At 39.8% G+C, this 137,812-nt stretch overlaps 10 protein-coding genes, 1 long non-coding RNA gene and 1 pseudogene across 15 annotated transcripts; 7 read left to right on the top strand and 5 right to left on the bottom strand.

Annotated features, from left to right (window-relative positions):
* Nucleotides 1-957: 957 nt before the first annotated feature.
* GMII (golgi alpha-mannosidase II) lies at nt 958-11,065 on the bottom strand. The gene is made up of 4 exons (XM_008795561.6): nt 10,334-11,065; nt 9,830-9,979; nt 8,601-8,633; nt 958-4,180 (listed from the first exon to the last, which is right to left on the bottom strand). Exons 1-4 carry the CDS (start codon nt 10,907-10,909, stop codon nt 1,433-1,435), a joined length of 3,507 nt encoding a protein of 1,168 aa, XP_008793783.4. The 5' UTR covers nt 10,910-11,065; the 3' UTR covers nt 958-1,432.
* Nucleotides 11,066-28,623: 17,558 nt separating this feature from the next.
* Nucleotides 28,624-29,694, bottom strand: LOC120111398 (uncharacterized). Its single transcript, XM_039128446.1, has one exon. It carries the CDS (start codon nt 29,692-29,694, stop codon nt 28,624-28,626), a length of 1,071 nt encoding a protein of 356 aa, XP_038984374.1.
* A 2,917-nt stretch (nt 29,695-32,611) lies between these two features.
* Nucleotides 32,612-35,470, top strand: LOC103710002 (large ribosomal subunit protein eL38z/eL38y). The gene is made up of 3 exons (XM_008795560.6): nt 32,612-32,751; nt 32,923-33,106; nt 35,077-35,470. The coding sequence occupies exons 1-3, from the start codon at nt 32,680-32,682 to the stop codon at nt 35,097-35,099; spliced, it is 279 nt and encodes a 92-aa protein (XP_008793782.2). The 5' UTR covers nt 32,612-32,679; the 3' UTR covers nt 35,100-35,470.
* On the top strand, nt 33,115-34,073 carry LOC120111330 (uncharacterized). Its single transcript, XR_005512511.3, has 2 exons — nt 33,115-33,816; nt 33,930-34,073. It is a non-coding gene; the product is annotated as an uncharacterized LOC120111330 (long non-coding RNA).
* Nucleotides 35,471-35,615: 145 nt separating the features above from the next.
* On the top strand, nt 35,616-43,421 carry LOC103710001 (E2F transcription factor-like E2FE). Its single transcript, XM_008795559.6, has 10 exons — nt 35,616-36,600; nt 36,698-36,818; nt 36,929-37,006; nt 37,129-37,176; nt 37,292-37,418; nt 37,572-37,645; nt 37,756-37,828; nt 37,920-37,993; nt 38,085-38,487; nt 43,043-43,421. The coding sequence occupies exons 1-10, from the start codon at nt 36,509-36,511 to the stop codon at nt 43,159-43,161; spliced, it is 1,209 nt and encodes a 402-aa protein (XP_008793781.2). The 5' UTR covers nt 35,616-36,508; the 3' UTR covers nt 43,162-43,421.
* Nucleotides 43,422-43,753: 332 nt separating this feature from the next.
* Nucleotides 43,754-57,173, top strand: LOC103710000 (pyruvate dehydrogenase E1 component subunit alpha, mitochondrial-like). Of its 2 annotated transcripts, none has more exons than XM_089926159.1 (8): nt 43,754-45,064; nt 45,181-45,260; nt 48,622-48,699; nt 51,312-51,407; nt 51,501-51,572; nt 51,724-51,777; nt 51,884-51,949; nt 56,913-57,173. In XM_089926159.1, exons 1-8 carry the CDS (start codon nt 44,356-44,358, stop codon nt 56,925-56,927), a joined length of 1,170 nt encoding a protein of 389 aa, XP_089782285.1. In that variant the 5' UTR covers nt 43,754-44,355; the 3' UTR covers nt 56,928-57,173. The 2 variants fall into 2 exon arrangements, with proteins under 2 accessions (XP_089782285.1, XP_089782284.1); XM_089926158.1 differs by lacking the exon at nt 56,913-57,173 and adding an exon at nt 53,445-53,753.
* A 1,359-nt stretch (nt 57,174-58,532) lies between these two features.
* On the top strand, nt 58,533-60,255 carry LOC148700717 (putative galacturonosyltransferase-like 6 pseudogene; annotated as a pseudogene). Its single transcript, XR_015971363.2, has one exon. The product of XR_015971363.2 is annotated as a putative galacturonosyltransferase-like 6 pseudogene (transcript).
* Nucleotides 60,256-66,555: 6,300 nt separating this feature from the next.
* Nucleotides 66,556-76,596, bottom strand: LOC103713854 (uncharacterized). 2 transcript variants are annotated; one of them, XM_008800897.6, is made up of 4 exons: nt 76,270-76,596; nt 75,327-75,527; nt 70,447-70,604; nt 66,556-66,831 (listed from the first exon to the last, which is right to left on the bottom strand). In XM_008800897.6, the coding sequence occupies exons 2-4, from the start codon at nt 75,508-75,510 to the stop codon at nt 66,724-66,726; spliced, it is 450 nt and encodes a 149-aa protein (XP_008799119.3). In that variant the 5' UTR covers nt 75,511-75,527; nt 76,270-76,596; the 3' UTR covers nt 66,556-66,723. The 2 variants fall into 2 exon arrangements, with proteins under 2 accessions (XP_008799119.3, XP_008799120.3); XM_008800898.6 differs by lacking the exon at nt 76,270-76,596 and adding an exon at nt 75,871-76,221.
* A 1,127-nt stretch (nt 76,597-77,723) lies between these two features.
* Nucleotides 77,724-84,638, top strand: LOC103713856 (protein EDS1B-like). Its single transcript, XM_008800900.6, has 3 exons — nt 77,724-78,355; nt 81,294-82,088; nt 83,702-84,638. Exons 1-3 carry the CDS (start codon nt 77,999-78,001, stop codon nt 84,437-84,439), a joined length of 1,890 nt encoding a protein of 629 aa, XP_008799122.3. The 5' UTR covers nt 77,724-77,998; the 3' UTR covers nt 84,440-84,638.
* A 2,883-nt stretch (nt 84,639-87,521) lies between these two features.
* On the top strand, nt 87,522-89,313 carry LOC148700716 (uncharacterized). Its single transcript, XM_088707316.2, has 3 exons — nt 87,522-87,876; nt 87,980-88,046; nt 88,199-89,313. Exons 1-3 carry the CDS (start codon nt 87,778-87,780, stop codon nt 89,047-89,049), a joined length of 1,017 nt encoding a protein of 338 aa, XP_088563442.2. The 5' UTR covers nt 87,522-87,777; the 3' UTR covers nt 89,050-89,313.
* An 11,315-nt stretch (nt 89,314-100,628) lies between these two features.
* Nucleotides 100,629-119,648, bottom strand: LOC103718504 (pyrophosphate--fructose 6-phosphate 1-phosphotransferase subunit beta). The gene is made up of 16 exons (XM_039128154.3): nt 119,178-119,648; nt 118,895-119,056; nt 118,599-118,720; nt 115,778-115,831; nt 115,523-115,629; nt 115,275-115,380; nt 109,088-109,151; nt 108,385-108,473; nt 106,291-106,422; nt 105,988-106,158; nt 105,767-105,882; nt 105,439-105,550; nt 103,264-103,348; nt 101,527-101,571; nt 101,362-101,430; nt 100,629-101,286 (listed from the first exon to the last, which is right to left on the bottom strand). The coding sequence occupies exons 1-16, from the start codon at nt 119,353-119,355 to the stop codon at nt 101,210-101,212; spliced, it is 1,689 nt and encodes a 562-aa protein (XP_038984082.1). The 5' UTR covers nt 119,356-119,648; the 3' UTR covers nt 100,629-101,209.
* A 473-nt stretch (nt 119,649-120,121) lies between these two features.
* Nucleotides 120,122-135,080, bottom strand: LOC103706446 (uncharacterized). Of its 2 annotated transcripts, XM_008790542.6 has the most exons (5): nt 134,878-135,080; nt 134,588-134,764; nt 121,209-122,226; nt 120,779-121,134; nt 120,122-120,585 (listed from the first exon to the last, which is right to left on the bottom strand). In XM_008790542.6, the coding sequence occupies exons 1-5, from the start codon at nt 134,890-134,892 to the stop codon at nt 120,556-120,558; spliced, it is 1,596 nt and encodes a 531-aa protein (XP_008788764.3). In that variant the 5' UTR covers nt 134,893-135,080; the 3' UTR covers nt 120,122-120,555. The 2 variants fall into 2 exon arrangements, with proteins under 2 accessions (XP_008788764.3, XP_038984084.2); XM_039128156.3 differs by lacking the exons at nt 134,588-134,764; nt 134,878-135,080 and adding an exon at nt 132,990-133,053.
* Between the last annotated feature and the right edge of the window lie 2,732 nt (nt 135,081-137,812).

Below are 137,812 nucleotides of genomic sequence, written 5' to 3'. Positions count from 1 at the left end.
TCTCTCCAGCCCCATACCTGGCGAAACATGCAGTTGCTTTTTTACGCGTGTAACGCGAATCAGGCACTGTTTCTGTTTTTTTGGTTATGTTCTCTTGGATTCTTTTGTATTTCGCCGGTAGGTGACAGATACAAAGAGGCAGAGCAGGGAGATCCAAGGGGTGGTGAAGAGAAAGAAATGTAGCAGGAGAACAGAGGAGGCAGACAAGGAGCATAGGAGGAGATGATGGACTCGCGCGTTCACCATTCTCTCTATATCGCTCACCCAAGAGAAGGACGACAGCCCAAATTTTCTGGTGTCCGAAAATCTGCCACAGGGTGGGGCTGAGGCGGAGACGAGGGCAGCATGAAAGAGCATCTCTCGAAGAAGATTTGGTGATTGCCATCCATTGGATCCAAAGCCATGCTAAGATTGGTGTCAAGCACTCTCTTTTGTAGGGTTACTCATGGTCTTGTGTAGGTTTGTACGCCCGAGTCACATATATATATCAAGAGACAAATTGCGTGCACCGCTCGGCACTTTGGCGTTTCGCTTTAGAATAGTATTGAATCCTCACCTTCTCCTCTTTATCCTTTTCTTTTTTTTTTTATTTTGTTGGATGTGCTTGTACCAGAATGATATGAAAATTTTTATATTACAAAAAAAAAAATGCCATAAGAATCAGAAAACCTTTTTTTTCTTTCTTTCTTTCTTTCTTTTTGTTTTATGGCTAGGTGGAGTAAGGAGGAGGTTGAGGGAGGCTTTACCTCTGATGAAATGAGGTTGGAGAAAAAGAAAGGACTGCGACCCGCTTCAGAGCCCAACCCTTGGTCATGGTGTATCCATGATGCCCGACCCCTTGCCTGCAAACAGAAAAACTTGTGGTTTCCGTAAATCTGCTCGAGATTGGTGGCCACTGGGTAAACGGCATGTGCAAAACTTTATAATGTGTTAAGAACAGCAAATTGAATGCAGAACTTGCCAGAATCTCATCATCAGCACCTCTTCATCATGTAACTATGTAAGAGCAGATTTTGTAAAGCAATTCCAAACAGTTCACTTAGCATATAAGTTGCAAGAGCACCTAATTTTTCTAAAGAAATTCTAAAAAAAACTCCAAAGAAGCTGCTCCGAAGATGATTTAAAGTTAACCAGCAATCGGCATCCCAACAGAGCTCCACATGCTGCATCGCCAATCTAAGATTCAGAAACCTGTAAAAGTTGCTTCTCTATTGATTTTATTCTTTTAGTCTTTCGCAAAAGCACAATATCGTTACAAGGACATACGCAGGTGACCCAACTTCACAAATTTCAAACAAATTGTGCAGCACCTTCCAAAATCTCGTCCCAGTTAGTGATACCAGGTATGATTGGCGAGTAGCAGACCTCAGTCAAGCTTAGTCAATCACCTTCCAGGGGATAGCCTGGAAAGAATGTAAAGCTTGCGTCCTGCTTATACTTCCAACTGTGACTGCAGCTCAAATTTGTACGCTTGTATTCCCATGGGAGATATTAGCACATTACCTTCTTGAGCTACATCTCCCAACTGCTCGATGTACCCTGGCATCTCCGTATCATCATGTAGGAGATTCAAGGAAGTCGCCTTCACATTAGAGACAACTAGATCTTTGAACATGTAGAACAGATTGACAGGCTCATCCCCTATATTCGAACACTGAAGTCCACCCCTTCTGCAATATGAAGCATCCCACCCCCTCCTGCGCAACAGAATAACAAATCTAGAATCTGAAGGCTGTACCTGGGGAAACTTTAGGGGCTGTGGGACTTTGAAATTTACAATATGTAAGTCACATGGTAAGGGTGCAGCCAATGGTGTGAATGATTTGTAGTATGTCTTCAAGGAGTTTTCCAGCGGTTTCCTGCTTACAAATGCATGCATTGGGTAGTTGAAGTGGGCACCTACTCGATGGGAGAGAAGAGATGGCTGGAGATTCAACAATGCATGTGCAGAAGGCAATGCAGAGACGTTGTGCTCTGTGAGGATATGAAAGAGCACATTCACAGGACGGTTATCCATTACCCCTTGACCCAGACCACGGCCATCATCATAGACCAAACGGCGATCCAACATAATTTCAAGCCACCCATTTTTAAGGCTTGCAGCCCCCAATGGCTGCTTAGAATGGACTGAGAAGCGGCGGCCTAACGAATCCTGCAAGAATGCAAGTGAAGGTATAGGGTAGTAATTTCCCTGCAAAGGGATTTTATCATAAGTCTGTCTCCTGATCATCTGAAAGCCATTTAGATCAGAGTAAAAAACCCTCTCATTGTCGATATTTGTCTTGAATCTAGCTATCAGTTCTCTGTCACTGAAATCAGAACCAAGGAGTTCAACATGGTATTCCTTCTCAATAAGCAATTCTTGTACGGTATTCTCTCCACTATAAATCCGTGTGCTATGAGAGATTGGAGTTTTCTCCCACATGGTCTTTGGAATAGAGTAAGATTCTTGCACCAAAGGACCTTCAGATATAATCAGGGACCCACCCTTTTCAGTAATGGGTTGAGCTTCTCCATTTGGTTTAAACAAATAAGCCCCACTTCCCGAGCTCCTGTAAATGCCTATTTCTTCCCCAACAACAGTTTGTTTGCCATCCCTATGGCTTATCTTCTGCAGGAGACCATGTTTTAAATCAAATGTGAGAGTGTGATGAAGACCATGGATCTCTGCCTTTTCCCCTTCTAGTTTTGAACAGACATAAGGAGGAGGGCAAGATGATGAATCTGATTCTGGAAACATTTTCAGCTCAGCATGTATAGCTTTTTCACATTCTTTATGTCCACGGGAAATAAAGTAGGTCTCCAACCCCATGGCGGGAACAGAAGCTCTCCAATAAAGACGATGCCGCCCAGTAGAAATTTTTCCCTTGCTATCATGCTGCCACTCAGGAGAAATTTGGCTCTTCACACATGACCCATTGGAATCCTGTACAAATATGTCAGGCTTAGTTACAACCACCATTACAACCTCATCCCTTGTTTGCTCCAACGGATTAAAGAATACCACAGAATGTGCATGATTTTCATGCACATCAAGGACCTTATGTGTTGGATGAACATCATACTTTGACCTTGTCTGCTCTGGCTCAAACTGTGATAATAAGGTAGGATCTGATTTATCACGGAAATCACCTAGAAGAACTTCCACAGCTCTAGACATAAATATCTGCAAGTCCTGCAAAGAAGTATGCATTCGTGTACCATAATCTTTTACTACATGATCCTTAGCAGTACCAGTTACCCCATCATGATGCTGGAAAAGAGCTAGGTTCCTCCTCGCAGCCGTCAATTTGTGGGAGAAGCTGACTGGTAATTTAGCACATTGAGACTTCTGACAATATCCCAAAACTAATGCAGCCAACATCTCGGATGCACGAAGTGTCTGTTCTAGTACCCGATCAACTGCTTTAAAAAATGGTCTTGAAACGTAGTAACCACTCCAATAGTCCTGATTCCTGTCAGCATATGTAAAGAAATCACCTGAAAGAGATGGGAAACCTTCTAGTTCTCCAGATCCAATCTCACCAGGATGGGAAAAATTTATTCTTTCTGCTTCCTCCCGAAGGGTACAGAAGTAATCTTCAAGAGTGCCAAACTTCACTTCAGCATTCAAATTGGGACTAGAATTTATATAATTAAAAAGCATTTGATAGTTCCTAAATTGGGCTTCTGCTTCATCCATGCTAACATAACGGAAATCATCCCCTAAAGGAACTAGAAGTGTATTTGTTCTGTATAAAGTTGATTTCTTCCTGTATTGGTCTAAAAGTGTTATTGCTCTCTCCTGCACATTACTTGGATTAGTTTCAATTGGATCCAATCTCCATGGGCAGAACTCATAGCTAAATCCACGTGTCCGAGCAAAGTCAAACTGACAACAAATAGCAGGCTCTGGTCCACAGGTATGTGGAATATCATAAGAATAGAATGGCATCATGTGGACAAATATATCAGTCCTTTCTTCCATGTCCCAGCTCTGCCTCCATATGTATTCAAGGTTCCTTTGCAAAGCCAACTCCTTTTTCAGTTCATAGTGCGTCCTCTGAATAACCATGTTACGGAAACCCATACGGCGGAGCAAATATGCCATAGTAGCTGAATAACCAAATGGATCTATTGCCCAAGAATTTTTTGGAACAACACCAATGGTATCGTTTAGCCATGTGTTACCCTCCGTCATCTGAATCAGTTTTAAAGAGGTCAGTGAAGACTTGGTAGTATGTTGAAGAAAATGTATGTTCAATTCAACATCTAACTAGAAGAATCAAAATTACGACTGAAAGTATATGCCTGGTGCATGAATCAATAGAATGCAAAATGCATAAGGTCGTAAACACTTTAACATGAATAATCTCAAATAAGCAACCTATAAAGCATGGATATGATTAAACAGGATTATAAGGTCCACCAAAAATATCATAGGAAAACATTAGACCATGGTCTGAAGTCCTCCCATAACTCCAAACCAAACCCAAAATTATCAAGTCTTTCCAGAATCGATCTACAGCTAGGGCTGGCAAATGAGCCATCTGTTCATGAGCTAGCACGTTCAGCAATTGGCTATAGTTTGGCTTGCTCAGTTAGGAGGAAATGAGCTAGGCTACAGCTAGATTTAGTTTACTCGAGCTAGGCTTGAATTAGCTCCAGTATGAATATATAAATAATTGATAAATTTTATAATATTTTAATAATCATCTATACAAATAATTAATTTATAATTTTTTATTATAAAAATTAATATAGGTTATGCAAAATAGAATGTACACCAAGCATAAAATGAAAGCCACAAATAATCTTAAGCTCTTACTAGATCTCTTGAAGTGGCTGCCCTTGAGAAGCTCAAGCTCAGTTCAATTATAGAATGAGCACTAGCTTGGCTCGTGGCTCATGTTTCGCTCATTTCCACCCCTGATTGCAGCTGATTTTAGAGCTTTGACCAAAACTAACTTCCAGGACAAATTTATTTTATACATGAGCAACCTAGGTTTTTTGTTATCTTTTTCATCTCTTTCAACATGAGGAGTAGTTATTTCCTCTCAAATAAACTTATAATTTGCAGGTTTTGAGAAGATTTGGAAAGATCTGAGAGTAAAGCTTTTGATGTACATCAAATCAAATAGAAATTCATACTTTTACATGTTAAATATCCATCAAATAGGTAAAGTATTACATTACCTTATATAGGTTTTTTATAAAAAAAATATGTAAAAAATAAATTTTGATTCTCTCAGCATGAAATCACTGAATTGATGCATCCAAAGGTCCTAAACAATATTACATATTATAAACTGATCCTAATTTATTATCTTGATTTAGTCTTGTTTTTAGCGGATTTTTCCTAATTTTATTCGACTCTTATCTTTTATCTTTTGAAATTTTTGATTGAAGCTGCCAGATCAGAAGTGGAATTACCGAAATTGTTGAACTACTCAATCAGAAACTCCTTTGTTTCCACTGAAACTAAAAACCAAAATTGAGTTTTGAACCTTGCACTAGATAGTGAAATAAAATGAAAGTCTGTTGTGAAAATCATCCAAATATAAAGATGCTATTCTTACTAATTATGATTGACCATTATACTAAAAATGATCATTGATCAAAGCTACAGTAGTAATGTCTTGCACAATAGGCATAAGGCATGCCAATTTTCAATGAAGAGAATATGATAACAGTACTCATAAAGCAAACAGGATTACAGGAAACAATCTCATCTATATTGCTGTTAGGATATAAATCCTTGTAACTGTTTTGAAAAAGAAAATTAACAATCTCCTTTGGGATGAGCAAACCAGGATGCACTGTTCCAAACAAAATACAAGAATATGAACAAGAAAGGAAGAAAAAAGGTGATATAGATCATCTGAGAAAGGAAGATAGTAGGAGCAAAAGAAGGTAGGAACATTGAATGGTTACAAGTATGAGCCTTTATCTCTGATTCTCTTCACTTATACATTGCTAGTTTCGGGCATGCGAGATGCTTGTAGCTTATTCAAGATGAAGGAGCATTCAATTTTGATTCCAACAATCATGATAGTTTGAAGATAGATACGTGATCCACTTTAGCTTATGTGCATCTCTCTTACATAGTTGTTAATTAGAGAGTAAATATGGAGAGGTATGTTTATGCACAAAAGAAAATAGTCTATTTATACAAGAGAAGTAAGATGCAAACTGAGACAAATGGGCCCCATGCTAAACTAAATTATTAAACATTGTTTCCCATGCCAATATTAACTGCCTATTATGTAACATAATCAAGCAAACAAAAAGAAGGAATGGGATCTGGCTACATAGTATATAGTTCTTTCCTTTTTTGCAGCAGTCCTCTCTCTCTCTCTCTCTCTTATATTTTTGTTATAGAGCAATCTTGAAATGGCATGTTTATTAAAAGAAGAATGTATATAAGTAAGGAAAGTGAGCTGTGTGGCAAAAGAGACGGATTTTCTGGTGCAATATGAGAAGTGAAATACAGAGAGAGACAGATGGCCCATACAGGGAAAAAAAATCTCAAATACAGTTCCCAACACTATATTACACTACTACTATATGCCACAACCAAGAAGCAAAAAGAGGAGGGAAGTCTGGTTACAAAGCCTTTCGATTAAGTATGGTATTACAACAGCCACTTATTGTTGGAAAATGATTAACTGGCCCTCAATAAGTGGTTCGCTGATTACACCATTGACGACAGCTGATCCTAACACCGTATCAAAGCGGCTAAATTTCCCAACTTTTCAGTTTCCATAATAACTCCTTATTAAAATTCTTCTTTAGAGGTTTAAACCATTCTAAATTTCAACAAAAAATCCTAACATTACTGACTCTGAGGAGTCTGAGAGAAAACTCTCCTCGAGTTGGGATTTCTATGATTGTTTGCATAATTTGAGTCCCATGTTCTCAAAAAGAAAAATCAAATTCATAATGACCGTTGGTCATAGACTCAAACTTATCTAGATTAAAAACATACTACTTTAAATTCCCATAATAGCCCCTTCTTACATTTCTCCTTTAGAGGTTTAAACTTTAAACCATATTAAATTTCCATTAAAAAAAGGATCTTAAAACTGCTAGACTCCAGGGAATCCAAGGAAACTCACCTTGAGTTGGGATTTCTGTGATTATAAGCATAGTAACTTAACAAGATTCCCATCCCATGTTCTCCAACATTCAAATTCAAAGTGATTTATTGCTCATGGCAAAACTTAAGCTTATCTAGATGAAAAAACGTGATATATTATTTCTTTCTAAAATTTATCTCACATCTAAAATCTTTAGTAGCAAGAACATGCATTTGCGTGGGTTTTTTTTTAACTAGTGATGCTTTAAGATGTGTTAATTCTCTAAATTTTGGATGCATGAATTTCAATTATCCTAAGAAGTTGGCGACAGTTTCCTAAAGATCATGTTATTTGAGGATTTTATGGATCATGTAATATAAAATCAAGCAAACACATTTGACAACACGCTTACAAGCTACAAGTTTAAAGGGTACTATATTAGACTTCAACATTTTAATTTCCAGATTAAAGTTCAAAACGCTCTACCCTCTCATTAGTCTTTTATGGAAGTCAGAAAACCTTGGCATTCTAGCAAAATTGGAATATTGAGGTTCTTCTAAATGTCAAATCCTTGGTTTTGTCCCCCAATGGTCATGCTTCTTTATAGTCAAGGGAAAATTAGTCATCATGTAATTAAGAGGTTGACAACCTATAAGCATTCCACCATAAACTGTTGAAAATCCCAAGAAAATCATGAGCACATTTGTTTAGACCCAAGAACTCAAAGTGCCTTTGTATTTATCTCAATCATAAAGCATCAAAATTGTGAAGACCTGAAAGGTAGAGTTATAGGCATCAATAAAAGTTTTTTATCCCAGAGGAAAGTCATTGATAAAAGCTTCCTTATAAACATTAGCATGTAAATTAGAATTTTATTGGAGATAAATTTATTTTTTTTCTTTTCTACACTTAAGTCTTTTCTCAAAATCAATTGTAATATTTCCAATCTCAGAACTTGTTTATCTTGGCTCTTGGCAGTTAGTCATCTCAGAAACTATGATCTTAACAAGTGTTTTTCACAGCTTAAAATCCGCCAAAACAATATGGCCTTGTGATAGGCAATGGCTGCTTCTTTCAACTTTTTAAGCCGCTTTTTCAGCCACTAAACATATTCACATGAACAACCAAACTTTAGAGGTTAATTCCAACATAGCAGACTGCATGAGTATATTGATGGGTTTGCTTGCATCATATTAGTATGCATGTGTGCGTGCCTAAGCATAATGCTCATGCATCACACAGACATAGATGTGATCAATAAATACCTATAAAAACTCTACTATGTCCTCAAATACATCAATATGTTCTCAGCAAATAAACGTTTTAATTACACCCAGCATTTTCCAAGAATCTTCATATTATACATTGCAACCATATTTGAAGCAAAAGAAAGAGGCTTCTCAAGTTCAAATCACACCAAGTAAACATATCAGTGACAAAAACCACATCATCACATGTGAAAGCAAATATTTTTTTTTATTTTTGAAAATCTACAGCGGTTAGTCCTTAATGAGACTAATTGAATAAAGACAAAGAATATACCTGTTCTATGATAGCAAAATAGTGAGAGTTGGCCTGCAAAGAAGAAAGGAATCAGCTTTAGAGGAAAAATACTTTTACAAGGACAATTGTAAAAGAAAAAGAGTAACATCATGTTTATTATGGAACAGCCTTATAAAACTTTTTTCATCATATCAAGATTCTACATGAAGAACTAGGGTGTAATATACAAGAGCTCGATTCAAGCACCGGTTGGAAGGCGGTGAATCATCGACAATAGATGATTGATCAGGAGCATGACTGTTGTAGAGAACCACCCAGTGATACAAGTTGAAGTGTTGAACCCCAACTGCCAGATGCTGAATGACAATTAAACTTCAATCAGTGCACTAACATTATCCTAATGGCCCACCACCAATCTCCTGAATGGCCTTCTACATATACATCCCCTATATGTGGTTCCACAAAACCTTTCAAAAAGTTATCAACCTAATAATGGCTAAATGAATAAAAATGGAAAAGGCTTGGCGATCAACAAAGTACCTTTTGCACCCAACCTTCACAATTCACATTGAACCCATCACCATCCAATAATGTGGGGAAAAACCCGCCAATATGGCATCATATCATATGACTATGCAGATAAATTTTCATAAGAGATGCCAAACTACAGATTTAGTTCCAGTAAAGCTCACTGGCTCCTGAACACTATCTCATGAAATGTGGCAGAAACCTAGTGATTGCTGGCAACAAATCAAGGTGGTCTAACCAAAGTTTAAGTTCCTACGTGACCACAACATCAACGAGAAAAAGTTGAATTATCCACTGAAGTTAGACTAAATTTTTTGGTTTCAGTTGTATTTTCCCCTAAAATACTACAATTCAGGTGCAATCAAACTTCTACTGCTCAAGCATCAATTAACATAAGCCATAAAGAAACCATGTAAAGAAAAAAATATTGATCATCTGTCAACCAAATATCCTAAAAACATTTGAGTTTAAGCAAGGCATTCTAGACACGGAAAGCATATATATATATATAAGGTCGTGCTCACTGGGAATTTGGCCAAATTTATCTAAATTAAACAAAACAAGAATGAATTTATAAGATTATACCTTATCATGAGAAATAAAAAGGAAATCCTTTTTCTGATAAATTTCAGGCTTCTTGTGTGTGACCATTATATGCAAGTACATAAAACTCATTTTCCTCCAAAAGTATTACATGATATTCATTCATCGAGAATTACTTGGATTGTCCTTTGGCTTACCTCATCGTTCATCACCCAACCTCCTCCTACAATCTCTAACTGCCCGTTCTTGACCAACTTGGTGAATCTCTCCCTTTTAAGCTCTGAGGCATCCCTCCACCATCTTTCCAAATATGACATCTCCTCCCAGATGAATTTGCGCCTCGTGTCCTGAAAAAAATAAGCCCCAACACAGTCCTTAGATCCCTTAAGGAGCCTCAAAACAAGAAAACCTAAGTCACCCAAACCCACGAGTGACCAACATCAACAAAGACATATAGCCCATCCAGCAACATTAATCAAACTCCTTTCCTCGCGACACTAAAATGAGCAAATCATACTAGTAAAGGAGTGATTTAATCAGTCGATCGGCAAAAGGAAACATCTGTGCAAAAAAAGGGTTAGAGCTCCTCGAAGAATCGAAGAATCGCTTTACGCAAAAATAGTTAAGTATAAGAAAGTCATAACATCCATCATTTAAAAATTAAAATCTGGAGGAAAAACAAGATTCTTGCAAATTTTCACCTTGGAAAGCGACTCCACGATGGTGTCCAGTATATGCCGAGATTGGCGATTGTAATATTCCTCGACCGTCAGCTTCCATCCGGGATCATTATGTGAATGGGGCACCACAAACACCTTCAATTTCTCCTTGTCCCACTCGTTCCCAACGTAGGTCACCTTCCACCCCTGCTTCCACGCGCCACCATCCACGTCCGAGAACTCGATCCGGTCGTACAGATCCTTGGTGGTGATGTCCACGGCGGCGGCCGCGATCTCGCCCCCCTTCACGCCGCCAGCGCCGCCGGCGTCGGCGGACCTCCGGAAGGTGGGGCGGCGGAAGAGGCGCTGCTTGGAGGGGGAGGAGGAGAGGGAGTTGGGGACACCGTAGCCGATGACGACGGCGAGGAAGAAGAGGACGGAGATGGAAAGGCCGAGGGCGAAGAAGGTGGAGGTGGGGGACAGGAGGTCGCGGAGATGGCTCCGGCGGCGAGCGGCGGCTAAGGAGGGCTTGCGGAGGGGCTTGGGCTTGGAGGTGGAAGGGAGGAGGACGCCGCCGCCGCCGCCGCCGCCTCGCCGGCCGCCGGAGAAGAAGGCCATCTGGGATCGATTCGGGAAGCGATCAGCTGCCGGCTGCTGCCGCTTTTGAACTATGGCCTGCTGCTTCTCGGACAAGCTTTGGGCACTCTTAAAGGATTGTTTTCTTCCATGTCGTGTCAAGGGATTGTTTTCTTCCAGGCTCGTGTTTCCAAGGACGAGACTTCGAGTCTGGAGGTGGGGTCCCGTGGGTAAGCGTGGCCCGGAAGTCCAGATTTTTTTCTTTTTCCCCCCTTTGGAACTTCCATCACGGTTGCATCCTTCCCACGAAAAAAAAAATCACCCTCCTTCGCGCCTTCCGACCGTTGGATCATCCACTGCATAGATCTCAAAGCAATACGAACCATCAGTACGCGCAGCCCTCACAGTCAAATGGGGATGATCTAACGGTCAAGCGGTGCGAAGGAAGGTGTATCCTTCTTTCGCACGAAGGATACAACCGACTCCTTGGAAAGTTGACGTTTTAATTACGGTCCTGGTATGCATCCTTCCGAGTAATCTTAACCAAGGGGTAGATTACAAATTACTATATTTTTAGAATGATATTAATTTTTTTATAAACCGATTTTGCGGGAAGGGCAACAAAAGAAGAACAATTCCCGCTGAAAAATTGCATCTGATCGAGAACTCGAGTAGTCTAACATTAAAAGGATAGAAATAATAATTTCAGGTTTGGATCCAAGGCGTGTAATCCTTGTCATGAAAGAGAATTTGTACCCATGCCCCTTTCCAAGTTTTATATAATTATATATATATCCCTGGATCGTATGCTCTTGTCATTTTTTAAACTAAGCCCTCTCCTCAGAAAAAAAAAAAAAAAAATCTTTCTGTTGTAAAATAAAAGGTAAAGAGATTGGAGACAAGAAAATAAATAAGACACAGAAATTATAGAAAATTAGTTCTTCATGAACTAATAGTATTTTCCATTTTTTTCTAATGCCTTTCTTTCTTTTTTACTTGTGTACATTTCATCCTCCTCAAGGTACCCTTTTATAGGCCTAGGGTTATAAAGAGGAGATATAATAGTCATAATCACAAGACAATTAAAGGACAAGAGAAGGTAAAAAGGTGGATGAATGTAGACATCCCCAAGGGATAAGGGGCACATCTAGGAGTTACAAAAGATGGAAAACCCAAGAGGTGGGGAAACTCAAGAGGTGAAGGTTAAGTGGTCATCCACCCAAATACGGTGGATTCATAACACTCCCCCTTGGATGACCACACACAAAGAATATGCCTCGTTAAAACCTTGCCAAGGAAAAACCCAGTGGGAAAAAAACCAATGGCGAAGGAAAAAGAGTACAGTATTCTTGTGTACCACCAAGTGCTTTAGGATTGCCTCATTAAAACCTTGCAAAGGTAAACCCAGTGCGACAAAACCTTAGCGAAGGAAAAAGAGTATAATCGGCATAAAATCTTCAAGGTCCTTGACTCCCCCTGAAAAATGCATGATCAAAGGTCTTTAAGTTGTCGCATTCCAATGTTATACACAATCTTCTTAAATGTTGCGGTTGGTAATGCCTTGGTGAATAAATCTGCCAGATTTTCACTTGACCGTATCTGTTTGACGTCAATATCACCTTTCTCCTGGAGTTCATGAGTATAAAAGAACTTAGGTGAAATATGCTTCGTTCTGTCACCTTTAATATAGCCTCCTCTAATCTGGGTGATGCAAGCAGTATTATCTTCATATAAGATTGTTGGACTATCATTGATTGTGGATAGACCACACCTTTTTCGAATATGGTGAATTAGTGATCTCAACCAAACACATTCCCGACTTGCCTCATGGATAGCAATAATCTCTGAGTGATTCGAAGAAGTAGCAGATAATGTTTGCTTCACAGATTTCCATGATATAGCAGTACCTCCACAAGTAAACAAATATCCTGTTTGAGATCGACCCCTGTGTGGATCAGATAGATAGCCAGCATCTGCATATCCAATCAACTATGAGTTTGATCCATTAGGATAAAACAATCCCATATCAGTTGTTCCACGGAGGTAACGAAGAATATGCTTGACCCCATTCCAATGTCTTCGGGTTGGAGTAGAACTGAATCTTGCTAATAAGTTAACTGCAAAGGCTATATCAGGTCGAGTGCAATTTGCAAGATACATTAGTGCACCAATAGCACTCAAATATGGTACTTCGGGATCCAGAATTTCTTCATCCTCCTCAGGAGGACGAAATGGGTCTTTCTTCACGTCAAGTGATCGAACAACCATTGGGGTACTCAAAGGATGAGCTTTATCCATATAAAAGTGCTTCAGAACTTTTTCTGTATATGTTGACTGATGAACAAAGATTCCATTTGGAAAATGCTCGAGTTGCAGACCGAGACAAAATTTTGTTTTTCCAAGATCTTTCATTTCAAACTCATTTTTCAAATAAGTAGCGGTTCTTGTGAGCTCTTCAGGAGTTCCAACAAGATTAAGATCATCAACATAAACTGCAACAATAGCAAATCCGGATTCTGACTTCTTAATGAATCATGGGCATATAGGGTTATTCTCAAATCCCTCCTTCAATAAATATTCGTTGAGGCGATTATACCACATGCGCCCGGATTGCTTCAACCCATATAAAGATCTTTGAAGCTTGATAGAATACATGCTTCGGGATGTACTTGAATTACATGCTTCAGGCATTTTATATCCTTCAGGGATTTTCATATATATATATCATGATCCAATGATCCATATAAATATGCAGTGACCACATCCATCAGTCGCATATCTAATTTTTCTGTAACTACCAAGCTAATCAAAAATCTGAATGTAATTGCATCCATAACGGGGGAATAAGTTTCTTCATAATCAACCCCAGGTTTCTGCAGGAAACCTTGTGTAACAAGTCGTGCTTTATATCGCACAATTTCATTATTTTCATTACGCTTTCGTACAAATACCCACTTATATCCAACGGGTATTATACCTTCAGGTGTTTGGACTACAAGTCCAAAAACTTTTCTTTTTGCTAATGAGCTTAATTCAGCCTCAATAGCTTCTTTCCATTTTGGCCAATTATTTCTACGTCGGCATTCTTCGATGGTCTTTGGCTCACTTTCCTCATTACCTTTGGTAATGCCAACATTACTTCTGGTAATGTCAAGAGCCACTTTAAATGAAAATATGTTGTCGACAACAGTTTTATTTCTATCCCATATTTCTCCTGTACTTATATAATGTATTGAGATCTCATTATTTTCAAGTATATGTTCCTCTTCAGGGGATAACTCTTCAGGAGGTTCCTTTTCAGGAAGTTGTATTCCTGGAGATTGTAGAATGGGAGTTATGGTCTCTTCAGAAGCACCAAATTTTATGGTCTGTTTTGTGGGTATGGCCTCTTCAGGAGCTCCAGTTTCTTTTCTTTGTACTTTTCTCTTCCGAGAATTCTTATCTTTCGATCCAATAGGTCTTCCACGCTTCAGGCGTGCGTCAGACTCATTCGCTGCTTTATTAGTAAGTTGTCCTTCAGGGACCTCAATCCTTGCTGGAGCATTAACAGCAGGAATATGAGATTTTACTACACTTCTGGTGTCAGTAAATACATCCGGTAATTGATTTGCAACATTTTGCAAGTGTATAATCCTCTGAACTTCCAGTTCACATTGATTTGTACGAGGATCAAATTGAGATAAGGGCAAATTATTCCAAGTGATTTCACGTCGTGCTTCAGGCATCGACTTTTCTCCCCCTAATGATGGAAAGACTGTTTCATCAAAATGACAATCCTCAAAACGTGCCTTGAACAAATCCCCTGTAAGGGGCTCAACGTATCTAATAATAGATGGAGAATCAAAACCAACATATATACCAAGTCTACGTTGAGGACCCATCTTAGTGCGTTGTGGGGGTGCAATTGGAACATATATAGCACAACCAAAAGTGCGAAGATGAGCAATATTTGGTGGTTGACCAAATGCAAGTTGCGAGGGAGAATATTTATGATAAGCAGACGGTCTAACTCGAACTAATGATGCTGCATGCAATATAGCATGTCCCCAAGCAGAAACAGGTAATTTTGATTTCATAAGCAAAGGTTTAGCAATCAACTGAAGTCTTTTGATGAATGATTCAGCTAAACCATTTTGAGTATGTGTATGAGCAACAGGATGTTCAATATCAATTCCAATTGACATGCAATAGCTATTGAAAGCTTGAGATGTAAATTCACCTGCATTATCCAATCGGATTGTCTTAATTGGATAATCAGGGAATTGTGCTCTCAATCTGATTATTTGAGCAAGAAGTCTAGCAAATGCAACATTTCTAGTAGAAAGAAGACAAACATGTGACCATCTAGTTGATGCATCAATCAAAATCATGAAATATCTAAATGGTCCACATGATGGATGTATAGGCCCACAAATATCTCCATGAATTCTTTGTAAAAATGAAGGAGATTCAACAACAAGTTTTGAGGGGGATGGCCTAACAATCAATTTACCTTGAGAACAAGCAGAGCATAGATAATCACTTGGTAAAAGAATCTTCTGGTTCTTTAATGGATGCCCGAGTGAATTCTCAATAATCCTCCTCATCATTATAGAACCTGGATGTCCAAGGCGATTATGCCAAATCATAAAGATCTTTGGATCAGTGCACTTTTGGTGCATTACAACATTTGATTCAATCATTTTCATCGGTGTATAATACAACCCAGATGAGAAAGCAGGCAACTTTTCCAAAACAAGCTTCTGGCCCGAATTCATTTGAGTAATAAGAAGAAGTTCTTTGTTGCCTTCGTCGGTGGTTTCAATATGATAACCATTACGACGTATATCTTTAAAACTCAATAAATTTCTTCTAGACTTTGAAGAAAATAGAGCATCGTTAATACAAAATGTTGTGCCTTTTGGCAACATAATATATGCTCTTCCAGAACCTTCAATTAAATTTGATGAACCCGATATGGTATTGACATTGGCATTGCTTAATTTCAAGCATTGAAAATACTTTTTGTTGCTGGTGGTCCAAACCGAGAACAATTGGCACAGCGGTGTGAACGGAGTTCCGTTTGGGTTGCCTTGGTTGGTGTTGATTGCGCTCCACTTTCCACCGAGAAATCTGCAAGCAAGCCTCGCACCACCACTGGGGTAGTGGGGGCCCTCCGACGATCAAGTCAGAGGAGATTGGAGGAGAAGGAGAGATAATAGTAGCAAGTAAGAGAATGCACTGGAAGTTCTTGCTTACCCCCCCCTTCTCCCCCCAGCCGCATATATACCAGGCTGGGGGGTCCTTCTGGGGGGTTGGTCATCGTGTGGCACGATGGAGTTGCCACTGACATGGCCGTTACAGGGCGTCGTGGGGTAGCGCTGGGTACGGCCATGACAGGGCGTAGTGGAGCTCCGCTTTGTACGGCTGTTACAGGAGATCGTGGAGCAGCGCCGAATACGACCGTTGCAGGGAGTAGTGGAGCAGAGGGTCGCGGCGTGCTTCAGGGGAACAGCCTGTCGTTGTCGAGAGATTGCCGACTCGGGGTCGGACTGCTGGATCAAGGGGCAGCCGACTCGGGGTCGGGCTGCGAAGCCGAAGATATCCGACTCGGGGTCGGGTTACTGGATCAAGGGGCAGCCGACTCGGGGTCGGGCTGCGGAGCCGAAGATATCCGACTCGGGGTCGGGTTACTGGATCAAGGGGCAGCTGTAGTCTTCTTGGACGCGCGTGCCGGTCACGTGGGGCAGGGTGGCTGAGTTCCCCCGTAACAGTAGCCCCCCACTTCCGAGCCTGGAACCAGAAGGGGAACGGGTGAAGGAAGTGATGCTTCGAGATTGCCGCCATCCCTCGGAAAGGCGCGCGCGCTTCGAGCTCCCCGCCTTCTTTATGGCGTATGGCGATTGTTGCTGACCTGGCAGTCTGAGGATTTCGGCGGACATCCTTCCTTAATGGCGTCGATTCGCCTTTGGGGCGCGAGCGACCCTTCGGCAGCCAGGCGTCCTCTGGCGTCACCCACCTTTCCGCCTATTTAACCGGGGGTCCTCCTCCGTCCGCCTTTCTCTTTACAGACATCTTCGAGTTTCTCCTTTGCGCTGCCGTCATCGCCGTCGGACTGTTCGCTTGCTCCTCCTTTGACGCTCTCGGAGCCGTTCTTCCTTCTCTTCCGGTGAGTTGCCTCATTCTTCAATTTAGGGCTCTCCATACTCTCCTTTTGTATTAGTGTACTCCAGTCGTTCCGGTCCTTTCCCCCTTCTTGATCCTGTCCTGACCGTAGATTCACTGGCCATTAGGGATGGGCGAAGTGAGAGCAGACCATATTAAGTCGGAGTTGGTCGCCGAAGACCTAGATAGGTTCGTGGCTCGATACCACCTTCCCGAGGCCTGCAATGTTACACTCCCGGGGCCTGAGGAGAGGATGTCCCATCCTCCTCTAGGGAAGGTTGCCATCAATGAGGGCATTCTTCAGGCCGGGTTCCGCTTTCCCCCCTCGGACTTAGTCGTTCAGGTGCTTCGGGGTTTAAGAGTGGCGCCGACGCAACTGGTGCCGAACTCATGGCGCGCCCTGACGGCCTTTCAGGTTCTCTGCCGCATGCACGAGGTTCCCGCCACCCTGAATGTCTTTTGGAAATGCTACGGCCTGAGCGGCCACCCCCAGGATAAAGGGTGGTGGTGCTTTGCGGCGCGGCGAGGGTGCGGCCTCGTCAAGGAGGCTCCTACCTCCATTCACGGCTGGAAGGGGCGCTTCTTTTTCGTTGACGCAGATCCCTCTTGGGGAATCAGGGCAACCTGGGAGACGCCGATGAAGTCCCCGATTGGCCTATCGAGGTTGTCGAGGGAGGAATCCGATGGCGTCGCCGTCTTGAGGGAGTTGGTTGCCGAGGGCCGGCTCCCCCCGGTGGCTCGCCTTATTTCCGAGGATACCTTGGTGAACGTCGGTCTGAGCTCGGTCCCCGCTGACCGTGAGCCCGCCACCATTTCTTTTTTAGCTCTTTTCTCCTCTTTCGTCTCGTTCTTTCCTTCAGTTTCTCAACCTCCGACCACCTCGTCCTTTTTGCAGAGATCGACGACGTCATGCGGTCGGACAAGGCAACGGCTGTTGGTAGGACGTCCCTACTGGAAGCAGTCCGGAGGAAGAAACGAGCTCCTCCGAGCGGGGCCCCACCGACGAAGAAGTCCCGCCGGCAGGCGACTCCGACGCCGACAGACGGGTCCGGACCCACTGATCAGGGGGACGCCGCGGGCGCGGACCGGAAGTTGACGCTGTATCAGCCCTCCGATGCCGAGACTACCGTTTCTCCGGAGGCATCACCCGGGTGCGCCCGAGATGGACGGGTCGGACGTGATCGGTCCCCAGCCCAGCCTTCGACTCGGTCGGCTCCGGACGATACGAGGAGGGGCGCGCTGAGGCCCCGGCCGAGCGGGACCCTGTCAATTCCAGGGGCGGTCCCCGCCCCGAGCATGGTCAGCATGACTCTTCCCCAAGCGATGGGTAAGGGTAAGGCTGCAGAACCACCGTCCGACTCCGGGGAGAAGTCGGGGTCGGCCTTCACTTTCGCCGGCGCCCGAAACCTCATCGAGACGGTGCTGCTGGAGAAGGACCGCAGGCGGGTCCGGGAGATGAGGGTCCCTGACGTCGGGGCTGCCAGCTGCGTCTGTCTCATGTCGGTGAGTGCTCTTTTGGTCACTTTCATCATTTATAGGCTCTGTTGATCCCCGCCTGACGCCCTCATTTTTCCTATCTCTTAGCTCGCCCAGTACATGATCCGCCTGGAGGAGTGCTACGAGGAACAGGCGAGGCTTCTGGCGAGGGCCGAGAGCCAACTGAAGGCAGTAGAGGAGGGAGGTCAGGCTGCGGCGGGGAGGACGACCAGGGACCTCGAGACGAGGCTCCAGGTGGCCGAAGAGCGGGCACTCGGCTTCGCCACCCTCGAGAAGCAACTGTTGGAGGCTCAGGAGCAACTCAAGGTTGCCTCGGGTCTCGAGGGCGAGATCAAGAAGGCGGAGGAGCGGGCCGAGAAGCAGTCCCGGAAGGCTGCCGACTACCGGGAGAGGTGGGAGAAGGCCCAGCGGTCAGCCGACAACGCCCGCAACCGAACCCGGTCTCTTGAAGCCAAGCTGGGCGAATTGGAGTCGGCCTTGGAGAAGTCCCGCGCGAGCGACCAGGAGCTTCATTCGCGCCTGGAGGAGGCTGAGGCTGCTCGCATTGCTGCCGAGGCGAAGCACAAGGAGGCTCAGGCTGATCTGCTGAGGGTCTCCTCCGAGGCGGATGACCGGATTGTGGCGAAGGTCTTGGAGGCGAAGGCTCAGATTATGGAGCGGGCAGAGGCGGCGCTGGCCGAGAAGAGTGCGGAGATCGGGCGTCAGGCGGTACAGGCTTATCGTCAGTCCGCCGAGTTCACCCGTGATATGTCGGAGGCGGTACAGGCCTATCGTCAGTCCGACGAGTTCGTCCGTGACATGTCGGACGCGGGGTCCGACTCCTTTGTCTTAGGCTTCGAGGAAGGCCTGGCAAGGGTGTCGGCTAAGTACCCCGAAATTGATCTGAGTGGGATCTCCCTTCTCGACTCCCCTCCGGCGCCATTGCCTGCTGCTTCTCCAACCGTCTCCCTACCCCCTGCGGACGTGCCCGACGTTCCCGACCCGGGGGTTCCTCCAAGCTGACCTTCTGTATCTTTGTTCTTTTCTTTGTGTGTTGGCGTTTTGCCAAGTTGTATGGGTCTCGGCCCTGAAACAATGAAAGTTAATGCAAATAGAGTTTCTTCATTTCACTTTCGTCCTTCTTCTTTTTAACTCTTGGTAGCGTCTCGCTGACTCCCGACTCTTGAAATTCTTCTGGCGCTAGGCCAGGTATCTGAGGGTTAGGCCTCAGGAAATTCTTCCGGCACTACACCAGGCGTCCGAGGGTTAGGCCTCAGGAAATTCTTTCGGCGCTAAACCAGGCATCCGAGGGTCAGGCCTCAGGAAATTCTTCCGGCGCTAAGCCAGGCATCCGAGGGTTAGGCCTCAAGAAATTCTTCCGGCGCTAAGCCAGGCATCCGAGGGTTAGGCCTCAGAAAATTCTTTCCGGCGCTAAGCCAGGCATCCGAGGGTTAGGCCTCAGGAAATTCTTCCGGCGCTAAGCCAGGCATCCGAGGGTTAGGCCTCAGGAAATTCTTCCGGCGCTAAGCCAGGCATCCGAGGGTTAGGCCTCAGGAAATTCTTCCGGCCCTAAGCCAGGCATCCGAGGGTTAGGCCTCAGGAAATTCTTCCGGCGCTAAGCCAGGCATCCGAGGGTTAGGCCTCAGGAAATTCTTCCGGCGCTAAGCCAGGCATCCGAGGGTTAGGCCTCAGGAAATTCCGCTCGTTGGTCGGCCAAGGCTGGCGCAAGCCGAGGCGACCGGTCGGGGCTTCAGGCTAGTCTGCTCCCGGGATGATCATCGGGTTAGCCTGGCATCCGAGGGCCGAGCCTCGGGAAATTCCGCTCGTTGGTCGGCCAAGGCTGGCGCAAGCCGAGGCGACCGGTCGGGGCTTCAGGCTAGTCTGCTCCCGGGATGACCATCGGGTTAGCCTGGCATCCGAGGGCCGAGCCTCGGAAAATTCCGCTCGTTGGTCGGCCAAGGCTGGCGCAAGCCGAGGCGACCGGTCGGGGCTTCAGGCTAGTCTGCTCCCGGGATGATCATCGGGTTAGCCTGGCATCCGAGGGCCGAGCCTCGGAAAATTCCGCTCGTTGGTCGGCCAAGGCTGGCGCAAGCCGAGGCGACCGGTCGGGGCTTCAGGCTAGTCTGCTCCCGGGATGATCATCGGGTTAGCCTGGCATCCGAGGGCCGAGCCTCGGGAAATTCCGCTCGTTGGTCGGCCAAGGCTGGCGCAAGCCGAGGCGACCGGTCGGGGCTTCAGGCTAGTCTGCTCCCGGGATGATCATCGGGTTAGCCTGGCATCCGAGGGCCGAGCCTCGGAAAATTCCGCTCGTTGGTCGGCCAAGGCTGGCGCAAGCCGAGGCGACCGGTCGGGGCTTCAGGCTAGTCTGCTCCCGGGATGATCATCGGGTTAGCCTGGCATCCGAGGGCCGAGCCTCGGGAAATTCCGCTCGTTGGTCGGCCAAGGCTGGCGCAAGCCGAGGCGACCGGTCGGGGCTTCAGGCTAGTCTGCTCCCGGGATGATCATCGGGTTAGCCTGCCATCCGAGGGCCGAGCCTCGGAAAATTCTGCTCGTTGGTCGTGCGCCTGTCGCTTGCCGCCCGACGGGATTTCTCCGTGGCCAGCTGCGATCGTGTTTCTCCTCCTCTCCAAGCGTCGCCTGGGGAACACCAGATGGGCATTAAATGCTAATTGAGGGGTTACCTGGGAAATCGGATCGCCAGTTGCTGCTTGCGAGGAGTGTCAGTTAAGCGGCCGCGATACGCGCGTTCTTCGAGGCGGATGCGGCCTGGGGCGCGAGCGGAGATACGTGGACCTAGGGGTACAGGCCACCCGGGGTGTCCTGCACAAAGAATGCGATTAAGGAAAATGACGCTTAGGAAATCGCGGGAAGATACGCCTCGAGAGCCGGATCGGCTCTGGATTCAATGCGCCCGCATTTATTGGAGCCACCCGCATCGGAACGACCGGGGGGCCGCAGTTTGGCTATAAATATAGGTGCAGGTGCGATGGAGCCTGCCAAGCCGGAGCTGTTCAGGTTGCCATGGATCGTGGGCCTCCTCTCCGGCGCATGGTTGAGAGACTCCTACCGAAGGAACGGGAGGCGCGCCCTTCGCGACTTCCGCCAACTAGCCGTTTCATCTGGGATCAACAAGGAGGTTCTTCCCGGCGGAACTCCGCTCTAGGCGTTTCATCCGGGATCACGTCTCCCCTCCTTGAAGTTCGGCCTCCCGATTGAGCTCCGCACCAGGTGCTTGATCCGGGACCGCGCCTCCATATGCTCTTCCCCCTTGTATTCCTTCTCTCCCCTAACACTGGGGAGGACCGGAATATCCCTTGGAGGTGGCGTTCCCCTGGAGGCAGCGGGAGCTTCGTCTGCGGCGGCTCCTCGTCTTTTTCGTGAGGCGTGGATGGCGCCTCTGGGTAGGAGCAGTGTGAACTTCTCCTTCGTCTACTTCTTCTTCATCCGCGCCGGCTCTTCGTCTTCTTCGTGAGACGCCGATGGCGCCTCCGGTTGGAAGCACCCACTTCCGGCGGGATTGCAGCCGCTTCGGATGGAGGTTTCGGGATCCCAGATCTTCAGCTCCTCGGAGTCTCCGCCTCTTCTTTACTTTCTTTACACCCTAATTCCCCTCTGGGAATTCCTTGTAATCACACGAGCACGCCATTGTAACCAGAAATTATTGAAATGAAAAGTGTTATACATTTTTGAACTGTCTTTCTGGCATTGTCGTTCTACTGGTAATACATCCGCAGGTTAGCGAAATTCCAGCTCCTTGGAATTTCTCGACCATCTAGGGCCTCCAACTGGTAGGAGCCAGGTCGGTTTACCCAGCGAACCTTATACGGGCCTTCCCAATTTGGCGCTAGCTTCCCACCTTCCGCAGGTTGAGATGCTTTAGCTCGCCTTAGCACCAGATCTCCAACTCTGAAAAGCTTCGGTCGGACCTTGGAGTTGTAATATCGGGCCACCCTCCGCTGATACATCGCCATCCGAACCTGCGCCATTTCCCTCGCTTCTTCCAAGAGATCCAGGTTCCCTCGGAGTTGCTCCGAATTGACCTCGGGTCGGTGCGCGGCCACCCGAGGTGAGGGGAGTCCGAGCTCCACGGAGACAACGGCTTCCGTGCCATAGGTTAGGCTGAAAGGCGTCTCCCCGGTAGGGGTCCGATGCGTGGTCCGATACGCCCAAAGGACATTCTCGAGTTCTTCGACCCAAGCTTGCCCCGTCCGACCGATTCGCGCTTTGATTCCTTGGAGGATTGTCCGATTTGTGACCTTGGCCTCGCCGTTGGTTTGGGGATGCGACACAGATGTGAACCGATGCTCGATCCCGAACTCCTCGCAGAAGTCACGGAAATGCTTGTTGTCGAACTGTCGGCCATTATCCGAGATGAGGACCCGAGGTACCCCAAATCGGACAATGATGTTCTTCTTCACGAACTTCCGGACTTGCACCTCCGTGATAGTGGCCAGCGGCTCTGCCTCCACCCTCTTGGTGAAGTAGTCGATTGCAACAATCAAAAATTTCCGCTGAGCTGAAGCGACGGGGAATGGTCCGAGGATATCCATTCCCCACTGGGCGAAGGGCCAGGGTGCAGTGATTGGTGCCAAGGGGACAGAAGGGACTCTCTGGACGTTGGCGTGGCGCTGGCAGGCGTCGCATTTCCGTACATGATCCTTTGAGTCTTCCAACAAGGTAGGCCAATAATAGCCTTGCCTCATGATCTTGTGCGCCAAGGACCTAGGCCCCAAGTGTGATCCGCAAACGCCTTCGTGGACTTCGCCGAGGACGTAGGCCGCTTCCGAGGGGCGGAGGCACTTTAAGAGGGGGGCGGTGATCGAGGTCCGATACAGCCTCCCTTCATAGAGTACGTAGTGGGCGGACTTCATGACAAGTCGCCGAGCTTGATCTTCGTCTTCAGGGAGGATCCCTTCGGCGAGGTAGGCGACAAGCGGGTCCATCCAAGACGGCTCCGGATCAATCGCCATCACCGCTCCAGCCTCGCCGATGCTCGGGGCATCCAGGGTCTCCAGGTAGATCGCCCTCGACAAGTTGTGCGCGTCTGCGCTCACTAAGCGGGACAACCTGTCGGCCCTGGCATTTTCACTTCTTGGGACCTGCTGGATGTTGACACTGCCGAGGTCGGGAATGAGTGCTTGCACCTTCCGGACGTAATTCTGCATGGTCGGGTTCCGGGCTTCGAACTCCCCACGGACCTGCCCGACCACCAGCTGGGAGTCGGTGAAGACCTTCAGGCGCCGGATGCCGAGCTCCTTGGTGAGTTTGAGTCCCGTGACTAGGGCCTCGTACTCCGCCTCGTTGTTGGTCACTGGAAATCCGAACCTCAAGGCATACTCGGCTATCACTCCATCAGGGCTGGTGAGGACCAGCCCGGCCCCTCCACCTTCGGGGTTCGACGACCCATCGATGTGAAGCGTCCAAATCGGGAGGTCGAGGCTGGGTATTTCCGGCGACCTAGGTTCCGCCTCCTGCACCGTGCACTCAGCGAGGAAATCCGCGAGCGCCTGGGCCTTGATGGCGGGTCGGGGCTGGTAGCGGATGTCGAACTCACCAAGTTCCACTGCCCACTTCGCCAGCCGTCCCGCATTCTCAGGATTGCTGAGGATCTGCCGCAGCGGTTGATCGGTCAAGAGGGTGACAGAATGGGCCTGGAAACAGGGGCGAAGCCTCCTGGTCGCGGTCAGCAGCGCGAAGGCGATCTTTTCAGCCTTCGTATACCGCGTCTCGGCATCCCGTAGGACCCGGCTGATGTAGTACACAGGCTTCTGGAGCTTTGCCTCTTTCCGAACCAGTACCGTACTGACTGCGGTTGGGGAGACCGCCAGATAGAGGTAGAGCATCTCCCCTTCTTGCGGCTTGGACAGCAGGGGAGGAGACGCCAAGTATTCCTTGAGCTGGTCGAATGCTGCTTGACATTCGGCCGTCCAGAGAAAGTCTTTCGGGCGTTTCAACACCTTGAAGAAAGGTTGGCAGCGTTCGGCCGATTTTGCCACAAATCGTCCGAGCGCGGCGACCCTCCCAGCGAGCTCCTGAACCTCCTTCACTTTGGTCGGAGGGGACATACCTTGGATGGCCTTGATTTTGTCCGGGTTGGCTTCGATCCCCCGCTGGTTGACAATGAAACCGAGGAACCTCCCGGCCGAAGCGCCAAAGGCGCACTTCGCTGGGTTCAGCTTCATGCAAAACTTCCGCAAGGTGGCGAAAGTCTCCTCCAGATCCGCGATGTGCTGGTCTGCATGGCGGCTCTTCACCAGCATATCGTCCACGTACACCTCCATGTTCCGGCCGATTTGCTCTTTGAAGATTTTGTTGACGAGGCGCTGGTAAGTGGCGCCAGCATTCTTCAGACCGAAGGGCATTACCTTGTAACAGTACAGCCCCCAGTCTGTTATAAATGCAGTTTTCTCCTCGTCCTGTGGAGCCATCATTATCTGGTTGTAGCCGGAGAAGGCGTCCATGAAAGACAGCAGCTGATATCCGGAAGTCGCGTCGACCAGTTGGTCTATCCGCGGAAGCGGAAAGCTATCCTTGGGGCATGCCTTGTTCAGGTCGGTGTAGTCGACGCACATCCTCCACTTTCCGCTCGCCTTCCGGACAAGTACGACATTTGCCAGCCATTCGGGGTAGCTGACCTCCCTTATGAATCCTGCCTCCAAGAGCTTGTCTACCTCCTGGTCGACCACTCGGATCCGATCCGGGGCACAGTGTCTCTTCTTCTGCTTTACTGGTCGGTGGGTTGGGTCGACGTTGAGGGCGTGAGAAATGACCTCCGGGTCGATCCCAGGTACATCGGCCGCCGACCAGGCAAATACATCGGCGTTGGCTCGGAGGAATTCCACCAACCGAGCCCGAGCTCCCGGGTCGAGATTGGTGCCGACCCGGACCGTCCGGTCCGGGCGACCTTCCTCGAGGGGAACTTCGATCACACCTTCGGCCGGCTCCCCATGCCGCAAGGCCACCTCGTCTCTGGCGTCGAGGGACTCGACGCTTAAGGCTTCTACGGGCTTCTTCCCTTTGAGAGTTGCTAGAAAACATTGCCTTGCGGTCGGTTGGTCACCTCGGACCTCTCCAATCCCGGCCGCCGTGGGGAACCGCATGAGCAAGTGGTACGTAGAGACCACCGCGCGAAGGGTGTTCAGTCCGGGTCGTCCGAGGATAGCGTTGTAGGCCGAGGGAACACGGACGACCAAGAACCCGAGCCGCACCGTGGCTTCTGCGGGTGCAACGCCCGCAGTCACAGGCAGCTCAACGACACCTTCGGCCGAGACAGTGTCACCAGTGAATCCTATGAGGGGGGTGGATGTTTTGTGCAACAATTGTCTGGACAAGCTCATCTTTTGGAAGGCCTCGTAAAACAAAATATCAGCTGAGCTTCCACTATCCACAAGAACACGCCTTACATCATAGTCTGCCATAGTGAGGGAGATCACCATGGCGTCATCGTGGGGGGTCTGAACCCCCTTTACATCTTCATCACAAAAAGTGATTACATTACCGACCCTCTGCCTCTTTGCGACGGCTGCCCCTGATGCTTCAGTCGAGCCCCCTGCGTTCCTCTCGGGCCGAGGGCAGCCCCCAGTGATAATATGGATCACGCCCGCGACGGGTCGATTCTGCTCCCGAGGCTCCGGAGGGGCCGGGTCGGCCGGACGCGAGTCTGCGGGGGGACGTCGGTCGTTCACATATCGACCGAGACGCCCTCGGCGGATGAGAGCCTCGATCTCGTCCCGAAGCTGGAAGCAGTCTTCGGTGTCGTGGCCGTGGTCCCGGTGGTACTCACAGTACGCCCGAGAGGGCCTCCTCCCAGGGATCTTCTTCATCTGTCTCGGAACCGGGAGGTCCTCCCGCCCCTTGATTTCCATGAGGATCTGGGCCCGGGGAGTCAGGAGAGGAGTGTACCGGTTGAAACGTCGGGGCGGAGAACGAGGGCGTAGGGCGTCGTGGTTCCTCGCCGGCGACAGGCTTCTGCGCCGACGTTGAGGCGTCGGGCTCCTCCTCTGGCGTGCCTCTTTTCGCCTTTTCTTTCCGAGCTTTGGAGGGATCTCGGCGGCCTCCTTGCTCCGGTGGGCGGCCGCCTCCTCGGCGTCCGCATACTGGTTCGCCCGGGACAACAGCTCCGGGAAGCTCCGCGGCAGGCGTTTGTCCAGGGAGAAGGTGAGTCTGCCCTTTCGGAAGCCACGCTTCAGGGCTGAAAGAGCCACTTCCTGGCTCAGGTTCCGGACTTCCAGCGTAGCCTTGTTGAAGCGGGTAAGATAATCCCGCAAGCTTTCTCCCTCGTTTTGCCGGACATCAAAGAGGGAGTCGGAGACCAGTCGCCGCCGGCTACTGACGGCGAAATGGGTGATGAAGAGGCGAGTAAACTGGTCGAAGGACTGGATCGAGTTAGCCTCCAAGCCGGCGAACCACGCCCTTACCGGGCCACGGAGGGTCGCCGGGAAGGCCTTGCAGAGGAGAGGATCTGATGCTCCGTGGAGGAGCATAAGGGTCCTGAAACTCTCGACGTGATCCCGCGGGTCCGCCGCCCCGTCATAGGGCTCGATCGCCGGCATTTTAAACCCCGGCGGATTCGGGGTCCGCAGGATCCTCGAGGCAAGCGCCGGCTGGGAGGAGATCTCCAAGTCGGCGAAGGGATCTTTGGAGTGGCCCTTCAGGACCTGGAGTTGTCGGTGGAGATCGTCCACCCGCCGGTCCAGGGAGCGCGACCGATGGGTGGGAGACAAGGAGCACCGAGAGGGGGACCGACTGGAGCGCGGGTTCCTTGAGGACTGGGGGGTCTGGGAACGCGCCCGGGCCCGCCTCTCGTACCCCGCGCAGCTCCGATGGGAAGGTCCCGGCAGAATGGACCGTGCTCGAGAATCTTCCTCGCGCCGGCGCTCCTCCCCATGGGAGAGAAAGGAGCGCGGGTTGAGGAGGACAGGTGAGCGCTCAGGGAGCAGCGGCTCCTGGGCCCGCTGCGGCGCCCGAGACATCACACTCTGCAGGTTCTGCACTGCCTCCGCGAGGGTGCGAACCTGTTGGGCTAACTGGTCGAACTGAGCGGCTTCGACCATCTGAATGGGGGGTGGAACGGTGGAGTGTTGCTGAGAATGTGTTGGAGACGCAGCGGCCTCCCGGCCGGAGGCGCGAGAGGCCCCGCGATCGGAGGCATTGGAAGCTCCACGACCACCTCGCCGTGCCATTACGATCGCTCTGAGATTCGGCCCTTCCTCTAGCGCCAACTGTTGCTGGTGGTCCAAACCGAGAACGATTGGCACAGCGGTGTGAACGGAGTTCTGTTTGGGTTGCCTTGGTTGGTGTTGATTGCGCTCCACTTTCCACCGGAAAACCTGCAAGCAAGCCTCGCACCACCACTGGGGTAGTGGGGGCCCTCCGACGATCAAGTCAGAGGAGATTGGAGGAGAAGGAGAGATAATAGTAGCAAGTAAGAGAATGCACTGGAAGTTCTTGCTTACCCCCCTTCTTCCCCCAGCCGCATATATACCAGGCTGGGGGGTCCTTCTGGGGGGTTGGTCATCGTGTGGCACGATGGAGTTGCCACTGACATGGCCGTTACTGGGCGTCGTGGGGTAGCGCTGGGTACGGCCATGACATGGCGTAGTGGAGCTCCGCTTTGTACGGCTGTTACAGGAGATCGTGGAGCAGCGCCGAATACGACCGTTGCAGGGAGTAGTGGAGCAGAGGGTCGCGGCGTGCTTCAGGGAAACAGCCTGTCGTTGTCGAGAGATTGCCGACTCGGGGTCGGACTGCTGGATCAAGGGGCAGCCGACTCGGGGTCGGGCTGCGAAGCCGAAGATATCCGACTCGGGGTCGGGTTACTGGATTAAGGGGTAGCCGACTCGGGGTCGGGCTGCGGAGCCGAAGATATCCGACTCGGGGTCGGGTTACTGGATCAAGGGGCAGCTGTAGTCTTCTTGGACGCGCGTGCCGGTCACGTGGGGCAGGGTGGCTGAGTTCCCCCGTAACACTTTTCATTTGTAAGAATTGTGTGAGTTGTAGCACTGTCTACCAGACAAACATCATCACCATTCAATTCATCAGTAAGATCCATGTCTCTACAAATATGCAAAACATATGTAAAATTTTATTACTTAAAATATAACATAAAGTCTTACAACATGATAAAGAAAAATGCACTAATTAAAGGAAACACTTCCATCACCAATCAAATGATCAATTCTACCACTAGGATCTTCAAAGAAATCAGAAACATCAAGATGAGTAATATCAACCCCATCAGAGGTTTTGAAATGTGTTGATGGTTCAGCAAAATTTGTTTCAATTCCCTTTTCTTTTTCTTTCAAAGAGGCTTGGTAGAGGTCTGCCAAATGCTTAGGCGTACGACAGGTACGCGACCAATGTCCATTCATACCACATCTATAACACACATCTTCAAATTTCTTTTTACTCTGAGAGCCTTCTCTTTTATCTGAGTTATTCCACTTTTGGTGGTTCCACTTCTGGTGGTACGGTGCATCCCGCTTGTTATTTCCCCTTTTGGTGGTTTCACTTCTGGTGCCACCATGATAATTTTTTCTACCACGTCCTCTCCCATATCTACGATTCTTTTGGAATGATTTATCATTCGCTTCAGGGAATGATGTGCCATTCGCTTCACGGAATGGTATGGAACTAGTGGGACGAGATTGGTGATTTTTCAACAAAAGCTCATTATTTTGCTCAGCCACTAGAAGACAAGATATAAGTTCAGAATACTTTGTAAACTTCCTCTCTCGATATTGCTGCTGCAGGAGCACATTCGAGGCATGAAAAGTAGTAAATGTCTTCTCTAACATATCCTCATCGGTGACTTTCTCACCACATAATTTCAAAAGTGAGCTGATTTTAAAGAGTGCAGAATTATATTCACTAACACTCTTAAAATCTTGCAACCTCAGGTGCATCCAATCATATCGAGCTTTTGGGAGGATTACGCACTTCTGGTGCTCATATCTCTCCTTTAAATTATTCCACAGAATGAGGGGATCTTTTACCGTTAGATACTCAGTTTTCAATTCCTCATGAAGATGGTGCCGAAGAAAAATCATTGCTTTAGCACGGTCCTGCAGGGACGCTTGATTTTCTTCCTTTATAGTATTTCCAAGGTTCATTGCATCAAGATGGATCTCAGCATCAAGGATCCAAGACAAGTAATTCTTGCCAGAAATATCAAGAGCAACGAATTCAAGTTTGGTAAGATTCGACATTCTCTACAAACAAGAATCATAGGATTATGAATTTGTATCATACAAATTGCAAGTGAACAATTTGACCATTCTATGTCAATTATAAAAAAAAATAAATTAGATATTGAGAATCTAATTTGAAAAAGAAACTTACAGATTGGAGAATGGCATATAAAATATTTTTCTTGTAGAAAGAACACCATGTACTTCCACAATTGGTAGAGCCTTCGTGCTGATAACGTGTTGTAAAATAAAAGGTAAAGAGATTGGAGACAAGAAAATAAATAAGACACAGAAATTATAGAAAATTAGTTCTTCATGAACTAATAGTATTTTCCATTTTTTTCTAATGCCTTTCTTTCTTTTTTACTTGTGTACATTTCATCCTCCTCAAGGTACCCTTTTATAGGCCTAGGGTTATAAAGAGGAGATATAATAGTCATAATCACAAGACAATTAAAGGACAAGAGAAGGTAAAAAGGTGGATGAATGTAGACATCCCCAAGGGATAAGGGGCACATCTAGGAGTTACAAAAGATGGAAAACCCAAGAGGTGGGGAAACTCAAGAGGTGAAGGTTAAGTGGTCATCCACCCAAATACGGTGGATTCATAACACTTTCGCATGCAAAGACCAAGTCAACGCAAGAAGGATTTATTAGATGGCTGTGTCCAATAGACCAGTTCCATAGTTACTCACAAGTTACCTCCTCTTTATTTAAATTATTCAAAATCAAAATTAGATTTCATTAATAGTATTATTGGACCTAGTCCATCTAATAATTTCTTACCACCGCCTCCTAATCTTTTGAACGAGGAGCTTGTGTCGCAGGTGTGGGTGGATTGTGCCGGGGAAAGGTGGGAAAAGGATGAACTGGTTTGGGAAGAAAGAGGGACAAACAAACCAAGCTTGGGCGCTTAGAAACAATGTGAGAACCAAGAAGCTGCACAATTTCTATTTTTGATTCCTCTTGGCTGAAGAAAGAAAACAGTTATATCGGCATTTTCCATATTAGATGAATAACTTATCGTGCCGGCTAGAATGACATATCGGTAAGTGATTTTGATGAGTGATTTGTTTTAGTTACGCTAGCACTGCTCAAAGTTTAAAGGTCATCAAATACTTCCATTTAGGTGATTTTGTAATACAAAGCTATGTCGGGACTTGTAGAGAAGATTGTTAGTAGGAAAGACAAGCAGCTATTTGGGAAGTTTAGTTTTCGATACTTCTTACAAATCAATCCGACAAATAGCGAAGTATATCTAATAGTACATGCCCATACTATGCAAGTTTGCACCATTAAGAATGGTATTTTTGATCGACCCAACCTATTGGGTTTGTAGGTCATTTATGGGTCAACTAATATCGACCCATTAGCAGGTCAGGTCGTGGCTCCTCAATCCATCAAGTTAAGAAAGAATATATTATATTGATTTTAATTATAATATATATCTTTTTAAATGGTGGATTTGCAAGGTGAATATGAGACATTGGATCGATGATCCAATGATGCAAAACAAAATGGAGTGGGAGGTTTTAGCTCAGCCCTAGTTTCCTTGAAACTTGAATTAGTATGTAATACTTGCTAGAAATTTATGATTTATATTATTTATATTTCTATTTTGTTTACTTTGACACATTATATGATTAGTTTTAAAACCATGAGGACAGACAAACGCATACAATGAGACGCCCAAAATTAGATTGGGCTTTGCCCAAGTAAAATGGGTTAATTGGTTCGTTGTGGCAGCCTCAAGTCAGGTTGGGTTGGGTACGGCTTAGGCCCCGTGGGCCATGGTATATGTCCTCAACCTGACTCAACCCAACTAGAATCACAAAATACCGTGTTCAATGATCTTTCATGATTCTGCGCATGTGGATACGATGTGCCAAGAAGATCAGATCCACTAAATACTTCTTATTTTATGCTATAAATCATAAGATTTGTTGGTGTTTCTTCTCATAATTGTTGGACACGTTTCTATGTGCCCCACATTATTAAGTTGTTGACTATCTACTAAATATAGTTATATTTAAGGTATTTTTTATTTTTAGAAGAAAACTAACCAGATTTTGGTTATCAGGTAATAGGTAACGATTCCTAGTCTAGCCTATTTATAAGCCTGTGATATCCATCAGTTTTATAACTTTTATAGAGACAGATTAGAAGACTCCTTCTTCTTCTTATGTCTCACAAATATCATGGCTGCATATTATTATTGGCTAAGATAGTTTCCAACAATAATTCCTCACTCAAACTTGTGGAGTTTCCACCTAAAAGATCGGGGGATATATGGAGTTTTGCAAGAGAATGCATCGTTTTTAGAGTAAAACATATTTACTTGAAGATGAACAGAGTAGCGGATTGGATGGTCTCTTTTGCGACTATTGGATGATCTCCCTTTCTTAAGATAAATTTTGATGGCAGTGTTGCTGAGAGAGGTGAGTGGAGAGTTGTGGGCTTTGTTATTAGAGACCACCACTTCAAGCTTGTGGTGGCTGGCGGGCGACAGATCTATGATACCTCTATCATTGGAGCATAGCTGAGGGCAGTATGGGAGGGCGTCTTCTACGCGAGGTATACTTTGGGTGCAGATTGCATCCACCTCAAGGGGGATTTGACTATTATGATCAAAGAAATTCGAGGACGGCACACTGCAAAGGACGGACAATTTCTGCTTCATGATATTCGAAGAATGGCAGTGGACTATGGCTCTTTCAGGGCACTCATATTTATTGGAAGATGAACACGGCAGCTGACTAGGTGGTCTTTTTCGCGACACATCACTCTTAGAGATTTTCTCTAGGTGAATCAGGCAGATATTTTCTGTTCTCTCCCTGAGCTGTTTTTTCTAATTTTGCTTACTGTACTCATATGCCTATGGTGCGAGGGTGGTGTAAAAAAAATAAAAAAATTTTTGCTACGGATGAGAAGCACGTGCGTGGGGTATTTTCGTCATTAGCCGCATCAATGGAGAGTTAGGGTTGTCGCCGTATAAATTTCGGGATGGCGAGGGAGAGGTTCCGCCGCCGACACCAAACTCGAATCCGTACGAATCGACGACATCTACCGAAAATGGTGATTTTCTTTCCCCGATCATTCTCCCGTCAATCTAAATTTCTATCTTCTTCTTCTTCTCCTATCTGTAAATTTTCCTCAATATGTTTCATTAGATCCATGAATTCTTCCATACCCGCCGGTAGACTTCAAACAAGTTGCATGTTTATTATTTTCCTGTAATTTTTTCAGCCTAAACAAATACATGAGATCAAAGACTTCCTTCTCACAGCGAGAAGAAAGGATGCTCGTTCCATCAAGATCAAGAGGAGCAAAGATGTTGTTAAGTTCAAAGTCCGATGTTCGAAATACCTCTACACGCTCTGCGTCTTCGACTCTGAAAAGGCTGATAAGTTGAAGCAATCACTTCCTCCAGGTCATTTGCTAAAACCCTATGATGACTATATGATTTTTTTTTTTATTTTTTCATTGGATATACCGTGTACTCGTTTTTTTTTTTGATTTGAGAAATCAAAGTTCATTGTTTTCCAATTTTGTGCCTTTGCTGTATTGTGGAAATTCATGAATTCTCTTAAATCATGGAATAATTTTTAATTTTGGATCTTCCTTATTTCAACAACTAGACACCTAAAAAAAAGATACTTAACTTTTAAAAAACCATAAAATAATGCTTTTGAGCTTCAAGACATTATTTAGCATTAGATGATTAGAAGCAGTATGAGATCGAAATATCCATCAAACGCATTTTTATATTTATATAGATATTTATATTGTTGATTTATGTGCAGACAAGCTTGCTTCTAAGAAGCAAATTCAAGATCATGACTAGCTTTGTGATTTAGATACTTCAATCACCACCTGACAGCAGGCCAGTTATCTGGAACCATGTGAGCAAAGTACATAGTAGAACACAGAGAGTATAAAGATTGTTTTTGTAAAACTAAATGATCATTTTGATCAACAGTGAATGAAATAGTGCAGATTTATCAGCGTTGATATTGTTGCATCAGTAGGACACTGAATCAATTGATCACTAAATATCCAATATCTCTCAAAATCTTTACAGACATAGATTTCTAACATCAAGGAAATCAATGCAGATTCCATGCAACCTGAGTTGGAGAAGTATGTTATCTACTGTGCCTAAAATGTCTTAATTTCGTGATACTTTATCTACAACTACAGCCAAAAGTCCGTCATTGAACTGATAAAGAATGATTTACTTTTTTCACAAGCAGATACAACAATTTACACCCTGTTTGGATACAAAGTGGAGGAGAGGAATGAAAGAAAAGAAACGAGAGAAGAGAATAGAGTAAGAAAACTTTCGATTGGGTAGAAGAGAAGGGAAGAGTAAAGATCCCTGGACATAAGAGAAAAAAGAGAATAGAAAGGGGAGTTTTGTTTCTCTCCGAATCTTTCTAATATTGGAGAGATTAAAAGAAGGGGAGGGGGAGGTTGGAGAGAAGCCACTTCTCTCCATTTCTTTTTTCTTTTCTCTCCTGGCTTGGCTATCGGAATGAGGAAAAATGAGTTTCTCTTCTCTTCTCTCATTAGATTTCCAACCAAATGAGGGAAAATTAATTTCTCTTTTCCTCTCTTATAACCAAACAAGAGATTTGTACTTTCTCTTCTCTTTTTCTCCTCTTTTTCTCCTCTCTTCTCTCCAATTCTCTCAATTGAAGCAGGGCAGTAATGGATGGAAGCTCTGAGAAATTTGAAACATAAATGTAAGCAATTTTTTCATGCCATCTGATGCAGTATAAATAACTAAAGCTAGTGGAAACATGTTCGCCTAATTATCAAGAAATCTGGCTTCTGTTTGCATATAGTTCCTACTCTTGGATAAGACACCAAGCAATTAAGTAGAATGAGTAGTTCTTAGAATTCACATTTTCCAGCTTTCAGTTCTCACACCATATACTTAGCACGAATGCTATGACAACTACCATGAGGTATGACAGCATCATGGGCTTCAACTCTAGCTTCTTTTGTTCTGTTGGCATGATCCTTACTCAAGCAATTCGTCAATAACAGATAGCAGACCTGGTGCCTGCATAATTTTCTATGTGTGCATTTTGAAGATTGTTTTTCCATGGCCTCTATATCATGTCTTCTTTCCAGATACAAGTGACCAAGGGTAGCTAATGTTTACTTTTAGAATTAGAATATGCCAGAATGTGGTCTGAGGAAAACCACGAAGAAATGTTGCTGTTAATTTATTTTATCTCAAGCTGAAGATGCATACCGTATTTCCATGTTGTTACATAGGTGAATATATCTGAATAAAGATTTTCTTGCCATTAGTCTGAATGCTCTCTTAATTCTTGAATGGAACATGATCTATAGGGGATTGAATGTGTTTTATTATTTTCTGTTTTCCAGGTCTCAGTGTCCAAGATCTGTGAGGATTGGAGGAGATAGCTCTTTAGACTGGGTTCTTTGTAGTGAAATCTTTAAAATGCTCTGGTTGTTGGAGGTGATTACCTATTTTAAAACAATGTGAGGAACTTGTGTTATGCAGAGAAGTTTTGTTAATTGTTGCTTTGGTGTTGCTAGGCCTTTGTTTCCCCAACTTATCCATGTCAATTTACCTGTCTCCAGTCTCATGTTCTATGATCTTGCCGGGCAAGTTTGGTGATAGTTTGCTTATTCCAATTTCTCTCTCACTCCAGTTAAAAGCTTTGTATTTTTTTTTGCTACCATCACATCTGTGATTGTACAAGTGTATCTCCCAAGTTCAACGCCAAAATATGTAGTATCTTAACTCTGTATCTTATGATTGTGTCTCTGTGTGATGGTTAACTACATTTTCTTTGACTGCCACATATTGGTTAGTCATCTGCGGCAATCTGAATATGTCTATATTAATTATATCAGCAATATGATCTTTTTGTTGGATTATAATTAAAATTTATATATCTATTTTATTTGATTATATATTTTATTATTTATTATATAATTAAAATAGAGGTTCAATATGAGTTTTTTCATTTGTTATCTTAAAAAATCATTAAACTCTTATATTTATTATATGAATATTTAACAAATTGTTGTGAGAAAGAAAAAATTACACCCTACGTGTCGTGCCGATGGCAGATGATATGATAGTTAGCTACAATGCTACATTAAACCTGTATCTCGCAACATATCTATGCACCTAAACCTTAGAATTAAGTGTAGGTTTATGTTCATGAACTTTTTTCAGAAATCGAAAAGCGGCTAGATACATTTCATCCACCATCTTGGGCGGACCAGATTAAATGTCGTTGAAGAGGAGCTCTTTGTGGCAAAAATAAATTGGCGCGGGTAAACCAACGGCTTGGAGCCAATCATGTGCCCGAGCAATCCACTGGAGTATGTCGACCACGTGCTTTCCCCCACAGATTCTCTTGGAAGCCTCGCCGCTTGCTAATTCTTGAATTGACCATCACACTCCTACCGCTATTCCCTCGTTCTTAACACAATAGCGATCAGCCCCGTAATTTCCCCGAAGGTAGCAGGGGCACTCTCGTCAGGAAAATATTCCAGGCGCGCGTGGATCTGAAATTTGAATCCTGCGGCGTCGGGGTTGCGGGCCAGCGAGCCGAGCGCCCGAGCCCGGAGCGGAGACGAATTCATTTGGAAAATAAAAATCCAAATCGCCCAACCCCGCCAAAGCCCTAGCTTTTAACGGTCGCCATTTCCCCGTCCTCCTTGATTTATAGATCAAAACCTTTTAATCGAGTCCTACTTCTCTCTCACTCTATCCTTGCGGATCTCGAATCTTTGGATCATTCCCTCTTTTCTTCCTCCTTAGAGGAAAAAGAGCAGGAGGATGACTTCCCTTCCTCCACCCTACTTGGAATCAGGATGCAGGCATCACACCTACAGCAGGAAGCAGAAATCTTTGGGCCTCTTGTGCTCCAAGTATTTTTTTTCCCCAAAAAATTTCCGTGATTTTTCTTTTATTTTTTTTGAATTTTCTTTTTTTTTTCCTGAATATTTTGAGGGTGGATTCTTGTAGATTCGTGAGCTTGTATGATCGGGTTGATGCGGAGTCGGTGAGTCTGGATGATGCCGCGAAGCGGCTGGGTGTCGAGAGGCGGCGGATCTATGATATAGTCAATGTCTTGGAGAGTGTGGGGGTGAGATCTGGATTTCTTTCTTATTTTTCTTGGAAAAAAGAAGACATCCTGATGCTATCTTCTGGTTTTCTTTTTGGTATTTAATCAAAAATTGCTTTTGATGTGGCTAGGTTCTTGCGAGGAAGGCCAAGAATCGTTATTCTTGGATAGGGTTTTCCGGGATCCCGAAGGCCCTGTTTGGACTCAAGGTTTATTTCATCTATGCCCCTATAATTTACCCCCTTCTTCCATTTTAGATTATTAGAAGCTGGTGCGCAATTCTTCATCTGGTTACCGTAAAATTTGAGTTTTTCTTCTTGATCTGCATTAGGAGGAGGCCGTAAAGGAAATGTCTCGCACTGATAGCCCGTGCGCGAAAGTAGGTCAAATTTTCTTTTCCTTTTTCGGTAATCCATAGCATCAAAAATTTAGATCGGCTATTGGTAATCCTCATGATTCTCATCGATCTATTTTCTTCTATTTGGGGAAAGAAGGTTTTGGAGGATGAGGAGGATGATAAATTATCAGATCAAACTGGAGATTTTGGTGACTACAAACTAAACCCAGCTGCCGTGGATGCTGCTTCATCTTTGTGTAGTGCTGCTTGCAGGGCCAGATCTGGTATGCTTCTATATATTCGTTTGATCTTCTCTTTTTAATATATAAATTCTATAAAAAATGTACTCTTGATCACAATTTTATCTAAGAAATGTTTTTGGATTACCTTTGAGATCTGATGACCTTACTCTGCATCTGATCTCATATGAATGGCAGTTACTGACAATAGAAGGGAGAAATCTCTGGGTCTTCTCACTCAGAATTTTGTTAAACTCTTCCTTACCACCGATGTAAGCCTACTACTGCCCTTACCCCAGATGTTCATAGAACTATAAGAATGTCTTCGTGCCTTGCTGTTCTCTTATTTCTCTAATTGACTAATAATTCGTTCTCTCAACAGGCAGACACGGTCTCGCTTGATGAGGCTGCAAGGCTGCTGCTTGGCGACGGCCGCAACTCATCTCAAATGAGAAGTAGTAAACCTTTCTCTTCTTGCTTTAACGTTTTTTTTCCACTTTAATTCCCCACTCTTCTAACTCCATTGACTGATTGTCTCATCTTAAGGTAACAATGCAGCTAAAGTCCGGCGTCTGTATGACATTGCAAATGTGCTTTGTTCCATGAATCTCCTTGAGAAGGTACTTCTTTGGGCTTCAACAAGTGTATTAGGAAAAATCAGGTAAAAAAGTGTAATCCTTATGTATTTCTCTTTGTTAAATGGGTTCGCAGACGCAGCAATTGGATACGAGGAAGCCAGCATTCCGATGGTTAGGAACCAAGGGGAAACCAAAGGCAGATAATGATGTTACAGTAACTATGCCCCCAAGTACAAAGCAATGGAACAAGAGAGCTTTTGGGACTGACATTACCAATGCGGATTATAAGAGGAGCAAGTTGAATCCCCCTGTTGATAAGAAACTCAGTAAAGCATGCTTGAGAATTGATGATTTGAAGGAATGCAATCTGACAGCACAGAAGCAATTACAGAACTCTCAGGGTGGCTATGTTTTTGGGCCTTTCCAGCCAGATGGAGCGTCGAAAGGAAGTGGTGATGTTGAGGAGAAAGGTGGAAACAAAGTTCAGGACTGGGAGAGCTTGGCCTCTTCCTTCAGACCACAGTATCACAACCAAGGTTTGCTCAACAATTCCTCAAAGATTTAAACTAAATTTGCTCCTTGCTTTTGCTCGCTCTGAATTCTGAAGCTTGGTTCATTTGTTACTGCTTGTTGCCGTTTTCTGATTAGATTCGTTTTTTCTCTATAAATAATAATAAGTTTTCTCAATAGAAGCTTATTATTTTGCTTGTTCTCTCGAGGGAAAAAATCTAGGGTGTTCTTTTATCTACGGTGTATTGTGCTGATCAAATTGGTTACATAACTAACTGCTGTTGGTTTTCTGTTCTTGATCTCAATTCAATTGTTATATTCTTCGACTTTTGTGTTCAACTGCATTCGCAATGGCTCTATTCTGCTAATAACTTTGCAATTGAACTATAGCACCTAGCCCGGCTAATAAGGAACTGGGCGTAGTTCACTTGACTGACCCAGATGTAAGAGTTGGAGTAGGAGACGAAAAAAAAGGATAGATCTATATTCAACTTGGAATAGGAGTCAAAAAAAAGGGATAGAACAATGTTTGATATGGAGCAGGAGATGGAAAAAAAGAGAGAGCCTTGTTCGACTTGTAGTAGGAGACAGACTCCTCTATCCTGATTTTCTATGGGAGCTAGAAAACCTAGCCTCTAATGTCTATTTAAAGATCCCTACAACCCCATTCATCTCACCACTGATAGGTTTTGCCGATCACCATGGCTAGACCATCGTTGATTCCTTCTTCTACTCCTTTTGACTTCCAATGATCTTAGCTCACAATGCTCATCGAAGATTTTAGTTAAGCGCTCGTCGAAGTCTTAGATTTTGAGAGGAATTTTTGTAATTATTTGGATCTATAGTTTGGTTTCGTTCGCAAGATAAGTAATGTAACCCTTTTTCTAGATTTATCCGCCAATTATATAATATTTATATCATTGAGATTTTAGTCATATTATTTGTGATTTATGAACTCAAAGCATAGTAAATATTTGTTGAAAATCTCTTATTGTGGAATATTAATTGATGCATGATTGAAGGTATTGATTGTACTATGGATTATGTTTAATTAAATTCGATATCGGATGGTTTTGCGTATTTTTTGATTTTGAGCATAAAATCGATTTATTGAAAGAGAGTTTGATTTAAGATGATTTCGCAGCCTGGCTATGTATCGACACCTCCGCTAGTGGGTGTTATGCACTGGTATATCGATATCATGCTAGTAGGGGTTATGCATTGGTATATCGATACTCCGCCAATGGGGGTCATATGTTCGACGCTACGAGTGAGAGTTAGGCCCCGTTTGGGAGAGCTTTTGGAGGGCCAAAAAGCACTTTCTGGCCTTCCAAAAGCACTTTTAGATGAAATAGGAATGTTTGGTAAAAATTTCGGAAAACTGTTTTAGCTTTTTTAGAAAGCTAAAAATAACTTTTTGGAAGAAGCTTCATTTTAGAGCTTTCCAAAAAAGCACTTTTAGGCTCCGTCGGGAAGCTGCTTTTTTACCAAAATATTCGTGATAAAATATAACAATTACACAAAATGTTCCTTTATAATTTTAAAAATTTACAAGGTAGAAAATTAATTTACACTAATAATTATAATATTTTATACCTTTATTATTGTATTATACTATAAATATAATTTTATATTACATAATATCATAATACATTAATATGTTATGTTAAATAATTTAATATTATGTTATATTATGAAAAACTAATTTATACTAATAATTATAATATTTTATACCTTTGTTATTGTATTATACTATAAATATAATATTATATTACATTATATCATAATGCATTGATATGTTATGTTAAATAATTTAATATTATATTAAATTATTATGCTATAGTGTACAATATTATATTATTATATTATAATAATATTAAATTACATTATAGTAATATTATACTATATCATATATTTATGTATTAATACATATTATATTTTTTATGCTCTATTGTATAATACTATGCAATGTCCTTTATGGTTATTTTGTCATATCAAAAGTACTTCCTCAGTTTCCAAGTACATGTTCAAGTGCTACAACACTTTAGAAATATAGTTACCAAATAGCAAACAACTTTTTATAAAAACTCTACTTCCAAAAGTTCTACTTCCAAAAGCTCTTCCAAACGGAGCTTTATACATTGGCATATTGATACCCTGCTGGTGGGGATTGTATGTTGGCATATTGCTATCCTACCAATGGAGATTATATGTTGGCACTTTAATTATTACTGAGCTCACATTCTGGCCTAGCCATATGGTATAAATATGGTCGTAGTTCATGGCTGTTGAGATGAATTTGAAGTTTTGCGAAAAAAATGATTTATGAACAAAATTTGAAATTTGAAATAACTGGATAATGTATAGATTTGGTTTTGAACTTATGTACTTTGCATGCCTAATTTCAGCATATTATTATTATTTTATTACTTAATTTATCTAGCTAGAATGTTCATTGCTTACCGAGTTGTCTAGCTCCTTATACCATTTCTTATTGTTTTTACATATATGAAGAATTAGTTTGACTTAGGAATTTATCATGGGGAGTGACTAGAGACAAGATTTTGACATATTTATTTATAATAGATTCTTGTTATAGTTGATGCAAGGTTTTAGAAAATTATTTGGTTTTGTGGGACACTTATTTTTGAATTAGTACTCTAGAATAATGTTTGAACATTATTATCTCAATTTATTCCGCCACTTATTTATGATGTTATGTTAAGATGCCTTGCATGCTCGTGGAGAGAGTTTTCTGTGAGTATGTGATGGTTGCCGTGAATCCTAGCTCGCGATCTCGGTTCGGGGGTGTGACATGAATATAACTCAGCACTCTTTTATTTCTGGAGCTTATAAATTTTCATACTCCAAAAATTGTGGTCCAAGTTCTAGGAACTTTAAAATAATATGCTAAATTGCCTCATCTTTTTTGTTAACACCCCTACTTTAAATATGAATTGAGTACAAATACATGTTTTTTCCTTTGGCTTTCATCTTGTCAATTGTTGTAACATCCTTTTTTTGTTAACTCGATCATCTCCGTGTCTTAAGTGGGTCTTGATGCTGTAGTCATGCAGCTCATTCTCCAATTCTTCTTGGGTCACAGGGCTTTCCTCCAAAGAAAAACCTAATCTTAAGATTTTTTGGGGCAAAAAAAAAAGAAAGTAGAGATTGATCGCTGTCATGATAGGTGCATGGACTAACATTGAGGAGCTGTCTTCGATGAAACATCTTTCGGTGTTATGCTACTCTTGACAGTAATCTGATTCTGATGTCATTAACTCTTCTCCTACTTACACATAGAGTACATGCACTAGGCTTTAACCCCTTTTATCTCATCAAAAGAGTAACTATAATTATGATGTTATTTTATTTAATATATTGCATCCATGTTTTAATCCTTTTATATATATTGAACCTCTATGGTATGTTTATAGTCTCAGTCTCACCCACTAAATCAATAACATTTCATTCCCACGCTGTCTTCTTAAAATTTCTTGTGCAAATGTAGCTTTTGGTAGTATTTAGTGAATGAATGAATTAAGGGAGTGTTTGATATGGGGTGAACATCCCAAGATAAGGGTGATATAGGTGAAGGCGGTGAGATCACCACGTTTGGTTGCACCACGGTGATCCTATGTAGTAGTGATTCCAAATCACCTCCATTCCTCAAATCACCACCAAACCCAATGATGAGATACTCGTTCTTGAGGTCGGAAATCCAAGATCACCTCAGAGCAGTGATTTTGGGCTGAAAGTTGAGGACAAAAGTATCCTTTAGTCCAGCAGAAAAAATTGATATATCAATATACCGTTAATATATTATATTAATATTATATATGTATTACATTATATTGATATTATATATATTATATTTATGATATATATTGTATTATAATATATTATTAATCATATTATTGTCAAATTATTATTCAATGATAATTTTAAATTATAGTGGAAATATATTATTGTATTTTATATTTATATAATGAAAGTATTCAATATATTACTTCTATTTGCCTTCTTGTCCTAATCAAAATTTTGGGTTACAAAATGCCACCTAAATTACATCTGATTCATTTGATGCTTGCTTCTTTCTTGGATGGTTAAGAGCTCCTATTTGGTCTCAACTGAATAGAAGGATACTGAAGGTTTGAATTTTTCCCCCGAGATTTCTCATTAATGAAACAAAATCACCTTTTTAACCGTCTCTTTGGAGCATAAGAGTTTTAACTCTTTCTTCAAGGAGAATCTTCCTTTACTAGCTTTTCAAATTGTCTGCTTATTTAGATTAGTTATGAGAAGCTTTCTTCTTTATTATGAGCTAACGTGGAAAAAACTAAATATGAAAAAAAAAGCATGGTCCTGTGGGCGCAATTACAAAGAACAGAATGGTCAAATAAAGGTCTTGACATTCGTTTAGTTTGTGTACTCAACATAGGGTGAAGCCTATAATCTGCTATTCAGACTTTTCACCATTTCTTATTGCAAATGCAATGTTCTAAAAATTCAGATGATAGAAACATTTCATATAGGGATTGCATTAGTCTGATCATTTGTCGTATGCTTCTTCTCCTGCAGCACTGAGTGAACTTTTTGGACATTACATGGAGGCATGGAAGTTGTGGTACGTAGAAGTTGCTCAAGGTAGCAGGAACCTACAGCAGCCATGCAAGTCAGTCATTAACCAACTTCTGTAAAACAATCACGACCCATGCTGCTATGTCCATGCTTACATAACCCATTCATCTGTAGAAGGATTTTAGTTTCATGAGTACAACTTGCGGGAGATGGCGTTGGGTTTTATTGTATTCTCTCAGTACAGGCCCCAGAAAGCTGTCACTTCAACCTATGTACAGTGCTTTATTGATTGGTCTGCTTCTTGATTATGTCAGCGTGCTATTGTAACTTAATCAAACTTAATTCTTACATTTGACTAGCTGCCAGATTCTTTTCTTTCTTTCTATTTTTTTCCTCATTTTTTTGCCGTTGGTGCTATATTTGAAGGATCAGATACATACAGTTTGGAGATACTATTGTTAAACAAGAGTTACATCAGGAGACTGAAATTTCGTAGCTCAGTTAATCGAACATCTGGTGGGCATTAATTAGAATTTAGTGTTCCATCTACTTTGATTTGGATATTATCTCTCTTGCAGTATTTCTTTGAAAGGCCTCTAAAACTCGAGATTCGTGAACTGACTGACGTAGCATGCTTTGGAGGGCTCTCTTTATGATCTGTAATGGAGATGTGCCTCTAAAGTTTATTCGTCAGCTGGTACAAAGCAATGCAATCATGAGATGTAAGTAACAGATTATCCTATATCTTATTCTCCGTTACCTGAGATTAATTACATCCATAAAGAATAATAACAGCTTAGTTCTGAATTACTGACATTGCGCTTCTGAACAAAACCTATATCACTGTCATTGTAAATATAAGATTGCTTTGCAGCAAAAAACTCAGATAAATTTTTATTTGTTAGCTTCTACAATGCAATGCAATCATGAGATGGAAGTAACAAATTATTCTATTTTATTCTCCGTTACATGAAATCAGCTACATACATAAAAGAATAACCAGGGATTGCTTTTCAGCAAAAACTTAAATACAGGATGAACATACGGCCAAGCTTGTATACCTGCAAAATGCCACTCCTCCTGACCAGTTGATAGGATGACGACCATTCCAGTTACCTTCCTTACACGTGCTCCGCGGTAAGACTAGTAGTACCAAATCCCCCCTCTTTTTTTGCTGAAACATACCAAACCCCCCTCTTTTTTTGCTGAAATATACCAAACCCCCCTCTTGGCCCGCATCATCGACCTCCTCTTCTCGGTTCTCCCTCCTCCCCTTTTCCCATCTCAGACACTCTCGCACCGTGGTAATCAACATGGCCGTCAGTCGCCTCGCCTCCTCCACCTCCACCGTCTCCAAGCTCCTCCTCCGCCCCCTCTCCGCCCCGCCCTTCTCCCGATCCTTCTCCGAGGCCGCCGCCGGAGACGACCAAACCGTCCTCACCATCGAGACGAGCGTGCCCTTCACCGGCCACAAGATTGATCCCCCCTCCCGCTCCGTCGAGGCCACCCCGAAGGAGCTCTTTTCCTTCTTCCGGGACATGGCCGTGATGCGCCGCATGGAGATCGCCGCCGACTCCCTCTACAAGGCCAAGCTCATCCGTGGCTTCTGCCACCTCTACGACGGTCAGGAGGCCGTCGCCGTTGGCATGGAAGCCGCCATCACCAAGCGCGACTGCATCATCACCGCCTACCGCGACCACTGCATCTTCCTCGGCCGCGGCGGCAAGCTCGTCGAAGCCTTCTCGGAGCTCATGGGACGCCGCACCGGCTGCTCCAAGGGCAAGGGTGGCTCCATGCACTTCTACAAGAAGGAGGCCGGATTCTACGGCGGCCACGGCATCGTCGGAGCCCAGGTCCCCCTTGGCTGCGGCCTGGCCTTTGCCCAGAAATACTCCAAGGACGAGACCGTGACCTTTGCTCTGTATGGTGATGGGGCCGCCAACCAGGGGCAGCTCTTTGAGGCCCTCAACATCTCGGCGCTCTGGGATTTGCCGGTTATCCTGGTCTGCGAGAACAACCACTGTGAGTGGTAAAAGGAAATACAATATGTATTCAAGTTAGCTTTTTTATTTTTGTCAGTTCTGGTGCTCATTGTTTTCTTTCTTGCTTGCTTGCTTTTTTTTTTTTCAACCTTCCAGATGGTATGGGGACTGCCGAATGGAGGGCTTCGAAGAGTCCCGCATACTACAAGCGTGGTGACTATGTTCCTGGTCTGAAGGTTAAGAACGAAAATTTAAGATTTTTCTGTCATATTTTCATCTGAAAGTTAATGCATTTAATGTTTATCTAAAGGTTATTGGTATCTGTTCTGGTTTTCTATTCTCATCATGCTAATCTTATGCTCTTACTAGCACCTCGGATTTTATTCGCGTATCCATCTTTCCTGTCTATCTATATACGTATGTGTTGGTCACTGAAAAATCTTGTTCAACTTGCTATGTCGGGTGACAAGTCATTTTGGTGCTTCTGCTGAGGCTCTGTTGTTTTCACTATCTTCTATTACAGATAAGTAAAGAGGGTGGTTCGAGAATTCCTATTGCACATGGGGGGGTGACCATGGAGAGTAACAATAGGGATGACATAAGAGGAGAATAATATTGTTCACATTGGTCATCGATTCAAATTTGACAGTTGTTAGGACTTTGGGGTTGAAAGGGAAGGGAATGATGGAGAAAAGAATGACTGATGGAGATAAAGATAGGCACTGGTTATATGAGGTGATCGGGTTTACCCTCGTTGTTAATACTTGAACTTTGCTAGGAGTATGAAGCATGTGTCTCATGCTTAAAAGTTTATATAATAGAGACCTGCCTTGCCTTGCGGTAAAGAGAAATTTGGTCTGAGATTGAGGCATAGTAGAAATTCTCGCTTGTTGTAACATCAAGGATGGCTGTAATGCTCTGCTCCATGGTTCCCCGTATCAATCCGAACTGGATAGTATAGGAAGTACTATACTGTATTGGATTATTGATATTGAATTGGATGGTACGGAACGTACCATTCTCCACCGGTTGAATACGGATAACCCGGTACGGAAGGCGTACCAACGCTCAGGTATGTCGAAAGACTCCGTACCTTACCGTACCGATACAGTATTAGTGTGGCATCAGTACCGGTCCGGTATCAAGACAGCGAATCTTTCTCTGGTACATACTAATTTATATGTTTTCTAGATATGATTTTTCTCATACTGCAGTATCAAGGATGTAGATTAATTTATGGTCCATTACTGGTTTAGGTGTTCTCTACCTATGATTTTTCTCCTGCTTGGATGTTGCGATCACTTATACTATAAAATCTTAACTGATTATTGAAGTGCTATAAACATGTCTTTACCAGTAAGTCTTTCAGAGGAGGACAGAGATCATCAAAAATGACAACCACTCCATTTGACAATTCACCAATATGCACTACTGTTTCTTTGTATATTATCTACTAGGCATCTCACAGACTTATTAATAAAGACTTGTTTGGGCACGCTCTTTCACTATGTGCTGGGCCAACTCTTGGCTTATGAGTTATCATGAGTTTGAAGGAGCTGTTAGATTCATTGTAAGTCATACTGTGTATGTGTATTTACTCTAATAGTCATTTATATTGTGTATTACATCAAATATAAAAGGGGGGACTCTGAAAGTGCTGTCAGGCTAGCAAGGTACTCAGATAGGGAGAGGAAGATGAAGGGGAAGCTTGACTGAGCTAGTGTAAGAAAGCAAGTGCTAGTAGAAGGCTAATTTTTCACTTTTTCTTACTTCCCATAGGTCTTGTATTAGTGTATATTGATTATCAGCCTTCAGCCACTGACAGTAGATCTGTTTGAGAGACTTTTGCTGCAAGGCACAAAGTATGCTCATATACTTGTATATTGTCCACCCTACTATTGAACATAGTGCTTATTGTATTTCTCTGCTCAAAGGACGGGAGGACTGATGTCAAGGCTATTTGTCAAATATGATTAATGTTTCCCTGCAAGTTGCATTTGCACAAATGATAGAGATTTGACATCAAGGACTCTCTTTTAGGTGCAAAAGTTGTCTACCTTAAAGGCTTTACAGCAGCATGTATTCTTGAATAGATGCTTTAGCTATTCCAGCTAACCAGGTTGCCTAATCTTTGGATAGTTACTTTAATGCAACAACATCATTTCTGAAAAGTTCTACTTCACTTCCTTTTAGTTTGTCAATAGTAGTTTTCCTTCAAGGCTTTACAGTGGTGTCTATCTTGAAAAGAAGTATCAACTATTTTTTGCAGTTACCTAATTGTAATGACATGACTTTCTCATACGTCATTCTCTGTTAGGTTCCAGGAACCGTAAAATAGAGGTCATGCAATTAGATTAAATTAATTTTCATCTCTTGACCATTACATCCTTGAAGTTCCTAAAGATAGCCTCTTGTTCATTGCCTGTCAATTTATTTTCCTACTTTTGGATATTAGGAGGAAGTTATGTTCAACTTCATATTGTTTGACATAATCATCAACATGATGTGCAATGAAACAACAGCTGTTACTAGTTCATAGGAAATAAACTTGCATACGGGCAAATAGTGAAGTACATTGTGCAAATTATGCTTTTCTTTCCTGAAAAGACTCAATGCAATAAATGCTTGTTAGGTTGTATCAATCCGATAGTGCTTTGGACTTCATATTTTGTGTGACAAATTGAAGTGTCTATTGTTGACAAGTGATTTTTGTCATTGAAAAGTGCTTTTTCCTAGAGGACTGTCTAAGAAAGTTCAATTGTTTCAGATGGCTTGTATACTCTTCATGCTAACTTCTAACTCCCAGTGATGTAGTGTTGCTGAATGAACAGCTTCAAATTTCCATGCCATTACATAAGATGTGTGGCTTATGTGTAAATACATATACAGAGAACATCTATATGATTTCGTGTGTCTATATTTTTGGTTTGAGAAAATGTGGATATGCTTTGTTACTATTTTCTACTGTGCATTAAGGAACAACCCTTTTTGCTGAAATCTTCTTGTGCAAGAGAAGGTGCTTAGATCTACTATTCGTGCCCTTTTGTTTTACTTTTGCTTTCTTAATTCACTTTTAACAAACACCAACAATCCCATAGTTTGGTGGCTTGATATTTGAAGTCCCTTCATTTTTGCCCTTTAAGAAACCCTGTTTTAAGTAACTTACAAGAAAAACCATGTAAACAACAAAGATATGTACAAAGACCTGAAATTCATATTGTTTGGTTATCTGTTATCACTAAAAAATATTAAGCTAGCCAATTTTGTGCGCTTTTATAAAAAACATTACACTAAATTAATAAGTTGATGTGCACTTTAAATTTTATGCTTATATTTCACTTCTACAAGAATATAAAGCAAATCGTTCGAGCAATTACTTTGTTGCTTTTCTTGTGCATGTGATAAAGACCAGTTTGATCAGAGTGAGCAAAATTTGCTTGCAATTTTAGTTTTATATGCTAATATGATTTTGTCTTTAATAGTGTGGTTCATCATATAGATATACCTGTAAATTACACAATGTAGATATTGATTCTTAGTCATCAAGTACGTATGCTTGTCAGTGATGTTCATCATTTTTGTTCTTTTGCTAAACAGGTTGATGGAATGGATGTTCTTGCTGTGAAGCAAGCATGCAAATTTGCCAAGGAACATGCTCTGAAGAATGGACCCATTGTGAGTGCCTAAGCAGTCGCTAGTTTTATTCATGCTTCATTTTTCCTTGCCATCTGCCTTGATACTCATTCATATGTGGAATAAGGTCCTGTTTGGGGGAGCTGTTGGCAGTAGAGCTGTTGGAAGTAGAGCTGTTGGAAGTAGAGCTGTCTGAAGTAGAGCTGTTATAAAAAGCTGTTTGCTGTTTGGTAACTACATTCGAAAAGTGCTGTGGTACTTTGTTTTGTGTTTGGTAAACAAACTGAGAAAGTACTTTTGTATGACAAAATTACCATAAAGGACATTGCATAATATTATACAACAAAACGTAATAAAACATAATATATATTAATACATAAATATACAATATAATATAATATTTTTGTAATATAAAATAATATTATTATAATATAGCATAATAGTAATATAATTATTAGAGTAAATTAATATTTGGTAATATAACATAATATTAAATTATTTAACATAACATATTAATGTATTATGATATAATGTAATATATATTATATTTATAATATAATACAATAATAAAGGTATAAAATATTATAATTATTAGTATAAATTAATTTCTCATAATATAGCATAATATTAAATTATTTAAAATAACATAATAATGTATTATAATGTAATGTAATATAATATAATATTTATAGTATAATACAATAATAAAGGTATAAAATATTATAATTATTAGTGTAAATAATTAATAATATTGAAATATATTTATTTATTATCTTATTTATTCATTCATTCATTCATTTATATAAATATTTATTTATTTATTTATTCATTTTTTATTTTTAAAATTATCTTTTCTTCTCTTTTTTCCTTTCCCTTTCTTCTTTTTTTTTCTTTTTTTCTTCTCTTCTTCTCCTTCCTTCCTCTCCCCCGTTCTCCCTTCTTCTCCTCCCGCGCAGCCGGCGGCGCTGGAAGAGGGCCAGGCTGCTACGGCCGCGGGATGGGGCCGGGCCGGGGCCGCCAGCGGCCGTGGGACGGGGTCGGGCCGTGGCCGGCAGTGCCCACGGCAGTCTCGGCGGCAGCGGCTGGCCACCTGGGAAATGCTCTCCTCCGGCGAGGCCGACAGCGCCGGGCCGTGGCGGACGCGGGAGGGGGGCGGGTTGTGACCGCCGGCGGCCGCAGGAAGGGGGAGGGCGCCCCCTTCTTCTTCCTGTTCTTCGGCCCCTCCCCATCGTGGGAAGGAGGAGGGCGCCGGGCCTTTCCGTGACAGGGGCATCATCGCCGGCGGCGGCCGCGGGAAGGGGAAGACCACTCGTCTTCCTCTTCTTCGGCACCTCCCCCCCATGGGGGCGGGGGAGAGGGAGGGGGTGTGACGGCGGAGCAGTGGAAGAGGGTACGGCGGCGGGGGAGAGGGAGTGGGTTGGGTGGGAGAGGAAGAGACGGTGAGAGAGAGATTTTTGGGAGGAAATTTTTTTTTAAATGGGGGTATTTTGGTCAAAAATACAGCTTTGCGAAAAAGCTGAAAACAGCGTTTTCGGAAAGCTCCAAATTGGAGCTTCCCTCCAAAAGCTGTTTTTAGCTTTCCGCAAAAGCTGAAACAGCTTTTTGGAAAATTTACCAAACACCATTTTTTAGCTAAAAGTACTTTTGGAGGGCCAGAAAGTGCTTTTTGGCCCTCCAAAAGCTCCCCCAAACAGGGCCTAAGAAGTTGGCTGTTGCATGTGTTCCTATTGTTCCAAAAAGTACTAGAATACTTGATTTTAGGCTGCACTATTGTTTGTCAAAAATGATGAGTTGACTACCACAAATTAAAGTCATGAAAAAAGACTACGATAAAATAAATTCATGAAAAAAGACTACCACAAATTAATAGTTAGCAGCCATGAAGTTCTGTGATGCATGACTAGTGCACCTTCAACTTGTATCTGGATTAGATTTGTTCCACCTTGTCATGATACATGAGCCAATCTGCTAATTTAGGTTTTGCTTTTAAATGATAAAACATAATATTAATTATCTTGAAGAGATGGAATTTATTATGAGCAATATAATATTCTTGTATGAGATTACCCTTCTAATGCAAGCTTAATTTTACTTTTTCTTTTTTTTTTTGAGGAAACTTAAGTTTAGTTGTTACACTTGAAGTAATGAAAAGGAAAGAGTGGAAACATAAAAATGATGATTTATATACTGGCAAAAGCACGTGTAAGATAATCTATCTGTCCTCTTAAATTTGTTAATTGAATGTTGATAATTGTTTACACAGATTCTTCCTGTGGATCTCTTTACACTGGTGACATAATTGTTTAACCTGTTACACTCTGTTAATTCTCAAACATGTTGTCTCCATGATATACAATGGTCATTTTACAGTACTCTTTTTTATCATTATCAACACTTTACTTTCAATACAGAATTCTATGAATGCTAGCACACTCACATTTCCCCCATGCTTGGTTATGTTTGGTTTATTTGAAACTTCTCCTTTGCATTTTGATTAGAAACTTAAAGGATTGCCATTGGTGGGTATTCAAAAGAGTTGCATATTTGACGTCTTGTTTTCTATACTTACTGCATCATTTGCTCTTAAGTTTTTCATCGGATGAGAAAATCAATTGGTGCACTGATATATAGTTCTTCTTATGATTGTTTTTCAGATTCTTGAAATGGACACCTACAGGTACCATGGGCATTCGATGTCTGATCCTGGGAGCACATACCGTACTCGTGATGAGATCTCTGGCATAAGACAGGTTGGTTGATTGCAAGCAGTAACTAGTAATTGCTATATTCATACAAATTCACTTTTAAGAAGGCTAATTGTGGTATGCCATACAAATTCCCAGGAGCGTGATCCGATTGAAAGAGTCAGAAAGTTGATTTTAACCCACGAGATAGCATCTGCCTCTGAACTCAAGGTATTATTAATTTAATATAATGAGTTACATGTTGTTCCGGAATCAATTAAAACTTCATCTTTAGATGTATCATAACTCAGCACAAAGATTATTTGCATCACTGTGACAAGCGAGTTCGACGTATTTCCTCTGACCATTTTATTATGTGTAGGATATCGAGAAAGAAATCAGAAAAAAAGTAGATGAAGCCATTGCACAAGCCAAGGTTACAAGTGCACTGATATTTATTATTTTCAACTTGTCATTACGTCTTGCTCGTTAAGCTCATCAAGCTTATGGTCTTAACAATTTGTCTTATTCACCATTTGCAGGAAAGCCCTATGCCCGATCCATCTGAGATCTTTTCAGATGTATATGTAAAGGGTTATGGCACGGAGGTAAAAGAATTTCCACAAATTCTCTATTCATCTTTTTCCACTTTTTTCCTTAAAAAATCTTTTATTTTTCTATCCATTCTCATCATCTTTTTCTACTTTTTTTCCTTAAAAGAAAATCTTTTTCAAGAAGAATTTGATAGTTTCTTTTCTTACTCTTGAAAAAAAAATGAGGCTTTGGGACATGACTTGCATATTATTTTTGGTCAATCAGGGAAAGCTCTCTCTCTCTCTCTCTTCCTCTCTCTTCCTTAATGCTGTCATGATGATTTTCAAGCCTTCATGTTTTTCATGGATCTGAATTTGTACTGAAGTTTATTAGAAGAACAGAAGTGCAGTACGATTATACTAATCGTTTAGATCTCACATTATTGTATTTGTATGTCCAGTATTGCTAAGAACGAATCTGTGCATCCAAGCACCCACCTACCGCCTAGTCTGTCAAGTGGTTCTCTGTCTTGGGCTACCTAGGCAGTTTGACAGCCTTGTTGAAAAACTTAGTATAAGTTATCTAATTCTTCCTCATGTGAGACTCTAGACCTTCCTTTTAGGGTCCTCTCGGATTGTCTCAGCACATAGATGAATTAGTACAGGCCTTTTCCTTTAAGGTAACTTCAGGCACCAGGCTTGTTCTGCGGTCATTGTGATTGAAAATTAAGTTTTGTATATCTTGTGCTGTTTTATATTGGTGCTGAGGATATATATATATTTTCCTTTCTTATTACTAGAAAAAAGAAAAGCAGCTTTGGAACATGACATGCATATTGTTTTTGGTCAATCAGGGAAGGATCTTCCCTCCCTCTGTTGTTACTATTGTAGTTTAGAGCATGGCGTTTGAAATGTATTAATTCCTAATGCTTCCATGATGATTTTCAAGCCTTCATGATTGTCATAAAGCCCCAATTTTTTACTGAAGTATATTAGAAGAATAGAAGTGTGGTCCAATTATACTAACAGTTTAGATATTATGTCGTTGTATATTGCCCAGTATAGCTAAGAAAGTGAATCTGTTCATCCAAGGACCCATCTTGCTGCCTAGGCTGTTCAAAGGATCTGTTTTGGGTTGCCTAGGCAGTTGGACAGCCTTGTGGAAAACTTATAGTATAAACATTCTAGCTCTTCCTCGTGTGAGATTCTAGACCTTCCATTTGTGGTCCTCTCGTATTGTATTAGCACATACATGGATCAGTTGAAGCCTTCTCCTGTAAGGTAGCTTCCAGCAACAAGCTTGTTATGTGGTCATTGTGCTTGGGAATTAAGTTTTGCATACCTTGTTCTGCTGTAGTACTTTTGTAAATTTTGGCTGCCTGGAGGTTTTCCTTTTAGGCTGAACTAGTATGAGGTAATGGGTTGGGACGTTGGGAGGGAAAGCAGTAAATTTTGTTGCTGCATTATGCATACTACTATTAGTATGCTATGACTGAGCTGAATTTGTAATATTTCAGTATGCATACAACTATTGGTATGCCATGACCGAGCTGAATTTGCAATATTTCAGGTATTTGGTGCAGATAGGAAGGAGGTGAAAGCTGTTCTTCCATGAAGTGAACAGCAATAAATCTCGGAGATGTTTAGAAAAAATAAAGGTGGAATGTTAAGATTCTAACAATCATAGCGTTCTCCACTATTCAAATTTGTATAGAAAAACTCCTCTTTAAATATGGCATCTCTGTTTTGTATTTCATAAGAGCACCAGATTTTTTGTTTTTCTAGATGCCATCACTGGCAAAGATATGGTGTGCTAAAAATTATGGTGATAAAATTGGCAGCATTGCATAATAATTATATTTTTATGGCATGCCTGAAAGATTTATGTCTGCAGAATGACTTATGTTCTTGGAGATGTTTTCAAAGAATTCCACTTATCGATTCCTATCTCCTGCAGATTAAGCACATCCCTGTGGGTGCTATGTTTCTAATATAGTTACTCTTGCTTATTAATATCTGGTTTGATATCTAGAACCTTTGCTTATTAGTCTCGGGATCATGGTGCCGCCTCATCACATTTTCATCATTGCCATGCAAGGTGATGGTTATAATCTATTATTGCATGTGTATTTCAATATAAAACCTTGCAGGTATTTCATTGTTAACAGATGCAAGCATACCTAGGACTTGGCTCTCAGAATGGATTAATGATGAAATAGCTTAGGCTTGCATATTGGAATGCTTGTGTAGATTATTCCACATGACACCTGGTGCTTTTCCTAGCAACTGGTGTCCTTGCTTTAGCACAGACAATTGAACAGAGGTTAGTGAACAGTCCCTCTGTGGAAAAATATCTTACAGGTAGAAAACGTCCTTTCGGATAAACAGTTGGTGCATGCTCAGTTGCTCATGCGCCGAGGACAAGCTTAGATAAATCCAAGATTAGGACCAGCATTGGCTGGCCGATTTATGTAAATTGGACATGCATGGGAAGTATCCATGGTTTACAGACATAATGGACGAAGTAGACATGGCAGAAAAGTAGGTATCTGCCAATTGGAAACCCATGATTCAAGTGTTCAACTTTGTCTGCTCTCCATTTTGGCGAATCTAATGATTTGGTTTCTAGTACTTGAGAAATACACTCTTGCAGTCTGAAGGTTTTAACTTTCAAAGAGGATGGTTTGCTAACATGACAATTATTTGCAAATAACAGTTACTGATCCATGATTGTTGTCAATTGTTGCAAGAATTACGATACTATAATAAATTAATAAAAAAATAGACGAATATTTTTTGAATTCAATGTTTCTCAAAAAAATAAAAATAAAGTATTGCTTTACATAAATACTCATTACGTTACTATGTCTGTAACTCAGCGTATTTAGATAATAATATGATAGGCATAATCTGAAGCATCCATATAGATTATTGATATCAAGATATTAGATAGTCACAGTGCCCATCATATTTGTCTGACATGGTGGGCATGCTGCACATAACCTTTATTAATTTATATTCTGCTAAATATAATATATTTATTCCATTAGGATGCTCTTACTTAGGCATATTCACAACTCACCTCTAATATTTATATTCCATTTTATATGTCCATAGTTCAAAAAACAAAAAAAAAAAATGCCAAGTGCATCATAATTGCAGCTAATATTATTAAGCCACAATGGCACATTACCTTAGGCAGCATCCATAAACAAAACATAAAGATTCTTCACAGAGCTGGATGGTTGCAGGATTTTGGTCAATGAAAGCAAGCTATTTTTACTAGTTTCGGCGGTCTGAGCATTTGCCCGTCACGAAAAGCATTGTCGGCAGAACATGCCAACTTGCTCACGAGTCCTCCCCCCAAAGCTTCGAGGAACATCTGATTTTTTTTTTTTTTTTTTAGTCAACGAGATCGAAGGACTTTTCGAGGATGCGTGTTCTCTGTTGTTGCCGCGTTCAATTTCAACTGAAAAACTGCATGTGGTTGCTACCAAGTCCTATAAATCAACCATTAGTTGCATAAGCCACTACTGTTTTCGGTTTTATTAACCCCATTTTGGCTGAATAAGACGTCATGGTTCAAAGCTATTATGGACCATTTTCTCGTAACAATCATGATTTCGACCATGCTTATGTGACCTCTAAGATCCAAAACCAATGCCGCATGGCTGTTTTAACTTAGAACTGCAAATTAGCTATTTCTTACAACATTGCAGTAGACTATTATGTAGCAAAAAGAGATTGAAAGAACTAGTTTGTGGAGTTACAATCACTGCAAGGAAGGGAAAGAGAGAGCATGGGCCAATGAAAGCGTGGCCTTACTTCTAACCAAGTGGTTTCGAGTTCGAAACGCACGAGTGTTGATTAAATTATGGAGACCGGATGCTCCCTGCTCAGACACGGATTTGGAAGGGCGTATCGCTCTATGGGTAACCTCGGTGGTGCCAGGTGTGACGTACTCACACGTGGTATTCATGCCGGAGTCCAGAGGATAACCGAGCCGGACCCATGGATGGGAAAGGTATGAGTAAAACTGGCCGGGGTGCCCAACACATGATCATTTCTGCCCGCATCGAATATTCTTCTGGCGGGATGGGGGCCCAGTAGGGACTGCTACGCAGGGGTGGGCTTGTCCCCCCCCCCCCCCCCCCCAAAAAAAAGGATGGGGAAGAGAGAGGTTTGAGGAACCATCTCGCCTCTTTTATGTAAAACCAGTCAAATTTAATGCATCGAAACAAGACTCTTCTAGGCTGCACATTCTAAGCAGCTGCATGTTTTATGTTTCCCCATTCAGCTTTGGCCTGAAAACAACATGTAGTTAATAAATCCAATACATCAGCCATTAGCTGCATGCCTTGCGGTTTTAATAACCCCGTTATGGTTGCACCAGAGGCGAGGGCTCAAAACTATTATGGGACCAGTTTCTCGAGACAATCAAGATTCCAGTAATGCCTTGTGACTGTAGAGGTAAAAGAACAATGCTGTCGTGACTGTATAACTTAAGAGAGCAGGTATTAGCTATTACATTACATTATAATAGAATATTATCTGGCAAGCAAACATCCAAAGAACTAGTCTATGGAGTTGCTGTGTTAATTTTTACCACTGCAACGGCAAATACGGGACCATAGCAGCAGATATAGTAGTTAGTGCAAGGGAAATCTTATAAGATATTGCTGTTATTTTATCTTGTATGCAAACTGGTACATTGTAATAATTTAAGAAGTTCAACATGAATAATAGTGAAGCATTTAAGCAGTTAAATTGTAATATAATTGTTGTCGTCGTTATTATATTATGTATAGCAAAAACATTGGCCAGTAAGAAAGTGTTAAAACATTTACACTAAGCTCATAGATAACTTTAGACCCTTATTTTTTGGATTCTTAGGACAACTATGCAAAAAATCCCGGGGCTTTTTTAGGTATAATCTTTCTTACAAATTATTAGCATATGTTTGACAATTGCTAACGCAGGTTAGATTCAATTTTTCCTCAAATTTCATCTACTTTTTATTTCTTCTTTGATGTGACAGGTGTCCCCGAGATGAAAAGTATGAAACAATGAAGTGGGGGAGACCACCACTATTTGAAGATGTCAAAAAGGAATCCATGCTATGCTCCTGTCCTTGCCGAACGATGTCATGTTGATTTAGTCTTCTTAAGCTGAGATTGCTTTTCTACCCCTCCTTTCATCTCCTTCTAGATCCTGAACTGGAAGATATCGAGTGAACATTTGGAACATGATTATGTTTAACCGTTAATATCCAATGAAAAATGCTTTATTAATGCAAAAATATCAGATAGAATGATTATGTTTAACTGTTAATATTGAAGATTTATTTTTATATCTCATGTTTCTTTTTTTTTTTGGGTGAAATATATCTCATGTTTCCATAATTATATCGAAAGTAGGAGCTCTTTTAAAACTTTGGAACCGATTACAACGAGCACATATTTGTAATTAAACAAAATATTATGTATTGAAAGCTGAAGGGGATATATTCAAATCTTCTATTTTTGTTTCCTCAATAAAACAGAGTCTGTCTTAATCACAAACAGTAATTTCAGCCGTTTTCCAAAACCCTGCCATGCTTAAGGGCTAAGTTTACTCATTTCCGTAGCACAGCTGCTTTCCTACCATCCAGCTTGGCCCCTCAGCACTGGTCCACTATTTATTACTAAAATTAATTATACAATGAGTGCTCCTATCTGCTGTTCAATTTACCGTTGGATTTTTTTTCGTTGAGAAAGGAAGTGACATTTCATACAACACGGGTACGAATACACCCTAAAAAAGTGACATCATATAAATATAATATAAAGTAGAAAACAATTAAAATATCATCATCACCATAACTACTGCCTTGACAATTTATAATCTGATTCAGTAACTCTTTAACATAAATAGATTTGGGCATAAATCCGATTAGATCTGCTTAGGTCAACTTCAGATTTATACTTTTAATCTATTTAACTCGTTTGATTTATTTAATAAAAAGATCAGATCATGATTCGATCTATTTAATATGTTTAAAACTTACTTAACTCCTAACCAACTTGCTTAGCTTATTTCATCAGTTTGAATCTATTTAATCCGTTAAAAATCCACTTAACTTATTTAACCATTTAACCCGATTTGATTTATTTAATAAACAAGTTACGTGGATCGAATTGGATTACCTCACTATCTATTTAATAAATAGATCGGTTTTGAATTGGTAAATTTTTAATCCAATCTACATGCAATCCATATCTAAATAGTAAATACCATCCCCATATTCAGTGTCTTTTTATAAAAAAAAAAAAATTGAGGAAAAAAAACGTACCCAGGGCTGATGGGAGGCTAGGTCTATCAACCATCCAATGTGATGAAACCGCATCAATCTTTACATGCCGGTAGACCAAACCATCTGGCTCTCGCCTTCCTCGACGCAGCACCAGCCACCGAGTCAAATCACCAACCCCATGTGCAACGGTTAACCGCTCCGATCGCGCCCAGGCTCCAAGCCGCATAGGTCAAGAAACAAAACTTTAAACGCGTTTTCTCCTCCGAATCATCAAGACCGATACGCGGACTCCTTCAAGCCTCAAGAACACGAAGCATTTCGTAACGACTTTAAAAACGACTCCGCGTCCGACCCCACCGTCACACTCAAGAGAAGGACTCCCTTCCCTTCCCTTCCCTTCCCCTTCCCATATTTATTCCTTCTCTTCCCAATATTAAGTCCTCCGTCGCCAAAGAAGAGGAAGGAAAAGAAAGGAAAAACACCCAGCGATTGATACCTTCCTCTTCGCCGTGGCAATGCCTTGTTCTCTCCAAGAAATCGTGGCCTCGGCTCTTCTCCTCGCCTTCCTCCTCCTCTTCCCCTCTCCCTCCGACGCGATCCGCTCCTTCCCCGCTGCAGCCGCGCTGTTCGCGGAGGCGCCCCAGTTCCGGAACGGCGATGGCTGCCCTGCTTCCCCTCTCCGCGGTTGCGTCACCACCTGCGACCCCTCCCACGTCCACATCGCCATGACCCTCGACTCCCACTACCTCCGCGGCTCTATCGCCGCCGTCTTCTCCATCCTCAAGCACGCCTCCTGCCCCGAATCCATCTTCTTCCACTTCGTCGTCTCCGCCGGCCCCTCCTCCTCCGACCTCTACCGCACCGTGCGCTCCGTCTTCCCTTCCCTCCGGTTCAAGATCTACCCCTTCCAGGAGAATTTGGTCCGCGGCCTCATCTCCGCCTCCATCCGGGAGGCGCTCGAGAACCCCCTCAACTACGCCCGCAACTACCTCGCGGATCTCCTCGAGCCCTGCGTCAAGCGGGTCATCTACCTCGACTCCGACCTCGTCGTCGTCGACGACATCCGCCGCCTCTGGGACATGCGCCTCCCTGAGTCGGCGGTGATCGCCGCGCCGGAGTACTGCCGCGCCAACTTGAGCCGCTACTTCACGGCGGAGTTCTGGGACGGCGGGGACGGGCAGAGGGTTTTCCACGGGCGGCGGCGGACACCGTGCTACTTCAATACCGGGGTGATGGTGATGGACATGGAGCGGTGGCGAGCCGGGGAGTACCGACAGAAGATCGAACACTGGATGAAGATGCAGCAGAGGAGGCGGTTCTACGAGCTGGGTTCGCTGCCCCCTTTCCTGCTCGTGTTCGCCGGCGAGGTGGAGGGGGTGGACCACCGCTGGAACCAGCACGGCCTCGGCGGCGACAACTTGTCCGGGAACTGCCGGCCGCTCCACCCGGGGCCGGTGAGCCTGATGCACTGGAGCGGCAAGGGCAAACCATGGGTCCGCCTCGACGCCGGCAAGCCCTGCCCTCTCGATCGCCTCTGGGCCCCCTACGATCTCTACCTCCCACCGCCCTCGTCCTCCGCCTCCGTCTCCGACTCCTCCGCCGCCTCTCTCTTTTCTTTATAGATTATATCGGTCGATTCCGTTCCTTTATTTTTGGGTGGCGATCCCGTCCCCTCCGCCGGCGCTGTACAGCAAAGAAAGAGAGATCCGCAGTGGAGAATACCGCTCAGAGAGATGCAGAGACGAGCATTGATCTCGTTTGTTCGTTTTGTTCGATTACGGATTCTTTTTGATCTGGATCTCTGCAGACCATGGCTCGATTGCTTCATTCATTCCCCCCTTCTTTTTTCCTTTCTCATTGATGTGTAGAGAGAAGGATGTTCGATTGATTTCTTGTCGATAAAAATTTTGGGAGTTTGTTATTCTTCTTGAATTCTTTTGGAAAACTCTTCTCATCTTCTGATGATAGGAGTGATGATGGCTTGAGGGACGGTGGAGTTTGATGTTCGCCAACCACCGTTGGTGAATTCTGCCGTTCGATTTGTTTGTAAGCATAATTACAATAATAATAAAATCGATTTATTTCTTTCCTTCCTGCTTCTGGTTTTTTTTTTTTTTTTGAAGTCTTTGGTTTTATAATCTGGAAAGTTCTCCTTGGATTCCTGACGTGCCGGACGTGTTAAGTAGGTCTGTTCGTACAGGCTGGACACAGCCAACGCACTCCGAATTGGAGCAAAAAGCGAAGCAGAATCGTCGCCATACGCGATGCAACCAACGAGGAGGGTGGGGTTTTCGGTGTGTTTGGTGTTGGGTTGCAGTGTGTTCCAGCTGTCGCTGCATCCACGCCGATCATCGCCACGTCCTACTTTTTACAGTCGATTGCGTACGTCGCAATCGGAATAGCCGAAGTAGCAGCGCGTGGCGATTGCTGTTCGATTGTGGGTGAGTTTTGACCCATGCGCTGTCCGCATTTCTTCTTCTTCTCCGCACTGTTTTGGTAGAGGGAATAAATATTAAAAAATAATTCTTGTACCGTAGAAGGAATGAGCTATTTTATAGAGTAATTTTTTTCTAGTGCTTGATTGGAGGGATTAGTGAAGTAAAATGAGTATCAATTTTCAAAATAATTTAGATTTTATTATAATAACAAAATCGTTTTCTTGTTTTATGACGTGTTTAAAGAGTGGACGAGGATAAAATAATAATTGAAAAAGAAAGATGAACAGGACTTCTTTTCTGGATGGAAGCAGATTGCTGCCTCTTATATTTCTCAAAATTTGCATCACATGAGCATCAAATCATGCTGCGAGTGTTTTAAATACTGCATTTTTTTTTTGTCAAGAAAAGCTTATAAGAAATTATGTTAAATCAACTACTCTCCGAATAAATCACAAAAGTTCTCCCTAAAAGAAACTAAAGAGGGGGAGAGAGAGTAAATATAACTTTCGAGATACTTTCAAAACTGCCATTTTGATCCTGGTGCCTTAGTTTGTGTTTAGAAATTTTTAATTTAAAATTATCCTTTTAATTCAATTTTGTTTGAGTTTGGAGAGCCCAGATATCGCGTGTTCAATGGTGAAAAGAAAAGCGTTAAAAAGAAAAGAAAAAACTACAAATTCTACTTGAAATTGAAATTATTTGATAACCATAGGACTGTCGTGAGATATATTTTAAAATACGAACTAAACAACATAAATTCTGTAGTATACTTCCATCCATCAAAACCCACTCTAATCTTGATGAAGTTTGATCCCTTCATAACGTTTGCAACAACTATCCATGAGTGAAAAAGTCACAGCTATGCACTCTTTTCATTTAAGATATCTTTAATACATCAAACGCTCCATGAGTGACTGTGATTTCAAATTTCAAATATGCGGTATGCCTATGAAAAGGTTCTGTTTTTTTGTCACGGGGAAGGAGATGGCCATTCAATAGGTAAACTCAGACACAGGGTGACAGGATAGTTCTACGATTCCAGAATACGCACTCTAAAATTCAAATGTTTTAGGTAAAGGCAAGGCCAGCATGTGTCTCTGTTTTAGCCACCGTTTACATCTGATTAAGATAATGTTTTAGTTTCTTTGATTTATATTATATGGAATAACTGCATGATGATAGGAACAACGAGTACATCAATGCTGTAGCCCATGAGAACGAAAGGCTAACGCGGGGGCAACCCTGGCAATAGATAAGCTCACAAGCAAAGAGAGAGAGAGAAGGAACAGCCAAGAAGGTTAATCATGACTTTCATATTATGCAGCATGAACATGGATGCGGATCTTCATGTCTCCTATCTGAGATACTATGAGATGGAAGAAAGCTACTTACTTTGGAAGATTAGTGGTAATTCGGGTGAATCATTCGACAGATCACAGCATGTTACTAGTGATTGGGATCAGATATGAGCTGCAGATTTTTCGCTTGCAAAGAAATGGAAAATAAAACATAATCTGCAGACAAAATACTGCTCAAAATCAAAATTTCTACTAGCTGCAGTAGATGAAAAATGAGAAAGGTGAACCTTGATTTGCTACTACATTTGCAAGAAGAGGTAGCTCAACAGAAAGTGGCTGAAAAGGTATGCCATTTTGATTTCTACGAGTCATAACTATGTTTCAGTTACCTAGAATTATATAGGTTTAATTATTACAGTTGCATCAATTATGCAATCATGCGGTCTCTTGTGACCAATATAAAACAAAATAATATTAAAATCAAAATATACTTAAAATCATAATTTAAAGATCCATAAATTCTAGAATAATCTTCAAATCAAAAAATTGAAAAATAAAAAAGGTTAAAAAGTACTGAAACGATACCAAACTGATATGCATCAGCATACCGAGCATCAGTACGGTCCGGTTCGATACCGCAGTCTATCTGCACTTGATTGGTATAGTATTCGGTATCGAGATTGCAGACCTTGGATGGAAGTGTATAACCTAACAAATTTTGATTAAAGAGTAACTAGAGTCCAGGACATTATGCAGCACTGTGATTTCATTAGGATGGGGGACTTGCTGGAGAAGCCAAGCATATCTTTTTTTATTTAGAGTTACAGGGGGGCCTAGGGCAAGCAAGGTACATGCTTATTTTCCCCCTTTTTTTTGATGAGCTGTGCTCATGTGAAATAGAGGGAAATGTACAACCGAGATCACAAAAGTACTTGTTTTTTTTTTTTTTTTTAATAGCGGGAAATTGAAACCTTGAAGCTTCAGGCCTTGGAGGCTGGCCGTATGAAGCTGGTCTCAAAGCTTTCCCATTATATATACTGATAAGGGTGGCCAGACTTTTCTAGATTTTATGAGAATATTTTATGCAGTTGTTACTTTAGCAGAGTGAATACATTAAAATATGCATGTATAGGGGCAAGGTTTGCAATCTCAAACCGTACCAACTAGTACAGGTATTTTCGAGATTGGAGACCTTGCATAGTGGTGAAGAAAAAGAAAAAACTTTTCTAGAATTTATTAGAATATTTTATGTAGTTTGTAATCGGGTCATTCTGCCAAGATTGCAGACCTTGCATAGGGGTGAAGAAGAAGAATAAGAAGAAACTTTTCTAGGTTTTGTTAGAATGTTTATGTAGTTTGTAACTTCGGCTTAGTGAATACATGAAAATCTGCATGCCGAGATTCCAGACCTTGCATAGGGTTGAAGAAGAAGAAACTTTTCTAGGTTTTATTAGAATGTTTTATGTAGTTTGTAACTTTAGCATAGTGAATACATGAAAAATTGCATACATAGGGGTGAAGAAGAAGAAGAATCTTACAATCTAAAAGTTCAAAAGCATTGTATCTTTATCAGGGGGTGGAATATGTTGCATTAGTTTCTTGGACTTGCCTTCCAATAGGGCTCCTATAGCATATCTGGTTGCTGGGATGGGAATCTGCTCTGACGGTAGAGTTCTTCGTATTTTTAAAAGCCAGGAGACGATTTGCATACTGAGACTTGGTATGATTGCTCAACTTGAGATTTTTGACAAGCCTCTTTGAAGTTGCATGATTTGTGAAGATTCTGATGATATCAGAGTTTGACTTTGGAAAGTCAGTGTGTTCAGTCACTCTGAAATTTCTAGTGATCTCAGAGAAAAATTTTATGAATTTTGTTGTGATGTTATGTGGTGATTCAGTGTCATAATTAGCTAAATGTAATTAAACCTCGTATGGAACTCCATTGGCAACTAGGTTCGTCAAACAACAGAAAATGAGGCATCAACATAATTGACTTCCTATCAGGAGAAGAAAAGAATATGAATGGGCCTGGCATCATAATTTTGCATCTATGCTCAAAAGTTTGTATGAAAATTGACCAGTTGATCAAAAAAAATTGTTTATTGAAAAACCAATCAATTAACAATTTCAACTACCCTGTCCCCAAATTTATAAATAATTGACTAGAAATTTGAGAAGGAAAACTCAAACAAAGAAAGCATCAACAAAAGAGACAAACCTGAGCTAATAAATCAATAGTATGTCTTAAAAGTCGAGCCAGATCTCCCTCATCCATAGCACAGTCCATCATTAATTCCCTCCAAGTTAAACCAGAGGTCCAAGCTTCAACCATTCCAGAAAACTGGCTGTCTAATTCACAAGGTATCTGTAAAATACATTCGGAAAGGAAAAGAAATTAATAAAATTTTAAGAGCTAATCTCAAATGTAATAGGAAGACAACAAAACCTATAAATTCTTTACCGGCCTTTACCCCATATTTATCTTGTATCTATGTAAGAGAGTTTCACTGCTCCTCCAAATGGTTGATAACATTAATTACAGCAGAAGATGCTTCATATATATAGCTGCAAACGTGGATGGAGCAGTCAGGCTTCAATATTTTATCCTGAATAACATGACAATGTATGAATACTCCTCAAACTATCAGCCATCATTAAACTTAAATTCATGCAGCCAGGAAGCATTTGCATCAGATGTACAATATAAAATATGAATAACTCTTTTGCCTTAAGAACGCATATAAACAATCATTATCAACAAATAGAGGAGTACATGACAGTTTTTGTTTTTCTCCTTGCACTGGAGATGTTAATGGAATATATTTTGACAGCAAACTTTTCTAGAAGGTGGCTTATTGCTGATTATTGCTCGGTTTTGTTTCAAAATTCTTGTACATGAGAAATGGATCTAAAACTATTTAACTAGCTTTTATTTTTCAGTCCACAAAAGAGTTGCTCTCTTAAATCATGATGAGATTTAGCCCTGTGATATATCTGACTGCTGAAAGCTTGTATGCAAGTTTTCTGGACTCAAGATTGTGAAGGTTTTATGTTCTTCCTCCGTTCAGACATTATAATTTATAAGATTAAGACCTTTCTGATTTAGTTCGATGGAAGGAGTTTATGTTTTAGCTGTTAGAATTTTCACTTTCGCCAAATAATTTTGTTGCCTATATTATCATTCAACCTTTATTAACTCTCATCAAGGATCAAAAAACAAGTTATCATGATTCCATCAGAGTATAAATCTTGCTGTGCCAGGCCACCTTTTTTGCATATGTTGGGTGTTTTCTCATGGAACAAAGCTCCATGCATTAGAATCCCTCTTCTTAATGTCTTCCAATGTCAAACCTACTCTTTCCATCTTGTCATTCATTTACCTTCCTTTGAGCCTTTGTATTCTTTATGGCACAAGTGGCTGCAAAAATTTAAGTTATTGTTCCACCTCAGTAGTGAAACCTAAAGGGTTTTCAAGTTCAAAACACCAATACATAATGCTAAATGTAAAGAAAATCAATATTCATTCAGCTTTGTTTTGTGCAGAAAAATACCTGTCGCTCTTCCAAGGTCGAATTTTGATTTCTTCTGATACTAAACTTCCACATATGGCTGCAAGTTGTGCTGGTTTTAAATCTAACAAGACTTTATTTCTAAAGACCATGACAAGCCAAGTTCACTTGGCCGCCATCGTCCTCATCCCCGGGGTCGGAGAACTGCTTCTTGGTCTGGAAGGTGGAGCGCAGGGGATTCTCGGAGAAGGAGACGTGACGCAACCACGAAGTGGAAGCTCCGGCGGCCCTGCGCCGGCAAAACCCTAGTGCTCCGAGGCCGCGGAGAGAGATTGGGGGAGGTTGGAAGTGAGGAAAAGAGGAGGAAGAGGGTAGAGCGAGGGAGTGCATGGCAAGGAGTGGGGGGTGAGGCCGAAAGTGTGGAGGCTAAGGAACACCTTGGCCTCTTGGACTGGCTATCGCCATTCTTTTTGCGAAGCAAGCATCCAACACACAGGAGACTCAAAAGCAGCAGCATTTGATTGTTAAACATAATTTATTGAGGATGTTGCATAGATACAAAAGAGCTTCCTCGACTTTTTTTTCTGCAACAAATAATTCATATAATTTTATTATAAATATATTGAAAAAATAGTAAATTTAAGAGCTCTCCAGAGTAATGCCGCTAACCATAATCTGGATATCTCGAAAAAAATGAGCTTCGGCAGTAAAAAAAAATTAGAGAGATGGTAGTCAAACGCTTGATGGCTTTCTGATTAAGCTTCCCCCAAATAAAACTCCCATCCCCGACTTGTTGATATTGTGCTGGAATTAATTATTTACCCCTCACGCTTGTATACCTGGTAAAATAAACCTTACCACTAGCATTAAGGAAATAAACGCTTGTATGGATCATAAACTTGAGAAGGCTGCATAGAAGGATCAAGAAAATTGTACAACCCGGCTATCACTAGCATTTCTTTATCAGGAATTATCAGAAGAACTACACAAGCAGTAGTGTATGTTCGGAGCAACCACACTCTCTTAATGCCATCTACTTCAGAAAAGAAAAGGCAGGATCAGCACTTAATACAAGGACTGTAGTACTTGTTTCTGGGCATATTTCAAGTGCACTTAATCATCATTTCTCAAATGCAAGATACCCTTTAAATCCGGCGCACATGTCCGGCAATAATTTTCATTTTAGCAAGTAAAAGTATCCCAACTGAAAGAAAGAATAGTAAAACAAAGGGTTTTTACCACCAGTTGTATCTCATTTACAAACAACACTTTGAGATGATTTAAAACTTGGAGGAAGGAAAACAATAAGGCATCACAGGGCATTAATCATCCTCTTCATCTCAGCACACCTCCTCGGATCAGGCTCAGCAATTGCTCTCTCAGTCAAAACATGTTTGATTCGGCACATTGACTTCCTTACCTGCAATTTAAATTCAGGCTACTAGATCAGAGAGGTTTATAATGCATTCAGTCATAGAATCTTATCCATTAAATGGGGGGAAAAGAAAAGAACATCAACTGAAGAACATCTCAAAGGAGCATCGTGAGTTAAATTCTGAGTGTAAATATGCTGGATGCCTTTTTTCATGACCAATCCACTCAATTCACTAGCATGTTTAACTTTTTATAGGAGAGCTTCTTAAGATATCAATAGCCCTTATGCAACACCTACAATGGGAACATGAAAGACCGATGAAGATTAAAAGCCTCCTTGACATGTAATGGGAGAGCAAGCATCTTGAAATGCAGTATGTTCATTAAAATGTCTTATCATATTCATCTTATGTACCATATACAAAAGTGACAATAAATTTTTGTCAAGAAGAAATCACAGCCATTAATTCTTATTAAATAAGTCTTGGCCTTTTAAGCCGTCATAAAAAATCAAACTTAAAGTGAAGTTTGAATCATACTTAAATTTCTGCCAAGAACCTTAAATTCCGATAAAGCCAATACAAAAGAATCCTATTTAAATTTCTGTCAAGAAGCTTTCATAAATTTCCGTAGATAAGCAAACTTAAATTTTTCCGAAGAAGCCATTGTGACCTTGAAATTTTTAACTTGAAAAACCTTGCACATTCAAACCAGAAAAAATTTTCCTAGAAGTTTGGTTGCCCAACATCTTTCTAAACCAAGACCTCTGCACATTACTTCTGATTGGCTGTGCTGGGGTGAGGGCTATAAGACTCAGATTGTGGATGACCATACGACTAAATATTAAGTATTGTCATACAGGAAATAGTTGGAATGGCAACTGGTTTAGTCTCTAAAGGTGCACCCTCGAGTCCAATTGTTCTGTTGGTAACTGTCATGGAACAAATTACCATGTGCTGATGTACTCTCTGCAAGAGGAATTGATCAGGGATATTGCTCAAGGTGTAACTTGGGTAGAGAAACTGTCGCTCATGCTCTCTTCTCTTGCCCAACTGTTAAAAATACTTGGGAAGAGTATCACATACAGGATGCACGGTCTGAAAGTTTCTGTTTGATTGGTAAGATTTTGAGATACCTTCTCCTACTTTATAATTCTAACAAACTGGCATGCAAAGGTGTCATCTAGCTCATTTGCCATGGATGATCTGAAATGACATAACTCCGAACCTTTTCCAAGGCATTAGATAACAGTCTGCAAAGATTATCCAGATGGCAACCATGCTTAGGAATATACCTTAACCACGAAGCCTATTAGAAAGCTAGAGAATCAACTACCTTAACTCCTCTTAGATGCATCTTATGTGTTGGGTGCCCCCACATCCCAATACTTTGAAGATTAATTTTGATGCTGCTGTAAGAAGTCCAGCTAGAGCGGGATTTATTATCCAGTACAAATCTGTACATATGCTGAGCTTGCTACAGCTTGTACGGGTTTGATGTAAGGGTATTTGGAAGGGGATTCATCTACAGTCATATCTTGGCTTACTCAGAGGAAATCAAGTTCCTGGCTTCCTTATTTGCTAGATGCTTGGAAGCTTACGGACATAATCAAATGGAAAACAGTTTATGAGATACTGCCTCTGTGAAAGGGACCAGATTCACCCTTCACAACTTTGTTCTAGTGGCCTAAGTTATCTGAACATTTCCAAAACAACATTACTTAAATCCAGGAGAAAGTATTTTCAAATTGAGTTTTGATGAAATTCAAATTAAATAATTTCTTTTAAAATGTGAAACCAATATTTCTGTGTGTTAAATACTTTCTTCGCATGTACCTTGCTTCATATATCTAAAAGTTTTGTAGATTCTCTAAATTCCTTATAACATTTATATTATTTTTCATTTTGCTTCATTTTGCATTCTAGAAAATCTCCCATGGTTTATATTTTCTCTAAGTTGTTTTTCTATTTTATTTTTCTGGGAATATCACCCAAAATTTTTTTGGGTGGTGCAATGCAACTGCTCCATGTATTATAAGATGCACAGCCAATTTTTATTGGATATTTTCATTCTAGTTCCATGAGTTTGGTTAGATTTATCTAGAGGACAGTTTTCTTGAAAAACATACTTTTTTAAGAAAAAGGTATCCTTACAATCTAGGTAAATACATTGAAGGGTAAAATTGATTATTAGGTTGCTTAATCTTTGTTTCAAAGGAAACCAAAGTATTAATTTTGTGATGAGACCAAGCATCCCTTCTTTCTCTTTCTCACCCTTCTTTTTCTGCTATCAAGACCAAGCCTCAATAGTTTTACTCCTAATCAAAGAAAAAAAAATTCAGCTACAATCAATCAATCAATAAATACCAAATACTTGAGGTATTGGTGACAATTTGAGCAGAATATGGCATTTAGGGAGTGCAAGGCTTCTTCTGGAGAGCCAATTAGTATTCTGATTTAGGTAGAATTATTGATATGTTGTTAAATAATTGTAGAATTACATCTTCAAACTATATTGCTGCTGCTCAAATTTTTCCCTTTTTAGATTGAATATGAATAGTTTGGTTAAGCTTGGGTCATACGTATTTCTTGATAAAGTTAATTTTAGAAAATAATTTTTGGTTACTTTTATCTTCTCTTTTAAAAGTGCAGTTGCACATACATTTTCATGAGTTTGTTAAAACAATTATACACAAAAACTACGTAATATTAATATATCTTAAGCATCACATCTTGTTTAACTTACATATCAACCTTATGTAACTTTCAACCATGAAATTTAGAGCCTGTTTGGATGCTTGCATCACTAATCCATCAGACAAGTCATTGGGTGGGAAAAATGAGAACAAAGCCTAGAGATGCAAGGCAGGGTAGTGAGATAATTGTGGCTGTGGTGATTCTCTTATCTTGAAAATTTGGGAATTTAGTGTTCCTTCTAAGAGGTAAGTTACATTATCACTAAGATTCAGGGATTAGATAATTTCAATCTTCCAAAATAATATAGACTCTCTATCACTTTGCTGACCTGTATACCCCTTCACGCTTTCCAGCTGATGGGAAGTTATCCTACAGATGGCTTATACAAGCATCCAAAAAGGCCATAGGTTTGTTAATGCTATATATGTTGTTAATATGTAAAAATCAATTATAAATTTATTTTCTTTGAAACATTAATCAAAACTATTCTTGCACAAATTAAATGGCAACCAAAAACATATAGGATCATTTTAAATGCTATGTCTCTTTGACCAGTTAAAACACTAAGATATTCTTTTACAAACATGCTTATCAAGAAGTTGAAATTGGTCTAAGCATTAAAAAAAATTAATTAAAGTAGTGCAACAAAGCATGCAACTTGCATATCAACATATTGGAATGTATAAGGAGCTCCCACAACCAAAGCTACCAGGTTACAACAACTCTATGAAGGAAAACAACACCCTACTTAATAATATAGAATTTCAGATTAAATTCTCTTACAAGATTTAAGATAAAATGTTGCTATTTTCCAAGCAAGATTAGACCATAAACAATCAAGCCACACATCGGATGTTTTAATCACATTATAAGGAAAGGACCATATACAATGAATCCAACATTTTGGAAAAAAATATCCAACGAAAAATATAAGAGGTAATTTAACAGAAAAAGGTAAAGCATACCTTGGGAATGCGTTCAGGGTTAGGAAAACGTAGGTTCTGAGCATTAAGCATCTGGCGCTGAGTCATTAGCATGTTCTTTTCCTTCAAAAGAACATACCATAACTTGTGAAGGTCATCCCAGGATTTGAGACGCAATTCAGAAGCTTTCCAGCTACGACCTGGAAAGGATAAAACTATAAGAATGGGATTTTTTTGGCTAAACTCTCTAAAGCACTTCATAGTTAAATAATACATACATGAGCCAGATAATAAGTGTGGCTGCACAGGTCAAACATCAAGCTCAGATAAGACACATGGCAGGATCATATTATTTCTATCGGTGCTATCAAAATTCTAATATGCAACTAGATCCCAGCACATAAAAAGCTGGAATCTGGAAACAGAAATTTGACTAGGAGCCCTACAAATGTACAAGAATATGTAGGTTATTGCTATTTGCTGATGACCAGTGTTTGAATTTCTTTAGGAAGCTAATCTCTCTTTTTTTTTTTGCAAGAATAGAGATGCAGTAGAGAACATAAAAAAAGTTGAATTAAGTCCTGCTAGTTATTTTTCAACCAAGTTAAATTGAAAATGGCATTCATACTTATTTCTGAGAGTAAGACGGAAAACTTCATGCCTTACCAAGCCAAAAACTTTCAGATTATTTCAAAAAAAGAAAAGAAAAGTTGTTACTGATTCTCCCTAGAGCATCACCATGTGACCAATAAGCTGCGCTTTTGAACCTTTCATGCAATACCTGTTGAGCTCAGTGGTTTTATATCCAAGACGGCCTCCAATCAACAATGAGCCAGCTAAGTGATATAGGTCTGGCAAATCACAGCAAATAAGCTCAACATGCCTTCCAAATCAATCTTTCCAACTAAAACATTTGGAAGTGTGACTAAGGCCCCATTTGGGGGAGCTTTTGGAGGGCCAAAAAGTACTTTCTGGGCCTCCAAAAGCACTTTTGGATGAAAAAAGGTATTTGGTAAAAATTTTGAAAAACTGTTTTAGCTTTTTCAGAAAGTTAAAAATAGTTTTTTGGAAGAAGCTCCATTTTAGAGCTTTCCAAAAAAACTGTTTTGAGCTTTTTCGGAAAGCTTTTTTTTTGACCAAAATATCTATAGCAAAATATAATAATTACATACTTTGTCCCTTTATAAACCTAAAAATCTGCTGGAGCCCTAACAAAGAATCCTAGCCGTAGATCAAACTCCCTTCCATGCAAAAAAAGATATTCTTGTTTTCTATTATTGTATTATACTATAAATATAATATTATATTACATTATATCATAATGCATTAATATGTTATGTTAAATAATTTAATATTATGTTATATTATGAAAAATTAATGTACGCTAATAATTATAATATTTTGCACCTTTAATATTGTGTTATACTATAAATATAATATCATATTACATTATATCATAATACATTTGATATGTTATGTTAATAATTCAATATTATATTAAATTATTATGCTATAGTATACAATGTTATATTACTATATTATAATAATATTATATTACATTACAGTAATATTATACTATATCGTATATTTATGTATTAATATATGTTATATTTTATTCTGCTTTGTTGTATAATACTATGCAATGTCCTTTATGGTAATTTTGTCATACAAAGATAATTTCTCAGTTTGTTTACCAAATACATGTTAAAGTGCCACAGCACTTTAGAAATATAGTTACCAAACAGCAAAACTTTTTATAAAAGTTCTACTTCAGAAAGTTCTACTTCCAAAAGCTCTACTGCCAACAACTCCCCCAAACAGGGCCTAAGAAGATCATGCCAGGAAGTTGCAATAGCACAATGATTTTGCTAAATTGCAGACATATAGTTGGTCAACCGGTAACCCCAAGCATAGATCAACAAGTAAGACCTTTTTGGTTTGTTGTAAGTGGGCTGAGCGGTAGCCTACTTCACTTAAGTGACCTTGGTTCCCCCTACAACGAAGTCACTCCAGAGAATTTCTCTCATTCATGGGCCATTTTGGGAACTAACTTCGGCTCCACTTCGTGCCAACCAAACACCCGAAGTGGGCTCCTGCTAGGTCGAACTGACTTTGGATGCCCAGTTAGGGGCAACTAAAGAGGCCCTTACAAAAACATATTTACAGCTATAGATCAATGATTTAGTGTATGGGTGTGAGACAACCACTAACACTATGGGTAATCATAGCAACCTGTTTAGAGTATCTGGGGGAGAGACTGCCGCAAGAAAAAAAAAGACTACCCATGGGAATCGGTTCTATTTTTCCTTTTGACCTGCTGAGGCTACCCATAGCAGGTGGTCAGGTTCATATCCCATTCCACTACATCGTGCTTGAATCTAATTAATAAGAACCTTTGTGGCACATCCCACATTACTGCAAGTAAAAAAGACATAGAATCAAGAAGAACGAAGCAAACACCATCGAACATGCAGAGCAAGGTTTAAAATCTCAGTTTCCATTTTGATGAACCAATAAGTTTCAAATTAAGTTGGTTTAGCAAATTTGATGGTTTCAGATCTAGCTTCAGCTGAAACTATAAAACGTTAAAAAAAGTATCAATAAGATTAGGAGAAACAAAAAGAAAATAAAATAGTTCAAGAAAATAAGTTATATATCATCTCTAATATATTACATTATTTGGGGACCTCTGATTGTATGCTTTCAATAGTTTCACATGAAAACAACAAAATTTTCAAAGAAGAATTAAAAAAAATTGTTCAGTATGTAATACATCACTTTGCCATCTAAAGGCTATGTCACTAAGTCAGCATATATTCATATGAACTTACTTTAAAAAATTACTTTGCTCTTGGAACCTAACATTTCATTGGTCTTGCATCTTCCAACGAATCACATAATGTAAAATTAATTTAGAGAAAATGCTTCCCAACATTTAAAGAAATATAAGCAATAGCTTACTAACAACGTAAATAGCTCGCATATACACTTAATCTGTCCCCATAAGTTATTCTCAATCAACACTCAGAGACCGACCCCAGAATTGACATGGGTGATTTAGGCTGAAACCAAAGGATTTTCAGTTTTGGTTTTCGTATCAAGTTTAAGGAGAAACTTCAATCCATGACATAGAGAATCAGGCCTCTTTACCTCTTTTCTTTTAACCTTGGAAGGGTTTGAATTCAAAACATATCCAAGCATTCTAACAGATAAATACAATGTTACTTCGTCGGACCAGGGAGGGAGTCTCAATCGATCTTTTCTAGGCGAGTTAGAAAGTGGGTTAAAGTTGATCCGATTATATCCGACTTTTAAGTCCAACTTTTATCGGTCACTGCCCGATTGTGCGGACCGGTCGGGAGCCGAGTCACTTTTTGAACCATTTTTCTTCTTTTTTGCCTCGGTTTCTTTTGAATAGCATACATGACAGTTTCCGAAGAAATGGTAAGATATGGGTAAGAGTTCTCGCAGATCTTCCTATTACGGGGAAACCTACAGAAGTGAGAATGGGAAGAGGAAATTACTGATTGATGCATGGGGTCTAAAAACGATATATAGGTCTGGCAAATCTGGCAAATCGAAACCTCATAAAGGCACTTCGCTTCCTGGACTATTTGAGGTTTTAGGAAGACGCTTCTAGGCTGAGGCTTTCGAAACTAGGCTTTCCAGGCTACTAACGGAAAGCGCCATAGTGCTTCTTAACGTAGCCAAGCTACGCCTGCTGAGCAAGATGCATTGCTCTTTCCTCTTCTGTGGACGGAGATCAGAAAGATACGCGGACGATTTGACCAAGCAAGCCCTGCCGCCAGCTTCCACCCATTCAAGAAGGTCCTGATCCGAGTGTTTTAACTTCCATCTACTTTTTTCTTTTTGAGGAACGGAATCTTAAGAAACTGAAAATCTTTCTGGAAAGAAGTAAGAAGCTGATTGTAATGGCCAAAAGGTCAATTTCGATAAGAGCCAGTGCTTCTTCTCGAGGTTAACTTCTAATTCCCCGAGGTGTTATGTACTGCTGTTCTCACCAAGTTGTATCCTTCATCCCTTAGGTTTTCGTTAATCCCACCACCAGCAAACCATCAACTAAACTTATCAATTAATATATGAAAATAGAAAATCAGGCCTCTTCACCCTTTTTCCTAGTTAACCTTGGAAGGGTTCGGTAGGTCTTCTACTTAAATTCACAATATGTCCATGTGTTCTAACAATAAATACAATGTTATAAGGATGCATTATTAAAACTATGTTAGCTTCTAATTTTCTATGATGCTATCCACTGCTGTGCTCACCAAGTTGTATCCTTCTTCCCTTGGGTTTTTGCTAATCCAACCACCAGCAAATAGTCAACTAAACTTATCAACCAATGGATGACATAGAGAATTGGCCTCTTCACCACTTTTCTTTAAACTTCAAAAGGTTGGTATGTCTTTTACATTAAATTCAGAATATCTCCAAGTGATCTAACAATGAAATATAATATTATAAAGATGCATTACTAAACTGTGTCAACTTCTAATTTTCGCTGATGCTATGTACTGCTGTCCTCACCAATTGTATCCTTCATGCAATCATCCCCTAGGTTTTTGCTAATCCCACCACCAGAACTAAACTTATCAATTAATAGACAACTTCTAGTCTCTTATCTCAGATTCGTGCCGTGCACAATTTAACCATTTTGATATATGTGAAACTTGATGAAAAATACTTTTCAGATCCATACCCCATAAAAAGTAGATACCTCTTGTACTTTCAATTCATAATTTTACAAGAAGAGCAGTACAATAAAGGATTACAAGGATAAAGTGTGCCATATAGAATGAGAATGTCACATCCTGTGTGAGATAAAATACCTGGCCCACCTAAGAACAAAGAGAAATATTTCTGAGACATCTCAAATTTAAAAACAAAAAGGATAAGAGATATACCGTAGACAACAGGCTTCTCATCATCTGTTCTTCTATCCACCTCAAAAAATTCCTGAAGAGGATTGTGCAATTTCTTAGCAGAAGCCGAAGCAGCAGCAGCAGCGGAAGCTGTAGAAGCAGCAGCAGAAGACTCTGACTTGGCTGCAGCATACAGCACTCTTCCAAAAACCCGTGACACGAACATGATGATATACCAGGTGTCTGCATCAGAAGTTTCAACATAATGAATCAAGCTTTAAGCAGTATATTGTATGACAGAATGCGATAAAATTTCTGCATAATTAAATCAGTGTCATCAATCCAGGTATGTCATTTAGCTGATCAAAATGAAACTTCAAGATTACAGCCCAAGAGCCCAACAGCTAACGGTGGCGATTCCTGGTGATTACAAAAACGCATCTTTTTGCAACTGACAAATAACGCTGAAGGAGGGTTCTATGACTAAGGTGATCTTGAAAACTTCTAGAATGCATATATAAATGAGAAAGGAAAAGAACAAGAACACTAGCATTATAGAAAATGGGACGGGTTTTCGTGTTTTTACCACTCGGAAGGGAGAAAATAAAGGAGGGACTTGGACGGAACCGAGGTGGCGACGAATCACAGGCTCCCAATCCACGCCGGAAGGAGGCGACGGGATGGGAATAGGATTCTCGGGAGGTAGGGTTTAAGGTGGACAGAGGTGAATTAGAATGGTTTTCCAAACCTGATCGGGCTGTGAACCAGAAGAACCACCGGTCCGACTCTATTCTTTCCTCCTTTTCAGGCCGGTCCAATCATTGACACAGACAATTGGACCGGTTTCCAGTTATAGGGTTGATACGCTGCCCTGCGGCCCCACTTCTTCCCTCCCCTCGTCGTTTAGGATTAGGGTTTCAGGGGAGGGAGTCCAGAGAGGTAAAAAGAATAACAGAGAGAGGGGGGAAAGGGTTGAAGAACCAACCGCCGAAGACTGAAGCGATCGAAGATCGTCGGAGTAGCCGATCGGAGAGCCGGAGGATTTAATCGGCTGGCCGGAACCCAAGCGAGGAGAACAAGGGAGAGATAAGGCGGAGGAGAGACGGGAGGGGAGTGAGATCTCGAGTTGTGAGATCGGAACTCGGGTAGACTCGGGGATAGACCTGCTCAAATCCGGGACGGGCCTGGGTCCGTTTTCAAGCTCGAACGGCCGGGCCAGATCTAAAATTTAAGCCTATTCCAAAATATCCTATCTTTTTTTCAGCCTATTCCAACTTCAAAATCTATGCAAATTGATGAATAATTTAGATTATCCATGACTTTGATATCTATCCAAATGAATAAATATTTAGATCATTCATGTGGTTGCTTTGAGATCTGTATAGGCGGATGAATGTTGGATCATCCATTGCACAAATCTCAAAGTACTTCAAACTTATTTGTTCATCCACTTGCACATCTCTCAAAACAACCAATCCATGAACAGAATTATCCATCCACCTGTACAAATCTCAAAACGAATAGTGGATGATCTATATTACAAACCGCTTGCACAAATCTCAAAGCGAATGTATAGATGATCCACAATATTCATCCTTGCATAAAATCTCAAAGCGATCAGTGCAATATCAAGATTATTCATCTACTTGCATATATTTTAAAGCAACTACAAATAATTTAAATATTCATTTGCTTGCAGAGGTGACGGGGGTGGTGGGATCCCGAGGATGAAGGTGACGATGGATTAGTGGGATGGTGGGATGAGACGAAGACAAAGGTGAAAGGGATGGTGGAATGGTGGGATAGGAGGAGAAGATGGAGGGCATTATGATGGAGAGGGAGGGAACTCGAGGCCCGACCCAAAAGCCCAAATCTCGAAAAATACCATGCTCGAGCTTGCTAAGTGCGCCTGAAAGCTGGGCCCAGCCAAGTGGGGCTTAAAAGCTCGACTAAACAAGTGGTACCCTGGGCTCGCCCATTAAGCAGGTCTACTCCGGATTCGGGAAGTGAATACATGGTGGTCAAGAATATAGATGGAATTAAACCACCCGAACTAACCTGAGCCGCAGCAATGCATCAACCATAAAATTCAAGTTTTCTAGATTTTATTATTATTATTTTGAGAAATTACAACAAACATGCTAAAATTTAATTTTTGGTTGTAGTTCATCGAGGTTTACTTGATCCTAGATTTCTAATTTATGTAACGCTTTTGGAGTTTTTTTTGTTTTGTTTTGATTGAATAATTTGATGAAGTTCTTAGATGCTTCACAGGCGCTTGACATGTAAACATGTGGCAAAAAGTGTATGCTAAATCAATGGATTCATCAATTTTAAGTTGTCCTAAAATTCAGAGTTATGACGAGATCCAAAAGATTGATGGAGAAAACTTTGGCATACTTATCTATGGAGCACGCCAGAGTTAACATGGCTCGCTTCGATTGGGATGGAGATTTGGATGGCAATGAGGCTTGATTTTTTTTTAAAAAAAAGGCTTTTGGATGACAAGGCATGGCAATCTCTTTTCGGCTTTGACGGGTAAAGTTGGCAAGCCGCCGTTTAGTGGATGCCGGGAACGGACGCTCGAGTCCTCCATGGGCCCCACGTCGGAAAGAATTTCTTCCCTGCCTCCCTTCGCCTCATCTTCCTAACGACGAAGTGAGAAGAAGCAAAAGGAGACGGAGGAGGAGCAGATCGAGAGAGAGAGAGAGGCGATGAAGCCGCCGGAGAATTCAGAGGAGGAGAGGATGGGGATGGGAAAGGAGGAGAGGGTCCTAATAGAGCTTTGCTGCTCTCTTTCCATGAGAGCCCACTCCTCCTCCTCCTCTGCCTCCCCCTTCCTTCTCCATTCCCTCTCCCACCCCTCCCCGTCCTCCATTTTCGCGTTCCCTGGGTCTTGGTCCGCCGAGGACTGGATTTCCGGAGACCGAGCTTCCTTCGGGGAGACGGAGGTCGACTCCTCCCTCTTCCCCTCTCTCAAGAGCATCGGCAACGATGTAGCCGCCCGCGTCAACATGGCTTTCTTCCGTTCCTTCCAGAGACTCCTCGCCACTTCTAGGCTTCAATCAGAGGTAGGCCATCGCCTCCCTTTCTTCGCTATTTATAGAAGTTGTATGCAATCAGTCTCGAAGTTCATTCAGAATGAAAAACTGGTTCTAGTTTTTGTTGATTAGAAGATGGATTCTAGTTCTGGAATTATCTTATCATTATTCATCAGTGTTGGAAACTAACAAAATAAAAGTATATAGAGAGGGGGGGGGGGGGGGGGGGGAAGACGGGTCTAATTGGTGCTGCTAGGTTTTAATTAACTAGCAATTTTGAGCTTCCATGTTGCTATCTGTTTATACTTGCATGGATTTAGATGCATGTCGGTTAGCAATTTAAACTGGCCGATCATCTATCAAGATGCTAATGCCGCAGTCCACGGTCAAGCCACATGCATTTTCCGTATACTGTACAGTCTGTACTTGAATTTGGAAGATATAAGATTTGTCAACAAATATAGGTGTTTGCAAGGTTTCCTCTCCTCAGTGCATCTAGATTAAGCTATCTAACTATGATGCAGTTTGCAAGAACAAATCATCCAATTGGCTGCTCACGAGATCGTAAACTCGTACCAACTTATGTGGCCATGTGAAGAACCAATCTTAAATACCAAAACTAATGTTGGAATAGGTTGATTTGGCTATTTAAATGACTGAAGCTTACCCAAAATTGATTCTAACAGGCCTTAAATTTGAGTTGATTAACCCAAAAACTGAGGCATTCAGTTGAGTGGACAGCAGCAATAAGAGGGAAAAACTCTATATGACTAAAGAAAAGCATAAGATTTAGGATTGAAGGAAAATTGTTAGTAAAAATGAGTGAAATTTAAGTGATATCTAAACTTAAAAAATTATAGCTCAAAATTTACGTCACTTAAGTGATGAATTAGAAATCTTAAAGGTGATGATGTTAATCCTAGCAAATGTAGCTAAAATTCAGATATAGTTCCAGGCTTTACGTTTTATATGGACAAAACCTGATAGAAGGTTTTTTTTGCACTACTGGAGTCTCCACTAGCGAAAAGCAGAGGAATCCTCATTTTGAGTCATAAGGAAGGGATCATCACCTTCTTGGATCTGAAATCCAGCGCATAAGGGGAAACGGGCAGGCTTTTTTAATTTTGAGTTACTCAAAGTAAATTTGTCACCCTGATTACACATTTATATAATGACTTAAAATCAAACTTCACTATAAAAAAACTAAATTCTTCCCGGTCAACCAAATTCTTTGACTAGGACTTTTGCAGACCCTCATTGATTATAGTAGTATTGTTTCATCAATTAGGACTATCACCAGGGCTGTCAAACAAGCGAGATGGTTATGAGCAGCTCTTTTTCAGCTTAAAACTCGGCTCTGCATGGCCTTGCTCGAACTGTAAATAAGCTGAGCTTAAGCTAGGATTTTAATCTCAAACAATAGATGTAGTTTTAACTCTCAGGCATTAGATCTTGACCTATTGGCTGAGATCCCCTGGAACATATACTGCACTGTGCCTAACCTTCCTAATGCAACCACTAAGCTGTCTCCTTCCTTGCTCCTCTCTGTTTTGTTCTTCCATCACTCCCCTCCCCCCACCCCCCACTCCAAAAAAAAAACCCACCCTGATTTTCCTGCCTTCTAACAATATTCCAGTGCTTCTACTTGTCTCCAGCCACCTCCATCACCACCTCATTGTCCACATCGAACCTCTTCTCCAGATCTACCTCAGTGCTGCCTCCCCACTCATCAACTGTCCTCCAACCAGGCCCCTTCCATACAGCTTTTTGTTGCCCCTTCCATACAGCTTTTTGTCTATCACCCTATTTTCCCTGCTGCTCCTTCATCTTCACCTTCCCTGCCACTACCACTATAAAACCATTGAATTCTTTCTTAACCTCATATTGTCAAGTAAACAAGCCTAACTGAGCTAACCCAAATTAGCTTCAACAATCTCAAGTCCATTCTAGATCGCTCTAGAACAGCTCATGTTCACACTAGCTGTCAAATGACTGATTAAATAATCATATGTGAACTTTAAAATTCACACAATGTATGACTTGTTGCATTAAACTTTTGTTTCTGAAATTGATCTAATAATGGCAACAAGCATAGGATTTTCTGTCCTTTTTGCTCTAGCCTGCTTAGCCTAATTAATTTTCCTGGGATTCTTGAACTGGTTGACCAAAACGCATGTTTTCCTCAATTGATTGGCTGAGTTTGATGTTTTCAAGATTGAATGGCTGATATCTTGACGTGACATTTTTCCTATATTTTCTGACCTCTGAAAGATCCAAATTGTTCTCTTGTTTTGTCAATTTGCCCCATTATTCATTTGATTGAATTCTTTAATTCCAAGATTCCTTCCAATCTAAACTTTTGATGCACTGTTACATGAATGCTCAAAATATGCTGCTGTGTCAAGTGCCTATGAGGTTGTGTTGCACATTGCATGTTATTATGTTAAGTAATGATACTTTGGACAATAAACATCTTCAGTCTAACCCAACGTGAAAATGCATTATATTATGTTAAGTAATGACACTGCATCTCCAAAAAGAAGGAAAGGCCAGAGAAGTTTACTCAAAATCATAATGTGTCCTTTCTGCTCTCCAATCATTTATGTTCTGCTGTAGAAAGGGTAACTGGTCCAACCCAGAGAACATCTTAACTAGGAATATTTTTTATGGATTGGATGCTATATTCATTCAGTTTCTGTGGGAAAAAAACGAGCAACAGGCTCCCGGTTATGCTATAAGAAGCAATGAGTATATTAATGCTAAATAATGAAGCCAGAGGGATTTTAAGACACAAATTCGATTAAATTCTGGATTTTGTTGAAGTTTTATTCATATTGTAATATTTTATAATCTCAAAATGTCAAGCCTTTCTTTTCATCAATTTTGTTGTTGGACCTGTATGATATGTATAGATGTATTTCCTCCTGTAAGATAATTAATTTGTGAACATGTGTATACTAATTTCCAGGTTCATAGAGCGATAGTTGAAAAGAAGAGGATAGTTTTCACTGGCCATTCTTCAGGAGGTGCAATTGCTGCCCTTGCTACTATCTGGTTACTAGAGCAGTGCTTCAAATTCGACAATAGCAGTCAAGTTAACCCTTTTTGTGTAACTTTTGGGTCTCCTCTTGTTGGAGACCATGTTTTCCACCATGCTCTTAAGCGAGAAAATTGGTCACACTGCTTCTTGCATTTTGTCATGACACTAGATATTGTTCCACGGATTCTGTTAACTCCTTTGTCATCCTTCAAAGAAGAACTTCAAGCCATTCTGCATTTCTTATGCCCTAGATCATTATACTTCAGCCTTGAATCCATTGGGAATTCTCAGCTGGTAACATTTTTCTATAGCACAGTATTAAAGAGTGCACTATCAATTTCTAGCTATAGGGCCTGTTTGTGCATGGGATGTACAAACCCATCTCTGGGAGCTTTAACTGCCTTCATCAAACTTTCTCCTTACAGGCCCTTTGGAACTTACGTTTTTTGTACCAGTAATGGGAGATTGGTCCATGTGAAGAATTCAGATGCTATTTTGCAATTGTTCTTTTACTGTCTTCAGCGGGATCCTGCACAAACATTATCAGATTTTGCAAATAAAAGCTTAAATGAGCATTTGCAGTACGAGTTAAAGCTAAAGGAATACCTAAATATGGAAAATGTAGTTCATTTGGATTGTTTGAAAGCACTTCAATTGTCCTTAAATAATGGGGATGGTGATAAGATGCAAGTGGTTGGAACAGCATCAGAAGATCTTGAATTGGTAAGTATCTTATTTGCCTATCTGTTACTAAGATCTTGCTGTTTTTTTTTTTTTTTTGGGTATGCAATTGACATAATTCCGAGATGTGTATTATTTTGCATGTGAAAGGTTTTCGAGTAATATCATTGGAAATCACACACACACGGCACACACATTACCAGGATGACTCTCCAAGTTTATGGGGAGAAGACAGTGGAGATCAGAAAATATGATAAAGATATTGTTTCACAAATATAAGGTGCAGTAGCATCAAAATTCTGGTATTCTTAACTAGAGCATCTAAATTACTCAACATTAACAAGAAGACAACTGAATTTTGCCTCACTACATCAGCTGTATATCTAACTCCCAACTTCTCCAACTCACTTTCTTATCGGGGAAAAAACCAACAAAACAGCAAATATGACCATGAACCCATTGGATTAGGCTCAAATTTATGCCATTCATTATTGTCATGGCTACATCTTCTGTCATTGAAAATGTTATAAATCCCTTCTCGTTTCTTCCGTCTAGGTTTGTAGGTCTCACTTTCTCTTTCCTGACCCTTCAAAAGAAAATCCCAGCCCCTCTTCCTACCTATTCATCTTTGCAAGCCTATACCATCTTGATTCTCTCCATCACTTAATCCACATCCAGTGTGATGTCTAATTGTCTTCAGTGGTTCTCAATCCTATCTTTTATCTTTTATCATTCTACCCCATTCCAGCTAATCATTTCTCATCTCTGCAACAATAGTTTTATGTGTTAGAGCAATCTTTTGCCAGAAAAGTTTAGAATGATATGCATCTCATGATCATTTTTTGTTTCCATATATAGAAGATTGCTTAAGTTTCCAGCATGAGAATTTAGCATAATTTTGTGCTTAAAACCATCCATCAAATGTTTATGCATCCTCCATCAATCATTATTATTAGTTTTGATCGACCACCACCTACTCTGATGCGGACAGCTGTGATGTTGGAAGTATGGGCTGATCATCACTTTTGCACATTTCAAAGATTATTTTGACCCTTCTCTAAAACTCCTCCACTGATTATGCTAGCATTTTTATATTCTCAAGGGTGAAGGAAAATGCATTTTATATGTTTTAGTTGTGACATACAAGTTCAACCCAAGTACGTTATAATCTTCAGAAGCTTGAACTCATTATCCCCAGATCCAACAGAACTCTCCTAGCCTGTTGAGTTAGTGCACCATGGTACATGTGCAATAATGGTATAAACATGAAAACAAACTGCTGCTATAGAGCACACCTATATCACCATTTCCCTCATTCTGAGGCTGGGTGGGCTTCATCAACCAAAACACAACAAAAACATGCAAACAAACGAGTGTGTAGGTCATGGAAAGATTCCTTTGTTACTACAGTTCCAACTGCAGTCATAATGTATATTAATTGTATGCAGCAAAAGTATTACTGTGTTCTAGACCTGATCTTCTCCTACCGCAAGGTTCTTGGCATAATTGACATGCCAACAGCAACTTTTTAAGGAGAAGATGAAATGTTGAGAACCAATCATTGCATATTTTTCCCCCTCATCTTGATATTCTATTCGCAATTGTTCTGACTTGTTTCATAAACTTAGCTGACTGTGTTATTTCTGGCATTTCAGAGCAATGAAGCTATGTTGTGTCTTCATGCTGCAGAAGAGTGGGAGAAACAAAGACAGAGGAACCAGGTCAAGATTGACGCCAACTATCACAAGATACAAGAAGCCATGAAATTCCTGGACAACTATCGTGCAACATGTGAAATACGAGAGTTGAGTTACTATGACACCTTCAAATGTCAAACAGATGTTGAAGATTTCAATGCTAATGTTAAGAGACTTGAACTAGCAGGGCTTTGGGATGAGATTGTTGAGATGTTGAGAAGGTATGAACTTCCTGATGGTTTTGAGTGTCAGAAAGAGTGGGTGGATTTGGGTACACGATATCGTCATTTGGTTGAGCCTCTGGACATTGCCAACTACTACAGGCACTCTAAAAACGAAGATACAGGATCCTACTTGGAGAAGGGTAGGCCCAGACGCTATACATACACGCAGAGGTGGCTCGAGCACGCCCAACGAATGACTGCAGGGTCCAGCTTGGAATCATGTTTCTGGGCAATGGTTGAAGAGCTTTGTGTTAATAGCTGTAATAACAAGCCCTTTGAGGAGGCAAGGGAGAGGATATTAGAACTGGAGAACAAGACACTAGGGTGGTTCACTTCTGGGAAGCTGAGCAAAGATGTATTACTCGGTAATTCGACCTTTGTCAAGTGGTGGAAGACTCTTCCCAAACAGCATATGTTGGAGTCTTGTATTGCAAGATTCATAGATGCGGAGGAAAATTTGCCAATGATATAATAATTTTGTGTTTGGTAAAATCTCTGCTAGTTGCCGGGAGGTAAATTTCATGCAGCAGATCGGCTTTTAGTTTGCTGCTAATGAAATATGCTAAACAAACTGTATTTGCCTACCGTAAATGGGGTGAGGTTTGTTAGTAATGAGTTACTCATGCTATACTATCATTTCACTCTAATGACCAAGCTTTTTACATTGTTGATGTGGGACTTTGATGTTGGATAGATCTTCCACTGCAATCCATTGTAGGTATTCCACCATAAGTTTAAAGGTAAGATACGTATCACTCATATGGAAAGAATGTGTTTGGTTCAGGGCTTTAACTGACAAATAAGAGATGAAAAATCAACAGGTTTGGCTGCATCCTTTCATCCAGAAAACAAATTCCATTATCAAGACTGTGCTGTAATGATGGAGGTCAAGCTGACAAGTTCCCACCTCTACTGCTGTCAGTTGCTGTTCTTCGATCCCCATGCCTCTGTGAGTAAACATTGTTTCATGCAGTCCATGTAATGGTATTGATTGCTATCTTGATTGTTATCAGAGGCGGATGGCCGGGATGGGGGGCAACCCCCCCACTCCCACTGCTGCTGCTGCTGGTGCAAGATCTGAAGATTTCCTCATCGATGCTCTATTATCATATAGATCAATGACACATCCTCCCTTATACTGTTATACATCACACCCAAAATTACTGAAAAAAAAAAAAGTTTATTGGCGTTTCTTATCCTTTTTGAAGAAAAGCATGAATCATTCTTAACCTTTCTTTTTGATAAAAACATAAATCATTCAGACCTTCATATCCAAATTAATCATATTTTGTTTCCTTATAAAGGGAGTCTGCATTTGTCAAGGAAGTTCCAAATAAAATTCATCATAAGCTGCAGTCACTATGCTAACCATCTGTGTTGCTCGATTGCCCATGACAGCGGCATTTTTCCCTCTCTGCTTACCCATCTATTTCTCAATCTCTCTCTGGCATCTATCTCAGCCTCTAGTTTCTAGCAAGGGGGAGAAATAAAAGAGGATGGGGTTTTTGAAGAAGAGAGGACCTAAGCAGTCATGATTCAATGGTAAGTGTTGCCGCTAAAATTCCAACTTGATGGAGCTCGGTGGGCTGGCGCCAAAATCCGACCCAACGAAACTAGATGAAAAATGAAGAGCGGATGGGAGAGAGGGCATAGAGCTATTAATCGGAAAGAACGGGCATGATGTAACCACCGGATGTGCAATAACTATTGGGATGTATGGGAGGAAATGTAATCATCTTGCAACATGCCTCATAAATGTATGGAACCTTTCTATAGTTAAGTCAGCCGAGCTTTGGTGGAATAGTGGATATTTGAGATTGTGAGTTAAGTAGTGTAGGAGAGAAAAAGCGTATTTGGAGGTCCTTCGGATCCTGTATATCTAGAAGGAATGGCATAAAGCTATTATCCAAAAAGAACGAGCTTGCCATAACTGTTAAATGTGCAATAACTGCCTAAATGTGTGGGATAAACTGTAACCATCCCACAACGTATCTCATAAGTGCATAGGGCTATAATCGCCCTCCTTAATAGGTTTTTTACCGCCTCAATGTGCCTTAATTCAAGAACACATAGCACTTCATTATTGATCGATCAGTGGGACATATGACACTTTGTTATTAGTCGGCTGATTTGGTTGGTAACAGTCAGAAGCCAACAAATTTGGGCTATATTAGTAAGCTCAACTGAGTTGATATATAAAGACATGAAGGAAGGTAGCAAAGGAAGGAAGGAGATGAGATTGTTTGTTGACCACCAAGATGGAGGACTCCATAATTTTTTTAAAGAGAACAAAAGAGCCTATAATATTTTTCTTGATCTATTCAACGTCCTTTCTTTGTTTCAAACAAGATGATTTTTGGTGAAGCTCTTGTACTAGGCTCATTATCTTTTTCATGAAATAATAAGAACTTTGGATATCTTTAATATTAATAATGTCATACGAGCCAGTTTCCATTATAACTATAAGTTAGATGCTTGAAATGGGATCTTCGACTACATGTGTTTTGTTTCATATATTGTAAACAATTTTCTAACTAGTTAGAAAGAACTTCTGTATTTTTGTAACAAGCATTTGCATCTTTCAATAATATTCTGCCAATTTTTTTTGAAGTGTAGAGCAAAAAAGCTTGTAGATAACTTCAAAGCACTCACACTTAGCATGACAGTGAGCATGCATGCGTAACAAATCATGCAAAAAAATATCGAGTGCAAAATTTATACAGCCGATCACTATTATATAGGAAAAAAAAAAAAAGAAGCTATATGTGCTTATTTTTGGTTGATAAGAATTTAACTTTTATAAATAAGATTTATCATTTGTGGTAAAATATGTATAATATTATTGAAATAAATAGCAGCTCCAGCGGCTCTCAGTCTCTCACCATCACTCGGTGCGCTCCCGTTTTATTCCGATCACTATTATCAGCTCGTTGACGGTGACGCGGAGGAAATATCTTTCTCGGTGATAGTTCCGTTGTGTTACTAAAAGGTGCCGCGTGTCATGTCCGCCCGTTCCCTTTTTCTCCGAGTTTTCTATTTCGCCCCCCATCCCAAACCCACGTGCCGCGTAACCTCTTTCCTCGCCCACGCCGTTGACATGTTGATCAGACAACAGGACTGGGATCAGCCAAGTCCGTCGATCCAACGGTGGATCTAATTACGTGACTCGTCGGAGGCTCACGATAGCTTACACTGGGACCACGGCATCTCATACCGTGGACAATAGATAACTAAAACTAGCCACCCGATACGTTCGTGGACAACGTTTTGACAACGGCGTTACGTTTATAACGTCCTGCTACTGAAACAGCAATATTATTTTTGTAAGTGTTGCAAGTTGCAACAGCCATTATTTGGCACTTTGAAAACAGTAATTATCGTATTAGCTATTATAAGAATACGATGAAAAATAATATAATTAAAAATAAGCTTCTGGTGTTACAGATGTTTTATGAAAAGAAAATTCAGGAAGTTTGAATTTTGGAAAGAAATATTACAATACAAATATCAAATATTGGTTATTATTCTTTTCTTTTACCGTTATTACAGGGCAAGGTAATGCAAGGGGCCAAAACCGTCATAATGGCCGTTATGTGACGCCATGTGTGATTCGGTAAATAAATGGTAGACGTAAGGGTATTTATGTCAACTTGTGTGTATATATAGCGGTTCGGGCGTTCCCATCCGTTCGCTGGAAATTTCAAGGGAGGGGGAAACTGAGAGAGGGCAAATCTTTCTTGTTATCCGTATTGGTTCGCTGCTGTTTTCTTTATATCTATTCTTTCTCTAGGGTTTTTGGTGAAAGAGGAGATGAATATGACTGAGGGAGAAGCGATGGGTTTCGACTCCATGGCCAAAGACGCTTCGGTTCCTACCATCGCCTCGAGGGACGCCGGCAAGAAGAAGAGGGTAAGATTAGATTCCAACCAGAAAGAATTGAACGGAATCGATTGGAATATGTTTGGGAGATTGATTGAGAAAAGATAAATTGATGCTTTGATTTGTTCTGCAGACCAACAGGTCGGCGAAATTGAAGCAATGCAAGCTTGACGCGAGGCGCGAGCAATGGCTCAATCAAGGTTTGCGAGCCTTCTAATTTTGACGATTCTTGTGTTTTCTTGATTTAATCTCTGAATTTTATAGTCGTATGGGGTGTTTGTTGATTTGATCGTTCCTATTTGAATTGTATTTTTGTTAAATTTGGATCTTTTTACCTGTTTTTTTGTTGTAGTCAAGAACAAGGATGGCAAGAATCCAAGCATGGGCACTAGCCCTAATACCTCCTCTCTTCCGCATCCACCGCTCCCTCGGTCGGCCAAGAGTAATTCGGAGACGAGGCCGAGGGAGGAGGAGGAGCGGGAAGAGCACAACATCAGCGATTCGGACTCCCCGACCCAAAGCCCCACCTCGAGCATATATGGAAACTCATCGAGAAAGGGCTGCCCCTCCAACAGCATCAGCAGTGGAAGCAGCACCGAGTCCACCTCGAGAAACGTCAGCGATAACGAGGAGGAGGAGCCAGATGGACGTGGAGAAGAAAATGGGGTCTTGGATGATTGGGAAGCGGTGGCTGATGCCCTGTCCACTGACAATGATAATAACCGACCAAATTCCGACCCTGTAGTCTCCATCGCCGAGCCCGCTGCTTCCCCTGGCACCCAAAATGAGGCACTTCGGGGGGCCACTACAAAGCCGCAGTCCATTCAGCCAACTCCCAGAGCTTGGAGGCCTGATGATGTTTTCCGGCCGCGGAGCCTGCCCGGTATCTCAAAGCAGAGTAGCTTCCCGGGGAGCATGGAGCGGCACTACAGTGCCATTCAACAAGGCATCCTTGCCCTGCCATCTCCGTGTCCCATCTGCTGTGAGGATCTGGACCCTACGGACTCGAGCTTCCTCCCCTGTTCATGTGGCTTCCGCCTCTGCCTTTTCTGCCACAAGAAGATTCTAGAGGCAGATGCGCGTTGTCCAGCGTGCAGGAAGAAGTATGATGCAATGAGTGTGGTGATGGATGTGGACGGTGGAGGAGTGCCAAAGTCATCCATCCGGTTATCCCGTTCTTGTAGCATGAGTTCGAGATTTTAGAGCAGGGAAGAGTTGTTGTCTAGTTTTAATTACTCTTGCTCTTATAATGTTCGTGTGGGAAATGTTATAAGATGTCCAGTTACCGCAGAAATTTTGATATCCTAGAAGAAAATACTGTGAATAATTAGGGGCTCTATAGAACAGTTTCCAGGATATTGGGTCTGTCTTTGAGTTCAATTCTTACAAGACATGTGGTGTTTGTGTTGTTGTAGAGGACTATTGGTTGTTAATAATTTGGAGGTTATAAATACTAGTTACAGTGAATTCTAGAGTGCTATATGTAAGTCCATTGCTTTGCATTTATGCATTTTCTCATTAAGGTGTTTGTTTGACTCCTATTTCAACTACAGTGGATAAATTGTTACTCTCATATTGTTGTCATAGATTATCCAACCATTATATGATGCATGATGATCTTCCCACTGTGCTTCCTGGTAGCAGAGCCTGTTGGTGTTGAGTCTTCATGCTCTTATCTATTTCCCTCACTTTATATGAATATGTCTTAATTTCTTTATTTATTGACACTACATGTATTTGACTCACTTCTTAAGGTGGTGCTGTCTTGGATTTTTTTTCAAACAAATTTCTGTTCCTGTTAAGGAATAAACCTTTGTTTATTTTGTTTTGTTTTTAATGCTTGATGTTCTTTTCAAATATTATATCCAACTGACCCCATCAAATCCAGTCTGCAGGGGGCTTTCCTTTCTTCTGATGCCTAAAGGACTTGAATGTTATGCTTGCATTACCTGTGATTTTCTTTGCTTGGTGGATAAAAAGGTACATGTTGCTCCTTAACGCAAATCACTTTTACTGTTTATGTAATTATCTTTCTGAGAAGTAGTTGCATTATATTAGATTGCTTTTTGTTTGTCCTCATGATGCCAATTAGACAATTCCTGATCATGCATTTGGGATAAGTACGATTGCTATACACACATAAACTTTCTGAATTTCCTGACCTAATAATTAGTGCAAGATTTCAGTACTCCATAATCCACATGGCTGCTCATTTTTTAGTATAACAATTATATTGCACACCTTTCTTTGTATAAATTGTCCATGTTCATTTATGCATGTATACAATAAAAAATTGATAAATTCGATTGATGACTGGTTGCAGTAAAAGGATTTCAAGCAGTGCACATGATAGGTACCCCAAATAGAGAAAAGAATAAGAAAATGTGGAAGAAAATGAGCAACCACGAAATCTATGTTTATGAATCGTGCAAGTTCTGATTATTAGGGGGCCAAATTTTTAGAATTTTATTGTTTTATAAATACCTTACTGCAGTTTCTATCTTGAAAATGAGTAAGATAGGATTCTTTATTATCTTAAGAACCCACCATAATTAAAAATCACATCACTAAATCTAATTGTAAAAAGTTCCATAATCTGTTTTGTGCAGTAGACGCCTATATAGAGGGGAAAAAGCAGATAAATTTAAAATGAAGCAACAATCTATTTAAAATCAAACAAGCAATTAGCCACAAACAAGCAAACTGTATAGATTTTTGAAGCATATGTTCGTTTTCGTCTAACAACTGGAATTAGGATTAGAGACTTACAAGTCTAGAACTGTTTTAAGAATACCTCGTAGTTATTCACAATTATTTTAATGGCCAAGTTGTCACACTATTATGTATAGATATGTGTGTGTGTGTGCGGCGGTGTATTGAATTACATGTACTTGTTATAAGCCCATATGATTATAAGGAATGATAATCTATACTATTTGGAAGTATGAATAACATTTCTGTCCATTAGAAATCACAGCCTTTAAATTTTAACAAAAATTCCTAACCAACTAACGACTCTATCTCTACATTTTATCACATATGTGTATCCTAATCTGATTGATTTTTAAAACCCCTTTGTCCATGATATTAACTTCCCCTTGTCATGTCCCTTTGTCTGTACAGATTCCAGAACAATCATGTTTCTCAAAGTTGTAACATTACTATTTTCCTAATCATGACCATCAAATTGCCTCTTTAAGCATAATAAAAAAAAAGTCTCTTGAATAACCAAATTCATCTAATCCAAATTTCACTTCTCAAAGCCCACTGCACTTTCAGCCATACAAAACTTCTTTCAACATCCCTTTCTTGAAAGGAGAAGGACATGATTTCCTGGTTGCTTCCAACTTCAATAAAGAGAGTCGACTTTTTGCAACTATAGTGGTGGACCTAATCTAATTTTCTGTCTAGGGGATGCATAGTACTAGTATTAGGATTTTGATGGAGTCATAGCATAGGATTAGGAAGATATCATCCATAGAATTAAAGCAGGATGGATAAAATGGAGAAGTGCAGCCAAGGTATTATACGATCTAGTATATCTGTCAAGTTGAAAGGAAATTTAATAGGACAACGATACAAGCAACTTGTTTTGTGGTACTGAATGTTGGACTGTTAGAAAACAACATATGTACAGGATGATTGTGGCCGAAATGAGAATATTGAGATACATGTGTGGTAATACAAGAAAAGATAAAATAAGAAATAAAGTCATTTATTAAAAGATGGAGATAGTACCAATTGAGGACAAATTAAGAGAGACGATTTAGGCAATTTGGATATGTACAACATAGGTCAAGAGATGCACCACTATAAAGAAGTGATTTGATACATGTAGAAGAAAAGAGGGATAGATATAAATAGAAAATCACATGGGATGAAATAGTAAGCAAAGATTTGATATCGCTACATCTTTTAGAAAGTGTGCCCCTAAATAGAAGGAATGGAGGAAAAAGGATTGATATAACCGACGTCAACTAGTTTTGGGATTAAGGTACAGTTGATTGAGTTGAGTTGAGCTGATAACCTTGTCAAATAATACATCCAAAGCTGTATGGAAAATATGAGACATATTTGGCTACCTACATATGATTTTGAAATATAATTTTGTTTTCGCCATTTGATGTTGAACAAATATTTGACTTGTGGTTTTGTGTAAAATATTTGGACTTCTTTTTAAATTTGCATTTGACCCTTTTTGCGACGTCTTATTTCTTAATGAAAACTTGGCTTTTAGAATTTTATAACAAAATGATTTCAATGAATTTCCACTTGAGCCTTTCATTGATAGTGATAGTTTGATCATGTGTTTCATTTTAAAGTCACCGTTTTCTTATGGACCTTTAAGTTCTTTTATCATGGCAGGAGTTTACTTACTAAGCTTTGTAGATTATTCCATAATTTTTAGAGCAATTAGTGGGAGCTCTAGTGCACTTATTTGAAGAGGTGGACTTGATATTTTAAGTTGACATTTGTCATTGGAATGGTGCAGGTCATAGCTCAGTTTATCTTTAGTTATTTGTATCTTTAAAGGTGCGGCATTGTGTGTGATAAGCTATGTTAAGTTTGTAAGTGAATTTTTATTTAAGAAAATTTGGACAATAATATATTTTTAGTTATTGTAATGTTTGATCTTATGGTTTCTTTGGAGGATGTTAAATATTTATGACTTTTTGATCAACTTTTTTATTGAGGTGATTAAATTTAAATTTTTAGTTTTATTTGATTTTGGCGGTTCCACCTCGGGGTTCTAATAGGTTGGGATCTCAGGCATGACATTATGCCTCCTCAATTTCTTCAATTTCTTGTTAATTTAGATTTATAATTTCACAAAAAATAAATTTAATATGGAGAGGGGACCACCTAGCTAGAAACATGTTTCTAGCACCCGAAATATGATTATTCAACTCCTTAAACTCCAAATCTGGAATGAAGCTTGAAGAAACCTCCTACTACCTCTCTACCTCTCTCGTATCATGAAATGGTCGGAAACAAGTGGTTTTTAGTGAGTCTTGTTTGAAACCAAGTGGTTGGGCTTGGTCTGTCCAGTCCGCATGATTTGGATGGTCCAAGCTAGGTTGTATGGAGACTTTGGTATATCTCCTCTCAATCAGTGCGGTACATACTAGCAGCTGATCTCTATATCTTTCCTTGCAACTAGGAGTTTCTTTTCTTTGTCACAACTAATCAATAAATCCTCAGGATCTAGATTTTGTGTAAAAACATGTTTTCTAGTTTGAGCTATTTTGCATGCATTATACTTTTCCTAGGAACAAAGTTTTAAACTATGGAAGCAATCCCACATGTGACACCATTTAAAACTTGTTGTTGATGGTTGTCAATATAGTTGGTGTTTTCATCTCTACTTCTGATTTGGCTTAGAGATCCTGCAATTTTACCATTCTCACGGCCCCTAAGATGCCTGTGTTTGATGTTGTGCTTTCGAGGGAGATATTGCCATATGAGTTCTGCTGGATGGGCATGGGACTCCATCTATTGCTCGTGTGAGGTAACCGAAAAGTGATAATAGTTGGCATTGCCGGACAAACAAGTCAGCTTCACTCTAAGTAAGAAGCTTTCTGGATGATCTTAAAAGGAGCTTCACAAAAAATTAGAATATTACTAAGGGTCGTGTGATATCAGCTGATGATCTCAATAAAAAATTATCAAAGAGTTTTAAGGTTACTGAACTCCAATAATCAAGTGAACATTATGCTTTCTGGAAGCTTGCTGCATACTTGCAAGTTGCAGCAGATTCGGCTGTTCGTTCCGATAAATTCCTGATCCAATGCTACAGCAAACTCTCCTTTTAGAAAAGATTTCATCCTTAAGTCCAGAAATGACTTCTTTTATTTCTCTACAATTCTGATATGCCCTGAGAATTCCTTTAGTTAAGAGGTATCCTGCAGAGTTTGAGCTAGTCCTTAGGTGTTTAAAGTATTAAGGTCAGCTGGTCTTCTCATTGATCGAAGTACCAGGATGATCTTTGTAATTTGCATCCTTGTCAGATAGCCACTATCTCCCTAAATATGAAATGTATTATGGTCATTGGCCCGGTGTCACACATAACTTAATCTTTATAGTTGCAGAGGAAGACAGACAGAACATTATTCTGTTTTATTAATCTTTTCATTGGTCATTTGCCCATGCAAGTTGATTTGTATGTCAATTAAGATTTTGATATTTGAGATTGTATTTTAGCATATTCTCTATGATGCATGTTGAATGGCAGTTGACTTCGTTTGGAGGGGTATAGGGAAGGATTTTGTGATTGGCGGCACTACCTTGCTGATCCATATTTTTAGCTTTCTATTCTTTTCTCTATTTAAGCTTATAAGATATGATGGTTTTTAGATTAAACCTAAATTTTCTGATACAATTGCTAAAATGGATTGCATGATTTATGTTCCCATAGTTTTGTTTCTGTAACAGCCATTTGTCGTATTGTTCACTGTGTCTGTGCTGGTTAGGGGTTGGCACGTTATGCATATCAAGCCATATCATGTTGCTACTTGGAACACACTGGCACAAAAAGGTATATGTCTCTATTAAGAAGATTTGCAATTAGTGCACGAAAATGCATTACTCATTTTGTAATATACCAGTATTAGTTACTTTCTAGTAGTGTATAGGAACATCTTTTATTAATTTATTTTTTAAAAACAATCTATAGAATATTTGATCAAATTATTATAGATATCTGTGTTGACTGCAGTTTAATATGTGCATCATTTGGCTTCTGATAACTTGCATTACAGATTAACATGACATATTTTATACATCAGCAACACAAGTAAGCACAAAATTCAAGGTAAAAACCATAAGGGAGTAGGAAAGTATACATACACATTAATAACATATTTTATGTGTTATGCGTACTGCCAAACTTATGGGAAACTCATATGCTGATGATATTTTAAAGAGCATATGCTTTGTAAGTTACCGTAATTTCTAACATTTGATTTGATGGGGTTTGATGACTTGTGACCATTATCATTTCCAGTGGATCAAAAACTCAGAGAAAAGGGGAAGAATCTGGAAGAGCTCCTACCACTTTGAGTAGAAATATAGTCTGTTGAAGATGATCAAATAAAGTGGTTACACACCCACACCATTATGTATCCATTTGTATTGATCTGTATCAAATCTTTATGAGCCGACATGCATTGATACAGGAGTTGGATACCCGTTGCATGTAGGCCCATGTTTTGTGTACCATACAGACAACCTGCTGGCAAGGTATCTATTGTTCGTATGATATAGTAGAGATCAAGGTCCACCGTACCGGATCCGGTAGGCGTACCGGTTGCCTACCGGACCGGTACGGGCCGGTTCGTACCGTGCTCCGGGCGGTACGAACCGGGAAGCTTTTCCCTGCCGGAACCGGGGAAGAAGAAGAGAACCAGAGAGAGCGCGGGGAAGAGAGGGAGAGAGCCCACCTTCGGCCGCCATCGGAGAGCCGCGGAGGGGCGTCGGAGGCCGGTGGGGGGCGGCGGAGGCCGGCGGGGGGTGGCGGAGCCCGCGGGGGCGCTGCGGAGGCCGCGGCCGCGGCTGTGCCGACTTCACTTAAAATTCCCAAATTAAAAAACGCGGCCGCGGCCTCCGCAGCGCCCCCGCGGGCTCCCCCGTCCCCCGCCAGGCTCCGCCGCCCCCCACCGGCCTCCGACGCCCCTCCGCGGCTCTCCGATGGCGGCCGAAGGTGGGCTCCCTCCCTCTCTTCCCCGCGCTCCCTCTTTTTCTCCTCGTCTTCTTCGTCTCCGGCAAGGAACCGGCCTGTACCGGTTTCCACGGCTCTGCCGTACCGGTAGCTGGCCGGACCGGTTTGTACCGGCCCGTACCGGCCTGTATGGGCTGGTTCGGCATACGCTGGTAGAGATGGTAACTTAAATCTTTGCTTGACAAAGATGGAGTTGTTTAAGACCTTTTACTACTGTACATATCTGCAATTATTTTACATTTGCTAGATGCATGTTTCATATTGAATGGAAGATATGTTAAATGGATTCCTCATCTAGTTCTCAACATTTCCCTCTTCCCATTCCATTGCTTTCATCTGGTCCTTCTATGATCAACTAAACCTGTTGAATAATTGTATCTCTTTTGCAGAGTAGATTAAGTTGGAACTCAAGGACGATTGTCCTTTGGATAACTATAAACTTCAAGCTATGGTCCAAATACATTAAGTTGGCATCGCCCTTCGTGATAATGATTTTGGTATTGCTTGAACGAAATCAGGTCACTAGATTGCAAATATAAATTATTTTACACCAGAATTTTACAAAAGATTGTTTCAATGATTTATTTATAAGGTTTACAAGGGCTCTATTTTAGATCGATAAATTTGAACATGTGAATGGTTATTGTTCCTGTTATCAGATTCATATTTTATGCTAAGATAGTTACTTCATCTATATTGCATCAGACTTGAGGGATGTATAAAATCAAATGTTCAGGCTGCTATGTATTTGAACCCACATTCATATGATATTTTTGTTAATTTTGAAACTGATTATAGGCCATATCTGTCAGCTTACCCTACTAAACTTGGTTGCTTCCCAAAGTTAAAATAAGTCTCGTGGTTTCTGATAGTTTAACAATTGCTCATTCTCATAAATAATTGTAATTTTGACACAGATTTCTGGGTATAGGTCTTGTTAGGCAAGAATTGTGTACTGACCTATATTTAGATCAAAGTAATATGCGATTCATTTGTCAAGCTATATCGTTGTTATGGTTTGGTTATTTTAAGGATGAAAAAATAGATTGGTGTGGTAGAATGACTAGGTGCAAATGCATGTCGAATTTAGCAAGGACAATGGAACCGTCCCAAACCGTTTGGCTCGGGGCGTACCGAGCCATACCGGCAGTGGACTGGAGTGGTTCCGGCAAGTAAAATAAGAAACCGGCGATGGAGAGGGAGAGGGAGAAGGAAAGAGAATAAGAGAGAGGGGGGGTAAGGGAGGGAGAGGGGGAGGAAGGAAGAGAGGAGGGTGGAGGACGATCGGTGGAGAGCCGGGGAGCCGCGCGCGGAGGGGCAAAGGAGGGGCTCCGCCTCTAGTCCCGGAGGGGCGCCCCTCTTTATTTTCAAAGAATTTAAGTGAAGTCGGCAAAGCCCTTGCCAACTTATTTTTTTCAAAATAAGCCCTCCACCGGATGTCCGCCACCCTCCTCCTCTCTCCCTCCCCTGCTCTCCCTCTCTCTCCCCCCTCTCTCTCTCTTCCTCTCTCCCATTCTCCCTCTCCCCCGTCCTCTCTGCTGTGTCGGGATGCGCTCTGCTACCGGTCTTATCCTTCTCTCTCCCTCCCCCCCCCACCTCATGGGCCCGGCATGGGGGTGTACCGAACTGTGCCATTGGCAACTAGTCCGGGCCTCACTGCCGGCACAGTGATCCTTATATCAGATGCCGTTGACAACACTGAAAATTTTGTACAGCAATTATGATATCAGTTTCGCTGCTGAATTTAGAGATATGACATCAATGTTGTGATGAGCCTACTGAAAACTTTGTACAGCAATTATGACATCAGTTTCGATGCTGAATCTAGAGATAAATGACATCAGTGCTGTGGTGAGCCTACTTGCAAGTAGTCAACATATATATGTTGTAAAGGTAGTGTTAGAAATGAACTCGTAAGTGGTTACCAGCAGAAGGTCCTTGACTACTAGATTGATAAGAATCATATCAAAGGCATAGAAAGGAGGAAAAAAAGAGAAAGGAAAATGGATGGAGTAATGGGTAGTGTTTTCTTTTTTAAAGAGTAGAGGTTAAACCCCCACACAGCCACCTTCATTTGGATGGGATTAGAACTCAAGTCATTGGTTAGCACAGCCTAATGACTTTACCAACTACACTAGTTAGCAGCCACTATGTTCATGTGTTGTTTATCTTGTTTATTAGTTTGCATTGCCTGTGAAAATATTAATTCATTGCAATAGTTCTTATGCATCATGCATTCATTTGATAAGCAACTAAATAAGAATAAATTGTGGACTAATTAAAATACTTGCAATTTGCATGTTCACTATGATTTTTTAACATTGTGACTTGTGAGGAATGGCATCATTGTTGTGACGACCCATGCAAGTGTATATTTTGTCTCACATTGGTTGTGCACTGGATGGATCTTAGAAGCTTATACAAGCCAAAAAAAACCAAATAATTTCTTCTAGGTAGCCTTTTGGGTGAAGTACTTGATTGTTACAACTATAGAATCAAATCCTGCTGAGGTGGGCTTAATTAATGATGCCTTCTGTAGGAACCATCCACAGTCAAACAGGATGTTGAAGCCTAGCAGGCTCTTGCCTTCTGAGTAAAGTACTTGATCGTTACAATTATGGAATAGAATCCTCTTGAGGTGGGCTTAATTAATGATGCTTTCTGTAGGAGCCATCCAGAGTCAAACAGGATGTTGGAGCCTAGCAGACTATCTTTACTTGTGTGTTTGCTAACTTGTGTTCTTGAACCTGCTTCTAAAGTATACGAGTTTTTATTCCTTTAGGTGCACATTATTGTGGACCATATAAAATTTCTTCTTATATCAAAACTTTTGCTCATGTTTTTAAGTTTCTGTAAGTATAAATTATGCAAATACGATAAAGGTGCTCCGTCTAATGGGTATGATCATGGAAGCTTGCAAAAGTATAGTTTCATGATGGAATATTATCTGTTTTGTAATAGGAGTTTGTAAAATATCTGTTTAGCTATACTGGTAGTTTTTGCAGCATCATTTTCATTTTGCTTGCTGGAGACAATGATTTCTCTTCCTAAGTTCTTATAAATGAGAAACCTATTCTTGGCTTGTGTTAAATTTTATTGAGCTCTTGTTTTGGAAACATCATGTATCACATTATCTCGATGAGCCTATATGCAGCTCATTGCCTATGGACATCCTTTTACCAAAAACAAAGCTAGAGAACTGTCTGGCACATGCTATGCGGTTTATTAGAAGCTGTGTTTGGATGTTCATTATGATCCAATCGAATGAGGAATTTTTCAATATCACTGACTTTTCCAATCACCTCTTTTATGTTCATGTGAAATTCACTTCCATGTTTTCTAGATGCATTCATCGTTGTAAGATATTTATAGAGAAAATCAAGGATATGCCATTTTACGACAAGAATATGTTTTATGGAATACCTTTCTCACTTCTAATCTATTTTGAGTACTTTGTGGAGTCAATGTGAATATTCTGATACATCTAAAGATACTTCTGTAAGTTTCTTGGCTTTATTGCATTCAATTTGAGTTAACAAATTCTGTCATGGCTTACCTAAAATAAATTCTCATTATGAATTGATTTACATAATGGATATAACAAGAAGGCTTGTGTATCTTTCTTTGAGTGAGTGCATTCTGCTAACTCTTTGTGCTGGAGCGTCTCATCTCATTGTTCTGATGACCCAATGAAATGTTGAAATGCAACTACAAGAGGGATGAGCTTTTGGATGCTAGAAGATCTTATAAGATCTGGTCAATGGCATTTCTGATTTTGAGATGGTTGGTTTCCCGGCTGCTCGAGCTGTTACCAGAGAACCGGACACATTGCTAATCTTTATTTGATATAAGATAAGATAAATTACTTTGAAAACGGATTTAGTTACCCTAATAGTAAGGATTGGTTGTGTTTCTGGCTGCAACAATCTCCTTGACCCTGCTTATTTTCAGATCAAAGATCTTGTTGGGAGATCGTATAGGTATGAAAATATCCTTCAGCATCCAAACAAAGTAAATTGCATTTTCAAACTCTAGCCTCGCAGTAACTCCCAGTTGGGTCAGAAACTGTACGGTGGATAAGAAACCAGTAGATGACTATTTTATTTACTCTTTTTTAATGAAAGTTCATCTAGTGAGTTGAGCTCTTTCTGCAGGATGCTAACTGGTTTAGTTGTTTAAGTTACTGGGGTTTAGGTGGGGTTGAAAATAGATCGGATATTAGTGTATCAATGTCTCTATCCTTTTTCTATTTGATGAATATCAAATATAGATACATATCTTTTAATCAGATAAATTTGTATTCACTTTTGTTCTAAACAGATTCAGTATTAGATCGAATATTTGCAAATAAGAATATAACACAAAATTAACGGGATAGTTTAATTTTATGGATAGAAAATTATTCCATTATATATTTTTTAATTCATTTTAAATGTCTTTTGAGTTTTTTAAATAAATAAATAATCATACAGAAGCAAATCATCTGAGCTTTGTTTCGGATCCTAATAATTTTGTTAAAACATCTGATTATTAAGAATGCAAATCATCATATAAAAAATATCATCGCATGGAAAGAAAATTAAACCAAAAATGTGTCCTTGTGACTTATTTTCTTTTGGAGTTTATGATAGCTACATGAAACTAAATAGAATTGTAAGCAAAATCAAATATTTAAATACAGTTCGGGCATTGATGCATGCATATTTTTATATGCTTTTCTTTGAAGGACATGGTTATAACTTGCATCCATATTCAGTAGATTTAGATGCGGAATGATCAAGACGATATTTGATCTATTTTCACCCTAGGGATGGATAGGTACCAGCGACCTGATGCCCAGTCTCATGTCTCCTGGCCTTCCTGATTGTCAAAAATGTGCCGCATTCTTTCCGCCCTCTTTATCAACCATCAATATTACATATTCCCATAATCACAAGATAAAATTATAGTACACAAAAATTATCAAACAAATATACTCGTATATTATGATTTGAGAATATTTTTTACTTATAATACTAAATAGGCTAGTGAAAATGAACTCGGTTGTACGTGAGGGACAACAATGTCTTGAGAAACTCTTTAATTCTTGCAAGGTTTCTTAAACAAGCTAGTTGAGCAGGTATTTCACTTGAAATTAATTACACCAAGCTACCACCAGTCCACCAATTGGAAGTTCCACTCTTACAACCACCAGTGGTTGGTAGAAAGTCTAGCTTGATGGTTCTTTCGACGACTAAAACTCAAGCAAGCTGGAGCAGTCTTTAATTCCCGCTAAAGAGCGTGCAGGATGCTCATTACAGGCGGCAGTGAAATATGTACATAACGAAATCACGCATATAGCTTATTTTCCAACATGGCCCCATCTTATGGAATATGATACAATCAACGGTTGGTGGCAAAGACAATCTTTTGATGGTAATATTGTGCAGTGCGGCTCTGGCTTACGGCACAATGGACCTTCCACAAGAGGGGGGGGGGTGGGGGGGGGTGGGGGGGGTCCAATATCAACTTTTTTTTTAAACATCAGCTAGATTGCTTCAAGAACAACTTATGTCTTATTCACCCTTCAAAATAAGGAGAAACACACCCTCATGGAGGTTTCCTTTTTTTTCCTCATTAAAAGCACGTTACCAATATTGGAGATCATTATGCCTGCGCTCCAAGTTCCAGCCGCAGAGTGTTATTGACGTCATTGGATCCAGGGCCAATAAACTGAATTGGGCCTGCGGAGGTTAAACGGTATTTAATTCAATTTGAAGCAATCCATATCCTACCTCTGCAGAAGCAAGAAAACATACCTGGGCTAATATATCTGTTGCGCAGGGCCCACTCATCTCGCACGGACGCAAACTTTTTAAATGGTGCGCCTGAAAAATTAGAGTTGGTGAGCTCGACGATAGACCAGGTAGAGAGGCAATAGGGAAAAGAGACGGCTTGTGTGTTGGTAAGAGCAGAAGATCTACCTTGAAGCTCCACCATTGCCTTCTTTAGTACAGGCTTGAACTTACCTGCACGTAGGCTCAGAAGTCGTTAAGTCCATAGAAAAAAAAAAAAAAAAAGAATAATACCACAGACATTATTCTAAAACTGCTTCTATAATTACATGTAACCAACCAAGCAACGAATACTTAACCAGACAATAAATTCCTGTGGCGGATTCTCAAACCACCATGAGAAAGGGGAAACTAAGTTTAGCTTAGCGTGAATACCACCATGAGAAAGGGGAAAAGCAAGAGAAAACTACAACCAAGCAAAATTCATTTGGCTTCTATTAATAAAAGATATCAAACACAAATGAAATTATGGCATACTGCCTATATACCCACAATTTTATCATAGTCTTCATATTTTGATAACATATGGTTGAAGATCATGCCTCGCGTCAGGTTATCATGAAAGATCAGTTCTGATGCTTCAGTTCCATAACTTTAAGAGGCCTTTATACCAAGTAAGGTAACTTAATGGAAAGTTTATGCACAAACAATGTACAAAGAGGTTGGACCAATTACCACCGCTCACCATGCAACACAGGAAAAAATTAATATGATCATTTAAGATATTGGTCATTCTATAGAACACTTGATTATAATTGGTTCCATGACATTTTAATCTTTCTAGACATTACTTCTGATGTTGTTGTATCCAAAAAAAAAAAACCCTCAAAAAGCAGCTTTGTATATACAGCCTTGCCAGATTAATTGCCGGTCCCCCTGAATCCACCAGCTTACTCCACATAGGAACAACGTGATTATGCATTGCTAGTTTCCCAATATAATAATTAAGTGGAATGAATCTAACTATACCCTAATTCAGTGCAAGAAAAGCAGAAAGATTTATACGTTCCTCTTTCATTCAGCTTTCATTAGTTTTCACCCTGCAGTTATTTCTGCAGCTACTTTATCACAACTGCAATGATTATTAAACATAAAATCTCAGAAAAGTTATTGCTGACCTAATTAGAAAGTTGTAAATTTATCAATCTACAAAAAACCAAATATCTTCTTATACATAAAGAAACATACTTGTGTTCCAGACTCCTTTAACTAGAGCAGAACTTATAAAAAAGGGGCAAGCATGTCTCATCATGTTGCAAGAAAAATGAGTTTAACACCGATCTTCCTGTAAACTTTCATCTTTTTACTCACCCGGCCAGCCATGCTTTTCCATTATCCCAAGAAAAGCTCAAGGTCAAGTTGCAGGTGAGATATAGCTGTTAACTTAGAACATAGGAGGGAAACTATACACATTATATTGGCAAAACAAATCTAAAAAGGAAAAAAAAAAGTTGAGAGACTCGAGTATGTCAACTAAAAAGAAAGGCATGAACCTTCAGCCACAAGGTACTATCACATACATTGTTACTTTCCTAAAACTCCAAACTCGGGAGCGCATTGCATATGGTCCATTCTATAGGACAAAAATAGAACCCTACACATGCTATGCATGCGAGCCAAATTGGTGGGACGGGATAAAAGAGAGACTGGAGAAGGATAACCAAGAATTTATGGAAAAGCGGAGTCGTTAAAGGCTGGAGTCATACACTTGGGTGTTGGCAATGTAGTGATAGTGCCTAATCTCTCAGAAAACCAGGAATGTAGATTAAAAAAAGGAAAATAAAGAAAAAAAATCTAACGGAATAAAAACAGAAAAGTTGCACATTCACAATACAATAAAAGGAACAGTGATATTTTATCACATACCATGTCTCCTCTCAACATCCATTAATGATGTCAGTGCAGTGCCTCCAACAGTCCATTCCTCAACAGGCGCACACAAGTTACCCACCTAAGCAATGACACCAGAAAAGGGGAGCATTACTGAAATTATATTAGTCCACTGAATGTATAGGGGCGTATTATTCCTACCCATAGATACATAAGATCCTTATCCAATTAACATATAAAAATTGCAAATATGAATAAAGACATACCATCATCATAATTCAAACACAAGTCTACTCCAATTATATTAGAGCAATCCAATGTAAGGTTGTTGAGAGCTTCTAAAAGTCATGTTAGCGAAAAGCAGAAAATAAGGTGTACATCTGGGATGACCTAAATCTTGCTACATAATGTGACAATATGAAGAATATAACATAATAAATTACTGACACAACCTAAGTGTATCTAGATTTTGTAAATGAATAGGCAATCTTGCATCATTGTCCACATAACAGATTTGGCCTAAATGCAAGTCATCAGATGAAGTCTTGATCTAACAAAAGCAAGCTATTACTGAAATTGGCTGCAAGTCATAAATCAGATTGAAACCAACCCCTTCATTTATAAGATGGATGTGTTTGGATCGCGCAAAGTTTTGTATGGTATACCCATATCTCATAAATTGCATAATAATACAAAATCAAGAATATAGCAATAATAAATTGGCGGCAGAATAGAAAACAAAGTACTCTTACTTGTATATAAGCTATCAAAATTAACAGCCATGGTTACAAAGAATGCATACCATGTCCAGATAATAAAACTGGCCTAGAGAGCAAGAAAACCAGGTCAAGTACAAGTCTACCGAAAACAGATCTGATGCAATTTGACTTCAGGTCAAGGATTAGTCTAAGACTTGACCCATAGGCTTCTATGGGTTGGGCCAAAACCAGGATAAGATCATCTGTTTTATAGGCAAGGCTAGAATTTCAGAATAATTTTTTGATTAGTTAAATAGACTACGAAGCTCTTGACAAGATTAACTGGTAAGGATAAACATTCATATATCTTACAGTCAAACTTCATTATTCAATGAATTAACCTATCAAAAGTACTAAATGTGGCACATTCATAGCAAGTGAAAATTCAATGCTAAAGATGGTTGCATCCTCGGAAATGACAAATAGAAAATTGAAGTCAAGGAAAAAAATTATGAAAGTGAGTTAAGAAGTCACTGAGGTAAAATATGTAGTGTTCAGTACATATAAGAAGCTGAATTCAAAGGAGGGTGAGAAAGATAATATCCAGGTAGCAAAAATAAGATCAAAGGTAGAATCTAGACCCCATCGAATACATGGAGTGAAAGCAGTAGAACTACTCATTTAGAACAATGAAATTATGAAACAGTGGCAAAGATATTTCCAGAAAAAGTTGAATGAGAATAATGATAGGGCTACACAAGTTTAGGTGCCTAATAGGGCCATCTTCGATTCCTACATTTTCCACAATTTCATAAGTCAACCTACTGTCAGAAGTTCATGAGAAAAAAATCTTTGATGTAATCAGTCTGAAATCCAGTGAATGGAAACTTCTGATAAGATACATGTCAGCCAACATTCGAAAGTGAATTCAAATCTATGTTTAATGAAATGGATAACATTGATTATGACATCAAATGTTGTGTGCATCAATCTTACAACCAAATGCAGGAAGCCAACATAGTAAATGGATGTGCAATGTTTAGTTACTTGAAGTGGGAGCAGGTATGGAAAGCAGATCCAGCTTCAGGTGGGAAAGTGAAAAATTTGAACAATTTACAGAAGTGCCTATGATGCAGATATGAGACTGAGATTCAAGAGAGGTCCTTAAGCAGGTGCAGCACCCAAGGTAGAATCATAGAAGTTCCTGGCCATCAAGGTGCATTCTTCCATGCTAAAGATAGCATAACATTCTTTACCATAGGCTTTGAGGAGAATTCTCATATTTACTAGTTTATTTTTCTTTATTAATTTAACTTCTTACATTCTGATGAAGCATATCTGTTCCGATCAAGACAAGCAGTGCAGTAAAAATGGTTATTTACATGAAATGGTATAACCAGGTTTCACAAAACATGATTTAGGCTGCATGAAGCAGATGAATTCAAAAATTAAGATAGAATGTCATAGGCACATTTGTTAAACTGAACAATAATAGGTGGTAGATGTAACATACTGAAGAAATGAGACCAGTCTTTCCAGAGTGGAGAAGAGCTCCTGCAGCATAACCCAAAGCATAGCAATATGTCGCATCAAAATTTGTGGGCAAACCACATCTTCCTTCATAACTGCAATATATATCCACATTGCAAAAATCAGAAGCAGAAAGATGGACAAAGGCACTTCTGTTACAGTGGGTTTAAAATGTGATTGATAAGATGCTCCAGATCTATCATTACAAAATTTGCTGATCAGCATGATGATTAGAAATCAAAGAAAATAATTATCTTGGGACAGTCATAATTTAAAAATAACAAAAAATAACCAGTGAGTATTGTGGCTACCCAAAAAAGTGGGATTGCCCTTTAAACTGCTCTGCATATGTTCCCTCTGACTTTCTCTTGTCCAACTCAGTTTCAACCATAGAAATAAGCATTTTTTCAGTTTCAATCTTGGCAACCTAACCATTTCAAATAAGAAGACATGGTACAATAGGCATGAGTATTTGATTCACACAATTTACAAGGATGAGAAACTAAACATGAAACCTAAATACTTCAAGTACCTGTACATTTCCATGTGGATCTCTTTCTAACAACAGTTGTTCCTGGATAGCCTGAGGTAAAAATTCAAAAAGAAGCTGAGATTGATCACTAAGCTTCTTTTTCCACAGTCCCTCCTCGTCAACAACGTCATGAGCTAAGATCTCATTTAGTTCTGCTATAAGTTGCTGAACCTGAAGATAGCAGAATATCATCATTCTCTAATCCAATAATTGTCGGTCTATTAATAACGCAAGACAAGTCCAAGGGGCATTTGGAACCAATCTTAGACTCAAGAAAACTAAAGAAAGTAAAATATGGCATACCTCTGGAATAAAATCAATCAAACCTTCCGGTACAAGAACAACTCCATAATTGTAACCAAGCTCTGCACGCTTGCAGATTATATCAGTAATGAAGTCTGTGACATTTTTGAGTGTTAGCTTCTTGGCAGCCACCTGCAACAAATGATAAATTTCATATGATCATAAAAAACAAACAGAGATGCCCGATAAAATAATTAACAATAGAAAGTCATAATAAAAAACGAACAGAGATGCCCGATAAAATAATTGACAAGACAAAGTCATGAACATGCATTTAAAATCCATGAATGTGAATATATGAAATGAGTTTGCTCATAAGCCATGTATAACGAGCAACCATTTTGGTACTAATGCAACCACTAACCAGAATGTGTTATGGAAAACAGATAAAATGGAATTCATTGGACAGATGCCAGAATATTAGTCAGTGAAACAGCATTTAATGAGTGACTATAAAGCAGATACTCTTAGGACCTATATATACGATATAAAGGATCTAAAACAGATACCAAAAACCTTAAGAAGGTAGAACCACAAAATAATTACATAAATGAAGATATTCAGACATATACCGTGAAAAGCTTTACATAAGAATCAATCATGAAAATGGATCTCTACAAGCCATATCCGGAGGGCTGAAAAGACAACATCAGGCATTGTATGTCCATTCTCAAATTTTCCAAAAAAAGGTGTACGTTGTCAAATTTCAGCAGATACTGAATTTTGGATTGTTGTCTATTTGGCTAGATTCCTCTGTTATTATACTTCATTCTTTTTGGCTATCTCATAGCATTCTGGAAGTGCAATTCCCTAGATTTATTGGCTACAAAAAGATTATAAAATTGAATGTACGGTCTAATACAGATTCAACTATTTGTTTAGTCATTGTGGTACAAAGAAATTAGCCAACCTAAACATTATCATATTACTTCATAATACAAGACCCTCATTTCGAGTTCAGGAAATGCTAGTTAAATAATTATATAAACAAACAATTTCAATAAACTGTGCAATAACCCATTAGGATAAGAAACCGTAGTTAAAATACATGAATTCACTATCAGATCAGACACTGTGCTATCAATTCATTGAGTGCATCATGCATGCTACAAATAAGAGGCTGAAAGAAACATCCAGTGCACTAAATATCTAACAATTTTTAGCATAAAGTTGGCCAAGAATGTCAAAAGTGTCATGAATCAGTACTTCTGAGATATCAGCAAAGCTTAGCTCTCTAATCAATTAAGCACAGGATGAAACAGGCAAAAATGGACAAAAGAAAACTGTCAAACCAGGCATCAAGAATTGAGATAAGCAAGAATATATTAAGGACCTTAACATTAAGAAATTTGAAATAAATTAATTGAACACTTTGACTTAAATTGCAGAATCCGTGATGAGAGCTTGCCAGCAAGTATGGCAATAGAGGGGAAAAAACATTGTCAACTTAAATGATTAAGTCCACAGTCAAAATTAATGTCCATAAAGGTGGTGGCAGGTAAGCCTTGAACTGTAATGTGTATACTTTGGTAAAAACATGATAAATATGAATATGCTTGGATGGGATTTTTGACCAAAGCTTTTGTGTAGCAACAATACATAATTCCACAAATATTAAGAAAATTATATGAAAAAGTAGCCTCTTGTTTAATATCTAAATATTTTCAAACTCCCATGGAACACAAATTGTAGAGCTCCAAATCCCCCAATAGAAAAATTTGGAATTTTCATACACATAGAAACATCATGTAAAATAAATAATACTTGCTCATTACGAGTTTTAACAGTAATCAAAGCTTTATACATACACAACATGCATTAAGATGCAGCTTAAGAACCCCACAAGCTTCTCTATGCATTGTGTTCTGCTTCAATTCATACAACTAACCCAAGTCTAGCTACAGTTATAAGTGCCTTGCATCAAGGCATGAGGCGAGACAGCCTCAAAGACACCCTTGTAAACATTGATTGGACCGAGGCAAGTTTAAATATGGATTATGAAAACCTGTAGCATGGCAGCACATTGTGATGCAAAGTTATATATTCTCAAATAGTTCACTTAAAATAAAATCTGCAAGAAAACAAGAAAATCACCTCTTCTCCAATGATAGTAATATTTGGATGTGTTTGTAAAGCACACTCCAATGTGATGTGAGAAGCAGCACGTCCCATAAGCCTTACAACTGCAGAAGCAATAAACATTTCAAGGTTTGCTTACAGGAGCAAATAACTGGCTTTGTGAATATTCGGCATAGAAAACAGGGCATTTGCCAATAACCCTGATCATATGAAAATTGTTTCAAAACCCAGCAAATCTACGTTCAATGGTTTTTCACTACATAACAAAAAAAAAACTGAGAACGAGAAATTTGAACATATCGGAATGAAAAGACTCGAAGACTAGCTACTAATATGAGCAGCTAAACAGCACAGCAATTGCCTAAATTAACTAGTTATGAAAAATGTGAAAAACTTCTGCATGTTGAACATTAAATTAGCCCAGCCTAAGGAAAGATGAGTACTCAGTCCGGGCACATGATTCTGCCTTACACAAGTGATTAACTGCAAACCTTTAATATAAGGTATATAGCAATAATAATCAAGAACATAAACACAAGCAGACCTAACTATGAGGCCACATTTTACTAGCCATTAGTTCCTATAAAGAAAGGCCAATCTGCATAAATATCAGCCACAAGTAGTAAGCCGTATATTGAAAATGTTTCAGTAGCTAACACCAAAGCAGCTTGAAAAACATGTTATTAACTTTGTAGTTATCAATAATGAAGAAGCTTACAGTGGTAATATTTCCCAGTTGACCGAGCATCTGTCATAACATTTCCTATCATTTCAGCATATATCTGCAAAGCAAGAAACAAGCCCCACAATGTGCAGTAAGGACATCAACAACGTGAGAAACACAAGACGGCCACGAGTCTAGGAGGATAGTCATTGCATAGTTGAAGTAATGAAAAGAAAATCGTGCATGTCCTGCTAGAAAGATTAATATTTGCACCTCTTATATGATCGAATTCAAGACCGTACTTCCAACTATGTGACAACAAAAGTTGCACATTGCACATGTTTTTGTGCATGTTTGTAACATGCATCTGTAAGTGAAGACAAAAGCATAGTAGTCAATGACTTTAAATTCATTTGTCACCAACTAGATGGAAGGTTGAGGATCAGAAACATCACAATGACATCACATGCTGCCTTTTATTCTCATTTACACAAATCCACCTCCCAAGAACACGATGCCTTTCTTAAGAGAGGACAACAATTACCAAAAGACAGGTTATTCCCTATCCAGTTTTCTCAATTACACATACAGAACCACTCAGCTTCCCAACAAGAGTACAGAGAAAACATTCCTAGTCTAATAAATATTTGATGATCAATCTACATATTCTAAAAACAAAAATGATTTCTTGAAGTAATACATGGGAGAGGAATGAAGAAATATACTTAGAACTCGTGGGATTATGGAGCTCAAGAACCTATAAAGAGGACTTCAAGTCAAGTATCACAGATTTGGTCACGATTCTTGAATTCATTATTTAAGAGGTCCAATCTACTCTACAATTCCCTCCCTCCTTGAGTTTAAAGTCTCACGAAGCTTAGGAAAAGAAATCCCTTTCTTAACTTATTTTTCAAAATTAAAGCAAATCAATAAAGAGCCAAAGAATTACAAAAAGCAGCTGTTTATGTATGAAATGTTGCTACAAACAAGTCCCAAACCAACCCTGATCACGTCAGTTCCAAGTGAAACTAAAAAAATTCAGTCTTCATTTGGGAGTTTAACCACTCTCAGAAGCAGCTCATATCAACCATGAACTTGAATCTTTCAAAACAAGCGTACAGCAAATATTTGACAGAACTTGCTAAAGATCAATATCTTTGCAGATATAAATGCAATAATAATAATAATAGAAGCCCGACAAGATATACGCAGAAGTTGAAGACAAAACAATGCTTCTACTAACAACTCACTGCACAACAAAACATGAGGAAAAATGTAGGATTAGAGAGTAAACATGTTCGCAAACTAAATCCTTTGGAAGAATGGTGGTAGCTAAGTAAGATATCCAATCATAATAACAGCCTCGACTCAAGTTCTGTATTAAAAAGGTAAATGATACAATAAAATCATGTTACTACCTGACATGATCCTATTTCCACTAAATTATAAAAGTGAAACCTTGTACAAGCACTTTGGGATTGATCTGGCATAAACAGAATATAAAGAAACCCTTCTCGACCAACATTGTTGAGATTGAGATCGTAAATCGTAAAGGGGGTTGGACTGCATCAGATTGTTGATTGAACCGTGAATCCTACGATCTTTCCAGATTTCTTTGAAGAATACAAAAAAATAAAAAAAAGTAAACCACAAGTCAAAGAAACAGGAGAAATCTTGTTATCAGTAAGAAATTTGCTGTTTAACAGCAGTGTTTAGCACAGTAAAGAGAAATAACAGGGTTGAGGAGAGTTGAAAAGAGAGAAAAGACAAGTCAAATAAAAGAATAAGAAAGAAAGGAAAAGAAGCCTGCAGCAAGTTATTACATTAGTCTTCCTCATATAAAACTTAATCCAATCAACTTCGCGCAGATGGATACCAACCCTCTTATAATGGGTTAGAATTGGACTCCTTTCCTTCTCTTTGACTCCAAAATTGATATAACTGAACGAACCAGATCTTGGAATGATAGACATCAGAATTCTTCATATTAGGACACTAGGAAGCCAGCTAGTCACTTATTTACATCTCAATTTAATTCAAGGGCTCATTTGGTTCGTGGAAAGCATTCTCTCCTAAGAATATGATTTCTGAAAAGTAGATTCTTGAAAAGAGGATGCCTGAAAAAATACTTTTGGCATGTTTGGTTGACAATAGGAAAGTGACAGATTTTCAGAATGCTTATGTTTGATTGACCATCCACTTTTTTGCAAAAGTTATGTGTAATTCCTATTATACCCTTAATAAAAATTAGGTCTTTAATGCTGAAGGGCTTTTTTGGGAAAAAATAAAATGGAGTGATTCCCGGCTCACGGAAAAGTAACTTTTCCATGTTTCTCATGGGAAAGACTTTCCCATGAAACGTGGAAATCATATTCCCATGGGAATACAACTTTTCCGTCTCTCTTCTTTGAAAACTTCAACCAAACAAGAGGCATCCCATTACTTTCCCGTTGACCACACTTCCTCCTTCTTTTCCCGCGAACCAAACAAGCCCCAAATAAAACTCTTTAAACGGGAAACTAAATCAAGAAAATGTGCATCCAAAACTCCTTTAAATCATCCTAAAAATTAGCTAAATAATATCAATAGCAATCTGACAAAAATCCATCTAAAAGGAACAAAATAATTTTTGGATGGCCAGTTTACTCTTCATGCATGAGATGGGGGAGGCATCATTCCAATCATGCATGAGGTGCACAAACAGCTGGTTTAGGTGAAAGGAATGATCCAATAGACTGGATGATCTACAATTTGCATCAGATGATCTAAAGTTCAATTATCAGATCCTTTCCGAAAACAATCCAGATCATGGATTGCCCAATCATAGCAACACACCAACACCATTCTAGATTATTGAAATTTGCAAGATATTAACCATGGTTTGGACATTCATCTTAATCAACTTAAAAATAAACCATATATCCAAAAAAATATAAGACCACTCTAAGATATCAAAGCTCTATCTCCCATTAATTACGGAATATCTACACAATTTCCAAAAGGAAACCAAATTGATAACTATGCAACTCAAAAATGTAAAACAATCCATAAGGCATACATAATAAAAGGCAATTCATAATTAAGAATGATAAATAATGAAATTATGAGAGGAAAATTTATAAAACAGTCTTGGCCACATTAGAGGATACAAAGTGCAGCTTTAATGACAGTGTAGTTAGAGCAGAAAACGCAACCAAACTTTGCAACAAGAGATTCCCAAGAAATCCCTATTAGCTATATAGACTCATATGAATGTTTGTATCCATTTTTACCCTTATATTTGGAATCATAATAGGGGTACTAGTAATTGTATGGTTAGAAAGAGAAATATCTGCAACGATACAACAATGTATTGGGCCTAAATATGCTGGTCCGTTGGGAATTCTTCAAGCTCTAGTAGATGGGACTAAATTACTTTTTAAGGAGGACCTACTCCTATCTAGAGAGGATATTCGTGATCATGTTCATGGATTAACGAAAATGTGCAAAAGCTCTATTTGCCTCTGCCATTCTATGAGTCGCTTCCTTTTTGTGTATGGCATCGCCACTCCCTTGGGCAGCATTTACTAATTCGGAACTTAATTTGAAAGCCATATTTCGACCCGAACATTTTCGAGGGGCTGGTTCTATTATACAAACAAATTAAAAGGTAGAGGCTAATGACTATTTTAGGACCAAATAAGGTAGGATGTAGCGGAGACAAAACTCTGGTGTGAAAGGCCATCATTTAATACCATAAGGAACTTAACATCATGAGATATTTTGTAGAACAAAATTGGTCAAAGTAGAGAACATGTAAATGTAACATGAATTATGTCAAGATACGGACGTTGAGGTGCATATGTGGTTAAACTGAAGGGAAAAAAACATGGATGTATGAAAGGGAGCAAAAACCATCTAAGAATGGTTTATATCTATCTAGTGTAGGCCGAAATGGCCCCTATAAGGAGGGTACCCCAATCTAGTTGGTGATCAAAAACGAAGATGCTAGAGCAAACTCAGAAGAATGCGGGGTGATGATACAAGGCGAATTTCCTTTTTAGGAGGTGGCAGCATTGTACAAAAAAAGATAGATTAATGCCAACTCAACATTAGCAACACAAGGTTTGTTCTAGTTTAACAATGTAGAAATCTAGTTGATCGTCATTCCATGATACCTCAAACAACTAGCTTTGTCCCATCTATTTAGAGTCCAAATAATTGATCATTGTGTGATCCAATCTAGTTTGCATATGTTCTGTGACCAGCAGAAGACCAGGCCTACATATATATTCTTAACCAAGGTTTTGAATATCGGCAGGATGGCGGGGCATCCCACCATCTCAAAGTGTTCGGACAGGGCACTGTCCTAAGTGTCGAGAAGGGATGAAGTAGAAAATGGATTAGGACGAGACAAGACAACCGTTGTCCAAGTGTTGGGACCCAAGGTGTCCCATTCCAATAAATCCCAGGACAGCCCCATCCTACAGTATGTAAAACCTTGTTATTAACTAACGCATCTTTGGCAACAACGATTCCACAATGAGACCTAAACGACTAGTTGACCAGTAAGAGTCTAATTAGTGATTATGAAATTCATACTCATACAACTGAGAAGAAACCTTTAAGGTTCTCAAACTTGAAAAGTGTCTACTACTAGAGGAAGAATAGAAGGTTCAATATAGAAAAATACATCTAGTAATGAGAATTATATTAAAACCCAAACAGCCAAAATAGAAAACAATCCGCTGTAATAAATTTGTAAGAGTTTGATGAATTTTATCTAAAACCAAAAACTCAACAATACCACCAACTTCAGTTGACCAAATAGGTTCAGCTTCAGAAAATTTGGGGGTTTGTTTTATACTATCAGCTGAAATTTAGGAAAAAATAAATGCCAAAACCTTATAAAAAATAAAAAAAGAAAGATAAAAAGGTCAAGAAAATTAACGGCATTTTTTTTGAAGTATAGTGGGTTGTTTAAATCCTTTTGGTGTACTAATTCATTGGTTTGCCATTGGGACAACAGAAAAAAATGGAAATACTAGATAATTCACATATCCTTAAAAAATGAATGATATATAAATATCTATGAGATTTGGACTTCAAGATAGCCAAACTCACATTAAAAGATTACATTTCCTATGATCTCTTAGAACATAGCTTTGCAATGCTTACAGATCTTCTCATAACTCACTTCGCAATGCTTACAAATCTTCTCATAACTCACTCTAGAATATATATGGCACTTTTATGGCTGAAAATTATAAAAATGAAGGTCTTTCATGTATTGTGCATGGCCCCACTGTGGAACTAAAAAGCTTCCCCTCTATAGCATGGTATAGGCCCACATCAGAGTCGTGGGGAAAACTAAAAAATCTTGATCTTATCACTCATTGGTGAGTAATTATTGCACCTGATTAGATGGCATTTGATTCATTCTTTCACAAAACATAAATGATATGATTTTAACGCAATTATATCATAGCCGATGTATCATATGCATACCATCATCTGTTCTAGATTATAGTGGCAATATTTTTCGTGTTTTAGCTATAGTTAATGGATACATGTATAGATAACTGATACTGGGATTTGTCAGTTCATACTAAAACATAAATCCCTAGTACTTTGGAAGCTCTAAAGGATTTATTACCATCTTCGTCTTGCTAAGTTGAGGAAACAAGGTGGGAGAAGAATCCAAAAACAAAAAGTACGAATATCATCGTAGAAAGAGGGATCATGACCATATTTATTTTTGATAACTCTAGTAAAAGACCTAAAAGTTAAGTTGTGAATAGTCTTAATTCCTTTAGAAATTTCTCTCACTAGGAAAAAAAGGAAGAAAAGAAGACTCACCAAATTCCAGCTATGCTCATATAGTAAAGTTCTCTAATATGCAGGTGAGTCAAAACTGCACTAAGAAGTGAGAGACCTAAAAACTCCAACTTATGCTATTCAAAATAGTAGGGACTGCAGATTTGAGCGAAACAAGATGAAAGCTAATCAAAGGATATATACCCATAACAAAACCACAAAATTGCATGGAGAATAAAGCTACAGCAGTTGGCATTTGGCAAGGATTCAACGTCAGGCATGAGCATCATGCCAATCAATTTAAAAATATGGGTATAACAGGCACTTGTCTTGGGACATGAACACTCAAACACCCACATTAGGAGAGTATAACTATATAGTTATAACATCAAGATATAGCAAACGAAAGACAGAGGGGAGAAAGGGAAGTTCAAAAGAAATTGACCTTGCAAGCTGTGTCAAATCCAAAACTTGTTGGAACCTCCTTGCATTTGAGATCTCCATCAATTGTCTTTGGGCATCCAATAACCCGAGCTTTCATATTCTTTGCCCTATTTAACCCCATAAGACAAATGGTGAAAACTTCAAATTAAGAACAATAATAACAGAGAATTAGAACACCAATATTACTAATCAAGCATGGGGAAATAAATGAAGTAGCATAGTCAATTGAAATGTGCTCTAGCATTGTACCTAAAATTTTCAGCGAGAAGGCATGCATTGGTATTTGAGTCATCTCCACCAATCACAACAAGTCCATCCAAATCAAGTTTCAAGGCTGTCTCTTCAGCTTGCTTAAACTGATGCATATGAACATACAAGAGCATCAGTCAGTTAAAAAATGAGAAGAATGAAAATTTAAAATCACATAAACAGGGTAAAAATGGCTCACAATAGATACTGCATTTATTCAAGAGGTATTTGTAGATACATATAGACAATAAGCACCTGTTCTGGAGTTTCAATTTTGTCCCTTCCACTGCAGATCATATCAAATCCACCCTATTTTCATATCAAAACCACAAAATTGAAGTCAAATAACTTACTTCCAAAAAAAATAAAAAAAAGACGCAATTATAAACTACATAAAGGTCATTACTGTTTAAGTAAATGCTTGCATGAAACAAGTGTGCAATGAATCAGAACGTACTGGGTGCTACCTGGCTAAATATTTGTATGCATAGGCCACCAACTAGACTGTAACTCAACAGTCAAACAGCTGATTAGCATTCATAGCATGATAGCACATGGTGTTGTATCAACAGAACCACTAGCACAAATAGGCATGAACAAATATGGAGCACCACCACAATTACCGTTATGGAATGTTAAGATGAGCAAATTTTATCTGAGGACTATGTTGAATAATGCAAGAGTACGCTTGCTTCTGATACTCCGTAGTTTTACCTTGATTACAAATACATCATGTCTTTCCATATACACTTTAATAGTTTAGTTTCCGTGCTGCCTTCTCAAAGAATTTTACGTTCAAACAATAACTTTCGCAATCTAGAAGTGAATATTTTCCCTTCCTCTCCAACCAATGTATGTTACTTTTCACTTCAATAAAAGCACCCATTATTAATTCACACTTCTTCGATGTTTATCATCTAGCCCCTTTGGTTTTCACAGCAATACTCACATGTCATGCCAACTTAAAACAATCATGGCCAGTCCCAATCATGATAAGAAAGGTAAAAGTTTGTCATTAGGTTCACAGCCAGTTGTTAAAAAAAAAAAAATCCAAACTATCAAATGGATCCAAATTCGATATTCACAACTGCAGGTGCATCACTTGTTTTATCTAAAGGTAGTGCTAAATAGAAATGCTTGGAAAAAGAGGATTAACAAAGCCTATCCAAAAAAATGGGGAAAAAATCTTGATGGTTGTGGTCAAGGTAAGCCTATACCGAACCGGTGCCGACGGGCACCGGTACGGTACAGTGTATAAAAACAGTTCCGATCCAAATTGGGTCGGAATCGATTGGTTCCATACTAGTACCGGTGCGAACCGGGCCGGTTCGCGTCAGTACAAGCCGAGTCCAAAAACATTTTCCCCGTGCGCCCACGCGGGGAAGAGCGCCCACGCGGTTGGAGCCCGCGTGGGCCTCTTATGCCACAGAGTGGCATTTAACTTTTTTTTTGGGAAACGCGCGCGGACGCGCGAGCGGACAACGCGTGCCCGCGCCCGATTCCCCGCGCAGGGACCGGGACCGCGCCCGCGCCCGATTCCCCGCGCAGGGCACCATGCCCATGCGGGCTGCCAGCCCCAGCCCGCGTGGGCCATTTAATGCCACAGAATGGCATGAAATGCCACTCTGTGGCATTTGATGCGTCCGCGAGGACGCGCGCGGACGCGGTATTTTTTTTTTGGGAAATCACGCGCAAACGCGCGCCCGCGCGCGGTTCCCCGCACGGGGCACCGTGCCCACGCCAGCCCGCGTGGGCCAAGTGGCATTAAATGCCACTCCGTGGCATTTGACGCGTCCGCGCGCAACGCGTTGTTTTTTTTTTATGTCCGCGCGCGCGGGGCTCCAGTTCGGTACCGGTACCGAACCGGAACCGTACCGGTGCCGGTACTCACCGGTACGCCGGTACGGTCGATCCGGCGAACCTTGGTTGTGGTCATGGTTGCCATACCACCTGAAATAGCCTTTTCAAAATGTAAGTAAATTATGGAATATGAATCCAATTTATCCACTAATAAATTAAAAAGTACTTTATCTTATTCATAATTTCTCCCAATAAATCATGCTACTTTTGCTTTTCTTGCTCATAAATGTGTTGGATTTTGTTGAGAAAAGTTGTCCATTAATTGATGGCTCACTGTTGTGATTGTCTTGTTGATTGCTTCATAACTTCCATAACTTTTTTATGGATTGGTCGTCAAGCAAGCAACTCAAGGTGATGGTGCATGTCCCTTTTGATTACTAAATATGCCCAAACAAGTCCGATGACTAGTGGATGGCAAAAGGATTACACTATTGTTCCATTTTCTACTTATTTAACTCAGTATGTTGTAAACTCATAAACCTCCATGGAGTTTCCAACAATATAACTGGCCATTCACAGATTACAAAGACCCAAACCTAGACTCATATTCCTATCAAATGCTTCATAATAAGATTACTTATCATGTTTGCTGATAAGGCTTAAATATGAATATAGGCTAGTCTGGCTCTACTGTACATTAAGGAAGAGAATTACAGTTACGAGTTGGATTTAGGGCTGAAAGCAGTGGGATTTCAGATTGCAGAATATAACCATCACCAATCATTATGAACCATCACCAAGCTTATTGGAGGCAACTGAGCCTCACAATGTCAAACCAACAACAGGGAGCAAATCTATTGTATTTTATTGGCATCATAATACTTAGGTACAATATTTAGGCACAATGGCATTCCTTATAAACCATAAGCTTTACTTTGCACAGACTAATCCTCTTTTTTTTTCTTCAGTTTTTTTTCTCTATTTAAACTTACAGATTCTGGACAACAGTAACAAAAAAAGCTAAACATCTATTAAAAAGCAAGAAAGAAAGAAAGACCACGAATACTCCTATCCAAAACTAGGTTAGAAAAATCAGCATCATCATTCCTCAAACATATTTTTTCATCCATAAGATTATTGTCTAATCAAGGTAAGCACGTGTGAATAGTATATTAATTTGAAATTCAAGAGAGAGAAGGGGAAAAACGGTCTATAAACCCTGTAGCATAGAAAGATGCGGTTGGTTAATCCAGAACTATTAGGGCGAGCCAGATACCTGATTTCTATAAGGATAGATGTACTCTGAAGTGAGCTCCATGTATTTGCATTTCATGATCCCTGCTGGACCTCCTTTGAATCCGTACAGCGTGCTCCCCTTGGCTCGATCCTGCAAGTAATCTACCATGACGACAAAAAAGATGAGGAAACCAAGAAATTAATCCATCACACAATCAACCAAAAGCACACAAAAAAAAAAAAAAAATCATCCATGACCACAAAAGGATAAAGAAAGAAATCAATCAATCAATAAGGGGTAAAAATCCAAAAGAAACAATGAAACGAAGCGCTCACCAAAGATCCCAGAGATGACATTGTGCCCACCGGGAGCCTGGCCTCCAGAGAGCACCACTCCGACCTTAAGACTCCCAGCCATCTCCGAAGGAGCGGAACCCGTCGGAACTAGCGTAGCGGAGGGCTGGCCGAAAAGATTAGGAAACAGCTTCTTGATCTCATCTGCAATCGATATCGTCACAAGCATGACAATCAAAACACAGACCATCATTGGCCTCAGATCGATCGATATAGATCTCAATCAAGTCATAAGGGGGAGAGGGAAAACAAGGGAGACAGATACCGGGGTTCCCGGCGGCGGAGCTCAGAGGGCCGTCCACGATCTTGAAGGGTCCCCTAACGACGGAGGGGAGGGGGAGGGAGTGGTTGAGGCGGCTAGTCTGCACCTCGCTGTACACCGCCGTGAGGCGGCCGGGCGACGGCCCCTTGCCACCGTTGGCGAGGATGGAGTTCGCAGCCATCCGCGGAGATCGAGAAGGATGATGAGATAAGAGCAAGCAACGGAGAAGAGATATCACTTTGTATAGTGTGCTTACGGTCCTTTTATAGCAGGGGGAGAGGGAGCAGGGTGGGATCGGTTAGGGTTATCGTCACGGATTTATCCGACGTTATATGATCAGGATTCAGGGGGACGGTGCGACAAGAAAGGTGCGGCCGTCGTCTCGATGCGAGGGCGGATCCCGATCTTCTTCTGGAACGAAGACACGCGGAACGAACGAGCGAGGCGTTTGAAGTCCGAACCGATCCTGGTGAGGCCGTGAATGGTTTTGGGTGGATCGGTGGGCGGGTGTGTGGGTCCGTGGCCGGTCGGGGTGAAAGGACGGCATGACCCCGTTTTGATTTCGGGCTGGTTAAAGGTGGCACGTTCATTATCGCACGTATCATCTCCTCTGCTGCTGTAATGCCGCCGTTTGTCTTGCTGACGAGTATTCACCTGAGCGTCTCAATCACTTTTCTTTTGACGAATGTAATATCTTATTATCTACTTAATTTTTATTATCATTTTACGATCAGCTTCCTTGTGGAGGTCAAATAAGTGCCCCAACAAATTCCTAAATGATATCCATTAAATTCCTAGTGAAATTTTTAGTTAAATCAAATTAATGTAGATTTTATTTTAGCTGCATAAGCTAAAGAAATTCTTGTGGATTTTCAACTTGGAGACTTCATTATTGATTTCGGAATCAAGCTTGAGAAGAAACATTTGGCCATATACAATGCCAGGAGGAGGTCAAGAGACTCAGTACTTTACAAGCTTTTGAATCCAAGTCACAGGTAGGAAATGAGGTTATGGTAACATCACAAATATGGAGTCTTAACAGCTACATATACCATGAAAATAAAGAGAACATAACAGAAAGCTCCCTCACAAATATGGAGTTTCAACAGCTACATATATTATGAAAATAAAGGGAACATAAGAGAATGCCCCGATTATCATAATCCAATAATATGATATCTGTCAACCTCTTGCCGAAGGAACTGAGATCTCTCTCTCTCTCTCTTCCCTCATGTAGACACCTACTCTTTGGTTCGCTGACCCAGCAGGGGCGAGAAGTAGAATGCCAGTCTTAATTAATTGGCAGTCAAACTGCAGGTTGCCTTCTTTCAAGGGTGTCTCCTAAATGCTCTTATTTGTTGGATTGATAAACGAACATAGATCACCACCTTTTCGAAGACAATGAGATGAGCTGAAAAATAAGAAAAGTCACTTTCAATTACAGATATGAATATCCACATGGGAAACAGTTGATGTCATATATAGCTCAATCATACATAATCTAGTAGCAAATCGCATAAAGAGATTAAAAAGACAAGTTTATGAGATCTTAGTTTTACAGCAGTTCAAAACCCTTTTTTTACAGAGTTGGGAAAAACACTAACCTGACGCGCAACCTGCACCAGTCGCCTAACGCTGCGGGGTGCCTCCGTTGCTAGGCTAGGTTCCTGAGTCTTTACTAAGGCACTTTGATTATCAACTATCCTGTTAGAACTGCTTGTTTTCTCAGGCAAAATTGTTTCATCCTTGTTCAAGGATCCTCTCTTACGCTTCCTCTGAAATGTATATTTGATAACAGGGGGCCCATTTGATTCATGAGCATTCTCCTGTTTGGGATCAGGATTTATTGCTGAAACATTGCCCGTCTTAGGCTGTGTCTTACAAATAGAAATATCTGACTTCCCTGTTACAGACTGATCTAGCATTGGGGACAGTGAACCCCCCACTTGCGAAGTACTGCCTGCATCATTATTAACATCATCAGTAAGATCATTAATTCAGTTTTGCTCAATAAAAATGAAATCGAGACATTACTTTGATGCATGATATCATTTGTGCTTGGTTCCGAGCCCTTCAAAGTTTCATCCTCAGTATCCAAATGACTTTCCTTTGTAACACTTTGACTGGTTGTTCTCTTACTGCACTGCAAAAGCCCTGGGGTTTCATTTTTGAAAGAATTGTCTATCCTTAAATTTGTATCTCCTGAACTTTTGAAACAACCAGTAGATTCTTGAGCAGTCTTTTCATTGACTGCCTTTAACAAGTTTTCTTCAGATTTGGTCATATTATCAGATGGTTTATGACCTGTCACGTCCTGATCAGAAGAAGTGCCAAATGAGGTAGTTCTCAAATAAACATATTTTGTTCTCTTTCTTCTCGGAGAAAGCCTGCGGAAGAACTTAAGTTCGCCAGAGTTGGTAGGATTTTTTTCCTGATCTACCATCTTGGCTGGTTTAGCAGAATCAGCAGCATGGGACCTTTTAGCTTTCTCATCTTCATAAAATTTCAAATCGTTCTTTGAAACCTGGTCATCACTTTGCCCACAAGGAACTTTCACATCAAGAAGATTCTGTTCAAATGCACGAATTCGCTGGGTACATCCATTCCTATAAAGCTCAGGTTCTTTGCTTCTCATTATTATAGATGCTAAATCAGGATTGCTAGCACACCTGTTCCCCCCAGAAAGAACCTTCAAGGGGTCAGCTTCAGCTGCATTTCCAATGGAACAGTCGTGATCATCTGCAGTCTGATTCAAAGTGGTTTTCTTAGCATCAATAGCTGATATATCTTCAGGTTCAAGTTGAGGATACAGCTTGGAATCAGAACTAAGTTTGTCCTCCTGGCATTTGTCATCATCAGAAGTGGCATGAGCATTTGTCTTTTGTCCAATCAACGGCTCAGCAAGACTATTCTTCATCTGCTCCAGCTCGGTATTCACCTTTTTCAACTCTGTTCTAAGAGAATTTATTGTATCTTCTGCTTCATGCAGCTGAAGTTCAAGCTCCTGAATCCTCCTTGTCTGACCGGACGATTGCATTTCTGCTTCTCTGATCTGTAGAGAGCATCAATCAGTGATATCTTCAATCTTTTGCCTCTTATTACAAAGAAACCCAAAAGCTTGAAATGAATTAAATTGAAAAACAACAGCATTAAAATAAGAACTGAAGCTTAAAAGCCCATCATAATCCAATGATCTCAACAGATATCTATTACAACTTTATAGCTGTGGCAATAAACAAAAACATGCTATGGAGGACAAGTCCGTTGCACAAAGTAGAAATAGAAACCGGCAAGACTGATGAGCAAGCACTCATATATGGTGTCTCAAGTGCTTAAAGCACCTAAAAAAACATCAGTGCACATTCATACACACACACACTCACACATGCATGCATGCATGCATTCGTGATGTAATCAAAATGGCAAGACTGATGAGCAAGCACTCATATATGGTGTCTCAAGTGCTTAAAGCACCTAAAAAAACATCAGTGCACATTCATACACACACACTCACACACATGCATGCATGCATTCGTGATGTAATCAAATTGCAAAATAAAAATTTATACAGTTAGATGCGACCTACAAGATATTAAATGCCTATAAACAAAAATTAGTCTGTTTCTGACATTGCTTGTCTATGTATCAAATAGTTCCAAATTAATAGTTATAGCGGCACAATATAGCATATTGTTTTATGATGAGTTGATAAGCAAAAAGTTGCCAAAATATATTGACTTTTCTGCTTATATGCATTTTAGACCTTGTATACCACATCCAACACTTTCAATTTTTGTTTTGCAACTTCTATCACTAGACATAAAAATGGGTGTAAAGTCCTTTTTACATACTCTGTGTATTTGAACTGCAAAAGAGTACCAATCTTACAAAAGGAGAAATAAGAAAGGTGCATAAATTGGCAGCATAAGCTCCTCCAAAAAGCATTTAACAATCCGAGCAAAAAAAAAAAAACACCACATATTAAAATTCAACTGCAAAAGTGGTTTATATAAAATTAAGATCCTGAATGATAGATCTAGTGGCAGCCAATATATAATTAAGATTGCATTAAACAAAGCACGAATTCAACCAGCAAAGAATTGCAAATATGGTTTTAACTATATAAGGCTTGACAATAAATGAATCAGATCTGGAGGTGAAACTCTAATAAATAAGATCATGACAAACAAATCTCTGTTCACATGGATAGATCAGCCTGTATATTTACTGGACAACTATAAATGAAAACACTTATTTACAAAAGAAAAAAGAAAAAAAAAAAAGCATGAAGCCCTTTAGTGGACATGATTTAAGCTGGACATTATTTCTCCAAGTAGGAAATCAATGGACTGGTACACTTACATTTTATGCATCCAAAATGAAGCTTAAGTCCATTTTTAGCACGTGTTTTTTTCATATAGTGAAAATAATTTATAATGAATGGGGCATGCTTATAATCTAGCAGTGTGGTAGTTGGTTTTGAGTTTTGTAATCTGTCCACAAAAACTCAAAATCAATATCCAACTTCAGTGATAGAATCACCTCAAGATGGGTGAGCAAGTGCGAGAGAGAGAGAGAAGCTCTAGCACTTAGTTACCAACAATGAGCAATCTGATGGTATTGGTAACCTGCCAATTATTATTTTTCTAGTGATCCCGATGACATTCCCAAATTCATCCAATGATTCCGAACAAAGAGAATGGGGCCCAAAGTAATGGCGACAAACAGTTGGCACTTAGGATTCAAATGCTAAACCAGTCACTATGCAATAGTGAAATTCAGGTACATGCCAATAGATGTGGAGGCACCATGATAATAAGTATACTAACAAGAATGCAAAAGAGCAGTAACATCTCCAATGAAGTATATGGCATGTAAACACTAAATAACCTCAATGACAGTCCCAGGCATGGATGAGAAAGGTTAAAGGTGGAGACTAGGTTGAAAGCTGGCCGTAAAAAAGGATGATCAAGCTATGTAAAGTTCCATATTGGCTCACATTGTCCGGTAATAAAGATATTTGGGGCAAACAAGGTGAACATAAGAAAATTGAGATGGAAATGAGGCAAGAACTGCATAGTAGAGGAGGCATAGAATTGCACCAATTGAGGGCAACTAATTGAAGAACCAGTTGAGATGATGAGCATGTTCACTGAAATTAAAGGAGTCCCTAGTCAGAAGAGGTGCTCAAGTTTATATTTAAGCATTGTGGAAACAGTGGGGAAGACCTAAGCTGGCATGATGCGGGAAAAAAAACTTGCAATACCAACCAAAGTAGTCATTAATGAGAAAAATTGGCAAATAAGAACAGGATATACCAAAAAGTTGGGACAAGACCTGCTGGTGATATTTACATCTTGCATTCACTGGCAAAAAAAATATTATTGCAAAAACAAGAAGTAAGAGCCAAAAAAGACTAGGATAAGATAATATAGACAGGAGGTATGTGTTGCAGAATAGGTATTACCCAACTCAGTTTTTTGGAAGGGTATTTTATCTCTCCATATAGCAATAGGTAACAGTAGAAAGTTGATAAAACTACTGCTTTTGTTTCTTTTCTCCATCCACTAGAAATTGAGAGTAGGTAAATGAGAATAGTTCCATATTTATGGTTCCTTTCCTAGAAGTAAAAGTGAACCGGATGATATCTGTCAGGACCTGTTTCTGCATCCAAATACTTTCAGATATGGATATAAATTTGAGTATTCGACTAATATTTGTATCCGTATCCGTATCCATCAAAGAAAAACAAATATGGATATGTATAGACAACCATCCGATCCATATCCGAATGTGCAGTTTTATTTGTAATCCTATTCAGTCTACAATTCTCGTCAACTTGAAAAGAAAATAAGTAATAATATTAACATCTCTTTAACATAATTTACCTTTTATACTAATATCTTTGATTTGATGGTTCACAAAGTTTAACTATTTGATTTATATTCATATTTATATTCGTATTGTCAATATCTGGTTTTTATCCATATCCTTTTCAAACAAGATTTTAACATTCAATTAATATCCATATCCATATTTGTATTCGTCAAATAAAAATGGATATGGATATGAATATACTAATATCCGATCCATATCTGCTCCATTTACAGCCCTGTTGATTCTTTGTAAAATATTAAAAAAAAAAGAATAGAACCTTCTTTTTTAGATCTGATACTCCATATTTATTACAAAATCAAACCAAATATCAAGCAGATACAAATGTAAAATGAGAAACCTTTTAGTCAGATTCTTATCCAGTATAATCCATACATTTTCTTAATACAAAAAGTGTTATTCCCATAAAGTTGGAGGCAGATCAGAGACTCGGAGTAACTCTACCAAACAACAACCTAAAAGATGACCTGCTCCATCTCGATTGACTAAAACTCGTTTAACCATCAAAGGGTAGGTCAATCTCTATTGTTACCATAAGTGATTTTTGCAGTTGAGAACGGGGAGATCTATCAGTGATAGATCTTTTTTTCTGCTTAAGAATTCCCACATATAGTGGTCAACACCTCCCTCATCAGTCCTCTTCCCTAGGCTCCCAATACAATTAAAATCATGTGGAGTCACATATATGTTGACACTGACATTTCATTCTCACCATTAAAATAGTGAGCATGAAAGTAGCAACTATAGTTTGCCTGACACTAACCAATGCTGGGAAAAACATATAGGAATACTGCATTCGCAACATAAAACACCCCTGCTACCCTCTTATCCTCGAGTGTCTAAAATATATTCTATAGTTGCAATTCCCAACCAATTGTCCATGACTGGATGAATTTATTGTTACATATGTCATCTTAAAAAAAGTTTTGAATTTTAAGAATATTTTAGGAATACCCAACTGTCAATTTTTTTCATAAAATACCTTGAACTCCATGAAGCAATCCCAAGTTCCTATACCAGCAAGTCCCCTGACTCAATCCATTACCTTCCTAATAGGCCCCCAAATCTCCAAACATTCCCACCTGAAATCTCTCTCTCTCTCTCTCTCTCTCTCTCTCTCTCTTGCTCAAACACACAAGACATGCATGCAAACTAGAAATTGAAGCTTTTCTCACCCTCTTTTCATCAATACATTTTTTCCCTCCAAGCCCACTTACCTATAGTCCCTCTCTCACCCTCATTCCTCCCAATACTTTTCTTTTCCAACTTGTCCTTTAACTTCTATTAATACATTATTCTTATAATCTTCTATTGATTACCTCCAATCAAGGTTTCAAATCTCGGTATCCGACACAGTGCTGGTAGATTACGAGTATGGATCGGGTTGGTATGGCACACCCTTGTACCATGTTAGAGGCAAGACAATAGTTGTACCATATGCCTATACAGCACCGCCAAAAGCCTGTGAATTGTTCCGATACCTTATTAGGTGCATCTGGTAGCATGTTACTAAGCAATATGTATAGACCGGTACAAAAAATTATTCCTCCAGTTACGGTGACTTAATTAATCATGGAGTAAATGCTCCATTGTAACATGAAACTTCTTGAATGAAACCCTCTACAAATTTTTGCCCCATTATCCAACATGCCATGTTTCTCTGTCCCTCTTTTCAGTTTTTTTGTAAAAATTTCCCATTATGATTTTCTATTGATATTATTTAGTTACATTTTTTATATTATCTACTCTGTTTTATTTTTTTCAGTTTCCTATTTTGTATTTTCTATTTTATGTTGCCTTTTTTCTAGAATTCCTTTTTGTTTCATATGTTTTAATTTTCTTTAGTTTAATTTTAGTACTTTCCAGTTTATATTTTTTTATTGTTTATTTTCAGTTAATCTGTTGTTGATCTTGGATTTTGTATTCTCATTTTTTCTTTATTTATTATTTTTTCTACTTTTCTTGTTTTCTTTATTTTATACTGAGTTTTGTGAATTCGACATATTTCATTTTGTTTTGTTTTCATTTTATAGTAATTTAATTCTTCTTTTTTTAATTCTTAAACATGCATTGCATATGCCCTTTTGCTAGTAATCATGGAGAACCAAGCATGATGTTGAAACAGAGTACAAAATCATACCATGTATAAATTTCTCCTATTTCTTCATGTTTATTGAGAAAAGAGAAAATAGTAAAAAATCATTTAATTTTCTGAATAACCCATGTTTAAATCCAAAAAAAAACTTTGTCTAAGAAACTTAAATTACAGAAATCTAATGCTTTAATCCAAAACTCCGACCTTGTTTTTCACCTCAATGTTACCATAAAAGGCAGAAAAGGACTACATATTTAATGTTTTTCAAGAAATGCATTTGACCACAAATCATAATCTCTATGCTCAAATGCCCGAGATGAAGAGATCCTGAAGTTTCATATTCAAGATATTAGCATGGGTATATGGACTACAAAAGAGATTAAGCTTTAGGGGCATGATAGTATTCAGCTTTTTTCTTTCCATAAATTATGTTCCAAGGTTCGCCATCTTAGTACTAAAACCTGTACCGGTACCATTCTATTATAGTGTCGATATGCTTAGTATGGGAGCCGATTCGGCATACTGAGTGTTAGCTTACTCTTTGTACCACGTATTAATTCGGTACCAGTACGGTACGATCGGTACACACCGATATCGATCGGTATGGCAAACCTTGCTATGTACTATTTTTTTGTATTGACATCTTGGAAATCTAACTCCTTTCATTCCCATGAGGAAAATAGTACGTACCTGAGGCCTATAATTTTTTAGCTATGAATCATTAAAAGAAAACCTCTGAATTTTACACAATCAGCCAATTTAACTTGTAGAAGAATTTGTCAAGAGTCATGGAGAAGCTTTTACCATCATCTTGCCTCCTTAAGGCAATATTGATGTTCATAACTTTGTATTACCTTAAATGCTCCTTCCCTACACTTTGTCAAGCATCTAAGTCTTATTTTTAGGTAACGTTCATAAAAACCACCTTAAGGTGTCATGGACATACTTAACACATATCTACATCTACTATATTACAGTGAGAAATCTTGGAGAGACTCTAAAATGTGAAGTCTCACCAAGGATGTAGGGCATGTGTTCTAAATATGCAAGAGAAAAACCAACCAGAGCCTCTCCATTATATCTCTTTTTTTTCTTTGGATTTTACCATGAGTCACAATTTTCTTTCCATTCGTAAAATCCTAACTCTTCCTAGGCATTTCAACCGACTCAATCTTTATCTCTTAATAAATTCAGACTTTCAAGAGTAGAAAGAATCTTAAGGAGTTTTGGAAAGAAAGATGATAAACATATTGTAACAATCCATACCTCTAAGATTTTTCAATGAATGTGCTCTCACATGCAAAGCACATGCCAAAGACTAATGATAGAAGATTGCAGCTTCCCAAAAGCATGGTACAAGAAGGTGCAAGGGCATCACAACTTGATCAAGTTCCTGACTTGATTGATGGTGCATCTTGGCTTTTCTTGGCATGGGTACCTATTGTTCATGCTTATAGCTACCAAAATGAACTAACATGGAGCATTACTTATGGTTTTCTTCCTTATAAAGATCTCCTTTTGTTATTACCTACCGTTTGTAAGGATACCTTTGTTCTATGCAACAATAGGAAAGATTGAGTTGTTAATCCAAAAATGATCCTGTATTGCATGAACTAGACTTGGGGCTAAATCTAGTCACTAGAGAACTACAAAGCTAGGCTTTGGTTGAATGATGGAAAAGTAGAGTATTGGAGATTGTTTTAAGTAAAGATTTAAAGTCTTGGTATTTGTACCAATACTAGCTGACTCGTATGGCACAGTATTGTATGGATACATGATACATCTACTAGGGCCGACACAAAAAAAATAAGTTACCATTCATCAGCACGATACCTTATTGACGGGGTGTGCTAGAATCAATACAGCAGTACAGCACAATTGGTATGGACTATTAAAAGGCCCCTAATATATAATGGATCTTGAATCACTATTCTTGCATCTCCAAGACCAAAGCCTCCTGCATTGGGATTGCTTTGCCATGGCTGATCAAGCTTGATGGATTCACCCTCTGAAACAAGAAGTTCTGGTCTTGGAGGTATAATATTAACTACTTGATGTCCATCCAATGCATTAACTACCATTGTTCCATATTTGTCATTTTACTCCAAGACATGGTTCTAAAAAACAGCAGCATTGGCTAATGGCTATAGTTGTAAGTGAACAAAGCCAAGGCAAGTAGTAGTCTTCTTAAGCCAGGCTCACTATATAAAAGGGCTGATCAAGCTTCAGTGAAACTTAATCAAATGGGGTCCAAGCTTGGCCCATTATGAAGCAAGCTCCTTACCAAGTCATACCAGGCTCCTACATATGTTTCTGAGTCATTAGTACTCAGGATTAACTCATTTATGAGCCCAGCTTTCATTACTATTTGAGCTCAACTTGTTTCCTAGCTTAGCAAGCTCAAGTAAGCTACTACAAGCTAATTCTGAAAAACTCATGAACCGTTTGGTCATTTGTGACCCTAGCCTTGGCTACCTAGATAGGGCCACATAGGCACACCTTAATATCATGAATCATGTTTGAGTGTAATAGGTCTGATCAATTTGTATGTAGCGTATAGTCTAAAACAAAGGAATCATGCAACAAAAACTGGAAGCAAGTCTAAAAAGTATCTCAAGAATCTCATTTCCCTATCTTTGTATCAAATCCAAGTTTTCCCTATATGTATCAGTTTTTGATGCTCTTTATTTCTTTTTCGAGTTTAAAAAAAAACGGAGATAGATGATAAATTTAACTCATAATAGAGTTATAATTTATAACTATAACTACAAGCATGTGATTAGATAACCACTTTAAAAAAATTTAAAATGCCCAAATTCAATGTACTCATCAGGCCTACTAAAATTGAAATATAATGAATTTGCAAACAAATGAAGCTTAAGAAGTTACATTAACATATATTCGCTGATATTTTAAGTCTTGTTACTAGCCCTGTGCTGATATCTTTCCATTGCGGTAGAGTAGGCCCTCGTACCAACACATGGTACACTATTGGAGCTAGAAAAAAATAGTACCACATACTGGTACGGGGGCATATCAAATCCTGTACTGGCACTACTACCCTAACTGCTACCCTACTAGGTTAGTACGGTACACCTCCCTACTGAGTCAATACGGTACATCTTGTACCACCTAGTGCAATATAATATTGTACTTAAAACATTGATACTCAGTATTACATACCAATGAATTTAATTGCACCTATATGCTAAGTTTAGCCTAAAATTAACAAAACTACACAAATAAAGAACCTACAGAATGTCCAACCAATAAAAAAGAACCCATATAACACAATAATCTAAAATGTGTAATAATATTTCTTAGATTTTTTCCTTAAACTTTTCCTTTTTTGAATTCCCTTTTTTTTGACCAAAAACTCCAATCTTCGAGCGAAACTTCTGAAATTGCCAAAACTAAAACTCCATAAACTTGGTCAAAATCAAAACAAACCTTGATCCTAGGTAATTTGCACCAAGTGGTTCTCCCTCCCTTTCTCTTAAAAGTGATAATAAAAGTAATGGCATGCCAAAAACATTTGCTGCAGGTTTCGATATGGCGAACTAGCAAAATACATACTTTGACTTACAAAATTATAAAAGTAATGGCATGCCCATTTTCTTAAAAAGGCAAAGCCAAAGGTGAGCATTTAATTTGCCCATGAAGCTCCAACATAAAATGCCAACATATAAGGCAAGGCATAAGCTTCATAGATTGTTTTGTTTTCAAATGGAAATAGTTAGAAAGTTATAATAAAGTGGGAAGAAAATCAACAAAAAAAAATGTTTCATGTTTGGTTGTAGTATTGAATAAAGTAACAAGCAATATCACAAAGACTTCAAACATGCAGAGATCTTGAAGCAATTATATTTCAAATTTCCTTGATTTGGTTTTGAAATTTTGTCTTCAATGATAGTGAAAACTGCAAAGCTTCAATCTGGAATAGCGCAGCCCTTCAAAGTAAAATTTGTTATTTAGCTCCATACACAACATCATGCAAAAATATATAAGAAACCCATCATGTATGGTGTGCTACAACAATAAATCTATATATGCCATGTATATGCTTCACTCTGTAATACATGCCCTGTATATGCTTCACTCTATAATACATGCCCAAAGTATTTTCAAGAACGTTCCCTCAAGGCATGATGTAACAACAAGGAGCCACGCTCAAAAAGATTAGCCAAAATGTATTATTTAGGTTCCTTGACAATGTATAAGTATCCAATCTCCTAGTGCGCAACCGATGTGAGACTAAACACAAAGCCGCACTGTTCTCACAAACTCCCCCATTTAAGCCTTGGCATCGTCGACAGGATAAGGTGCTCCTGTATTGTTTGTCAAAAAGAAAGAAATGGAATGTTTAGAGTTGCACAAGTGATTAATCAATAGCACAATACAAAGCCAAATTTGCTGAATTGGCAAGGTTTGCCCAACATATGCTTGTTGATGAGACAAGAAAGGTAAAGAAATTTGAGAGGTTTGACACCAACCATCCAAAGTAGAATATTTGCCCTAAAGTTGCGAACATATGCTGAGGCAGTGGATTGGCCCTTTTGACCTTCTAGCTAGTCTTTTTATGTGAGCCTCTAGGTCATTAGAAATGGTATGTAGACCTAGCCTGCTGCCCAGATGAACTATGGGACACTACAGCACAAGACCTTCTAGGGTTGACCACGAGCTGTTCGTGGTGCTTGTGATTAAATTTAGACTCTTAGCCTGACTGGAATGCCAGAGCTTAAATGAGCAGTGGGAATATGAGAAACCTGTACAAACATATATTTAGTCTCATATTGATTGTATGCTAGAGAAATCTTAGGTACTTATACATGGCCAAACAATCCAAACAATAAATAATCCAAATAATACCTTCTAGCTAGCTTCTTGGGTGAGGTCCTAAGTTGTCGCACATCAGGTGAGGCATACTTTATAGAGGCCATTTAAACAATTAGTAGACCAAAACTAACCATTCCATGCATCAATTTTGTTTCTTAGATAGAAAGTTTAGGCCACTTTTTCTTTTTTTCCTTTCTACTATGGCTGAAAGACATGTTTTATTTTACTTTTTGAGACATTAAGACTTTGTTATAAACTCTCTTCCCATTTTAAAAACACCCCCTACTATTTCGGATGTTCTAGTAGCAACTTGTATATAAGACACCTAAAAGTCTGCATCCCTTATTGTTTGGAGATTGCAAATTACACTTTTATAGTTTTAATGAGAACAAACTAACATTTGAGCCTCCTCAAAAAACACTTCTAGGATAAGATCACTCTTGAGGTACCAAGTTAAGTGTTCATTAAAAACCTAGAAAGATAATCACTTTGAATTAGTAGCTCTGCCCCTTCATTAAATTAGATTCTGAAAAATAAAATTAAGTACAGATTTACATTGTAGATTCAGTAATTTGCGGTTTTGCAATCAGTCCTCATAAAACAACTTAATGTCCCCACTAAGTATATAATTTTCTATATTTGTGCAGCACAGTAGTCATAGCTATAGAGATGAAACTATAATATCTGTATTGGAATGTTTGCATGTATATAAAACTTCTCACATGACAAAGATGAATGCCTACATCATTCATAAGTTCATGAAGATGAATTTAAAGTCAAGAAAAAGGAACCAAAGAGTCTGTAATAATCTCCTTAACAATATAGACTTTCTAGTTTCAAAAAAAAAAGGTAGCATATATACTCCTGGAATAAGTCATTTCAAGAACAAACACGTCATTCCATTTGTACAACAATAAGAATCACAGTGGCACAGAACGATGCAAGCTTGTGAAAGATAGTTGCATAACCTGTTTCTTTGGAACTTGTACCTTTTTCGATGGCCTTACAAGTAAAATTTACATGCTCTGAACAATTAAATCACACTATAGACCCCTGTAAACAAACAGTGGACTATAAGCATGCTAAAGCAAGCATTAATATTTTCCATATAATATATGTTAATGATGTGCGCGCTTCAAAATATTTGCAACTTTGGAACATGAACTAACAATGATATTCACTATTAAATAAAATTTACATGTATGATTTTTCCCCCAAGATAACTAAACATGTATTTACCAACTATGTTTGTCTGTATCACTATCATAGTATGGCAGGTAACAAGCTGCAATCCAGAATATAATACATATTTCTGAAGGTGTGGGCAATGTAGCACTCTGGCTTGCCAAACACTGGTGAATTTTCAACAAAAAAACAAAAAACAGTAATGTAGGACAATTGTTGCCACATTTTGTAAACATTTATGAGTTATACAAGAAAACAGTTATTCATGCTGCATCAAAATGCCAATTGGAATAATTAATTTATTATGAGTATATAAAATAGTTTAGCAGTCATACTTTTGCATCAATAGGACTGCTGAACATGGTCTTATTGGACATATGAATAGAAAAAGAAATAACAAGATGAAATCTATCCTCTAATAGCTCACATAATATGGCTCCCACAGTTGTGACCTGGAAATCATGTTTGGGACTAACAGAAGTCCAAATGATCTTCAAACATGCAGAATTGTTACATAATGAAATAGAGTACTAATTTATTAGAAAAAACAGAGTATTTATTGAATGAGGAGAATACCCCAACAATCAAAACGGACCATGACTTCAGGTACATGTAGTTGAATTAGGATGGAATGAAACAGACAAGACCAAGAACAAAAGGCTTAAGGAAGAAGGAAGCATCACCCATGATGGCAGAAGGCATGAGATAGGACGGATTGGCAAAACAACTTAAATTCCGCAAAAAGAAAACACAATAATTGTTGACCTTTTTAGAATTTTGGCCCAGACATCTTTTTGGAATTATGGAAGTGAGCATCAGTTTCATACAATTTCCCACCTAGAAAAAAAAGAAGCAGTGATCTCTATTTTTGAAATAGCAGAAAGAATGTGAAATTAAAGCAACATAATTGTTGTGGTGGAGTCGCTTAGGGGATTGACTAACATAAACTTAAGAATCACAACTGCTAAAATTCTGCACCTTCACCGCTAACCAAAAAAGGAGATTTTGCTGACAAATGCATCCCATTTGGATCAAAATCTACATCAGAAACAACACTAATTCAGGCACCATGCTGCTGGCTATCTAAACTTAAGAATCAAATACCACAGAGCCTTTACAAATAACTGACCTAAAACTCCACATATAGCTAACAGGTTGATGAGGGGTAAAACATAACAATCAATCCAAGAAACGACATTCTTAACAAAAAAGACAAGCTTGATCAAAACCACAACATGACAAACCATTCAATTAAAAAAAAGAAAAAGAAGATATTATACGAAAAGGAATCACTATCAGCACATTTAACCCAGTTAATCCGATTCCAGCGAGAGATAAAGAATACAATAGAAGGATAAAGCAAAATATTGCTAGGGGTCATGGTCATGAACCAACGAACGACCTTAGAATCCATGATGCCTTTAAGGCGGAGGAGCATGGCGAGGGCCTCATCCTTGGTAGCCAAAAGGCTCTGCTGGAACCCGAGCGTCTTCCTCTCCGACGCCAGAATCCGAGCCGCCGATTCCTTCGCCGTGTTCAGGATTATGTCCGCATGCGCCTTCTTCAAAACCAATATTTTCTGCCCCCAACCACGGATTAAACCAAAAAAAACAGGATCCATCGTTAAAGATGGAAGCAAGAATCAGAAGAAATAGAGAGAAGGTTGGAGAAAGAGATGGGAGGGGTTATTACCTCGGCCTCCTCCATTATCGAGGGGGAGGAATGGCGGTGGTTACCGGTGGCGGTTGACAGCGTGAGGAAAGAGAGACAGAGAGGGAGGAAGGTGGGGGCTGCTGCTGCTGCTGCTGCTGTTATTGCTGGGCTAGGCTGTGGTGGTTTTCCTTGTTGCCTGCTTCTTTTCCCCCTTTCAGCTTTGTCTGTTATGACGCGGATGGTTACCGAGCCTTTTTTAACGCTTTTTTTTTTCACTGGGGTGGTATCCGCGTGACCGGGCGTACCGCCTCCAGAACTTAGCCCTCAGTCTCTCTTTGGATAAGAAAAGGAGGGACGGTGGATTTGCGCTGCTGAAGGGGCCCTGTTGTAATCCGACGGTTCTGATCTTTGATTTATTTTGAAAATTAAGAGAGGGTTAACTGCGAGCTCGACCACCGCCTCTAGAATTTGGGCCTCGCTGCCCGAACTGAGAGTACATCAAATTTACTATATATAAAATAACAAAATATTAATTGAAATAAATATAATATCTATCCATTGAATGAATGCAGTATAATGCTTGGTTGTCAGCTTATTCTTGCCAAACTAACCCCATGGCATAAGACAAATCTCTTGGGACAGTTAAAGTATCACCTTTTTATTATTATTACTATTATTATAGCATTAGTCAATGAGTCCGGTTTATGTCATGTTGATGAAAAATATATATTATACTAATTTTAACATGACAATTATCTTGTAAAAAGTGATCCATTGAGTATTTTTTTATTTAAAAGAGATTGAAAAGTGTAATTAGGACTTAATTACCATCTCATTTGCTAAACTATCTCTTAGCATGAACCAAACCCCACTAATGTGTCACTACTCTTGGCGATGCACCATGCATCCCTTGGTTGTCCAATAACATTTATCTTGTAAAACTAGTCCCCAATTTTTTTTTATTTTAAAAATTTGAAAAAAAAAGATGTTAAAGCTTTTTAATGTGCTTGACAATTTTTTAATTTATATTTACTCAGGTTTTGTTGTATAAGCACACGTGGATAATGAGAGTGAAAGAGATGCATTGAAAAATAAGGTAGAAGGCTATCGATACACTGCATGAGGAACTTGAAAGTAGGATGGAGCTTAAAATAATCTATAACATAAAGAAGGATTTTCATTGAATGGCTGATAGAAATTTATAACTGAATAAATCTAGAGGAAGGAAAAAACTTGACTGAAATGCAAATAGGAATGAAGACCATCTATAATATCTACATTGAAGTCCCATGACATTTGTAGATATCAAAAGTACTCTCTCTCTCTTTACAAGAGATGTGCCCCCTCTTTTTACATGAATTCATTAACATGGAGCCATAGAAAATGAATTCAAAAACTCGAGGTTTTTGTTATATACTGAAAGGATTTGAAGCATTAAATGAGACTAAAGATTTCACAAATTGGAAAATATAAAGTTTGCATTAACTACTATTGGAAAATATATTTACACTATAATGCACAACCACTTATGCACTGCAATTCACATGTACTTGTATGCAAGACTGGAGATAGCATTGGTGGCCACAATAAATCATAAATTTTATTTATGAAAGTTAAATTTCTATCAATTAAAAATAATAAATGTAAAGTTTTTCTGTGCAATAGTAATCAACAGTATAAATCTTGCAGTTTCTATTAGCCTAACGTTTAATGCTTTCTAGCATGATTTGTTATGCATGCACATTCATTATCATGCAAAATTGAAATATATGGTTCCTTTGAAGTTAGCTAGGAGGTAGAAACTAGTTTAAGTGCCACAATTAACGTCAAAACATCTAAAAGTTCTTATTATTTCATGGAAATGTCTAACTAAAAATCGTTCTAAAAAATGTCATGTCTTGAAGAAAAAAGATGTTTAGTACATCTAAACCCTAGTATAGGTGTATTTCAAAAAAAAAAATTATATAGTCTTTTTTGCTCTCTCTAAAAAAATTATACAATCCTCCATATTGGTTGACTATGAGCAACCACAAGCTTATCTCCTTGCATTCCCCACATTCCTTCGTATTTTTATATATCATTTTTATCATGATTACCAGTGAATCATGACATCTCACTCATCTTTCAAAGAATTCCTCTTTTCTTCTAAAACCAACATTTTCTATTACTCTCCCTCGGCAGAGAGTAGAAACTTAGATGCTAGAGAGAGCTTGAGAAATAGATGGATGAGCGAAGGGGCAAAAAATGTTATTGCTGTGGGCAAATGAGCAGCATAGATAGTTGGTCCAAGAACTGTAGATTATATTGTATCATGTTTGGAACTTTTTAATTAATAAAGGCTGCCTTTGTAAGAAAGTAACATATGATTAGTTGAATATGAAAGTCTGGAAGATCTATGTCTTAGAAAAAAGAAAGGCCCAAGGATGATTCATGTGTTTCTTCAAGAAAGGAAAAGAAAGATTAATACATAGGATTTCTTTTGATAATCATCTTGAGGGTTGGGGAAGAGAGAGAGAGAGAGAGATGCAACGATAGTGAAAATCCTTGCACATATCAAAGTAGACGTATATGATTTGTTTTTTTCGTTAGTAAATACATCGATAAATGTTCATTTAAGTATTCAAATTTTATTGCGAAAAAAATAGAAAAGATAGGTGTAAATAGAAAGAGTGATTTAATTCTAAGTTGAACTTTACATTAAAAGCATTAATTCAAATATCAAGATTTACCGAGTCTATGTGCAATTAACCATACTAAGGGAAAGGGCTTGGAGATTAACAATCGAGAGTATGATTGAGAATATGAGTACTTTTTTAGAAGATTTGTTACAAATGATTTATTTAATTGTTTGACATGTAAATCATACTTCATTCAACGTGCATAAAAAACTCAAACTATAATATATGTATGGCTCCACGCCTTAAAAATATTTATATAAGTTTTGACCTTTTTTTATGATCATATCTTGAATGCC

The sequence above is a fragment of the Phoenix dactylifera genome, chromosome 11, assembly GCF_051530095.1.
Source record: "Phoenix dactylifera cultivar Ajwa chromosome 11, Ajwa_hap1_PhDact_Kaust_v1.1, whole genome shotgun sequence".
Taxonomy (NCBI): Eukaryota; Viridiplantae; Streptophyta; class Magnoliopsida; order Arecales; family Arecaceae; genus Phoenix; species Phoenix dactylifera.
Note: the sequence above shows the minus strand (reverse complement) of the source record. Positions and strands in the feature narration are given on the sequence as shown.

Coding starts and splice junctions, on each gene's coding strand:
- GMII (XM_008795561.6), bottom strand. CDS start 10,909: ATGGCCTTCTTCTCCGGCGGCCGGCGAGGCGGCGGCGGCGGCGGCGGC. Junction 9,980..10,333: donor TCGTGGAGTCGCTTTCCAAG/GTGAAAATTTGC, acceptor TATTTTTTTCAG/GACACGAGGCGCAAATTCAT. Junction 4,181..8,600: donor ATTTTGCTATCATAGAACAG/GTATATTCTTTG, acceptor AAACTGATTCAG/ATGACGGAGGGTAACACATG.
- LOC120111398 (XM_039128446.1), bottom strand. CDS start 29,694: ATGTCGAATCTTACCAAACTTGAATTCGTTGCTCTTGATATTTCTGGC.
- LOC103710002 (XM_008795560.6), top strand. CDS start 32,680: ATGGCGAGGGAGAGGTTCCGCCGCCGACACCAAACTCGAATCCGTACG. Junction 32,752..32,922: donor GACGACATCTACCGAAAATG/GTGATTTTCTTT, acceptor TAATTTTTTCAG/CCTAAACAAATACATGAGAT. Junction 33,107..35,076: donor GAAGCAATCACTTCCTCCAG/GTCATTTGCTAA, acceptor TCTGTTTTCCAG/GTCTCAGTGTCCAAGATCTG.
- LOC103710001 (XM_008795559.6), top strand. CDS start 36,509: ATGACTTCCCTTCCTCCACCCTACTTGGAATCAGGATGCAGGCATCAC. Junction 36,819..36,928: donor ATGTCTTGGAGAGTGTGGGG/GTGAGATCTGGA, acceptor TGATGTGGCTAG/GTTCTTGCGAGGAAGGCCAA. Junction 38,488..43,042: donor ACCACAGTATCACAACCAAG/GTTTGCTCAACA, acceptor CTTCTCCTGCAG/CACTGAGTGAACTTTTTGGA.
- LOC103710000 (XM_089926158.1), top strand. CDS start 44,356: ATGGCCGTCAGTCGCCTCGCCTCCTCCACCTCCACCGTCTCCAAGCTC. Junction 45,065..45,180: donor GGTCTGCGAGAACAACCACT/GTGAGTGGTAAA, acceptor TCAACCTTCCAG/ATGGTATGGGGACTGCCGAA. Junction 51,573..51,723: donor CATCTGCCTCTGAACTCAAG/GTATTATTAATT, acceptor TATTATGTGTAG/GATATCGAGAAAGAAATCAG.
- LOC103713854 (XM_008800897.6), bottom strand. CDS start 75,510: ATGTTCGTGTCACGGGTTTTTGGAAGAGTGCTGTATGCTGCAGCCAAG. Junction 70,605..75,326: donor TGAGAAGCCTGTTGTCTACG/GTATATCTCTTA, acceptor TATCCTTTCCAG/GTCGTAGCTGGAAAGCTTCT. Junction 66,832..70,446: donor ACCCTGAACGCATTCCCAAG/GTATGCTTTACC, acceptor TTTAAATTGCAG/GTAAGGAAGTCAATGTGCCG.
- LOC103713856 (XM_008800900.6), top strand. CDS start 77,999: ATGAAGCCGCCGGAGAATTCAGAGGAGGAGAGGATGGGGATGGGAAAG. Junction 78,356..81,293: donor CTTCTAGGCTTCAATCAGAG/GTAGGCCATCGC, acceptor ACTAATTTCCAG/GTTCATAGAGCGATAGTTGA. Junction 82,089..83,701: donor CATCAGAAGATCTTGAATTG/GTAAGTATCTTA, acceptor CTGGCATTTCAG/AGCAATGAAGCTATGTTGTG.
- LOC148700716 (XM_088707316.2), top strand. CDS start 87,778: ATGAATATGACTGAGGGAGAAGCGATGGGTTTCGACTCCATGGCCAAA. Junction 87,877..87,979: donor ACGCCGGCAAGAAGAAGAGG/GTAAGATTAGAT, acceptor TTTGTTCTGCAG/ACCAACAGGTCGGCGAAATT. Junction 88,047..88,198: donor CGAGCAATGGCTCAATCAAG/GTTTGCGAGCCT, acceptor TTTTTGTTGTAG/TCAAGAACAAGGATGGCAAG.
- LOC103718504 (XM_039128154.3), bottom strand. CDS start 119,355: ATGGCTGCGAACTCCATCCTCGCCAACGGTGGCAAGGGGCCGTCGCCC. Junction 105,883..105,987: donor ATCCACATGGAAATGTACAG/GTACTTGAAGTA, acceptor TGAAATGGTTAG/GTTGCCAAGATTGAAACTGA. Junction 101,431..101,526: donor GGCAATGGTGGAGCTTCAAG/GTAGATCTTCTG, acceptor CTAATTTTTCAG/GCGCACCATTTAAAAAGTTT.
- LOC103706446 (XM_008790542.6), bottom strand. Junction 121,135..121,208: donor AAATGATATCATGCATCAAA/GTAATGTCTCGA, acceptor ATAATGATGCAG/GCAGTACTTCGCAAGTGGGG. Junction 120,586..120,778: donor TGGTGCAGGTTGCGCGTCAG/GTTAGTGTTTTT, acceptor CTTATTTTTCAG/CTCATCTCATTGTCTTCGAA.